This window comes from Parasteatoda tepidariorum, chromosome 4 (genome assembly GCF_982258835.1).
Source record: "Parasteatoda tepidariorum strain Cologne lab strain chromosome 4, Ptep-v5.0, whole genome shotgun sequence".
Taxonomy (NCBI): Eukaryota; Metazoa; Arthropoda; class Arachnida; order Araneae; family Theridiidae; genus Parasteatoda; species Parasteatoda tepidariorum.
This window is the reverse complement of record NC_141758.1, coordinates 13,275,445-13,419,623: the sequence shown is the minus strand read 5'-3', so window position 1 is coordinate 13,419,623 and position 144,179 is coordinate 13,275,445. Positions and strand designations below refer to the sequence as shown.

The 144,179-nt window shown below is 31.3% G+C and overlaps 5 protein-coding genes across 7 annotated transcripts in view; 4 read left to right on the top strand and 1 right to left on the bottom strand.

The window, feature by feature from the left end:
* The window catches only part of LOC107448548 (putative inorganic phosphate cotransporter), a gene marked incomplete at its 5' end in the record, with an annotated part of 26,989 nt that extends 15,149 nt beyond the window's left edge, over positions 1-11,840 (top strand). Inside the window, 3 exon segments of the mRNA XM_087160696.1 lie at positions 5,141-5,296; positions 8,282-8,367; positions 9,471-11,840. Coding sequence (XP_087016822.1) covers positions 5,141-5,296; positions 8,282-8,367; positions 9,471-9,653 — 425 coding nt within the window.
* Positions 11,841-24,681: 12,841 nt separating this feature from the next.
* Positions 24,682-64,550, top strand: LOC107448547 (sialin-like). Of its 3 annotated transcripts, XM_043052557.3 has the most exons (11): positions 24,682-24,820; positions 37,756-37,864; positions 41,576-41,772; positions 42,990-43,226; positions 44,693-44,876; positions 46,736-46,863; positions 49,289-49,438; positions 53,511-53,643; positions 54,708-54,863; positions 56,256-56,341; positions 61,993-64,550. In XM_043052557.3, coding segments are annotated over exons 2-11 (1,455 nt in total). In that variant the 5' UTR covers positions 24,682-24,820; positions 37,756-37,863; the 3' UTR covers positions 62,176-64,550. The 3 variants fall into 3 exon arrangements, with proteins under 3 accessions (XP_042908491.2, XP_087016819.1, XP_087016818.1); XM_087160693.1 differs by lacking the exon at positions 24,682-24,820 and having other exon boundaries at positions 37,662-37,864; XM_087160692.1 differs by lacking the exons at positions 24,682-24,820; positions 37,756-37,864 and having other exon boundaries at positions 41,182-41,772.
* Positions 31,659-36,854, bottom strand: LOC147810704 (uncharacterized). Its single transcript, XM_087162049.1, has 2 exons — positions 35,573-36,854; positions 31,659-35,491 (listed from the first exon to the last, which is right to left on the bottom strand). The coding sequence occupies exons 1-2, from the start codon at positions 36,852-36,854 to the stop codon at positions 31,659-31,661; spliced, it is 5,115 nt and encodes a 1,704-aa protein (XP_087018175.1).
* A 10,913-nt stretch (positions 64,551-75,463) lies between the features above and the next one.
* On the top strand, positions 75,464-95,858 carry LOC107438175 (sialin). The gene is made up of 9 exons (XM_087162047.1): positions 75,464-75,547; positions 76,822-77,058; positions 80,880-81,063; positions 83,091-83,218; positions 84,918-85,067; positions 88,414-88,546; positions 88,720-88,875; positions 91,295-91,380; positions 95,522-95,858. Exons 1-9 carry the CDS (start codon positions 75,464-75,466, stop codon positions 95,705-95,707), a joined length of 1,344 nt encoding a protein of 447 aa, XP_087018173.1. The 3' UTR covers positions 95,708-95,858.
* Positions 95,859-109,930: 14,072 nt separating this feature from the next.
* On the top strand, positions 109,931-130,606 carry LOC147810703 (putative inorganic phosphate cotransporter). The gene is made up of 10 exons (XM_087160691.1): positions 109,931-110,348; positions 113,105-113,304; positions 113,923-114,162; positions 115,098-115,281; positions 117,017-117,144; positions 118,128-118,277; positions 125,663-125,795; positions 126,347-126,502; positions 128,379-128,464; positions 129,687-130,606. The coding sequence occupies exons 1-10, from the start codon at positions 110,225-110,227 to the stop codon at positions 129,936-129,938; spliced, it is 1,653 nt and encodes a 550-aa protein (XP_087016817.1). The 5' UTR covers positions 109,931-110,224; the 3' UTR covers positions 129,939-130,606.
* Positions 130,607-144,179: the final 13,573 nt, after the last annotated feature.

Here is a 144,179-nt window from a genome sequence, read left to right as displayed (position 1 = left end):
GTCGCAATAGAATTAATTTTATTATGTTTAATGAAATCTAAAATCGGTTGATTATTAGTGATTATCCAAGAGAAACCTTCTTTAGTAATATAGTTAATAATCTTATTTAAGTAGTTAGAGAAAATGGTGCCAGGTTTAGTTAAATAAGTATTCGACCCACATGTGATAGTTCTAAATTTTACTGGAATTTTATGAAATTTAGGACTGATAATTAAGTAAGGAAATTGTATATTGCTAATTTTAATTTTTAATCTCTTGTAAAAAGCTAAAATTTTTTTAATGGCAATATTATTATTGAAATTACTAAGTTCAAAATTTTTACTATTTTTTAATTCCGTATTTAAAAGTTCAGCATAGAATTTTTTACAGAATATAGCATAATTATTGTTAGCTTTGTCTATGGGAGTAATTACAAAATTTTTTTGAAGTTGCTTAATTGATTGAACAATATTAGAAAAATTTGTTGAATTGTTATTTAAATTATCCTTATTATTGAAAATAAAGTTTTTAAAGTAATAATAAACTTCCCATTTCCATTCTGTTAGCATACCTAAAGGTAAAGAGAATCTATTTGATATCTTTAAACAAAAACTATTGAGATCATTAAGAAAGTATTTTAGAATCTTATTGATTGATATATGGTAAATGGGTCTAAATTTTGTGCCTTTTATCATTAAATTCCTAAGTTCCAAGTTTTCTATAATATTTAAATTACCAGTGATAATATGTTTATGATGTTTATCAACAAAATCAAAATATTTATCCTCCTCACAGTGACATTCATAATCGGATATATTAATACTCCCTAAATTTTTGCTTATATCATTATAGTTAAAAATGGTTCTACCAAGTGATTTGTTATATTTAAAACTTTTAATAATGTTAAAATCTTTTAATGGAAATAAAGCTTTAAAATTTTCAAATATGTTGTGAAATTTGATCTTATCGAAAATAGGATTTTGAAAGTTAATAACGAAATATAAATTATCTAAACTTTTCTTATTATTAGGCAAAATTTTGCTCCAACATACACAGATTAACTACAATAACTCATCAACTTATTCACTTTTTCATATTAAAGATAAGCGTACAAATCGAGGTAAACGGGGTTCAAGAAGTAATAGAAACTCTCTTAATAGTGACAAATTAAATATAAAATTTCTTTCTAATATGGAAAAAGACTTTAATAAACAATATAGTATTAAACCAATTAAAGATTTTGTCTTCTCCCTTAAGAATTATGAAACATATAAGTTCTACGATCTTATTATTAACTTTTCTTTCATTAATTTACATTTCAAAATTCTTTGTTTCGATCTTATAAAAGCCAAAATGAGCAAAATTTTGCCTAATAATAAGAAAAGTTTAGATAATTTATATTTCGTTATTAACTTTCAAAATCCTATTTTCGATAAGATCAAATTTCACAACATATTTGAAAATTTTAAAGCTTTATTTCCATTAAAAGATTTTAACATTATTAAAAGTTTTAAATATAACAAATCACTTGGTAGAACCATTTTTAACTATAATGATATAAGCAAAAATTTAGGGAGTATTAATATATCCGATTATGAATGTCACTGTGAGGAGGATAAATATTTTGATTTTGTTGATAAACATCATAAACATATTATCACTGGTAATTTAAATATTATAGAAAACTTGGAACTTAGGAATTTAATGATAAAAGGCACAAAATTTAGACCCATTTACCATATATCAATCAATAAGATTCTAAAATACTTTCTTAATGATCTCAATAGTTTTTGTTTAAAGATATCAAATAGATTCTCTTTACCTTTAGGTATGCTAACAGAATGGAAATGGGAAGTTTATTATTACTTTAAAAACTTTATTTTCAATAATAAGGATAATTTAAATAACAATTCAACAAATTTTTCTAATATTGTTCAATCAATTAAGCAACTTCAAAAAAATTTTGTAATTACTCCCATAGACAAAGCTAACAATAATTATGCTATATTCTGTAAAAAATTCTATGCTGAACTTTTAAATACGGAATTAAAAAATAGTAAAAATTTTGAACTTAGTAATTTCAATAATAATATTGCCATTAAAAAAATTTTAGCTTTTTACAAGAGATTAAAAATTAAAATTAGCAATATACAATTTCCTTACTTAATTATCAGTCCTAAATTTCATAAAATTCCAGTAAAATTTAGAACTATCACATGTGGGTCGAATACTTATTTAACTAAACCTGGCACCATTTTCTCTAACTACTTAAATAAGATTATTAACTATATTACTAAAGAAGGTTTCTCTTGGATAATCACTAATAATCAACCGATTTTAGATTTCATTAAACATAATAAAATTAATTCTATTGCGACTTTTGATTTCCAGGATCTTTTCAATAGCATTCCCCTTTCTAAACTAAAAGATGTCCTTTTGAATTATTACCATGATTTTAAAAATATCCTTTGTTGCGATTTTGATTATTGGGAAATTCTGATTAATTTTTGTCTTTTTAGTAATTATCTTTACAATGGAAGGGATATCTTTCTTCAAATTAATGGAATACCACAGGGATCTAATTATTCATCTCTCTTAGCTAACTTATTTTTGCATTATTATGAAAAAAATTTTACTCTGAGTATTAAATTTGTTTTTAGATATATTGATGACTTAATTATCTTTAATTTCCAAGATTTTACTGTTTTATTGAGTGATATATACCCTGAGGAATTAATCTTACTTCGTAATCATGATGATAATATTAATTTCAATTTTTTGGATTTGGGTATTATGAAAGTTGAAAATATCTGCTTTGTTGATTTATACGATAAAAGAAATGATTTTAATTTTAATATTAATAAACTAGTTACTTGGAATTCTAATGTTTCTAGGAGCATCTATTTAAATACCACTTTTAATAAAATGAACAGAATTAAAAGAATATGTAGTAATATTTATTTATCCAAAATACAAATCGATAAACTCTTTCAAAATCTGATAAAAAACAATGGATACCCAACTAATGTAATAAAATTTTATATAAAATCATTGAATTAATCGTATATTTTGGTGGATATATTTTCTAAACATTTTTTTTTGTTAATTTTTATGATTTTCCCATGTGCAAATCCATTTCAGGCCAAAATTCATTGCCAAAATTATTTACTAAATAATTTCTTTGTTAATTTATGTAATTTTTCCATGTGCAAATCCATTTCGGGCAAATCCGTGGCTATAATTATGTACTAAAATTTTTTCTTTGTTAATCTTTCCATGTGCAAATCCATTTCGGGCAAATCCGTGGTTAGAATTATTTACTAAAAATTCCTTTGCTAAATAATTTCCCTTGTTAATCTATACAGTTTTTCCATGTGCAAATCCATTTCGGGCAAATCCGTGGATAAATTGTTTGCTAAAAATTTCTTTATTAATTTATACAATTCCGTGTGCAAATCCATTTCGGGCAAATCCGTGGTTAAAATTATCTGCTAAAATTTTTTTCTTTGTTAATTTTTCCATGTGCAAATCCATTTCGGGCAAATCCGTGTTAAAAATTATCTATTAAAATTTTTTCTTTGATAATTTAAATAATTTTTCTATGTACTAATCCATATCGTGCAAATCCGCGGCTAAAATTATTTACAAAGCAGGCAATTTATGTTTCTCTTTTCTATTTTATATTTTTTCTTAAATAAACATCTATCTTCTAAAACTATTTATGATCAATTTTTAAAATTATCCAGTATAATATTACCTTGTGCACATCCATTTCGGGCCCATCCTTGGTAACTAACAAATCAAAACTCAGAATAACAAATCACTTCAGCAGTGCAGTAAGAACGACACTTTAGAACCCTTTTGTTACACTCAATTTGCGCTTTTGTTTTCATCTTTTGTTTTCATATTTTGTAATCTGGCAATCTTTCTGCGAAAACATTTTTAAATCATTCTTGAAAAATAACTGTCCAAGTAAGTTGTTATGATTTTGCTACTCGCTTTATAGTCCCCCCTTTTTAATGTTTTTTATTTTATTTTTTCTTTTTATTTTATTTTATTATCTGTTTTTACATGTTATATTTACTTTTTATGATCTATTTTTACGTAGTTATTTTATAAAAAAAATTTTTTTGATTGCTCCTCACACTATTGTATTAATATATTTTGCTTTGGCTTTATTGATACAATATCAGAAAGCACTCTGTTTTGCGGATATAATCGTGTGGGCTGAAGAAAAGATTATATCTTTTTTTTTTCCGGCTTTTTTTCCGGTTTTTTAATTAACATTTCACTTTTTTTTTTTTTTTTTTTTAAATAAAATATTGTTTTTTTTTTTTTTTTTTTTTTTTTTTTACTTATTATTTCCCACCCCCTTTTTTTCATATGTCTATAATTTTTCTTTGTTTTATTCTTCATTTTGAACTTATATATATATATATATATATATATATATATATATATATATATATATATATATATATATATATATATATATTTCTCTTACTCGACGACAAAAAAAGCCTCATTACAACTCCCCGAATGGCAACGCTAGAAAATTGACCAATGATTGCCGCTAAAAATGTCACATGCCAAATCTAGCTCAGGTGGCTCAACATATAGCGCTTTTAAAAACGGAAACTGAAATAACAATTCAGCTACGGCAATCTCATACTATTAAGCTAGGCAGAAGTGAGTCTTTGTCGATAGATCTCTATTTTAGTATTTTGTCGAAAGCGCTTTTTTTCACGAATTTATATATTGCGAATTTATTTGACGATTTTTGATTTATATCACGAATTTATTTGTTTTATTATTGTTATTAGTTATTCATTGAAAAATGAGTCTCAGTCAATGAGTCTTTATTTGAATTCAAATTTATTTTAATGACTTAGTATTTACTAAAACGACGTAATTTTTTTTTAATAAAAAAGGAATATGGATTTGAATGATTGTTTTGAATTCTTAGAATTTTGAGCATTTGCAATGTATCTAAGTTAGTAGCGAGCGAAGCAAACTATACAAGATTGCGTAGCAATTTTCGGGGGTTGGCGAGCGTTAGCGAGCAGGGGGAGCAGCCCACTAGTATATAATATTTATACATATGATCTTTATGGATGCATATGCTCAATAAGCTTTTCCTCTTTCAATTTCATAATTTTAGGATTTTTCGGACCAGGATTGTGTGCAGTAGCTATAACCCTTATTGGTTGTCGGCCAATTATTATAATCATATTATTATCTTTATCTTTCGGCTTGAATGGATTTATATATTCAGGATTCATGGTTAACCACGTTGATATGAGTCCACGATTTGCTGGTAAGTATTATTCAATAACGTATTTCATTTTTTTTAAATATTATATGTTGACATTTTTTATAATAATTTTTCATTTAATTTTAGAAAAACTTTGTAGAATGCATAACATGTATTAGCATTGGTATTAACCAATGTACAGCAAAATGTGTTAAAATATTTGTTTAAATTTTGTTATAATAATAACCAGATCTGCGAACTTTGAGAAACTCTCTTCTCGTGATTGTTAATTTTTTTTATTTTTAAACGTTATTCTTTGCTTTTCAAGTTTGATTTTAAGTTATTTTCTGCACTACTACATTTAAATACTTCAAATGTTTGCATAAAATGCCACTTCTACCAGCTTCCTCGTCGCGAGCCATTGTAATTGATGTCCAAATTGCCAACAAATCTGTAAGCTCTAGGTTTTAATTGTCTACAAATATTTAAAATATTTTGAGAAAAAAGTAGTGGTTTTCAGACCCGATATAAATATCTACAGTGCAGGGGTCTGTTTAGAAGAAATTTGGATCCGTTAACGGACCCTTCACAAAATATCTTTTCATAAAAACGGACCCTTCACAAAATATTTTAACTTAAAAACGGACCCTTCACAAAATAATTTATCTTTTAATCGGACCCTTTACAAATTTGTTTACTTTCATTATTGTTTTGTTAATGGAATAAACCCTTCCCAGGAGGGGGGGGGGAGAAAGACAGATGTAAACGAACTAAATTTTGTCTTCAGCAGACGCTTCTTCCTTTATTCGTCCGAAATGAATATTCTGCGTTCAGCAGTATAGGCTGAATACCAAATATTTGCATGTTGCATCGCTAATTTAGTAGCTGCAATTTCTGTTTATTTTTAAAATTAAATTTAATATTTTTAATTATAATTTTACAGTGTTAAGCATAATCTTGTATGTCTTTACAATTTAAAAAACTTCTTGAACTTTATTTTATATTCACAAATGATGAGTAATTTTTTCACAATTTTACAAAAACGGACCTTTCACAAAATGTCTGGACAGACCCCTGCAGTGGCTTGCAGAAACGATCGACCTATATATTTTTTATAACATTTTCTAGCTTTGTGCTGTTTAAAGTAGAGGGAAGAAAAAATTTATTATATTTAATATTATAAACAATTTCAAGTAGCATCATATTATTACTTATTTATTATGGTTATTTATATAAATATTTGTAAATATGAAGACTAAACTTAACTGCAGTATTTTTGTGTTTAAAAGTCCCCAGCCAGAATATAATTTTAATGTAATTAAAATTATTTCTTAAAATTACCACTTTCCTATTCCTAAAAAAAAAAACGAAATGTGACAGCAAAATTTTTTTTCCGTAATGAACGTTTTTGTAGGAAAAAAACAATGGAGACTTATAACGTATTCAGTATTATATAAAGCAGGGTAGCCACGGGTGACTAAAAATGCAAAAAGTGGTGACTGATAAAATCCTAACTTTTATTAAAAGAGATTAAAATTCACAACATTATATAGCATAATTATTTTTCAGTTTACTAATAAAAAGATATGCAAAGAGTTTTTCTTCATTGATTTAAATATGAATAATTTGAAATGCAAGTTATAGTAGTAGTTACTTTAGAATAATTAGAGAGATAATAAATAAATAAAAATGAAATTAGTTTCTACCACTTTTGACATTTTCAGTCTCCTGTGGCATCCCTGTATAATAGCAGCTAAATTCAATTTGGGATATAATAATAATTCATATTTGGATTAGAGGATTTAAGGTCGACTAAAATTGTAAATCACTAATTCAGCATTTCCACGGGCGAATAAAAGAACAAAATGTGGTTAGTTATAAAATTCAAAATTTCATTGAATGAAATTAATATTAGCAAAATTTGCTTGCAGTTTCTTTTTCAGTTTACAATAGTATCTTGCTATAGAGTGATTTTTTTAAAAATTTACGTAATTTAAAATGCTAAATATAATAGTAGTTACGATTGAATAATATATGAGATTATACATTAATAAAAGTTAATTAATTTTTAATATATATATATATATATATATATATATATATATATATATATATATATATATATATATATATATATATATATATATATATATATATATATATATATGTAATACAAAAATTAAATACTTTTGTATTAATAAAAGCATTAAAACTTCATTCCTTTTCATAAAATATCTTTAGTAAAGGATAAGGGTAGAAATTCTATTTTGGGACTTCAAGGCTAAAAACATGCCAATGAATAATAATTAGATTTATACTTCAAACGAGAAGTTATTTTAAGATCTTTCACTTCCATATATGGAAAGATTAAACGATTTTCTATGAGTAATAAATAAATTTGATGAGGCGTAAGAATACAAAAAAGGCAAATGACTGGACTTTTTACTCATTTTAATCATCCTATATAACGCAGGACTGAATGTTTTTGCGTGGCTTTTTGTTGTTTATCATGCTTAACTAAAATCCGTCTGCTTAGACGGGACATGGGTCTCCCCCCATCGCGAGCGGGAGGAGGCTAAAATGTGTATGCTTTCACCATAGCTTCTAAATAAAATATTATGCCGAAACTGGACTCGTTCATCATGCTGCTTGGACTGTATTTAACTAAAAAATATAATTTTAACCCCCTCCCGCCCTTTCGTACATTTTATTAGTCTGTCCCCCTTTTTCATAAAAATTAAAATAATTATGTTTTAAACAAAATTAAATATTTATTTAAGGAGTGTGTAGGAAAAAGTCAAATTTAAATTTGGTGTATGCTTATAATGTACGTACTTTGTGTAATACCTCATCGTGCAAAACCGTACAAAATAACAAATCCCCCCCCTTCGGTATGGACGTACTTTTTGAACGGCCCCTCATAACTAGAAATAATTATTCTTAAAATGGGGAAAGTTTCCACATTTAACTCACGCTTTTATATGCTCTAATGCTTAAGTCATATAAAGATAAAGTAATGAGTAACTAAATATTACTTTTCTTCTTTAGGAACTCTCTTTGGAATAACAAATGGAATTGCAACATTACCAGGTTTTGTGGCACCAGCATTCGACGGATACGTTCTCCAAAGTGGAGTACGTTCCTATGTGTTTCGTTAAGTTAATATTTAATAATTTTTATTATTAAGCATATTTTAGTACAGCGATTGCATTTTTGGAGGACAAGTGAGCAGACCATAAGAATTTTAAATCATAGGAGAAGAATGGTTTAGACCTATTTTATTTTTCGCAAAATGATGTTTCATTCTGAGGATTCATCCAAGTTTTAAAAAATCAATGAGGTCCGGGATAGCCTGGTTGGTTAGACGTCGGGCTTTAGTACGAGAGGTCTATCCCCGCCGGCCGAAGACTTCTCGTGCAGTAAATGGTGATTTACCGATAATATTGTGAAACCAGAATTGAATCGTTATAATTAGAAAAGACTTCAAATCTGTTTACTTCTTTTCAAAAAATACTCCATAATTTTTTTTCCGCGTGTATAAGTCAGTGCAATTTATTTAAATCTGTTTTTTGTAATTCATACTATTTTTATATATTGATTGTACTGTGAGATTACGAATGTTATTCTTTTCATTTCGATTGTACTTCTATCATAGGAAAAGTTTTGCAAATAGATAATTTTAAAAATAAAAAAAATTAAGATGGTAATTAAAAATTTTCGTAACATAATAAGTTTCAATTAATCTTTTTATGTTATTTCTTTTTTGTAAATCTTTTTCTTAATTTACTAATCAAAACGAAACACTTTCTCACACTTTTAAATTGACATCCTGTCCTTTAATATATTTTTGGTTCAAGTATGCATTAATTAAAAGTAAGGCATTTTCCCCTTTTCTCTTTATGGGAATCGCGCGACCTATTTAATAAACCAATTATAATTATTAATGTTTCCCTTTATCCCTGAGATCTAATGAAACAGTGGGAAATTCACATCCTACTTTCCCTAGGATTAAAACTAAAGCACACAGATTTTGGAGCGCGATTTGAGCTCCGCCAATGCTAGAAAATGATCTGAGTACAACATGTGAAGCTCAATGAAAATATTGTTTCCTTCCAACTGTTGTCTGCGTGGCTGACATTCAATCATGACTGCTAGCATTATATATATATGTGTGTGTGTGTGTGTGTGTAAAAGTACAAATACGTTTCTCATACATTTTTCTTTTTTTCGTTTTTAGCAAACTTTGAGAAATTGGGGATTTGTGTTCTTAAGTTCAGCAACCCTGTATTTTATAACGGGCATCTTCTACATATTGTTCGCTTCGGCTGATCTTCAACCATGGAATGACCCAGATAACGAACCTGACGACAAAAAAGAAGTGAAATGCGTAGAAAACATTTCTCAGAAAACAAAACTGTAGCGAACTTAGTATTTGGTAGGAGTGATGAATCATGCACAAAACCAAAAATAAAAAAAAGGACTTAATCATCGAGATTTGATTTCCTCTTGTTTATGGAGAAGCGTCTGAACGGAGGAAAAAAATTGAAACTAACACGCTGGTGATGTAGACATTTTGGACAAAGTTATGGCGAGTTCATGAATAATTTTATTTTATTTTTATAACCGTAGTTGAACAGTCGATCCCATTTTTGGGTTTACGACTACTAATGTTCAGCTACGTAGTCTTGCCATTTTGTATCCAACACAAAAGAATTCCTGGATCACGTAATGGAAGAAATTTGCCCTCCTGGAGATCTTTTTGATGGAACTAACCAGCATTTGCGTTACACGGTAAAGAAGACCACGAGAACCTCCCACTGTTGGCTTGACGACAAAGGGACTCGTAATCTGAAAACCTCTGACGATATTTCTCGTCAGTACTGTGGTCAGTGCAAGCTGGATGCGGAATTCGGATCTTTCAGCCGTCACCGGGATTCGAACCTGGTTCACCTCATTAAAAGGCAAACGCTCCATCCCCTGAGCCATCGCGGCTCGATGTTTAATTTTGACGAATTCGAACTATTATTTTAAACAAGATAAGATTTTTGTTTCGTTTTTAAAAAATTTAATTGTAAATATTTTTGTTTTTAAGCACTTTAGAAAGAGATAAGCCTTGTATTACTTATGCAGGTTTTTAACTATTTTACTAGTTTAATTGATATGATCCAAATACGTTTCAATTATATTTTACAAATACTTAATTCTATGCTACTCAATATTGTGTTGTTTGCATATAACTATATCTGTTATGGTCAATGTGAATAATCGGTTATTATTAATATTAACCTGTCAATATTACTAATAACGAAATAAGCCGGTTAAGGGGAATAATTTGAGCACATTTATGACTGGTTATTATCAATAATAACTAATTAAGTTTGGTCAATGCCATTCTTTATTGGAGATATTTCTGTATCATGATCTGCCACGACATCTACAATCGCCAAGGCGCCAAATTGATTTTAATCTAAAAAAAAAAAATTTATAAAAAATCTGAAGTATTTTACCCGGCGATAATTACGAGTCATACCCTTCAAGTTAGTCCCTTTCTGTTATTATTATTTTTCTCCTTTTTAGTTTCTCGCTGGCCGTTGCCTAAAAGCCGTCAAGACTTGGCGATTACTGTGCCATAGATCACGATACGGAAATCTCCCCTTTTTTTCTCACCATGACCAAAATAAGTGGTTATTATTACTTTTGACCTGTTAGTATTAATAGTAACCGCAATAATCACTTTGACCGCAACACATATACAAAGAGGCACACCCATGTTCCAATGTTATCTAAACAATTTATTCACATTGATCAAATTTCATTGGCAATAACCAGTTAAAAGTGAATAATTTGTTATATCTCTCATTTAACCAAAAGAATCAGTTATTATTAATAATTACAGGATTTATTACTTTAACAGTAACATACTATACAAATTTCATTAATGAAAAATAAAATGGTGATCGACTATGTTTTAATTGAAGGTTTTTGTTTTGACATTCACTTAATGTAATACCATAAAATGAAACGTAGCAAACCGTAATACAAATTTATGTAATACAAAAATATATAACAGTAAAATCATTTTATTATATTTTATTTTTTAATTTCTTAAATAATTATCTCAAATTAATTTATATGAGCAATGATAAAGTTTTTGAAATAGTAATATTTTCAGCTTAGTGTGATTAAAAAATTTAGTGCATGCATTCTTTGAAATCTCTAGTTTCATCCAATTTACTCAGGTAGATTCACATAAGTGGTTTTGGTACTTTGGGATTATCCCGTCGACTTGCCAACGCTCGCCAAATCATTTGGCGCTAGTTTTAGATTATTATATTTTATTTTATTTTATTATTATTTTATTTATTTTATTTTGCGCGGTTTTTAAGTTTGGCTATAATATTATGTTTGGCAAAAATAGTCGACGGGATAATCCCAAAATACCGCATTTTTGTATATTATTAAAAATTAAGGTTTTGTAATTAATAGCTCGAGAGCATGTTTTCACCTTGTGTACTTTTTATTTTTATGTACTTTACTTACTTATTTGTATTTATTTATTATGTACTTTCTATTTCCCCCTCAATTTTTATAAACTCCTTTTGAAAAAGAATTTAAATGACTAGTGTTTTATTTGACCTTTCGCTTAGGGCTGGTATAACAGATGGACCAGAATGGCAGCTTAGTCATACTAAGCGCCGTAAGAAAAGGGTTAAAAACGTTAAAAAATAGCCAATTTAAATACAAAGTGCATATAAAATATTCTAAATAATAGTATTTTAAAAATAAGAACAACAAAATATATATACTTACCAAAATGTAAAATACAATTGATATCAATAGATTAATACAACTTCTAATTGAATGATATTTTAATTTTTAATTTAAAAGCAAGGAACAAATTTAACGTAAACATGAAGTCAAAGCAAGAACGTTTAGATAAGTTGTTCCACCATATCGCCATAGAAACCTGAAATTCAACAAGCGACTAGGGGAAGGACGATTCCATAACTTAGAGTTTCGTCAGAAGAGTGAAAATAGGGAAAGAGGGAAATTTCACTGAGAATATTGGGGATTTTTTTGTTCGCTTCCTTGGCGTATTGGCTAAATTTCGAAGGTTTACCGTCACCGTTCGCATTTGTTTTTATGTTTATTTTTTGCGACGTTTGCTGTCATTTTCGAACTCGTATAAAATATGTTATTTGTTGAATTTTGTCGTTATGTCTTTGTTTTTTATTATTGTTATCTGTTTTGCTTTTGTTTTTTATTTTTTTTTTACTTTAAAGTTAGTTAGATCTTAATATATGTATGTTACCGGCAAAGTATGAAACGCCAGCATTGTATAGAATGCTGGATGTTTTTTAGCAGAGTATGAAATGTGAGAATTATATACATACTTTCCCTAGGCATTGTATATAATGCCTAGGCATTCTATAGAATGACAAATGCTATTTAGGCAAAGTATGAAATAAACGTCCTGATGCGGTTATTATGTAAATGATGTGCATGTTACTGTGAATGACCGAAATTGGTGGTTGTTGACTTTCACCGGTGAATGTTGACAATCACATTGTCGTTTCGGTGAAAGTCCGAAGTATTTATTACATCCGATTTGATATTAATTTATTCGTCTATATAATTACATTTATTCGATATTTTAATACTTACTAACGATAGATTAGAAGAAGCATCAGTGTTTGGAGTATCGGGCAAATGTATACTGGGCAGTGGCACTAAACCTTAAAAAAACATAAATGCATGGTACACCGGGCAGTGACACTGAACCTTATAAAAACATCAGTGTAGGGTATACCGGGCAAATATATACCGGGTAGTGGCACTTGACCTTAAAAAAACATCAGTGTAGGGTATACCGGGCAATGGCATTTGACCTTAAAAAAACATTAGTGTAGGGTATACCAGGCAGTGGCACTTATACTAGGTCTAGTTGACTAGACTTTTGGTAAATGTCTGAAATATATACAAGGTCTAGTTAAGTGCCACTGCCCGGTATACCCTACACTGATGTTTTTTAAGGTCAAGTGCCACTGTTCGGTATACGTTTGCCCGGTATTCCCTGCACTGATGTTTTTTTAAGGTCAAGTGCCACCGCCCGGTTTATACACGGAATTCTTTTCACAATCTCCCCCCCCCCCTCCTCACGCTCCTCCAACATGTACAGAATTGCTGGAACAGCGACCGATATTTGTCAACTGTACTGAGGTACGTACCTCTCTGCATCAAAAACGTTCTTTGAAGATAAATAAAAAATCAATTCTGACTGTCTTCTCCGTAAAGCCTAATAATCAATCCTTTCTTTTTTGATGAACCTAAGTTTTTTCTTTTTGTTTCAGAAAATCCGGCCAAAATTTGACTTCCAATGTTGGCGCTAAAATAAGGCGATATTTTGCTAATCTAATGCTCTCACCAGCAACGTTTTCCCGATATCGAGCTCATTTTCCCCTTTCTAAATTTTCTAAGTCCGTTTGTATTATGGAATCGTTCTGTCCCTAGTCGCTTGTTGAAATTCATATCGTTTTCGTTTTATAATAAAATGATACAAATTCTAGATTATAGCTCGCACGCAAATAAATTTATATTTTAATGAATGTATTTGTGCGTGTGTCCTTTATTGATTCTTAAACCATCCCACCGAAAGCTATAAAATTTTGCAGACAGATAGTTCAAAGTACGAGAAAGGTCACTGTCGGCATTAGAATATTCTACGACACACATTTCGAGCATAATCAGCAAAAAACGAATTGGAATTTTCCAATTGGTTAAGCTCTAGCCATTATTTTATATTCAAATTCAGATTATACAATGAATTTATATATTTTAATTTTTTTATATATTATATATTTTAATTTTTTTAATATATTATATATTTAATTTTTTTATATCTATTATATATTTTAAAGATAACATCAGTGATATTTGTAGCTTATAGCTTTATTTCATAAAAAAAGACTTAGTTGTAGAACGCCTTGACTAGGTCAAAAAAAACTTATTTTTTTTAGTTATCAAATACCATATGTTTTATAATTATTCTTCTAAAATGTGTTTCTAAAAAAGTAATTATTTAAAATAAACGGTAATTGAAATGTAAAAAAAAATACACAAAACAAAATCACGATTACAATAAAACACATAAATAATAAATCTAAGTTAAGTAAAAGAACTTAGACGAGAAAGAATTATATTTCAACAAATGAGATGTACGATACGGCTTTGTATTCACTCTGATATGGAGGAACTTTATGATATGGCTGAACATTAACACACCATTATATCTACAAACGATGTGTGGGTATCAGTGATTTTCTTCTTCTTGCAGTGTAAGTGAGATCTCAGAGAAATGAATAAAATCGTTTTCGGAAAAATTAAACTATTTAGTAAATATTAAGTTGAATACAGCCACATTCAAAAATAAAGAAGAGAAGTAAGCCCCTTATAGGGACTTACTTCTCTTATAATTGTTGGGAACTGAGAGGCCCAAAAGGCCCTCCAGTCCATCGTCAATAATTAGAAATTGAAAGTGAATTGATTGTTCCCAACGAACCAGTTAGGAGCATGGGAAGAGATCCATGGTTGACGATTTATTGAAAGATTAAATATCCCAAAATAAAGCCAACCCCTATAATCAATATTAAATTTGAAAATAATTTGGCGAAAGCGAACATTTTTGCGGAAGAAATAAAGAGTTACAGATAGATATTTGTTTTCGCTTTAGTCGCGACAGTATAAAAAGTTAGCAGTTACATTGATCGTTAAGAAAAGAAAAAAAATTTTTTATATTTGTTATTTTATAAAGTGTAGTAAAAATTAAATAATAATTGATTTAATATAATTAAAATTCGATTAAAAATGATTAAAAAATATAAGTTTAAGAAATTAAAGAGATTTTAAAAAAGCTAGGAATTATATGTAATGGCTATTGTGGCAGTACAGTGCCACTTACATGACGCGCTAGGCTTACTCCAAGTAGATTGGAAATAACAGTTTCTAATATAAACAAATGCCACGTTTCAACAGCCAATCAGGATCGATATACACATACTGCGTCACTTGTAGGCATCGAATTAACTTTTTCCGGTGGTATAAGGTTCATACTCAGTATCTAAAACACAAAATTTCATTAATGAAAACCATTGTTATAGATTAAAATATGCTCTCTAATTGGGTATAATATGAAAAAAGCACAACTACTTCCACTTACTAGGAATAACATTTACCTTTTAGTTTAATTAATAAACTGAGTTTAAAATATGCTTACTAAATTCATAAACTTCGGTAAAACAACAATATAAATTATAGACTAATACAATTCCAACCTGGCGAGTAGCTACTTATAACAAGACACTTCGTTTGATGCTTTTACTTGTTGCTAGAAATCAGGTTCGCAGAAAATGCTGTTTACTATACTAAACTGCAATGTTTCTTGACAATGGAGAAATATGCTGAGGGAAAACGAAGAAAATAGTTCCTGGCGCGATGTCTGTATTTCGAGGTAAATTACGCATTTCACAATAGAAATATGATAAGTTATCTTAACCCACACATATATAGCGTTAATTTTTATTTTAAAAAAAAATTTACATCACATTTTTTAAATTTTTTTTCCAAAAAACTTTCTAAATTAATCGGAGTATGTAATTGCAAATCAATTAATTATTAATAGTTAATCAACAATTAATTAATTTTCTGATTAATTTATTAATTAGCAAATTAATTAATTATCCACTTAATTACAAATTAATTGGATTATGAGACAATTACAATAACCAATAGTCTGCATTGAAGTAATAAAATACCGATTTTTCTATATATTGAATTATTTTTTATCTCTCACAGGACCTTCTATGGGCCGAAACGAATGTTGCCCCCTAAAATAATCATACACCCCACCAGTTTAGTTCAAAATTGGCGAGTCACACTTCCCTAGTTTCCCTTGTAAGAAATGTCTTTTGATTATTTATCCTGTATTCCTGTCGCGTACAACTGGTGACGCGGATATACTATTGATACTAATATTAAAAGTATTCACAAAGAAAACCTAGCATTTTCTAAAGTAAATGATGGAGGAAACCACACCATCTCTAACATCCGATGAAAAGGAAGAAGTGTGTAAAATTGGCGTTAAAATTCCACCGTTCTGGCCCGAAAAACCTGAGATTTGGTTTTATCAGGCAGAAGCGCAAACTTCTATCAGTGGAATTTCAGCGGACGAAACTAAATTTAATTACCTGGTCTCGCAGATGGAGCATAAATATGTGGAAACAATATGGGACATTATTATCGCGGTAAAAATATACTTGATTGTGCCCCTTGGCGAAATTGGCAACTTATGTTTGGCGCCATTCCTGTTTGTTCTGAGCACCGTGGTAACTATGAGTTTAACTCGCAAAGCAGATTACGCTGAAAATGATAAAAACACAAGTAAACTGGAATACAACATTTATTAATGGAATACAACAATACAACATTAACTGGAATACAACATTTATTACTTTTAGACTTGAATGAAAATAGTTCAGGTTGGAACTTTAATCCGTTTTCGGCACAAAATCGTTCTACGTCGATAGTTGATCGAAGTCTCTCTTTGCTTGAAGGTGGGTAATAGTAAACATCTATTCTTGAACTTAATTTTCTTGGTGCTTCAATTCTCTTCCACTCTTCAATTTTTATTGGTAGCATTTCTTCTTTCTTTTTAACAGTTTTTTCGTCATAGTCTAACACTTGTTCTTGGTAGCTGTCTTTATATCTTACGTATTCACACTTCTTATTCTTCCCAAATAATGTCTCTATTCCATTTTTTCGTTTCATCAAAGCTAGCATGAATAGTTTCTACTACTCTTCTTTCTTCTGGAATATAGATCCTATAACCCTTCGTTCTTGTTGCGTAGCCAACTAAGATTCCTAGTTTTGATGTCTTGTTCAACTTGTTGCGTTTTACTTTGGATACGTGAACAAACGCCAAAGAACCAAATATGCTTAAATGTCTAACTGATGGTTTGTATCCATTCCAAATTTAAAAAGGTGTCAATCCATTTGTAAACTTGTGTTCACTTCGGTTTCGTACATGAACGTACATATATAGAGCTTCAGCCCAAAATCGATCATTTAGTCCGCTATTGTGAAGTGATGCGCTAACAGCTTCAACTGCGTCACGGTTGAATTTTTCAGCAATCCCGTTTTATTCTGGAGAATAAGTTGAAGATCGCTCTATTCGAATTCTCAGATTGTTTAAATAATCTTCAAACTCGGCGTGACAAAATTCCATTCCGTTGTCTGATCTGACTGACTTCAATTTGCAGTTTAACTCTCTTTCAGATTTTACGAGATATGTTTTGAAACATTTAAAAACTTCTGCTTTCTTCTCTACAGTAAAAACTTCCACTTTTCTGGAAAAGTCATCTATTATCGACAAAAAATATCAACTTCCACCCATTGAAGGTGTTGGAGAAGATCCCCAGAAATCCATATGCACCTTATCCAGTACTTTATTTGTTAGACGTTGATAATTCCTTTTAAAAGATGCTTTGTCACTTTGCAAGTAATACAAGTTTCAGATTTACCTTTCAGTTGCTGAATTCCTTTTACAACATTGTTATTACTCATGTACTAAACCGTGTTTGTGAAGAAGAAAAACTGTCTTCGTAAATTAATGCTCTATTGTTTAACGCTCCCAGTGCCAGAAAAAGATTTAAAATGTAAATATACCGCTTTGTTCAAATTGCTGAACTACATGTAAATAAATTCATTTTAATATTATGTATTTTAAAAAAGAATCTGGATATCTTTTTCCTTCAGTTTTTGAAATAAATGCATGTGCTTACATTTTCCTTAAGATTAATTTTAAACATTTCAATTAATTAAACATTTTAATTTTTACACAAGTTTTATAGCCTCAGACAGTCTAAATAAGATTTATTTTATTCAAAATATTATCTTCAGAGGCCGAAAAATAAAACTGTTCTTGAGTGAACAATTCCATAATTTGAACATAATTGTAATTGTTTTATAAATTTTTAATTTTGAATAAAATGATTTATTCTATCTTGCTCACATTTTGGCTAATATTTCATTGAAAGCATTTTTATCTGGAAGAAATGTCGAAATTTTTCATCAAAATATAAAGAAATTTCCGTTGATATATATAGTGTTTTCAGATAGTTTTAGGTTTCATATATAATCTGTAGTTTAAAATATAAGATAAGTTTAGTAAAATTTTAAATTTAATAAAAATGTAACAAGATGTTTTTTTTATATTTTATTTTATTTATTTATTTATTTATTATTTTTTTTTAATGGCGGGCACTTGGGGATTGTCCCATTGGCCACAGGAATGCCAGAACTGCTACTCTTTTCTCGTTACCCAGTGGGCACCTGTGGCGAGGCCACGGCGGTGGACCACCCTTACGAAAATTTAAGGTATATTTAAGGTTGATTTGAGGTATTTTTGAGGTATTAAGGTTGTTTTGAGGTATATTTGAGGTATATTTAAGGTTGCAGAGAAAACAGCAATAAAAATTATACCTTGTAAAGGTTGTAATTAAGGTGTACGAAGTTGATTTACTTATACTTCAGCTTGTTTTGAGGTTGTTTAAAATTCACTTCAAATCATCCAGACTGATAAGGTGATTTTTAAGGTATACCAGGTTTATTTTCTTACACTTGTAACAAAAGAGGTATTTTTGAGGTATAAAAATTTTTACCTTATTTCAACTAACGAGAGTGAGGTATTTATTGAGGTATATGAAGTCATTTTATTTATACCTAAGCTTATTTTGAGGTTGTTTTAAATTCACTTCAAATCATCCGGACTGATAAGGTGATTTTTAAGGTATACGAGGTTGTTTTTTTTACACTTGTAACAAAAGAGGTATTTATGAGGTATAAAAAAATCAACCTTATTTCAACTAACGAGAGTGAGGTATTTACGAGGCATAAGAAAATATACCATTTTTCTACTAATGATAGTGAGGTATTTATGAGGTATAAAAAAATATACTTTATTTCAACTAAAGAGAGTGAGGTATTTATTGAGGTGTATGAAGTCATTTTATTTATACATAAGCTTGTTTTAAGGTTGTTTAAAGTTCACTTCATATTAACTAGCTCACTTCCCAGAGTTCCATGCGAACCGGTAAATGGCGTGTGTACTGACAATCGAAAGTTTAATATAAATTCGGTAAGTGTGCTTGATATTTATTAATTTAGTTTTATCACTTTTAATCAAATGTGTTTCAATATTCAAACTTAAATTTTATTATTTTTGTTTTAACCACGCGTCCTGATCTTAAATAATTTAAGTTGGATGATATTCTTAGAGGCCATCGTTGTAGGCTTAGCAATAAGAGAGAATAACCGAAATATTTTTCGTCGCTGTTTAGGGTAACGTTACTGGTGAATCGTTACAGCAGGTTATGCACAGTATAGTTTATTGTTTGTAATTTATTCAAACAGAACTATTCTTTTTATTTTGCTTAAATGTATATGTTTTAACGTAGCAGTATGCACGCTGATTAATTGAGAAAAATGTTCATAATTTCTCTTATAAATAAGTCATTGAAAATTGAAAGATTTTTAAAATAGCAATTTTGCTTTGAAATACTACTATAGCTGTATGCTTATCGTTTGGATATTTGTTGCAAAGTTTATATTGTTTATATATATACGAAGTTTATTTATATATATATATATACGAAGTTTATTTATATATATATATATATATATATATATATATATATATATATATATATATATATATATATATATATATATATATATATATATATATATATATATATATGTATATATATATATATTTATATATATATATACAGAGCTTATCCACAGTTCCCTGATATTGCTGAGATGACCTAGGTTGTAAATAGCACATGCGCAGCGGCGCAGAAGAAGAGACTAGCAAGCTGCTCACCCTTCCCCTAGGTAATAGTTCTGAATTTATACCTAAAAGAAAAGGTAATCTCTCCTAATAAACTACAGAATTTATGTAATTGTTGATAACAATAGTTTGATTGATATTTGATAATTGAAAACTAGTAATTGTACTAGCTCACTTCTTCATGTTTGATCACAAAACTGCTATTTTCACTACATGTTATTTTCTCGCATTTTACCCACGTTAATTATTTACTAAGCAAATTGTTATTACTTATTAGAATATTGTGCAGAATTAAATTAAATCCGATTTCAAGTTTATATGACAATTTGTTTCAAGATTATGAGCATTTTCATGCAGCTGTTTATGGTTCACTACTTCAAAAATGTGCGAATTTCGGAAATCTTAAATTTTTTAGAAATAAGTCAGTATAGTATGCAATTTTGATCCTGAATGAAATCAAATCAATTATAAATAAAAACATTTATGGTTGAAAGTAATATGCATTGTTTTGAATTTCATCCTATGGGATGTGTATTTATATTTAAACAAGTGTTCGTAACAGCTAACTATTAGTTTTATTCTGCTCGGTATTATAAGTTATATAGGAGATATTATACTCAACTTATTTTGAAAGTATTATTTCAAATCATTCTCTCTTAGACATTTTCCGCACATAAAATTACTCACAACTTTAAAATAAATGCTCCTTATCAGCTTGTAATTTGTTCTATTCGATTGAGTGTAGAAAGAGAATCAAAATTGGTACATAACTTTAAAATTTAATTTATTAAACGATTGTTGATTCTTGATTACATAGATTAAAAAATATTAAAAAAAACTATTTTTTAAGAAACTCTGATGTGGTTGACAATAACGTAAGTCCTTTTCAGAATCAACGTCAAAAATTTAAAAAAAAAAGCTGCTAGTTTCATGAAGTCTGACAAAAAGTTGAAAAATATAGACTAGGTTTATTAAGTTTAAAGATTTTTAAAAAAATAAAAAAAATGAAATCTAATTATTAAACTTAGAAGTACCATAATGTTACAGATGTATAGAAAAATTAAAAGTGTTAAAATTGCATAATAAGATTGGAATTATACAGGGTGTTTATAAAGTCCCGGACCCATTTTGATGTTTAATAACTCATTAAATAATAAAGATAGATTAAAATGAATGACATAAGTGGTTAGATAGACTCAAATAGTTTCATGACCCTTGTCAATGAACTTCCACGTTTGCCCCCTTCGTCGCACGGCGAATATCAAGTCGATAGTCAATTTCACTCCAGGTAGCTTTCTTTTTTACAGAAAAGACGGTCTCATCAGTTGTATACTTTGACATGTTGGAAAACTTTGTATTTCCACAACTGGAAGAGCTTCAGCTACATGTCTTTTTACAACAAGATGGTGCACCACCTCATTGGGGTATCATCGTTCGTAGTTCTTTGAATGACCATTTTCCAGGAAGATGGATTGGGCGAGGAGGTCCAATCCCTTGGCCACCCAGATCACCTGATATAACGCCACTGGACTTTTTTCTTTGGGGATTTATAAAGGACAATGTTTACAGGAGGATCGTGTCGAACATTGATGACCTAAATGCCAGAATTACAACAGCAATACCCTCTGTGGATGCCGACATGCTTGCCGCTACCTGGCGTGAAATTGACTATCGACTTGATATTCTCCGTGCGACGAAGGGGGCACACGTGGAAGTTCATTGACAAGGGTCATGAAACTTTTTGAGTCTGTCTAACCATTTATGTTATTAATTTTGATCTAACTTTATTATTTTATGAGTTATTAAACATCAAAATGGGTCCGGGACTTTATAAACACCCTGTATATTTCAATTTCTGTAAATGTTGTTAATGGTAATACTATCTTCAGTGTATTTTATTTTGTGGCTGTGATACATATCATGCTTTTTAGCTACGAGGATTGAATTGAAATAGCAAAAGAGTAATACTATTTATCTGAAAAAGAAAATTAATATCATCCAGTTAATTTTAATCATAAAAAAAGCAATTTCTAATAGTTTAAAACCTGCCACTATTATTTTAAATATGACTTTCCTACTAATTCATTTTTTTTCTTTTAGGTTCCAATAATTACAAGTTTCAACATGTAGAAGGAAGCAGTATTTAAAATAATTTTGTTGGTTTGTAAAAAAAAATGACAATTTAGTTTTAAATAAAAGTAGTACTTTGAATTTCAGCTGACTAATTATTTAAATTTGTAGTTTTATAGCTTTAAAAATTCAAGCACCTTAGACAACTATCTTCTAAAAATACGAGTATGAGCTCCCATAAATAATTTTTACTAACTGTAGAATTTGGATAAGTGTTATTTTAAGATGATTTAAATCAATCTATCAAAATTATAGAAGAATTATGCGTTTGAAACTTTTTTTTATAGCTTAACAAAAGAAGCAATTACTGCCGAAGGTCTAATATTAAAAATTTCTGGTTGATAAATGATCTCTACTAGTGAAAAAAATATAATGATATACATTATTCTTCATGTAATATAAATAATATCTTTATATATATTATATTTTTTATATAGTGAGTCTAAAAATTAATAAACTAGGTGGTCCGTATAACACCTCACCTTCGTAAGTGCTAAAAAAACAGATTTAAGTTGAGCTACATAAACCTGAAGGGTAAAATGTCGCATCTTTGGCTGATAAATTAATACTTCTAAAAATAGAAAAATATATACTTGCGGTTACGTAATAATAACTTAAGGTAGAACATGGAACACATGGCACTAATAAAAAATAACCTTTCCAAGTGTTGAAAATACACTTCAGGTTGATTTATAACAACCAGAAGTGTAAAATGGCCCACCTTAGGTTGAAAAATATATACCTCTACAAGCATAAAATTATGTACCTGAGGTTGAAAAATAATCACCTGAGTAGAACAAAATACATTTGAGGCTGATTTATAACAACCAGAAGTGTAAAACGACACACCACAGGTTGATAAATATATACCTCTACAAGCATAGAATTATACACATGAGGTTGAAAAACAATTACCTGAAGTCGAACAAAATACACCTGAGGTTGATTTATAATAACCTGAAGTGTAAAATGACACACCTTAGGTTGTTGAATAAATACTTCCACAAGTGTAAAAAAATATACGTCAAGCTGATATGTAATAACCTGAGGTTGAAAATGAAACACTTTAAGGTAGTAAATATCTACCTCTCCCCAGATGTAAAATTAAACCCCTCAAGTTGAAACATATATACCTCTGGAGGTATATTTAAGGTATATTTGAGGTTGGTTTTGAGGTATTCATTTGCACCCTTTTCATCCTCAACGACGTATTTAAATAACAACCTCCTTTATACCTTTAAAATATACCTCGTTTATACCTCATTTATACCTCGATTTTTTCATAAGGGCAGCGTCGCCCACGTCACACAACCACAAACCCGTTTATAGGGCTGGCAGGGGTGAAAGCGAGACGGAAAAGAGGAAAGGCTGGTAGTAAAACCATTTCAGTTATAACTAGGTTTTGTGAGGTGTTAACTTATTTTTAAAACTATTCAACAATATTTACTTTATCCTTGGAAAATAAGCAGTTTTATATATAGACTAAAATTACAAAATAAATCTTGATATTTACAGATATTTTATTTTTCTCAAAAAAAAAAAAAAAATGCTATAATGAAATGTCTTTCGTACCAGATTTTGCACTTTTCCGTCTTGCTATATAACAGCTTTCAGCCACGAGGGCGGGTCACATTCACACAAAGGAGAAAGGACATACAACACAGAGAGAGAGAGAGAAAGAAGCATCCATACCCTGAGCAAAATTCGAACCCGCGACCAATGGCTCCGCAGTCAGACACGCTAACCACTCAGCCACATTGTCGGCTATAACAAGATGTAAAAATGTAACTAATAAAAATGTAACAGGATAGATTTTCAATACGAAGAATCATTAAAAAGAAACATCTAATTGACATTCCATAACAAAAGCAAACGATTTTGATACAAAAGATCAAATGACAGCTTTCTCCTTTATTTACAATCGTCAATATACTTTATTCACAATTTTATTCATTTGCTGATGGTAGGTGTAGATAAAGCATTGAATAGAGTTGATGATACCTCTTAAAATTAAACCAATAGTAGTTCGTAAAAGATATGTTTCAAGAAGAAAATTCTTTGATTTCTGTGGAATGCATTTAAAACGATGTTGCATATTTTTGCTATACAAAAGCTTTATTTTCACAATTCTGCGTTTCTTGAATGTTATGAGTTGATTTTGAAAGATATTTAATTATTTAGCTGTACTATGCTTGATAAAATTAGACGTACCACCGATCATGTTATGCCACAGCTTTAAAAATGATTACCATCTTTGAGATTGTTCTTTTGAATAAATAAATAGAAAAAAAAAAGATAATTGTGTATGTCACACAAATTTGAATATTTTAAAGAAGTGATTACTTTTGATGATTGTTGCACTGCGTTTCTTTTTTCGTTCGAAAATGTTCTGTATTCCAAATATGTGATTTTAAAAAGAAGTTTTCGACTTTTGTTGTGGTTATTTTGAAAACTGAAAATGATTGCTCATCTTAGAAGTTTTGTTTTGTTTTGTCAGCAAAATTAGTTCCATTTGATGCAAGAAAGACGTGTAAAAGTTTATGAAAGAGGTGAGTCCTACTTATTTAATATACCTACAAACCACTTCTTAAATTTGAGAATAAATTTTTATTTGCTATTTAAGCTTAATTAGAATAAGTTAGTGTTTCATGTTTAACGATTAAAGTATATAGATATGTTTTGAATTCACTTTCGATGTTAACTTTCAGTTTAATTCGTCTATTTCATTTCATTGTTGAACGGTTCTTCCGTCTTAAAATGCATATTGCTTGTTTATTTCCGGTTTAACAGTCAATGTAATTTCATTGTAGTCACGTTTTCTTAGTATTTCTAGTAAGTACCCCTATCAACAATTTTGTAAGCGACGTTCTTTATGGTTTTCCTTTTGTAATGCAAAACGATTGATTTGGTAAAGTAAATAATTTATTTGCACATTTTTCAGCACTTTTGGCTTCCATTTTCTACTAAATTCAAACATTTTTCAAGTGTCAAAAAATTAAACATTTTAAGCTTTATTTTAAATTAAAATCTTGATTTTTTAATACTGGATGTGGACTGTGCCATCGTATAGTTTGATTACAAGTAATCACAATTATTTGTAATTACGATTACATCTAATTATGATTACATGTATTTTTTGATTCTTTTAATCATAATTACCCGTAATTATTTTTGTTATGATTACTTGGAATTACGATTACCGTTGTAATAAAACTTTTGGTGAATTGTAATCAAGATTACAAGTAATTGTTTGCTATAATCAATTATTGTAATCATGATTACAGTTGTAATCCAAATTATAAAAAGTTTTAATCACGATCACCAGTAATTGATTGTTGTAATCACGATTACAGATATAATCGAAATTATATTATCCTGTAATCGCGATTACAGATATAATCAAAATTATATTATCCTGTAATCCCGATTACAAGTATTTGAATAATATAATCGATTACATTTTTGCCCAACTCTAGTACATAGATATATATAAACGTTCTGCTTTATTTAAATAAATATGACTTGATTCGCTGTTTCCATAACTCTGATAACGTCGTTACCAGATTGTAACAAAAATTATAGTAATAATTATTAAATAATTTATTAAATAATATTAATTAATTGAATAACAAAATTGTGGCAGTGACGAATACTCATTTGTGAAGTCACGGGTAGTTTTTGAACTACCATGCGTAGGTCAAAAAAAGTTACAATGTTTACCTTTAATGACGTCACATTTAGAAGTTACCAAAGTATCAACAAGAAGCTACCAAAATATCAACAAGAAGGTAACAAAATATCAACAAGAGATTATTAATTCCAGCTGTGACGTCACCGTGGGACGAAACTGTGGCATATTCACGTCATCACTAGATGAGAAAAGTTTACACTATGAACTTCACGGCAATGGAAATCGTTTTCCTCGGCAATGTTATGTGTTTAAGTCGAATTTTGTAACACCTTACGCATATTATTTTTTAAAAATGGGAAAGGAATGCGAGTAAGCAAAACAAAAGCAAAAAGAAAAAATTATCTACAAAAAGGGGAGAATCAATGTACTTAAACTGAAGTATGCATTTTCAATTGAATTATTGTTATGAAGTGAATTCATAAAACGATCTCGACTGGAAAGATTTATATATTACCACAGAAATGCGTGTCAGTCAAAATAAGTTCAAATATTATCTTTCATAAATTCATCTTTATTTATACCTTTGCCTTGAATCTTTATTAATTTTTACCTTGCATGGGATGCCGATGACAATTTTTTCTATTGGGAATCGGTTAAAAATATCAAAATGGTTTCTATCGAACGTTGTTAAAATTTTTTCTTTCATTTGTTTACAACATTAGCATCACCAAAAAGTAAATTTATTGTTTATTTATTTATTTATAACTAAAGGGGAATCTAATGCGTAAAGTGAAGAGTAGATTGTTTTTATTTTTGTTTTTATTTTCTCTTGCAAGAAATTTTTGTACGCATCTTGTGTATTTTCACATAGCCGATTTTAAATCCGTTTCTCTCTGCATACTACAGTTTTATTAATATATTTTTTTTTAACAAACTAATATAACTTTATTGGGAACAAAAACAAACACATAAATACAAAGAATATATATTCGTCGTCAAGAGGAAAATCCTGTCCAGGTGACAAAGAAAAGTAATACAATAAATTTAAATTAGAAATTTTAGAAAAAAAGGGGGGAATATTACAATCATAAATTATTTTGCTCATCATAAGACATCATATATTGTTGAACACTGCAATAATAAAAAAAATACATGAAACTATATAAAAAAAATAACAAAGGTAACATAAGAAATTCATTTGGATTGGTACAAGACTGGTATAAAAAATCAAACGCTTCCTTTAAAGTGAAAAATAGAGATCTAAATCGTCAATGTTCATCAAAAATTGAAATAAAGCAAGCTTAAAAGAAGAATATATTTGGATGTTTTGCAACAGGAATGGTAATTTATTATATAATTTAGGTGCTAAATAAAAAAACTGTTTTCGTGAAATTTCTTTTATAAAGTGGGGAATCTCATATATTTCAGTTGGTCTCCTTTCAGACACATTAGTTTTTAATTTGCATTTATTAATCATTGTATAATCAATCATTAGATAATTTATAAATTTTTAATTTGCATTTATAAATTTGTTTTTAATTTTAATTTATTTCCAACCAAGATATTTTAAAATTTCACTCAAGTAAATACTCAATGTCATCTCTTCTTTGCTACGTATGAAGTCATAAGAGATGGACACAGTTCACACATTTCACTTTATGTTGTTGATATATTAAGGTTATATGCTTTTTGTCAAGAGTGTTATTTTCATGGGGGCAGACAATTGTATGTGTATACAATGCATATAAATGTATACTTTCTGATATATTTCTTATGCATACGTTGATTCATTAAGGCACAACGTAAATTGAACAAAAAATATTAAACTAATTTCCGATTTTGAAATCCCGAATCCAAATAAGGTATAATCAAGCGATTGTATAACTCACACAAAAAATTGCATTATTATGAAATTACTAAAAATTTTAAAATGAACTGGGCTACAATTAGCTTTAGACCGGTGACTTCCAAATGGTGTTCCGCGGAACCCTAGGGCTCCATAGAAGAGCAAAAAGGTATTCCGCGAGTTTTTAATTTTTATAACCTGTGATGAGTTTTGAATATAATTTATTTAATCTTTAGGTTATCTTAATGAAGTTATTTCAAGTATAATGCTTAAGAAATACGAAAGGCAATTTTTAAAAGAAAATATAATATTTCTGTTTCTAATAACAATAATTTTGAACAAATTATGAAAAGAAAAATCATTTATAAAAGATTACATTAGTACTTCCTATTACGCTTCTAAAATCCAAATTAAGTTATCACTATCTATAATAAAGAAATAGGCTTGCTTAATAACCATTTTTGAGTCATCATGTTTTTAAGTCTTAATTTTTTAATAAACAATAATTGTTATTTTACCACGTTTATATAAACTTGCCTTCGTGTATGTGTGTCCGGGTGGAATTTTGTAATTGATTTTAAACTAACTTCCCGACTAGCTACAAACTTCAAATTTGGCATATAGTTCAGAATTGGAAGACAATGCATGAAAATGAAGAGAAAAAAGACATACAAAGTAAAATAAAATTAAAATTTAAAAAAAAAAATATTTTCGAGATTGTCTTTTGTTGTCGATTCCATTATTTCAAATTAGTATTACATGTCACGTGAAAAGATTTTTATTGTCGGAGTATTTTTATTGGCTGAAAAATCACGTGGTAGGATCCATTTTTTCCTTATTCATTTCCAGATTGTTTTGGTTGTCATCAGCATAAAACTAATGAAAGTCGTAAAGGTATTGTTTTTCTATAAAGATTTTTGTATCCCTAATTTAAAATGAAAGTTCTATTATTTTAGTAATGGTCTTGTAGTAGTCTTGACTACTTTTGACTAAGAAAAATAATCTAAATAAAAAAATATATTTTCAAAAAATATAAAATAAAAATTCAAAATTAACAAAATTATAATTTAAAATAAAAAAATTCAAAATAAAAAAAATCAAAATAAAAAGTAATATTTTTAAAAACCGCGTTTTTGAAGTGGAGAATAATAATTAAAAAATATTGAAAAACGAAAAACGTGGGGAGCATGAAATACATAACAGTACATATACACATACATATACACATTTTCTTACTCATACACATGCACAGCCACATATACATCCACATACATATGCATATACGCAAACATATTTCATATCCACATTCAGATACAATTACAATTACAGATATACATTACACATATTCTCAAGAGCACACATACACACACTAATATAACATTACTGTTATGTATTTCATGCGCCCCACGTTTTTCGTTTTTCTATTTTTTTTCAAATTATTATTCTCCACTACAAAAACGTGGTTTTTAAAAATATTACTTTTTATTTTGATTTTTTTTATTATTAATTTTCAACTGATATATGTATTTACCAAAAACAAACCAATACGTAGATTGACACGTCCGCGTCGGGAAAAGTGAAAACACTGGTACGGAAAAAGAGAAAATACTGGTACAAGAGTTATTTCAATATTAGATAATATTCGGGAGGCGTTAATCTATTCTTAACAATAACAATTCACTGTAAGGAAATTTACCATGGCGAATTCACTGTTAGGAAATTTATCAGGGCGAAGAAGCAATTCTATATAAAAATAGCATCCGTTAAAAACAATTGATAGTTATGGATTTCTATTATTCCCGGAAAAAAACTAAAAAATGAAATTTATTGTTACCAGTTTTTACTCCGGTGCGCTGCCAAGATGAGACAATCTAGCGTGACACACCGGTGGGTCACCCCGGCGTGAACGTGTTAACGATAGCACACGATCTGCAAATTCAACTGTCTGACATAAAAAAATTTAAGATCATAATCGTAAATTATATAAATTTTAAACTATATAATGATAATAATCTTATTCTTAATTAAGATTGCTTTGTATAATTTAAAATAATCATCTTAAATTATTAAAATTAATCTTAAGTTAATAATAAAATAATTTTAAAATCTTTATACCTGTAATTGAATATTCAAAAATATTTTTTTATGGGTCACAATCACCGTAAAAAACTTTCTATCTAAAATCAAGATTCCTCAGAAAGGTGGTTGATTGTTTAGCATTCCATAGTTGAAGAAAATTAGGAACCGCTGCTTGAGATCACTTGCATTGAAATTTTGAGTATGTTGCAAAAAAGTATTTTATTTTTTTATTTGATGATTACAAATTCAATTTTTTCAAGTAGATTCAATGTCTAACATAAACAAAATGATGTTAAATTAGATATTTTATGTTGGTTTTATAAAAAAACTAATATCAAATTGTTCTATGTAAACATATTTTTTATAAAAGCAGGCATTGAACTTATCGTTCATCGCCATGGAAGGTGTCGAAGGTATTGCTCAGTTTGCGTTGCATGATGAGCACCTTGTGATTAAAGTCACGTAGGCGGGTAACATTACCCACGCCACACTGCCACAGATACCCGCTCATAGAGTGGGCCACATTCACGCATCACACACAACAGAGGAAGGGCAACACACAGAGAGGAACATCCATGCCCTTAGCGGGATTCGAGCCGCTTCGCAGTTAGGCACGCTAACCGCCCGGCCACCTCGCCGGCAAACATGATAACACCAATATTAGTACCTTTCGGATAGAAGAATTCGACCATCACTGATGGCTAAATTTTTTAGTGCTTAATTTTTGAAAATTTATTCAAATGTTATTGCTATAACTTCGGAGATAAATGTAACAGTTGATGATTTTTTCGTACAATTAGTACATAAATTACGAGAGTATTAGATTTTTTCAATTTATTTCATCACTTTCTTTCGTATGTTTATTCATTATTTTTAAGTTTTCGAGAAAAGTTAGTTCTGGTTTATCGAAAGTAAACCATAAAGTTTTCAATTCTCGGAATTGTTTTCTTACAAATTTAAAAATGCCAACTAATTATGTCAGGATTACTACTCCTGCCATAAGTCATTTTGACTTTAATTTTTCGAAATAAACTATTTCAGCATTTGAAATTTCATTATTAACTCTCAGTTCACTTGATCTAACTTTTTCTATATTTTAAATTTTCAGCTTGAAGGTATTGCAGAATTTACCTCGAAGCATTTTTCTCGCGTTATAGCTTCCTCTTAAAGAGACTCCACAAATAAAAAATATTCTACTTAAATATGTTAACTTATGGTAAATTAACTGGGCATAATTACCTTATTAAGCCACTAATTAATATTTCTGTTTCATTTTATTCATTGAAATGTGTTCTTTCAAACCGGAACTGAAATGTGTTTTATTGAAATGTGTTTTAATGAAAATATTCATTAGTAACTGTTATGACGATATAAATGGACTGTAAATTTAACGATTGGTTTTAATAAAGTGTGTTCACCATAGAACAAACGAAACAATTTGAAATAACGATATATTTTTAATATCGAAATTATTTATTGAGGAGGATGCTCACTATAGCGCATCCTCTACGAAACGAACGAAGCAATTAAAAAAAACACAAACATTAAGAAGCGTTCGCCAAATTGGCGAACTATCATGGCGACATAACACATTTTGTTACATGACATTTAACATTTTCCCCCGCATTGAATAATTATGTTATTCAATTGATCATCAAGTAACAAAATCCAAAAAGAATTAGAATTTCAATCAATTTGATATTTTTCAAAAATAAAACATTATTATTATTATTCAATGCGAGTTCACAATATACAAGTATAAGAAACAATATAACAATTAATTACAAATTTCTTTTTTAATTATATAAATCAAACAATTAACAAAATCAAATTATTCAATTGGCAGCAAACACAATTTAGATATCGCACGTTTATATGTACCTGTTGAAGTGCGAATTATAGCTACACGTACATTATTATCTCTACCTTTAATAACTCTTATTATCCGACATAAAGGCCAATTACACACAGGTGTATTGTCTTCCTTTAAAATAGCCATGCTACCTGGGACAATATTAATTTTCTTAAAGTTCCATTTGTACCTCTGTTGAAGGTGATTTAAATAATCACGCTTCCAGTTCTTCCAAATTGCTTGAACAAACTTAGTTAATAATTTCCACCTACTTAATCGATTTAAAGGTACATTTATTTCAGGCTCTGCTATGGCAGTCATCGATCGACCGATTAAAAAATGTGCCGGAGTTAGAACATTAAGATCACTGGGGTCAGCTGATAAAGGAGTGAGTGGTCGCGAGTTCAATATTGATTCAATTTGATTACTAACAGTTAAAAATTCCTCATACGTTAATTTGGTAGTTCCTACTACTCTTTTAAAATAAAATTTAAAAGATTTAACACCTGCTTCCCAGATACCTCCAAAATTAGGTGCTCTAGGCGGAATAAACTTCCAAATTATTTCTTCCGTTGAACAATAGTCATTTAACTTATCTTTCGATTTTTCCACTAAGTTATACAACCTTTTTAGTTCTAAATTAGCACCCACCATATTTGTAGCGTTGTCACTAATCAAAACACTACACTTTCCACGACGCGAGAAAAATCTTTTTAAACAAGCTATTAGCGCATCTGAAGTTAAATCATCTACCATTTCTAAGTGGACAGCCTTAGTGGCCAAGCAAACAAATATCGCGATGTAAATTTTGTGATAGATTCCTTTGCGTTGATTTTTATATTTAATTAAAAATGGTCCCGTGAAATCGATCCCTGTTTTATTAAATACTGCACCAGGGTTAACTCGTTCTGGGGGCAGATTTCCCATTATTTGATTAGCAACTATAGGTTTTTGTTTAAAACAAACAACACAACTATGGAAAATCTTTCTAGCTAAATTTCTACCTTGTAAAGGCCAAAACTTTTCTCTAACAAAATTCAATAAGGCTTGTGGCCCTGCATGCAAAAATTTCAAATGATAATGTTGCATAATCAAACTAGTCAATTTATGCTTTGCTGGTAATACTATAGGAAATTTGGAATCATAATTCAAATTCGATTGTTCCAATCGACCACCTACGCGAATAATATCTTTATCAAGAAAGGGATTTAAAAACTTTAACTTACTTTTTGGAGATACGGAAAGTCCCTTACCTAGCGATTTAATTTCTTCTCGAAACTCACCTTTTTGAACAAAACCTATGATTTGATTTTCTGCTCCTTTTATTTCTGCTGACGACAATGACCCGATCAATTTGTCCCTTGGATTTCTGCAATTAAATAAGAACCTGCGAACGAAACTGAAAATTCTAATTAATTTAAGATACTTAGAGCAATTTTCAATTAGGTTAGAAATACAATTATCATTATCAGTTATCACTAATGCAGTGTCCGGCTGTGGTTTTAGTTCAGATAAATATTCACTTGAGTTATTAGAAATTGTCTCTTTGCGTATGGTCAAATTTAAATCTTGTTGCAAAAAGGATGGACCATTCCACCAGAGAACTTCCGATTGAAGTTTTTGAGGTTCCAGACCACGTGACACCAAATCAGCAGGATTATCTTCAGAAGACACATGATGCCATTGAAAGTCACTTGTCAGTTCTTGAATTTTGCTCACTCGATTTGCAACAAACATCTTGAGTAGGTGTGGTGACTGTTGTATCCAAGCCAATACGATGCTAGAATCTGACCACAAGTGAATAGCTGATATGTCAAGTTTTAAACATTTGACAACCTTTGTTACGAGTTTAGACAACAGCACAGCAGCATTTAGTTCCAATTTAGGAATTGTAATTGTCTTCAAGGGAGAAACTCTGGATTTACTACAAAGAAGATTAGATGCAATTTCTCCATTCGATGCGAAGCACCTTACATAGATAGCTGCTCCGTATGCTTTTTCACTTGCATCGGCAAATCCATGAAGCTCTACAACTTTCACTTTTTCCATTAGTACAAATCTGTTGATGTTTAAGTAATTCACTTTACGCAGTGAGTCTAGAAACTGGTTCCATTCTCGAACTTCCTTTATTGGAAGTGAATCATTCCAATCAATCTTTAGAAGCCAAAGAGCTTGCATGAAGATCTTTGCCCTTGTAATCAAAGGTCCAAGGAGTCCAAGGGGATCGAAAATTTTGGCAATAACTGATAAAACAGTTCTCTTCGTATATTTAGCAGGATTGTTGACAGTCATTTTGAAGGCAAAGCAATCAACCTCAGGTTTCCATACAAGTCCCAGAGCTTTTACTTCTTTTGAAGGATCGAACAAATAGTCACTATTCACAGAGTTATAACCTAAAAGTTGGGGATCATTGGAGCACCATTTGTGCAACTCCATACCACAACGAGCAAGCATTTGAGAAAGTTGGGCTTGTAATTCTCTCGTAGTATCCAAAGTTTCTGATCCAGACAAACAATCATCCATGTAGAAGTTGGACATGACGACAGGTGCTGCTATTGGGAATTTTTCACCTTCGTCAATGACCAGTTGCGTCAAAATTCGTGTTGCCAGGAACGGAGCACAACTTGTCCCATATGTGACTGTTTTCAGTTTGTAAACTTTAACAGGATCATCTGCACTATTTTTCCATAAAATTCTCAAAAGATCTTGCTGTGATTCATCCACTAAAATTTGTCGATACATTTTCTTAATATCTGCTATAAATGCGAATCGATAAGTTCGAAAACGACATAAAATGGAAAATAGTTCTTCTTGGACAATTCCTCCGTTCAAAAGTTGAGAGTTCAAAGAATATCCAGTTGAAGTAGCCGACGAGGCATCAAACACAACTCGGAGAGGAGTTGAGCTTTTCTCAGGTCGGTACACACCTTGATGGGGAATGTAGTAGGTCATTTTTGGCTCTTCAGATTCGATCACTTCTTCCATGTGACCTAAGCTTTGATATTCGTTCATAAAATTTTTATAAAGTTCTAGCATAGTTGGTTCCTTCACTAAACGTTTATACAACCAGTTTAATCTCCTCAGAGCGTTATTTTTCGAATTGCCTAGTTGAGAATTACTTTTTTCCCTCATTGGCATTTTAACCTTATAACGGCCTGTATCCGTTCTCGTATGATTTTTGACAAAATGTTCCTCACATATTTTTTCTTCGTCTCCTTGGATAGCAATTCCCTCATCAACTGTTTCAATTTTCCAAAATTTTTCTAATGTTTTATTAAGATTTTCGGTTTCTTTTAAAAGCCCACAATAAATTCGATTCTCAGTTTTTGGCATTTCAATTGCCCCACTAATTATGTATCCGAATTCCGAGTCCTGCAATATTATTTTTTGTTCGGAAAGATGTATTCTATTAGGTTTCAAAATCTCGAAAAATACTTCCGCACCCAACAATAGGTCAATTTTTCCAGGTCTATTAAATGATTGATCTGCTAAATTTATGTTTTGAGGCCAATTAATATGGGTAACATCGATATAATTGGACGGGGTGACATCAGTAATTTTTGGAACAATAAGAAGTTCTAAAGATCTCAAAAAACTAAAACTATGATTTGATATAGTAGTTTTTAATTTAGACTTAACGGTCATTTCTAATCCATTAATTCCAGAAACCGCAAGATTTATTTTTTCTTTCTTTAATCCTAATACATTTGCACAATAAGTAGAGCAATAGCTTGATTGACTTCCAAGGTCAAGAATCGCTCTCAAATATAATCTTTCCCCACTTATAGATTCAACATAAACATTTGCAGTTGCTAATAAAATTGTTTTGCCTTTCATTAAAAAACAATTTGAATTCGAAGCCAATAATTCTTTTTCTTTATTGTAGTTTTCACTTTCACATTCGTTTGGCAATGTGCCATGAACAGTTGAATCGAAAATCTTACTAATGAGAGGCTCCTGCAATGATTGACTAGACATAACATTCTGTTTAGCCAAGGCGCCAGATGTGTTTATTTCCCTTGAAATATGCAACAAACTATTATGCTTTTTCCCACACTGATTGCATAAATATTTCGATGAGCATTTGCTTATATGATGACCTGACATTAAGCAATTAATGCACAAATTATGCTTTTTAGCTACATCATACCTTTCTTTAGGAGGGAGTTTTTTAAACAAATCACAAAAATATATTGGATGCGATAAATTACACAAAATACACTTTTTATTTTTCGTATTTAACACGAAGCTTTTGTTTCGAACTTGAATAGGGGGTTGTTTTGTTTTCATTAAACTATTTCTGTGAATGTTTTCCAAGACCTGACTTCTTTTTTCAACAAAAGTTAATAAATTGTCTAATTCTGGTACTTCGGTATTTTCTAAGGAAAGCTCAAATTGTCTCTGACTTTCACGATCTAGTTTTTTCAAAACAATATTTAAAATAATAATATCAGACAAATTGTTTCTTTCAAACTTTAGATTTTTTAAAGCTCTCAAATTTCTATTTACGTTATCAACAATTTTTCTTAAATCTTTAGGCGATTCATTATACAGTTTTTCGATTTCAAGAATTGATTGAATATGGTTATCAACAATAATTCGTTTATTTTCATATCTCTCTTCCAATGCTTGGAATAAAGATAGAAATGTATCATCTTCTGTTTCCAAAAGTTTTGCTTCTCCTTTTAGCGAAGCACGAAGATAATGTAATTTTTCACTATCTGATAAATTATTGTTGTTTCCAATTACACAATTAAATTGATTTTTGAATGTTGCGAATTCTAAATAATTTCCTGAAAATGTTGGAATAGGCACTTCAGGAATACGATAATTACTGCAATTTGACATAGAGGATTGTTTATCATCTTTAGTATTATTGATAGCAATAGTTGTTTTAAAAATTTTAATGAGGTTTTTAATTCTTACCTCTAATGTTTCTATTCTGGAATCGATATCCAACAAATCTTCTTCGACTTTATCCATTGCAGCTTCATTTTCTACAGTGTCACAGTAGTTGTCACGTAATATGCAAACGGATGATTTAATTTTTTCAATATTATTTAGTTTTGTGTCCAAGTCAATTTCATTATATTCATCATCTGGTTTATTCAACAAAGTTTCGAGACGAGTTAGTTGAGCTTTGATGCTCCCCTTTTTATTATTTAGTTTTTCCATAATTAAGAAATCAAAATTTGTTTTTACTCAGTCAAATAGTTCAAAATAATCCAAGATACGACATCAAATTATTCAAAGTTTCCGGTGATTCGGACCAGAAATGTTATGACGATATAAATGGACTGTAAATTTAACGATTGGTTTTAATAAAGTGTGTTCACCATAGAACAAACGAAACAATTTGAAATAACGATATATTTTTAATATCGAAATTATTTATTGAGGAGGATGCTCACTATAGCGCATCCTCTACGAAACGAACGAAGCAATTAAAAAAAACACAAACATTAAGAAGCGTTCGCCAAATTGGCGAACTATCATGGCGACATAACACATTTTGATACATGACATTTAACAGTAACTTTCTAAAATAAGGAAATGGCGTTCATATACCATTTCTTAGGATCAACATTATTTACAATCTATCGACATACTTTGTCTTAAGTGGAATACCACTGAAGAAATGTTAAGTATCAATGTCATTATATGGTTGAATTTCTACATTCTGTGATTGCAGCATCTCTACAGTTATATTCTTAAAAAATAAACCAAACAAAGACATACCTAGAACAATTATTATGAGTTAAAATCAAATTTTGAAACAGTCCAATGCATAATATTTTCTAAAAATAGAAAAAAAATAGAAGTAAAATAAAAAATAAATGTATGTATCACAAACAAGCATAGAAAGGCACTTAAAACTGTTTTCTATTAAGAATGTTTAAGAATGTTTTTTGTTGAATTATTGAGTATATCTCAAGGCGATCTCGAGTGGATGATAAACAAACGGGATGATAAACTGGAATAAAATGAACTTGAAGAAAAATAATTATATATTGCCCACAACTATTTTATTTAATATATCCATCGTTATTTACACTTGTTTTTTTACTTTCCATAGGATACTGATGACATTTGTTTTCCACAAGGAATCAATTAAAAAAAATGATTTTGTTCTAATATAGATATTTTCTATAGATTTTCCTTTCATTTGCTTGAGACACAAAAAAGTAAGCTTTTTTTATTTCATGTTGCTTTATTTTTTTGAATTTTTAAGTCGAGTGTTTTAAGTTCTTAATTTTTTACTCTTATATTTTTTATTGCTTAACGTAGTGCATCGATAATTAATTAAAGTAGAAATTTATAATTTTTTCTCAACAGTGAAGCCCTAAATAATCCAACTTGTTTTGACAAAACCCAACTTTATAAATAAAGTTTATTAGACCTGAAAATAGGATAATCAAAGTAATAAATCAGTGAAATGCTGTTAATTATTTTAAAAATCTTAAAAATGAAGAATGAAATATTTGCATCGTTGTTTCAATAATAGTCTTAAAATTCGATTTTATTGACATTCATTTGAAGTTTCACAGAAAGGAACTCGATGAGTTTTATATGAAATAATGCCACAAAAGAAACTGACATAAATGTCGGGAAAGAAATAAAAAGAAAATTGGACGATACCAAATTTGCGGGTGTAAAAGGGGCACCATTTCCAAAAGCTTCGAGCATTTAGCATGCATTAAGCCTCCACACGTTTTTTTGTAGGTAGTCCGATTAGACCACTATTAAGATAAACCAATTTATTAAAGAGCCGTTTAAGATGAAATCTGTTAAAAATTAGAAAGTGGTAGCAAATATATATCTAAACATTTGTTTAATTTATGAATATAATTGGTGTGTTTCATTTACTTGTCAACCACAACAAATTCAATTCTCAAATATATATGATAAATTTCTCTCAAGTACTTTTACTGGGATGACAACTTGCTCCGCTTTGAGAAATAGTATTTTCTAGTGGTAACGAAATTTAAGTTACTTTCAGTTTAGTATTTTTCATTTTAAGCAATTTTGTCACAACTACATATCAAAAATTATGAGTAAATAAAATGCAACATTAAAACATTCAACTGCTGGTTACTCTAATAAAAAGTAGGCGTAACTATCCTTCTTTAGCGAATTTTACTATATAATTTGATACCACTTTATTAAAAATATGCCAGAAAGCGGAGCAGTTGGCATCCTTGCTTTTAAAATAGAATTCGGGTTCATGCGCACGAATGGTTCTCTTTTTAAATAGTCTGCGCATACTACTTATAAGAAACCGTGTGGAGGCTTTTTGATGTATGAGGTGATGTGTAGGCTCGGAATAGAATCTGAAGTGAGATAAAAATGAAGAAGGAATCATGTGAGGTGTAGCAGGCATAATGGTGGGTCTATTTTAAAAGTACTGGAGAGAAATTTATCATATATATTTGAGAATTGAATCTGTAGTGGTTGACAAGTAAATAAGACAAACCAATCACATTCTTAAAGTAAACAAATTTTAGACATATATTTGTTACCACTTTTTATATTTTAATGGATTTTCTATTACATAACTCATTCGAAAACTGGCTTACCTTCATAGTGGTCTGATCGGACTATCTATGAAAAAAACCTGTGTGGCTATCAGTTATAGGAGACGTTACGCAAAGTCGCGTATACCATCGCATACGCACAGTTTGCGGACCATCAAGGAAAAACATGCTTAACAAGCTATCATTCAGCTTCAATACTGAATTAATAATTTTGTGTGCGAAACATTTTGTTAGCACAGGTGGGTGGAAAAGAATAGAAAGTTAGCATTTAACGATACTTGAGTCAAACGAGAAACGCCGAAGAGCAGGTGTGTGAAAGTGAGAAATTCCTGATTAGAAATGAATTAAGCAGATGGTATTTTACAGATTTTATTATCATTTAAATTCAATATTTTCTTTTTTATAAAAATTGTAATGAAATTTGATCTGAAGAGATTATTGACCATTTAATTAAGACTTTTTCTTCCGAAAAATTTATATCCAAGATTTATGATCATAAAAAAATATGTCTTTAAAACTGATACCTGAAAACTCTCCTGTACGCTTCCCTCTTTCATGAGGAAAATAGAGTGATATAAGGAGGAAAATTTGAATTTTTTTCTGCTCTGGTTAGGTATTGTTTGAGATTTACTTTTTATGTTGAATCGAACTAACCCTAAAGATAACTTTTAAAACACCACAAGGGAAAAGAAAAAGAGGAAGACCTAAAAGATTGTTTGAATAAGGAAGTTTACCCCATCTAGATGGGGTAAGCTGACTGAAATGACCTTAACCGGTAACAGACTGTAGTGCCTGAGAAGAAAAAGAAGAAGAATCGAATGAGACCATTTTCGAGACAATCGGGATATTAGTTTAGATATTAAAAAAAAAATTTATATACTTAATTCACGATTTCGTAGGGGAGAGTGGGGTCAATTGTAACAGGGTACGATTGTAACAGAGCAAAAATTTCGAGTGTCGGGTTCTAGATTTGGTTCCTAGGTGGCGCACAAGTAAATCTACCAGTACACCCCTGCTGGCAACCATTTTTATGTACTTTTGAAAGAGTTACATCACAAAAGATATTTTCACGCTACGTAAGTACTTTTTTGGTATTAGAATATTATATTGTAACAAAGTAATTTTGTTTAAAGAAATAAAAATTATTAACCGAATATGTAAGTGGACAAAATTAACATTTCAATAAAAAAAATTTGTTTCGTTAATTAACTAGCATTGTTTTTAACAAATGAAGCTGAAATGGCGTCTTGGGGACGATTGTAACCATAAGTAAAGGGACGATTGTAACAGCCGAAAATAAATAATCTTATGTTTTCAAACCATTACTAAACTCTTTAAGAACCACCAATAGTTTCCTATATCATTTATATTATGTTGCATGTGCATTATTTTATTTGTCACCTTTCACAGCATAAATTAAAATTTTGAACTCCTTAAAGTTAAAAGTTTAACCCTTTAGGTCTCTGCTCAAAATTATTTTTACTCCAAAAATATCACTACTATTTTGATCAATAAAAAAATCTATCACAACTATGATAATATGTATAATTAACTATGTTTAAGTTGAATTTATGAACGGTTACGATTGACCCCGTAATTGGGGACAACTGTAACAAGTGCACGACTGTCAAAAATTGTTAATAACTATAATAATAACATTTTTAAAATAAGGTTTTTTTTTTCCTAGTAGAGGAAAGTCTACTTTACTCGTCTGTCAATTAATACTAATAATATATTGGATTTTTTGTTAGTTAAAAATAGTTAAGTAAAAAATGTTACAATTGGCCCCACTCTACCCTACTTATTTACTTTTAAAATTGGTATTATTCTTTCGAAGAAGCACGCCTTCTTCCTATAATAACTGGAATATTAAAAAAGTTTGTCCTATACAGTGAAAAAGTGAAGTTTTTTCAAAAGTGAAATTTTTTAAAAACGTTCCATTTTCCTTTGACACATTTCTAGTTAGAATGGAGGATTTCTAATTAGGAGAGTGAATGCCACTTCTTGTTGTGTCAATAAATTGCCTTTATAATAATAAGAAAAGTGTTAGACATTTGTGCTAAAACAGAGCTAATAATTTCTATAATTAGCTTCCACAATTGATTCAAAAATTTGCAATTGTATTGTTTGACATTGATATAAAGAAATTTAGACTCTAAAAATCTATCATAGTTGACTTAAATATTTTTATTTGTGTGAAGAGTGAATCTGAGTAAAAAATTTAACATTAGATCTTTGAAAACAAGCTCTAAGAATCCTTAACCCTTTCGAGCCGATTGTAACAATTACGTGCCAGCATAAATTTCTCTAGTATTATATCTCTAATTTACTTAGCTATGTCTTTTTCCTTGTTGTTTTCAGTGATTCCAGCTCGCATTGTATTGACAATACTTGGTTTCTTTGGCTACATTACCATTTCTGCAATGCGAGTGAATCTCAGTGTAGCCTTAGTAGCCATGGTTGGAGTAACTCGACCTGGCAATGGAACTAATGAAACAACGATTACGTGTCCGGAACTTATAATTACTAAAAACACAACAACAGAAGATGAATATTTAGTAAGTTTTAATATTAAGCTACGTTTAACTTAACTTAGTATTGAACGTATTTATGTTATTGCAGTCAAAAAGTATTTCTGGCTTGCTATGCAATTATTTGTTATATATGTTACCGAGAATGATCGAAATCAAGAGAATTTCAATTTTCACCGGTGAATGTCAACAATTACATAGTCGCTGTGGTGAATGTCCGCAATATATGTTATATCGATTTGATATTATTCGTTGATATTATTATATTTATTCAATATTTTAACACCGTTGAATGCCCCGCTAATTTTACATGACTTGCTCGTCAGGCCACACGGTAAATATCTACAAACTAAATTTGCAAATATAGTCAAATTTTGCTAGTTTATTAAAGGTTTAACATAACACATATGACAGAAGTGGTGAACTATATGTGCCTACGAATTGTTTAAAAATAGTGGTGGATAAAAGTCTACTAAATTGAATTTATTAAACCAAGAATCACAATAATTAAGTAAATTTTGAATAAATTTTCTGCAATTCCATAAAAGAGTGTAAATTTTATAGTTCTATATCATGTTATACGCTGTCAGTCAGCTGTTTTTCGCGGGCTATGTGAAAGGTAAGTGTCAGCCACCGGTGGTTAACGCGGCCTAAATGGAAAGTCCAGTGTCAGTCACCGATCGCTGACGCGGAGCTCAACATTTTAATATCCGCTGTGGATAAATTGGGAGAAACATCAGTGTTGGAAGTATCAGTTAAATGCATACTGGGCAGTGGCACTTGACCTTAAAAAAACATTGAAATACGGCATACCGGTCAAATGTATACCGGGCAGTGGCACTGAAGCTTACAATGTATTGATGTAGGAAATACCGGGCAAGGGCACTTAACTGGACAAACGTTTTGAGCTGTAAATACTTTTGTAATCACGCATTTCAAACTATGACCAATTTCGTAAACTCGCATTTAGAGCTGTGATTATTTCTGTAAACATGCATTTCGAACCATGACCAATTTCGTAAAAATGCGTTTTGCGAACCATGATCAATTTCGTAAACATGCGTTTTGAGAACCATGACCAATTTCGTAAACTCGGATTTTGAGCTGTGACCATTTTCGTAAATGCCCATTTCGAGCTGCGACTATTTTTGTAAGCACGCTTTTTAAGTTGTGTCAATTTTCGCAAAAACGCATATTGAACTGCGTCTAGATTTAAAAACTCACCGTCGAATTATTTGTTTCAGCCAGATGGTGAATTCGATTGGAACTCTGATCTGCAAGGCCAAGTTGTGGGTGCCTATTTCTATGGATACCTTTTAAGCCAAATACCAGGAGGAATGATAGCTGAAAAATACAGTGCCAAATGGGTCTATGGATTAGGAGTCCTAGGTTGTGCCATTGCTACTCTACTCACACCCATAGCTGCAAGGTTGAATGTATGGGCATTGATATTTGCACGAGTCGCAGTAGGATTTTCTGGCGTAAGTATAAATTGTTAATATTCAACGTTTACTTTATAATTAGAAAATCTGGATCTGTTCTTATATTTAGGATTCTTTTTTCTATTAAAAGAGTTAAACAGTGAATTAGGTAATTGTAAATACTTGGACATATAAAAATTTTTATTTTCTGCATTTATCATAAAATTACAACTAGTGTGTTACGAGTAAAGTTCTAATCCATCGATGCGCGCATTGCCTATCTGATTTGTAGATGTATAAAGGTGTTGCAAATTAAGTGCGAAATCAAGAGTTTCCCACATGTTATGAAAGTAGCAAAGTAAGTTTTTTAGCAGCATCAATATCATAAAAGTTCAGAAACTTTATTCTATATATATACACACACCTATGTATATATTTCAGACTCTGTGTAAGCAATCGTGTTTTTTTAGCAGTAAATTTTGCGTCGACCAAAAATCAACCAACTCCAGACTTAAGACTAAAAACGTATGACTTTAAACGTATCGCATCATAAAATGAAGTGTGTTATTGCCTTCTTACGAACACGCCTTCTTACGAGTAGAGAAATAGGGACACTTAGTATTCACAAGAGGAAATTTTAAAAAATTCGGATGAAAGGTAATAAAAGAGGTAGGAAACAAGGTAGTTTTAGAGACAAACTGGATGGATCACAGGTCTAGTGATTGCTCTACTAGATTACGCGGCCAGTAGTTGTGAGCTCGAATCCCAAAGTAGGCATGGATGCAATTTTCTCTCTCTCTCTCCCTATTTTTGTTCTGTCTTTTGTGTGAATATAACCAGCCCTATCAAAGGGTTTGTGGTTGTATGACGTGGGAGACGCTATTCCACCGTTGTGACTTGACCACAGGTGCCCACTTGATAACGAGAAGAGATTGCAATTCTAGCAGTTCTTAGGCAAATGAGAAATAGACCCAAGTATCCGCCATTAAAAAAATAGTAAGAGATAAACTTATCGCAAATTTGAAATCAGCAGATCAAATCTTTTTCTCAAAAATCTTCTCAAGATCTTCTCAAAAATCCCATGCCACAGAAAAAAGTGCTTCCCTGAGTTACATCTTATCTTCGCTTAAGAATAATTTCTCTGACATTTTTACAGTGCTCGTGTGTGCCAGACAATGTCATACGCCCAATTTGCATTACGACTGGTGGTTGCAATGTTGAGTATTTGTCGCAAGCTTTGCTGATAAAAATCACTTTGCGTTGACGTAGTAAATTAACAATATTTTCCCTCATGTATCAATGTCCTGAAATCGCATCAAAATCAATTCCAACCATACATTTATATTAAAAAATACGTTAATATATATCCACTGGTTATTATACGGTAACAGGAGAGATATTTGAAAGTGGTGTGTTGCATCATCCCTCAAAAATTGTCTCATGGCCGTAAAATATTCATTTGTTTTTGGTAGTGTTTTACAGAATTAATATGATGTGATATTATCTTTTTTTCATCTTATATTCAGGGAATAGCTTATCCTGCAATGAATGTTTTGGTGAGTCGATGGGCACCCAAAATGGAAAGAAGTCGTATCTCAACTACGATGTATGCCGGTGGATTGTTAGGAACACTCATCACAAATGCCTCCACAGGTATCCTAAGTGAAAGCCCGTTTCTGGGTGGATGGCCGTCTATATTCTATATATGTGGTAAATATTCTACCCAAGTCGTAATAGTTCCGTGTGTTTACTTCTAACTAAATATTATAAGTTAAAACTAAAATACCTCTGTTAAATAGATGGGTTTATCCTTTCCTTAGCATATTGAATCTACTGCTGCAGTTATCTGTACATATTTAAATAGTTAAGATGTGTCCAGCGTGATTGGAACGTCGAGTTCTTCTACACCTTTTGTCTCGAAAAGGGTTCAGTTACTGCTCCCCATTGACTACCCTGAACATGTGGTTTCTGCAAAAAAATGTCCGTGATGTGAATTTCCAAGCATATGTGTTGTTTATTGATGAGGCTACATTCAATAGGGAATGTGTATTCAATTACTTTAGTCCGCATTTGTGGGCTCAACAAACCCTCTCTGTGTGTGACAACACGCGGCAGAATAACGCTCAGTTAATATGTGGGTAGGTTTGGTAGGTGAATGCTTAGTCTGCCCATACCTTTTACCATTCATATTGAATGCAGAGAATTATCTGGTCTTTCTGGAGCAGGCCCTTCCCGGCTTGCTTAACGATGTTCCACAAAATGTGAGGCATAACTTGTGATTCAAACACTATGGGGAGCCTGCTCCTTTTGGATTGGATGATTTTGACCATTTGAACAAATCATTCCACGATCGCTAGATTGGGCGTGGTGGATCAGTGTGCTGGCTCCCACGCACACTGGATTTATTGAGCCCTTATTTTTTTTCTGTAGGTATACTGTAGAGTCTAAAATGGATATCACGGCAAGATTCGACTGCGCAGCTGCTACAATTAAAGAAACTCTTGGTGTGTTTTAACATGTCTGTCTATGAATACTCCATCTGTGTCAGGTTGATGGCGTAATCTACCAGCATCTTTTGCAACACCAAAGCTGTCGTGCACTGTTTGTACTCCTTATGTCCAATAAATATTTCAAATTAATATCTTTGTTACCTTTCCCATCGCCTATCTCTGCTACCACTTACCCCTGACATTTTCGATCATAGGCTCTTATGCAATTCTCAATCCTTATGATGTTCCCTACCTCCCATAGAAGTGTATATATATATATATATATATAGAAAGGGAGAGAGCATATTAAAAATAAATTATGCTCTGCTTTGACAATAATAACAATATTAGTATAGTTACGTGTGATTTGCAAGAGGAACGATTAATGAATTTTGCTTAGTTCAAATTAGTTTATGAGAATTTTTTCATGTAAGAGAATTGTGGTCATATTGTTATTATTGTCAAAGATGCTTAATTAAAGTTTGGTAATGGGTACAAATTGAAATGACACAATTATACTATAAAAATAAATAAATGTTAAAAAGTTACTTATTTATATAGAATCACCATAAAAAATCATGTTATTACTGATACCAATTATGCTTCATTTATTTTGGCAGTAGGTAATACTGATAGTGTGTTAATTGATGTATTTAAAAGGTACTTAATATACAGCTAATAGTAAATACCAAGATACATATTATAGGTACTGTGGAAATAATATTTTAACGAAGTAAACTGTGAATTATGGAAGCGTGGAATCTGTAATTATCAGGAATTGGCCTCGAGCAATATTTTTATGTCAAATGATACTGAATATAATTAATCTTTATTTTGAAATCCTTAACAGAATTCAACCATTTCCAAAACATTAGTTTGCTTCTAATGTATTTTTGAGAAATTGTAAGCTCATGAATGTTTTTTTTTCTTTCTAAAAGCAAAGAATGAACTATTTTTAAGAGTTTCGATGTTTGTTTTTTAGCTTCTATGCTTGTTATTATTCAAGCTATTCTCCATTTACATAAATTATTTTCAATCTATCATTATTTTAAATAAAAACCGACTAATGTTTAATTTTAGGAACATTAGGATGTTGCTGGTTTCTCTTCTGGTCAGTGCTTGTCTATGACTCACCAGATGTCCATCCCCGAATCTCCAAAGAGGAATTAGCATACATCCAGGACAATTTAGACAAATCCAGTTCAGATGTAAGTCATACCTATTGAATCATAGCATTTGTTAAAGAAAGTAAATCCCTTGCACCGAAAATGAAAAAGAAAAATATTAGGGTTTATTTTGAATTATGGCGGATATAATGCGGCAGTCACAAAGAGGAAACTAAAAATCAGCATTTAGATAAATTTAAAAAAAAACTAGATTACGTAAATAATAAACTTTAAATAAAGTAAAGAATGCTATGTTTAACTCAAACAGGGCTCAAAATTTACCTGATAACATGTGTTAAAAAATGAGGTTTTTTTTTTTAATATAGCCAATATTTTGATTTTTTTTATAACCATTCAACAACACACCCAATTTTATGGGTTTACGACTATTAATGTTCAACTCCGTAACCATGTCATTTTGAACCCCATCCGGAAGACAAGGGAACTCCTGGATCGAGTATTGGGAGAAATTTTGCCTTCGTGGAGGACTTTTTAATAGAGCTAACCCGCATTTGAGTTGCATGGAGAGGGAGACGACGAGAACCTCTCAAGGTTAGCCTGAGGGCAAAGGGACTCTAACCCATGATACGTCTACCACTGAGGATCATTCACGTCAGCACTGTGGTCAGTGCAAGCCGGATGCGGAATTCGTATCGACTGGGATTTGAACCTAGTTCGCCTTATTGGATGGCGAACGCTCTATCCCCTGTGCCATCGCGGCTCTGAGTTTTTTTTGTTAATTTTTACTAACTATTTAAGTACCTTACTCAAAATATTACTTAACTACCATAGACAGAGCTGTGATGACTCAGGGCGTTCGCCTTCCAATTACGTGAACCTTGTTCAAATCTCTGCAATGGCTGGTCGATACGAATTCCGCATCCGGCTCGCACCGGCCACAGTCCCCGACGTAAAATATCCTAAGTGGTAAACAGATCATGGGTTTTACTACCACTTTTTCTTCTTTTCCATCCTGCCTTCAGATCTACTGAAACATACCCTCCTACATCAGAAAGCCTCCACACGGTTTCTTATAAGTAGGCGGAGCAGATTATTTAAAAACGAGCCACTTGTGCGCATGAACCCAAATTCTATTTTAAAATTACTTGAGAGAAATTTATCATATATATTTGAGAATTGAATCTGTAGTGGCGAACAAATAAGTAAAACAAACCAATCATATTCATAAATTAAACAAGCTTTTAGACATATATTTACTACCACTTTCTAATTTTTAATAGATTTTATATTAAATAATTCTTTCACTAATTGGCGTACCAGAATCTTAATGATTTTGAATACCGATTTTCTGTATATATGCTATCATCAATTTTTAATGCTCAATTCCAAATTTCTACTGCAATTAATGTAAATTTCACAGATTAAGCTCGTATTTCATGTATATCCATCTAATCATGACTGTATTCATTTTTCAATGGCAATTAATGTAAATCTCCGATCAAGTTTGTACATACTTCTAATCATGGTTACCTTATTATAATGTTACCACATTGTTACATAATTCAAAATGTTTTATTCACTGTATATAATTTTCATGATGAATGGGGTAGGGGCCGCTGCGCAGCCTAGGCACCCAGTTTTGTTTAAAGAAAGAAAGAAAGAAGAATTGGCTTACCTTCATAATGGTCTGATCGGACTACCTACGCAAAACCGCAGAGATGCCAACTGCTCCGGACACGCAAAAATAATTAAAAGAACGGTAAATAACTACAAAGTAAATTTTGCAAATATTTGACTATTTTTCTTGCTTTTTAAAAGGTATAGCATGACATGAGCACCCTAAAGTGGTGAATTTTATAAGCCTACGAATTATTTAGAATTAGTGGTTGATAAAAATCTACTAAATTGAATTTATTAAATCGAAAATCACATTTGATAAACTACCACTTTAAAATTTATATTTGCTGTCCGAAGCAAGTTAGCATCTCTGAAACCGTGTGGAGGCTGAAAGCGAGGAAGAAATAGCTCTTGGATTGAATGCTTTGAATTTTTGTATCCTGTATTCAAGAGTGTTTAGAACTGTATTTCGTAGAGCAAATAATCAGTGTTGGCACATACTAACTGTTTATGTAATTCCAACACTATCATTTACTCAAATCAACCCTCACAGTTGACGTATGTAGTTGGACTATATGCTGACAGCCGCTTTCCACCTTGCAATTAAAAATTGGAAATAATAAGGAAACATACCACCAAATAATGTTCTTTTTGTATTTTATTGAAATTTCGAGTTTTGATAGTCAATACAAATTTTTATTTTACACGACGAGCTTATTATCCGCACCACTATAGAGATTTTGTCCAACGTGTATTCATGCCAAACATACTTAGCTGGTTTAATGCATTCAAAGATGTATTCATATAATGAGAGGGAAATTATTTTAAAATATCTACTGTCAACCTTTTTGAATGAAATTAAACTAGCTCAAGTATTTCATTTTTACAGGATGCCAAAATTCCATGGAAATCCATATGGACATCGATGCCATTTTGGGCCTTGGTTGTTGCCTATTTCGGACATGATTGGACTTTTTACAATTCGCTGACTATGATGCCAACATACCTTTCAAATGTTTTACATTTCAACTTAAAAGATGTAAGCTTTTTCTTCTTTTAAGCAGTAGATTAAGAGTCGTATTAATTCGTTAATTGCTAGCCTAGTACTGGCATCACCTCCTACATCAGAAAGCCTCCATACAGGATTTTATAAGTAGTCTGCACAGATTATTTGAAAAATGAACCAGTTGTGCGCATGAGCCCTAATTCTATTTTAAAAGTACTTGAGAGAAGATTTAGCTACCGCTACTTAGTTGCGTAGCTACCTCAACGAGGAATAACGATTTGAGTTTTATTCAATTAAAACCATCTTTTAAGAAGGATTAGTTTCTGAAACAAATGTTAATCATATACCTGAGCTACCACTTTAATCCATTAGAACTCAAATTTTTTAACCCTTTTACTACAAGGTTCTTTTGCACCATAAATTTTCCACCTCTCTAAATATTAACATTTTTACTCTTTTAATGTTTATAATAATAACTCTATTTAATGGCTTTAAGGTTTTAGTTGTTTATTATTCAAACAGTGACTTTTGTTTTGTAAACTCTTAGCAGGTCTGCCTAATTCTGCTCTTTTTGCAAAATATTTTATAGAGTGGTAACTATTTAAGGCCAACTTTCAAAATGTTTGGTAGTTTGGCAAACATTTCGAAAGCTTCGCCACGAAAGAAAATTTTTTATTTTATCGGAATTACATAGATTTGCAAGCTTGTGTGCTCAATTTACGCTTATAAAGCTTTGTCAAATTAAAGCGAGATTTGAACCCGCTACCTCCCGCTTTGCCCAGCATTTGGAGGGTGTTACCGCTCATAAAACGGATGAGCATAAAATAACATTGGAAATGGGCATTAATTAGTGGACAAATGAATATTCTTCTACGAAAAAGAAGAAAAAAAACTTTGTTTCTTAAAAAACAGCTTTTTTGAAAAAAAGAAATAAAATGTTGAAATTTTGTCCTGATATTTGCTGCTTAGTAAATGAGTTATTACTTTAATTAAGTCATCAAACATAAATAGTTATCAGTAGGCAGTGGATAATAACAGAGATGTCGCCCTTATCAGTTCTCCGTCCAGTTCACAAATGCAGTCTGGACAGTCAAATGATAATCTGTAGTTCTTCTTCATGTGAAATATTAAAATATATTTTGTATAAGAGGACCCGAAAAAGTTAGAACAAAGTAGCGTTGTTTATGAACTTTTAAATCCTTAATATGTAGTTATGTGGGGAAAAAAGTTCAAATCATTTAAAAATAATACATTAAAACCTTAGGTGCCTCTAGAATAAATTTTACGAACAGCGTAGAATGTTGACAGGCATCTCTCAGTGGTTACATCTGTTTTTTAAACCGTGAAAAGTACCTCGAGAGGAAGATTTAAATACAAGACTAAGAGGAAATAGCCAAATTAAAATCAGGTGTAAGTTTTTTTACTAAAAATGGTTGATTTTTTTATTTAGTCTTTCAGGTAGCAAATCATATTTGATACCAACTTATATAATCATTTATATGATGAGGTAATTATCAATGCATTATCTCTTTCTAAACTGATCTGATAGAAACATACTTCAGATTTCCCACGGTCTGAAATTTTTTTTTATAGTGGTAGCAAAAGTGAGTAATATCTAGATGCTTTAAACTATGAATAACTATTTGTTTTAAAGAAAATATATATGGGAGCAAAACTAATTCGTGAATAATTTCGTAATTCTCAAATAAAGGATTTATGTAAGTATCTTTCAGTAGTCTTGAAAAATCTTAGCTACCACTAATTATTCTTTTCAGGTCGTAGGATTTGCCAATACTTTTCATTTCTCGAAATAAATGCTTGATAATAATTAATAAGCAACAGTTGAATGAATAAAATTTGATAATATTGATTTTTGTTATATGAAATACAATGGTAAAACAGATGGATGGCTATATTAATAGAAAAATGCATAATACTTACAAAGCATTTAGTAGAAATTGAATTAAGAATAATAAACTTCTAACGAACTATCTTCAACACCAATAGCATAATTTCTCTGAGTATTATGTTAAAAGCTGCCAGTATTCAGGGTATATAAAATACGATGGACATTAATGGATTAAGTAAGTCCATAGTTTTTAAAAATTTTCAGCATTTTAGAAATTTGGACAAAAACAAATTTTAATCAGCAGTAACACAACACTATTTTAATAAAATTATAGTGCTGTATTTGAAAATAAACCTTGTTTTCATAAACACTTTTGAAGTTTCCGATATGAGTGTCCCTAAAAATGTTTTTTTCTGATAAAAGCAGTCTTTATTTTTGCTGTCCCTCAAAAAGTTGGAAAATCACCTCCTACATCAGAAAGGCTCCATACGGTATTTAAGTAGTGTGCGCAGACTATTTAAAAAGTGAACCAGTTGTGTGCATTAACCCGAATTCTATTTTAAAAATACTCATATGTGGTAGTTATATTAGTATCAGCCCCGCAAGGGGCTCTAAATAATTCATCTGGTGGGAATGTATTATTAATCGTCGAAGCGCAATTGAATGGTGAAAGTTGGGGTTCAGTAACATTTACTGAGAGAAAATTAAAATAAAGTAGCGAGATGAAACAAACAAATTTAAGACCGAGAAGAGATATTTGTGGCAGACTGCCTCGCCTCCCCCCGAGCTTCGCAGGTGCACAGTAGCCACATAGCCTCATAGAAATAGGAAAAATACGAGATAATAAATGCACAAAAATATATAGGTGAATATCGAGTGAAAATTTATTTACAAGCATTTACACCTATTTTCAATATTTATGGGACAGTTCCCCATCAGATAGGAAAAAGGCTGCTGCTACTAAATGACTGTTTCTAAACTAGTTTACTTTCATAGTGGTTTTATCGGTCCACCTATAAGAAACCGTGTGGAAGGTTGCAATTATAGGAGGTGTTGCCTGAACACAGTTCTAAACTTTGAGATCCCACAACAATTAACACTTTGCATTCACGGTTCTTTGAAAAGTCTGAAAAAGTGCAGTCAATCACACGCACGCAAGATGTTGCAAGACACAATCACCCACAGACAATTGCACAATTACCCTATAACATATTTATACCATTAGAAAAAATGGTTGTTAAAGATTAGAGTGTAAAACTTTAAATATTCAAAGTGGTAGAGTGCAAATTCATGGCACCAAAGTGTAACCTTGTAGTGTAAGGAATTAAGGAATTTAATTCTGGATCAGATAAGATCCATTTCATGGGCTTCAAGCGACCTCTGGGGATAAGACAACGATACTTCGCAATGACAAGTCAGTGGCTTATTATGCAAATTAACCGAATAATAAGTATGAAACAATTATTTAATCTGGGGGAAAACTTCATTCACTTCATAAACAAACAAATATAAAATAATAGTAGACATGTTTCAAGCGATTTCGAGACTTTTCAGACGTGAAAGTAAAGAAACAAAAATGATTTGAAATAAACAAACGTAAAGTTGCCACCGGAAAAAAGGAATAAATGTGAGTAATAAAACTAGACAAACCACAGATGCCGAGAGGGAAAAAAAGATGAAAATTAGAACAGTGTCTGAGAGGTGAATAGAGTTAAGTGCATTTCCGCGTGTTACAGAGAGGAAGGGGCGAACCAATGTTGTTAACAAGGCAATCAGCATTCCAATGAATAAAACAAGATTCCAGAGCATCAAGAAATGGTTTAATTTCACTTCAGTTGAATGGTTCACTTCAGTTTCTTGGGATTTGTTGTTATTATGCAAATAAAATCTCATTTTTCCTCTCCTTCTCAAATAAGTTGCGCGAGTTGCGTGATGTAATACAGCGACTTCCCGATAGGGGAAATAGATATATATTTGTTGAAGAAGCTGGCTAGTTGTTGGTTGATTCAGATGTGTGCGAACTATTGTTTCCTCATATTATGTTTTAATAAATACTTTATTTGCCGGCATTAGCCTCTGTGTTATTCAACCAAACAACAGGATTGTTTATTTGACTGCCCAGTGTGATTTAAACATTTTTTTTCTCCTTTCTTAGTTGAATTTCAAAAATATTTTACGGTAGAAAACTTAAAAGATTTATTTTCAGTAGTATTTTTAAGAAATTCTCTAAACATGTAACTTTATTTTAATTTTTAGAATGGAATTTTGTCTGGCCTCCCATTTTTGATGATGTGTATTTTTGCGCTGCCTGCAAGTGTTCTCGCGGATTTTCTCAGAGCAGGTGGTTATCTACAAATCACCACAATTAGGAAACTCATAACCGGAATTGGTAATTCATCATCAGTCATTCTTATTAGTTTTCTATAAAAAATAACAAATTATAAAATGAAGTTTATTGAGGTATTGTGCGCTGAAATAGTGGGCAGAAATATTCACGTTTTTTTTTTTATTTATACGTTTTTTATTAAAATTGATAAATTGTAATTTATTGCAGTAGTTCGTTTTGCTTTCATTTTCCATCTATTTTCCATCAAATTTTTTAATTGAATTTTCACCGAGTGTCCTATTAGCAAGTGTGCTTAAATGTTAAATGATTCTCGGTGCTGGATGATAAGACAACACAAACTATAATCGTTTCTTGACCTCTACAAGCTAAATTTATACTACAATTTTATCGACTAACTCGATGTGTTCATTAAAATTAGACTACACCTCGATTAGCAAGAGTGATCTAATTTGAGTAATGACTCTGTCACATTATTTTAAATCTCAATTGTTTTTTTAATGGTTTTTAAATAATGCAAGCAATTTCTATATACAATCATAAGTTCGATACTTTGCAACATAAACTAACAAACAGAGAACTAAAATAAGTAAAATTTTAAAAACTAAGTTCCTGAATTACAGTGCGATATAAAAGAGGACCACCTAGATTAACTTTTTTATCTCTTGATCGGATCTTCACGTTTTGAGACCCAATCTTAATAGTTCAAAGGGGTAGCTTCAAATATGCTAAATAATTAGTGTAGACGATATTTTAGTTATGATATCAGTCACAAAAACGTGATTTCTCTGAATAAACGTACTTTTTTTTTCAACGTATTCAGATTTCTGACCACCGCAATATTGGGGTAACCGAAATCTGGGGAATATGATCCCCATAGTTTTATCAAGAGACCGATCCATAGTTTGCACCCCTTAATGTTAATTTTATTTTCTACGTATTTCACCATATCTCTAGAACTTTTGAAAAATTTTAGAACCCTATTATAAAATTCGTTTATCCGAAGATAGTTATACAGAAAGAAATTAGTATATATACAATATTTGAACATAATCATTATCAATGATTATGTTCAATAAGCTTTTCCTCTTTCAATTTCTTAATTTTAGGACTTTTCGGACCAGGATTGTGCGCAGTAGCTATAGCCCTTATTGGTTGTCGGCCAATTATCATAATCATATTATTATCTTTATCTTTTGGCTTGAATGGATTTATATATTCAGGATTCATAGTTAATAACGTTGATATGAGTCCACGATTTGCTGGTAAGTATTATTCAATAACGTATTTTTTTAAATATTTTATTTTGATATCTTTTTTATTAATTTTCCATTTAATTTTAGAAGAACTTTGTAGAATGCATATTATGTATCAGCATTGGTATTAACACGTTGAGCGCCGCGTCGGCCATCGATGGCTGACACTGGACTTTCCATTTAGGCCGCGTCAGCCATCGGTGACTGACACTGAAATTACATTTAGGCCGTGTCAACCACCAGTGGCTGACACTGAAATTACATTTAGGCTGCGTCAACCACCGGTGGCTGACACTGAAATTACATTTAGGCTGCGTCTGTCATAGCTTGCTGACACTGACCTTTCACATAGGCCACGAAAAACAGCTCGTTGACAGCGTATAACATAATGTAGAACTATAAAATTTACACTCTTTTATGGAATTGCAGAAAACGTATTCAGAATTTACTTAATTATTGTAATTCTTGGTTTAATAAATTCAATATAGTATATTTTTATCCACCACTATTTCTAAACAATTCGTAGGCTTAATATCCTACGACCTAAGAGCACATGGCAAACTAGTATAAATGAATCGGTTAGTGGTGCTTCGTGCCAAACACCGAGATTCCACTCATATTAAGCATCAGATATGTCATGCTAAACCTTTCATAAACTAGCCAAATCTGTATACATTTGCTAATTTAGTTTGTAGTTATGTGCTATGTGGCCAGACGAGCAAGCCATGTAAAATTAGCGTGGCATTCACCGTGTTAACCAATATAGAGCAAAAAGCGTTAAAATATTTGTTTAACTTTTGTTACAATAATAGCCAGATCTGCGAGCTTTCTATTATTTTTGAGAAAATCTCTTCTCGTGATTGTTAATTTTTAAACGTTATTCCTTGCTTTTCAAGATTGATTTTAGGTTATTTTATACACCACTACATTTAAGATCGACTAAAATTGTAAATCACTAACTCAGGATTTGCCGCCGACGAATAAAAAAAAAAATGTGGTAAATTATTAAGTTAAAAACTTTATCTTTGTTGATTAAAAACTTTTTTATCTATAGAGTGGTTTTTTTTTAAAATTTAAATAATTTAAAATGCAAATTATAGTAGTAGTTACGATTAAATAATAAAAGAGATTATATATAAATAAAAGTTCATTAAGTTATTACCATTTTTTAACAGTTTAAGTCGCCTTTATCTTCCCTGATATTTAGGAAGACAAATAAGCACTCGTTACACCGTGCTTGCATTATGAAATGAAATTTTAAGCCATTAAATAAACGGATTATAACTAGAAATTAATATCCCTAAAACGGGGAAAGTTTCCACCTTTAACTCACTCTTTTATATGCTTTAATCATTTAAGGATAAAGTGATGAGTAACTAAATATTACTTTTTCTTCTTTAGGAACTGTCTTCGGAATAACAAATGCAATTTCAACATTACCAGGTTTTTTGGCACCAGCATTCGATGGATATGTCCTCAAAAGTGGAGTAAGTTCCTATCTGCTTCGTTAAGTTAATATTAAATATTTTTTTAAAGTTTATTATTCAGGATAATTTAGTACAGCGATTGCATTTTTGGAGAAGTGAGCAAACCATTAGAATTTTAAATCATGGGAACAGAATGTTTGAAATGCATTTCTTTTTCCTAAAACGATGTTTGGGTCATAATCTGTTGCATTTTCTGAGGATTACCAAGTTTTAAAAAATCAATATGGGTCGTGATAGCCTTGTTGGGAAGACGTGGGACTTTAGTAGAAGTGGTCTATCCCTGCCGGCCGTAGACTTCCCATGCAGTAAATGGTGATTTACCGATAATATTGCGAAACCAGAATTGAATCGTTATAATTAGAAAAGGACTCAGACCTGTTTACTTCTTTTCAAAAAACGCTCGAGTAAATTTTTTTTCTGCGTTTATAAGTCAGTGCAAAACATATTAAAATAATCATGTTTTGGGCATAATATCTTGACTGTCATCACAAAACAATTTTCTGATTTACCCCACTAATATAAAAAGCAGAAAATAGTTTCAACTGGATTTCCTATAAGTAGGACTAAAGCACTTTCCGACTGCGATAGCCTGGTTGGTAGCGCGTAGAGCCCATGTCCAAGTGGTCGTAAGTTCGAAACTCGCCGAAGACTCCCCCCCCCCCAGTTAATGGTGACTGGTGCACGCTAATATGTTGAGTCATTAAGTCCTCTAAGATCCCACATCTAATTAATACTTCTGAGGGCGTACTGAATTGGAGATTGATTGTTCTCTGGTTCAGGTCAAAATTAAAATTAGTGAACGAATAAATGGATGTAAGAATGGGTCTGCCCGATAAAACAAGCTTAGACGTGTGTGCGGGGCTGAAGTCGTATTCTTGTCCATAGGTTGCATCACTGAAAAACAAGAAACGCACCCTCTGCATTACATCCACTTAGTTTCGCTGACCAGATTTGCTGGTATTGGCAAGTGACACAAGAAACAGCAACAAATCAATAACGTGAAATATTGGTTCTCGCCAATACTTTTAAACGCAATAAATTTGGATCGTAATGGGAAATAAATAGTTCCTATCTGTGCAGCTGCGGAAGAAAGTCTCAAACAAAAGGGGTGAATTGGAAGAACAGAAATTTTCTGACAATCAGGAGTATATCATATGCCTGATACGCATATCCTCCAACGACTACGGAATTTCGGGAAGTGTTTATCCTGTGGTAGCAAAAGTAATGCATTAACCCTGAACCGCCGCGAAGTATTTCGAGCTTACACCCTGTCTAGTATAATTATAATGATACATTATAATATCTAATATATATAATTCTCTTACGTGGCTCCCAATTTTTGGCTGTATTTCTTTTCCGCTGGTGGCAACAGTTTTCATTTTTAAAGAAGTACTTTGTACAACTAAATAAGATTCTTTCCACAACACTTAAATATTTACTTTATTTTCTTCATATATACAGAGAACAGTCGGCAAAGAATTCTGTTAGGTTAAAAAACATTTCGCTAAAAAAAGAACGGATTCTAAAAGAAATAAAAATAAACAACTTAAAAAATATAAATGCTGTTGCCAACCATGGAATTTTTTGAAAGTTAACTTAGCAACATAAATCAAAATGACATAGAAGCGCAACTAGATCAAAATTACGATACCTGAGCACAAATCCTTCAATTCCATAAGTATCGCCAAATGCCCAGATTAACAATTGTGTTTTTAAAGAAATTTTATAAAAAGTTTTAAATAAAAAAACTTCTATCCAGCTACTTCTACAAATGCTTCTTGAAGAACTTAGCTCATTGATTAAAAATATTGTTTTAATTTTACAGTACTAACTTTACTTCTACTTACATTATTGCTATGACCCTCTTTCATTACATTTTACAACTTTATGCTAAATTTAAGGATTTAAGTTGTTTTGTGGTTGAATACTGACATTTAGAAATGTGTACATGAAAAAAATATTTAGAGGTTAAGAGTTGCCTCAGAAAAATTTGAATTGTTGACACTGAATTTAATAATGAAAACAATAGTTTTTGTGAAAAATTGAACTGCATTGCTGACATCAAAACTAAAAATATTGTGTTTCAACTTAATAATACTACCTTAATTTTTACTTATATAATTACTATGATCCTTTATATATATATATATATATATATATATATATATATATATATATATATATATATATATATATATATATATATATATATATATATATATATATATATATATATATATATATATATATATATATATATATATATATATATATATATATATATATATATATATATATATATATATATATATATATATATATATGCCGGCGTTCAGTGTCAGACAACTATTTCATATTGTTTTACAACGCATGGCTTTAGCCCTCTGGTGGGAAAGACTTTAAAACAAAACTTACAACAGTTACTTTTCTCAACAACTGAAATTTAGAATAGTGTGGTGATTAAGCAAAATCTGTGAACTGTTTGCAATTTCAAATTAATATTGAAATGTACAGGTTTAGAATTTTCTACAGTGAAAAGTTTTCGGAACTTCAGTATTCAAAAAAGTATACAAAAGCTAGACGCTAAGAACGTATCCAATGGGCGAGCAAAGCGAGCATTGGATTGCGAAGCAATCCGAAATGAACTGCGAAAGCAGTTCCGGGGGTTGGTGAGCGCAAGCGAGCAGGGGGCGAAGCCTCCTAGTTATTAATAATTGCATAGTTAATTACAATTAAATGGTTAGTATGAGAACCACACGAGGGATAAAAATAATAAAATGATTTTAGCCATCATGTGACCCAGAAGATAAATTACCTAACGCTTATATCGGTCCGTTAAGGTTTAATCATTTAATAACTTAAAATTAAAAGACTTGTCTCCCACCGACTGCATGTAAATAATTTAAATATTTTTATAAAGTTCAGATTGTATCTTTACGGGCCATGGCCGAGCTGTAGCGCTCTCCAAACGTTATGCAAAGCGTGGAGGAAGCAGGTTCGGATCCCGCTGTTGCTGAGGATGTATATGTCCTTCTCTGCATCTGCCCTTCTATTTGATTTTGGTTTATAAGTCTTAATTGAGCACACAAGCTTCTAAATGTATGTTGTAACAATAAATAAATAAATCTTTACGCATGCTTTTAAAACAGAGCCAAATTAGTTCAACCTCTTCAGACTTTGAAATGGCATAGCCTAGAAATTGTATTGGTTGTTGTTGTTCATTTACGTCGCACTAGATCTGCACAATGGGCTATTGGCGACGGTCTGGGAAACATCTCTGAGGATGATCCGAAGACATGCCATCACAATTTTGATCCTCTGCAGAGGAGATGGCACCCCCCCCGCATCGATAGCCCGACGACCTGCACGCGAAATCGAGCACTTTACGGTAGAACAGTTTAACGAGGACCCATATCGCACACAATCGGTCCCTACGCAGGCTGATCCAAGTGGTCACCTACAAGCACACTGACCGTAGCCAGTGATGCTTGACTTCGGTGATCTGCTAGGAACCGTGTCTTAACGATCAGTCCACTGCGGGACAGAAATTGTATTGGAGTGGTAGCAAAATTTTGAACAGCAATCTAAATTATTGTCTATTATTAATAATTTGAAGTATTCATAACTTGAAGTATTCATTAGTGCAGAAATTAATTGTATATCGTTTATCTTGGTGAGAAAATTTCAAAAGTAATTTCATAATACTAAATTGGAAGTTACCTTTAAGAAATGTTTAACTGTCAGGAGAAAAGATTGTCACCATTTTTTTTCTAAGATTGTGGGTCCCCTGTATTTAGTAAGGTATCCTAATAGAGACGTTATGCTATATCAATCAGTGAAGGAATGCAATCTAAAAACATAAAACCAAAATTAAATTTTCTTATTTTAACAATCATTTTAGTTTTTTTTTCTTCAATTTTACAATAAATTTGTTTTAATAAACGATGAGTTACTATCAAGAGAAAACATGATATTTATTGCAAAAATAGGTGGATGATAATATTTATTTCCCCTCCACTTCATCTGTTTTATTGACACAAACTGGTGGGAAAAATTAAATTTCGCCTCGCTATATCGCGTAATAGGGCAGCGAAAGTGTTCATTAAAAATGTCTTCAGTTCATTGCTACGGGGGAAAAAAAGTATTTTGCAGAGGTTTGAAATGTAGGAGGGCATTCCATGTCACTTCGTGAAAAATTAGAGAGGAGATGAAGAGCAAGTTACTGAAGTTTTCAAGGTTATTTATTAACACATTCACAGCCAGCCAAGAGTTGTTGGTTAAACTATATTTTTCATTGAAGTGGTAATCTATAAATATAAAATGAAACTTTCTTATTTTAGATACCATTTTAGCATTTAAATTTTAAAATAAGTTTATTTTAACATACAAAATGTTTCACGAGAACACATCTTATTTTCCGTAAAATATTTGTACGATAATTTGCATCCCCCCCCCCACTTCATCCGTTTTATTGACTCAAATTCTGGGAAGCAAAAAATGTCGTATCGCGTAATCCGATAAAGAATTAAAAATGTCGTCAGTTCATTGCCACAGGAAAAAAATATTTCACAGCAATTTGAAATACAGGTTGGCATGAACAGTTTATATCTTTTTTTTTTTTGTCGTATGCCTGTTTAGGCAGTGGGGGTGCGATTGTTCCTGTTTTTCAGTGGCGCCATCTATGCCCTGGAATTCGACTTCTGCTACGCCATTCACACAACCACAACCCGTTTATAGGGCGGGTCACATTCACACACAAAGGAGAAAGGACATAGAACACACAGAGAGAGAAAGAAGCATCCATGCCTTGATCGGGATTCGAACCCAGGACCTTTCTGATGCAAGGACAGTTCCCAGCCCCCTACACAGACAGGTCGGCGTTATATCTGATACTCAAGGAAAAATTTACTATTTTTACCGATCTTGCGCAGTATAAAAGAACTACTTTAATTAATCATATCTTGCGCAGTTTTAAACGAAATTTTTTCTAATATTAAAGCAATAATTTTGTAACTAGTTTTAAATTGCCCTGAAATTTTTGTTTTTATTGAATATTTTTAAAGTTATAGCAAGAAAAAAAAAGAAAAAAACGTCAAACAAAAATATCCCCATAAATCTGTAAACTACGTTTAAGAAATTTTGTGAAATTATTGCATATAACATTTTAAAAAAATTGCTACATGTTACAAATTAATTGCTAGATATTACAAATTTATTGCTACATTTTTTGGCATAGGGTGTAAAAAAACACTATTTTCCGTTTGTAATTTATTATCGATCCCTCAAACCTCTATGGGCTTCATTGAGAAATATAAGAAATTGCACAATCTGAGCATTTTTGAAATTTTAAAATTATTCTTTTGGCATTTATCGAGAAGTAGGAAAAATCAATGTGTTAGTATAGATGTGTTTCCATTACTTTATCCACCCCATATATATAATATATATATATATATATATATATATATATATATATATATATATATATATATATATATATGTATATATATATATATATATATATATATATATATATATATATATATATGTCTGTTATCATCTAATATTTTAATATTTTAGAAGAACTTGCATATTTTAAGACACTGAATACAAAATGCGTTTCTCATATACTTTGTTTTTATTGTTTTTAGCAAACTTTGAGAAATTGGGGATTTGTGTTCTTAAGTTCAGCAACCCTGTATTTTGTAACGGGTGTCTTCTACATATTGTTTGCTTCGGCTGATCTTCAACCATGGAATGACCCAGATAACGACCATGCCGACAAAAAGAAAGTGAAATGCGTTGAAAACATTTCTCAGAAAACAAAACTGTAGCGAACTTAATGATCGAATGGAATGATCAATCAAGCACAAAACCTTAAATAATAAAAAGGAATTAATCGCCGAGATTTGAATTCCTCTTGTTTATGGCGAGACGTCTGAACAGAGAAAACAACTTGGAAGTAACATGCTGGTGTTTGGACAAACTTATGGCGAGTTTGTGTATAATTTTATTTTGATTTCATAACCGAAGTTGAACAGCCGACCCAATTTTTTTGGTTTACGACTACTAATGTTCAACTATGTAATTTTGAACCCTATCCATATGACAACGAAACTCCTGGATCAAGTGTTGGGAGAAATTTGCCTTCGTGGAGGACTTTTTGATGGAACTAACCCTCATTTGCGTTACATGCTGAGGAAGACCATGAGAACCACCCACTGTTAGCCTGACGGCAAAGGGACTATAACTCATAATCTGTAAACCACTCACTATATTTCACGTCAGTATTGTGGTCAGTGCAAGCTGGATGCGGAATTCGGATCTTTCAGCCGTCACCGGGTTTCGAACCTGTTTCACCTCATTAAAAGGCGAGCGCTCTATGTCCTGAGCCATCGTGGTTCGATGTTTAATTTTGAGGAATTCGAACCATTATTTTAAATAAGATAAGATTTTTGTTTCGTTTTTAAAAAAATTTAATTTTAAACATTTTTGTTTTTAAGCACTTTAGAAAGAAATAAGCCTTGTATTACTTATGCAGGCTTTCAAGTATTTTACTAGTTTAATGTAATTAATATGCATATTATCCAAATATGTTTCAATTATATTTTACAAATACTTAATTCTATGCTACTCAATACTGTGTTGTCTGCATATAACTATATCTGTTATGGTCAATGTGAATAATCGGTTATTATTAATATTAACCTGTCAATATTACTAATAATGAAATAAGCCGGTTAAAGGGAATAATTTGAGCGCATTTACATCTACAATCGCCAAGGCGCCAAATTGATTTCAATCTAAAAAAAAAAAAATTTTTTTAAACCTGTAGATGTTTACCCGGCGATAATTACGAGTCATACCCTTCGAGTTAATCCCGTTCTATTATTATTATTTTTCTCTTTTTTTAGTTTCTCGCTGACCGTTGCCTAAAAGCTGCCAAGACTTGGCGATTCCTTTGACATACGATACGGAAATCTCCCCTTTTTTTTCTCACCATGACCAAAATAAGCGGTTCTTATTACTTTTGACCTGTTAGAATTAATAATAACCGAAATTAACACTTTGACAGTAACACATATACAAATAGGCACACCCATGTTCCAATGCTATCTAAGCAATTTATTCACATTGATCAAATTTCATTGGTAGTAACCAGTTAAAAGTGAATACTCTCATTTAACCAAACGAAGCATTTATTATTAATAATTACAGGATTTATTACTTTAACAGTAACATATCAATAAAAATTTTATTAATAAAAAATGAAATGGTGATGAACTATGTTTTAATGAAAGTTTTTATTTTTTTTTAATTTTTTTTTTTACATTTGCTTTATGTAATACTATAAAATGAAACGTAGCAAAACGCAAAACAAACTTATGTAATACAAAAAAATATAACCGTAAAATCACTTTATTATACTTTATTTTTTAATATCTTAAACAATTATCTCAAATTAATTTATATAAGCAATGATAAAGTTTTTGAAATAGTAATATTTGCTGCTTTTAGTGTGGTTAAGAAATATAGTGCATGCGTTGTTTGAAATCTTTAGTTTCATCCAATTTACTCAGGTAGATCCACATAAGTGGTTTTGGTACTTTGGAATTATCCCGTCGACTTGCCAACGCTCGCCAAATCATTTGGTGCTAGTTTTAGATTATTAGATTTTATTTTATTTTATTATTATTTCATTTATTTTATTTTGCGCGGTTTTTAAGTTTGGCGATAATATTAGGTTTGGCAAAAATAGTCGACGGGATAATCCCAAAATACCGTATATTTGTATATTATTAAAAATTAAGGTTTTGTAATTAATAGCTCGAGAGCATGTTTTCACCTTGTGTACTTTTTATTTTTATGTACTTTACTTACTTATTTGTATTTATTTATTATGTACTTTCTATTTCCCCCTCAATTTTTATAAATTCCTTTTGAAAAAGAATTTAAATGACTAGTGTTTTATTTGACCTTTCGCTTAGGGCTGGTATAACAGATGGACCAGAATGGCGGCTTCGTCATACTAAAAGCCGTAGGCAAAGGGTTAAAAACGCTAAAAAAATAGCCAATTTAAATACAAAGTGTATATAAAATATTCTAAATAATCGTATTTCATAAATAAGAAAAACAAAATATATTTAGTTACCAAAATGTAAAATAGCGTCAATGGATTAATACAACTTCTAATTGAATGATATTTTAATTCATTATTTAAAAAAATTGGAAGCAAGGAACAAATTTAACGTAAACACAAAGTCAAAGCGAGAACATTTAGAAAAGTTGTTCCACCATATCGCCATAATAACCAGAAATCCATATCGTTTTCTTTTTAAAATAAAATGATACAAATTCTAGATTATAGCTCACACACTAATAAATTTATATTTATAATGAATGTCTGTCTGTGTGTGTCCTTTATTGACTCTTAAACTATCCCAAACAAAGCTATAAAATTTTGCTGACTGGTAGTTCAAAGCACGAGAAAGGTCACTGTCGGCATTAGAACATTCTACGACAGACATTTCGAGCATGATCAGCAAAAAACGAAATGGAATTTTCTGATTGGTTAAGCACTAGCAATTATTTTATATTCAAATTCGGATTATTCAATGCATTTATATATTCTAATATTTTTATATATAAATTATATATTTTATTTTTTTAATATATAATATATTTAATTTTTTTATATATATTATATATTTTAATTTTTTTAATATATTATATATTTAATTTTTTTTTATATATATATTATATATTTTAAAGATACATCAGTGATATTTGTAGCTTATAGCTTTATTTCATAAAAAAAGACTTAGTTGTAGAACACCTGGACTCGGTCAACAAACTTATATTTTTTAGTTATCAAATACCATATGTTCTTTTATAATTATTCATTTAAGATGTGTTTCTAAAAAAGTAATTATTTAAAATAAACTGTAATTGAAATGCAAAAAAAAATTTTTAAAAATACACAAAATAAAATCACGGTTACGATAAAACACATAAACAAATAATAAATCCAAGTTAAGTAAAAGACTTAGATGAGAAAGAATTATATTTCAACAAATGCTATACGACTCTGTATTTATTTAACACTCTGGAGAAACTTAGCTGAACTTTAACACGCCATTTTGTCTATAAACGATCAGATGTGGGTATCCGTGATTTTCTTCTTGAAGTATAAGTGAGATATCAGAGAAATGAATAAAATCGTTTTAGGAAAAATGAACCAATTTAGTAAATATTCAGTTAAATAGGGCAGCATTCAAAAATATAAAAATAAAGAAGTCCCTTAAAGGGGAAAAAAATCATTCTCTTGACAACGACAATTTCTGTTCTCAGTTCCCAACAGTTGATTTATATTCAATTGAAAAATTATGCTGCAAACAGTTCGCATATTTTTCTTAATCACACTATTCTAAATTTCAGTTGTTGAGAAAAGTAATTGTTGTAAGTTTTGTTTTAAAGTTTTTCCCACCAGAGGGCTAAAACCATGCGTTGTAAAACAATATGAAATAGTATTGAACGCCTGATGTAAAGCATCGGCTTCGATAAAGATTATTTTGTGAGAATTTTTTTGATAATTCGGTGAAAATTCACCCGATTAGACATATGATGCTCACTACGTGCTCTTGCGCGCCGAAGCCTATCAATTAAAAATGAAAACTGTTGCCAACGCGAAAAAAGAAATATCATCGGTTTTATTGTACGTATTAGCGTTTTATATAATATAGATAGATTTGTAAAATATCACGATATGTTATTGTCAATGCATCGCGATATTGATCTTCGTATTCATTAGTCACGGTTATAATGTTTAATGTTTAGTATTAATGTTTGTGTGGGTGAAAGTTTGAAAAGGCAGAAGCCAATATATTCCATTAATATTTTTTTAGCCAGTGAAGTTTTTAATTGAGTAACATATTACCACAGTTTCTAGGGATTATTTATTTAATGATGGGATATGTTCGCCCCATCAAAATAAAGACGACTGTAGCGTATCTACCACTACAAAAATACAATTTCAATTCACTAGTATGTAACATGATTCTATGTTTATAGTATGATCGAGTTTCTAAAATAATCTGCAAGCAGAATGCAACTATCTTTCCTAAATAAGACTTGTTTATCAATTTAATACTTGTAAGCGACGTCACGCATGAGATAGCCAATCAGGTTTTGCACACTCGCTTGATAGCATTTGCTGATTTCCAATTAAATCCAAAGAGAAAATTGTTCCGCTGTCATAATAAACCCAAGCCTTTAAGCTGTTGCGTTAACGCGTCATGCATAACCATGTGACTAGTTGCCAGAGCCTAATTATAGCACTATAAAAAATTTTAAAATTCTAACAATCTAGTAGCCAGTATTAGAGCCCCTGAATTAGATCTTAGCCAGTATGAACTAAAAGTTCCTTTTTTTTACACATGATACCTAGTTAAGCTTGATAATTTCAAGGATTCATTACGATTAGCTTCTTAACAAATGGCAACAGCAAAATGTAAACAATCCTTATGGAGAAATACACAATAAAGTAAGTTTTATTTATAAATTGTTTCTGATTTTTGAATTAATTCTAAATTTATTATTGTTTTATATTTAAGACGCGTATTATTAAACTGTCAAACATATACCGTGAAACATTCTTTACACACTCGCATTAACTCTTTCCGTAAAATTGTGAAATAAATTTATTGCTTTTTTCTTTTTCTCAACGAAAACATTTGGGGCACTTCAAAAGGCATAGCGTAAATAAAGGATATTTATCCTGAAATACTCTATTATTACAGAACTGGTAACTATATTTATATGTAAGCTACAGCACCTACAACAACAATGTCTTTAGTACCAATTTCCAACTTTAATTATACATCGAAAATAGTTAGGCGACCCGAAACGAATAAGTACCAAATAAAGAATAAGACACTGTACAATAAGAAAGTGAATACTCACTAGCCCACATTAATTTAAATAAAACTCTGCTTTTTTATCGTCCCATAAAAAGCGTGAAAAATAATGCATTTATTTGTGAAATTATCAGGACTGTGATTAACCTATTGCAACAAAGCTAGAATATAAGAATCTATATTAATTACTTCTTACCTAAGCGTATATCACTTATTACCACAATACAAGTAGTAAAGTATTGTTTATGTATCATTGATGTCAATAACAGTTTAAATTTTTTTTAGACTAAGTATCTTTAAATTTCATGTACTTGTTGCTTGCGATTTTAAAAAAGTATCCACTGGTTTCTGAGTCATTTGTGAAGAAAAACATGTAAAGTATCATATATATATATATAAATATTTACTTGCTTCACATGTCATTCCTTTACTATGATATAAAGATATATGATATGTATATATTTTATATGATGCAGGAAATATGAAAGAATGATACAAAATTGTATAGGTCTTCTATTTGTTTATTGCATCTTTTTTTTTACTTCTTTTACAATGTACGTTACCAAAAAAGATTAAAGTCTATTTGGTTGATATTAAAAAAATGTAAAAAGCAATATTTTTAAAGAAACGCACTACTCGTGATTTAATTTCATTAAATTAGGATTAAGTCAACTTCAATGAACTGGTAAAACCATAAAGTAAGCATTAGAATACGAAAAAACCTTTTCCTTTAAAAAAATATGGAAAAATTTAATTTAATGTTAAAGATTTGCAAAATTAAAACTTTAAGCAATAAGAATTGAGCGACCTTTTGTATATTCTGAATTTTGTATATTCTGTATATTCTAAAATTTTCTTTTGAGTATTCTTTTTTTCATTGCCGCATTACATTTAAAAATGAAAAGAACAATATCTGATTAAGGAACAAAACATGAGCCACAGCAGGGACGAAGCTACAGCAGCAGAGCTACTATGTCAAGGAGTACGATTGTTCTTCTTTAAAAGTGGCGCCATCTATGGCCGAAAATTCAACTTCTACCTCACCCGTTTATAGGGCGGTCCCATTCATAGATACACTAATTCATCCACAGATCGTAATTTTGACCTGAACCAGAGAACGATCGATCAGTCTCAAATTCAGTACCTCCAGAGGTGTAATTTTCTGCGGGAACATGGAGGACTTTGTGACCCGACAGATTTAACGTGCACCAGTAACCATTTACTTCACAGTGAGTATTCAGTTGGCTGGAAAGGGGGATTCCTTAACGTCTTATAAGTTACTCCCAATTTTTTCTATAATTTATACATTAGTTACTGCCTGATTATCTACATTACTAGAATTTTTAACCTACTGACGCAGATGAGACACGTGAGGTGTCCGTTATATATATTTTTTCTAACCCTAGAATTGCAAGCAAAAATATTTTTTTGTATCTCATTAATTATAAAAACAGTCAAATGGATACTAAAAAAATTTGTTTGCTTACCCGAATTATATTTGTACTAAAATATAGAATCCAAGAAAAAATGGTTTGAAAAAGATTATTTTCATTGATATTCGGAAAATTATCAAATTGATTTAGTACATTAAAGTTATTTCATAATTACTTTAATTTAAAGTATTTCCGAATAAAATAATAACTGTTTCTATTAGATTTATATAACTGCAAACAAGTGCAAATTTGAAAACTTATTATTTGGAAAAGAGCCGCGTTCAGAAGATTTTACCTTTAACGAAGAAAGAGACACCAATGTTTTATGTTGTATTTCATAATCATGAATAATTCATGATCATGAATAATTAAAATGTTAAATACAATATTTTCCATTTATTTTGCCTAAAATAGTACAAAGTAATGAAAAGGTATGGAAAATATGTTTAATAAAAATTCTGTGTCAAAGGGTTACGCAAATCGAAAAAATTTCGTATTGAAGAAAATAATTTATCTAAATATTGTTTCCTAAAAAATAATTTTAAATAATATTTATTATTGTTTTTTATCTTTTTAATTATGTTTGGAATAATTTTAATTTATAGAATATTTACATTTTTAAAAATTTTAATAAATGATTTTTTTAAATTACAAAATTTGAATAAAATTAGTAAAAATAGCATCAGAGATATAAAATTTCAAATTTACAGTCGCATTTTTAAATTTTTATTTTTTACGCCATTAATTTTTTTAAAAATTCCTTGGCTTTATTAAGTAAATATTTTGCTAATGTGAGATTAACGATACTTTTTTTGGGCCAGTTGTCAGTTGGGCAATTGTCAATTGGCAAATGGTCAATGTGATGATAAATACATGTATTTCTTTTTTCCAGTGATCCCAGCTAGAGTTGCATTCATAATTCTAGGGTTTATCGGTTGCATCAACCTATATGGTATTCAAGTAATTTTAAATGAAGCAATGTTTGCCATGGCTAGAAACTCTATAGTGTCAAACAGTACACAAAGCAAAGAAGTCTGCCCAAAACTTAAGAGCGTGAATAAAACCGAAGAAGTAGAGGCAAGTACAAAAACATTGATTTAATTGTTTTTTCGTTGGTTTCGATTCAGGCTTCCAAGTCAGGCATCGGAGACTGACAATGATTTTTTATGTTACTCCTTGTCAGTCATCGGTGACAGACACTGATCTTTTATGTTTAGGCCAAGTTAGCCATCGGTGAGTGACGCAGATTTTTTATGTTTAGGCCAAGTTAGCCATTGGTGAGTGACGCTGATCTTACTTGTTTAGGTAGAATCAGCCATCGGTTACCGATGCTGATCTTTCACGTTTAGGCCGAGTCAGCCGTCGGCAAATAACGCTGATTTCTTATGATAGGCTAAGTCAGTCAGCGTTAACAGACAACCTAAAATAGATATAAAACTAAAATAAATATATGTTTTTTTTAAGTAAGGAAGGAAAATTCATTTAAAAGTTTGTAATTTTTTTTTATTACAATTATTATTATTTTTTTATTTTAATCTGTAAGTAGTGCATTTTGCAAGCAATAATGCGAGCTCTTCGAGTCAGCTCGCATGCCCTGACGGAGATTTTCTTAAAAATACGTCATTCTTTAATAAAAGAATAAAAAATAATAAATATTTAGCGGAAGTTATTTTTTGCATGGAATTATCTATGGATAAAAGAATTGTATAGATGTGTAAAAATTTTTTAATTCTTTCTAAGTTTCTCGAGTTATAGCGAAATGCGCAATAAGTAAAATTAACATTAAGGGGTTCAAATTTTGAACCTCTCTCCTAATCAATCTACAAATATTTTCCAGATTGCGGCTTATTCCTATATTTTGGAGGTCAAAAATCTGAATCGGTTGAAAAAATTTTATGTTTATTCACGAAAAGAACGTTTTGTGAACTTTAAATATCGTCTGCACTAATTAATTATCATATTTTACGTCATCCCCTCGAACTATTTAGAGAGAATCCTAGAAGCATGAGATCCGATCATTCGATCAACAAAAAAAATATTCAGAGTGACCTATTTTAATTTAATTTTTTGACGTTTTGCACAAATTGAAACAGCAAAAAAAGCTTTACATTAAGATGTAAAATTAACGGTGAAATAGTACTAATTCGTTTAAGAAAAACGAGATCAAACTATTACAGGCGGCAATCATGCTTATTTACACTGCTCAAAAAAATTAGGGGAGCAAGCAAAGAAAGTAAGAAAGTCATGCGAGACATCCACAGAGCTGCATGAAATGGATAGTGCATACGTATCAATGCACGATACAGAAAAAAAGACGTAAAAACGTATGGAATTAATCTTTAATTCATGGAAACTATGGAAAAAAAAACAAAAAGCTGATTTGAGGCAACAATTGGTTTACATGTAAACGATAAAAAAGTAATGTTTGGAAGTGATGCAGTACTGTTAATAAGGCATGTGGTCTCCTCGAACAGCTAAGACTGTAGCACACCTGTTTCCCATGGATGCGATGATGGTATCGATGAGAGTTCGGGGAATACAGTTCCACTCCTAAAGAAGGGCAATCTCCAAGTCACGGAGAGTTAATGGAGGGCTTGGTCTCGCAGCAATGCGTCCCCCGAGCACGTCCCAAACATGCTCTATTGGATTCAGGTCAGGAGAGGGTGTAGGGTATTCCATACGTTATATTGTTTCAGCTTCCAGCATGCTCTTCACAAGACGAGTTGTATGTGGTCTCGCATTATCATCTTGTAAAACAAAGGAATCACCAATGACTGCTGCGTAGGGTATGACATAAGGTCTCGATATCTCGTCTGCATATCTGTGGACCGTAAAAGTACCGTTCCGAATGATATGCAGGTCCGTACGTCCATATATGCTTATTCCACCCCACACCATTTAACCAGCAAGTCTGTAGTGTGACCTTTCACGAATGAAAGTGGGGTTATTTAGAGTGCCCCTTTCCCTCCACACCAAAACACGTCGGGTGTCACTCTCCAGACTGAATCTAGACTCGTTTGTAAACAATACGTGGCTCCAATCCCGTTGCTCCTAATCTTGATGTTCAGCAGCCCATCTTCTGCCAGCCGCACGGTGGCTCGAGGTCAATGGAATGCAGACCATTGGCTTACGAGCATAGAGACCTCCCTGATGGAGCCTATTCCGTATTGTTTAAGTGGAAACTCTTCGTCCTGTTGCCACGAGAAACTGTCGTTGCAGCTGAGTAGCATTGTCTGTTCTGTTACGACGAGCTGTTAACTGTATATACCGGTCATCAGCTGCAGTTGTTGCACGTGGCCGACCTTGCCCTGGCCGACAACTCACATTTCCAGTCTCCTGGAATCGATTCCATAGCCTTGCAACGACACTTCTGCTGATTCCAACAGGGTCCGCCACGCTGCGTTGTGTTTGCCCTGATTCCAGTCTGCCGATGATGCGCCATGCAATGGATTCAGGTAAATCACGTTGTTGAGACATTTTCAAGTCACCCTTTCTCAAAAACAATAACTGAGAAATTAACTTTCTGAATTACGGCAGTGAAACAGACGTCTCTGCTACATCCCAATTTCTGCTCTTATCTTCTTTTCTGGTTTGTGATGTCATGAACTTTTATTTGCATATGAAGTTTTCTTCTTCTTTTTCCTGCTCGGTCTTACATTATAAATGATTACTTTTTTGTTACTTATCGGTGTAAATATTTGCGTAATTTCACTAAAACCATGTGCTCCCCTAATTTTTTTGAGCAGTGTATTTTGGTAATGGGCACTTTTGGTATTTGGTTCTAGTTAAAATGAAAAGAAAAATATGATATGCATTGTAAAGAAAAATTAACACCGAAATGGAGCAAATCGTTTCGAAAAAGTATAAAAAATAGCCATATTATTGATGCTTATTAATTTTAGTTATAATTACTAATTTAAATAAATAAAGCTTTATACTCTAAGTACTATAAAGCAAAATCATTAGAAAAAAATCACTAATTTGTTAACGAGAAACGTACAAATTTATCATAATGTTATTGATTCAAGTTATGCTTCATTAATTTTGGTTATTGGCACTAGGCATTACTGTCATTAATGCAAATTTAATGGTTACCAAGAGAACAAATACAAAAATACAGGCACAATGTATTATATTAAAATGTTTGATACCCATTAAATTTGAATCAACGTTAAGAAGCTTTAATATTGATACTGCGAAAAAAAGTTTTTTACTGTCCCTCTAAAGAGATAAGTATCGGAGAAAATCTCGTGATTGTGGTAATATTTGACTGTCATAAGTTCGCCACAAACAACAGCATCATGCCAAATGATTCTGAAAATAGGTATCTTTATTCAGATGGGATTAATTACTAAAAATGCATCTTGCTTAATCTATTAACGGAAAACAACCCGGAAGAACAAAAATGCAGCAATAAATTTTAAAAAATTGAATTATTTTAGCTGTATTAATTGTTTTTGGTATGTGTCCTTCAGTTTTGTGCAAGATTTCTTAGTGTAGTTCTGTGCTAGTATATGATAGCTTATTTTTTCAATCCCTACAAAGAACGGATATTCAGCTCGTAAAATAATAAAGAGAAAAAGAAACGGATATTCAGCTCGTAAAATGATAAGGAGAAAAAGAAACGGATATTCAGCTAGTTAAATAATAAGGAGAAAAAGAGAAATATAGTCGTAACTTATCTCGCTTTATGGGCATCGCTCCATACTCTAGCACCATGCTCCTAAAGGTTTTATACCGCTTTATTTATTCGCTGAAGAGAAATATTTTGTTTTGACTGATAATTTGCCAAGCTTTGTGGGAGAGCTTCTACGTTCGATGGCAGAACTTAACAGTGTTCAGCAATTTCTAGTCGAATTGCTAATTTTCGAAAATTTTATATTTCAGTCAAACATTACAATAAGAAACGGGACCTAAGATTGCATAATTCTAAACAAAGAAATATATTTCTGTTAGAAATGTTTGTATTCTGTAAGAAATGTATGCTGCTTAACTTCTTCGAGACGGGTGAGTTATATATGCATTTTGAGGGTGTTGATAATCAGTGTAAAAAAATAAAAGTGGTAGTCAAATAATTTTTATAGCAGTTTATTTATGGGTGGGGTAATAATAGTTTGCTTTATTTAATTCACCACTACTTAGTTCGAATTAAAAATTGTATAGTTACGCATTTAACCACATGTATTGAATGTCTTAAATTTAAAATGAAAGCAAAAATAAATCTATCAAATTAGCTATGCCCAAACTGAAGCTACCGCTTTTTACTTCTTACTATCCTGATTCTGATTCCGTGCAAATACATTTATGACTCACCTGTCTCGAAAAGGTTTAGGAATAGTTGTTGCTGTTGCTTATCCTCTTCTGGCCTGACAAAGTCAGACCAGATCTATGAACCCGTTGACCTGAAGAAAATCAAACACCAAAAGAGGAGTAGAGTAAATGTCTTCCCAGAGAAGACAGTTCAGGATGTGATCGGCGGAAGCCCGGTGTAGATGGCATTTAGGGCAGAGGTTTTAGTTCCCTCAGAAAATAGTAAACTTTTAAGATGGCCGGTAGCTAGGCGGGGAGATGGTGGTGCAGACTCTCCTTTCAAAGGGAAGGGTCAAAGAAGCTCCAGGCTTATTTCCCTTGTATCAATGGTGGGTGGAGGGAATCAACCAGTCTCTGAGAAGCTGGGATTTTTTCAGGGAGTAGAGTTCAAGATAGGTAAGATCAGAAGAGGTAGGGGGCGGTTGGCTGCAACCCTCTTTAGCTAGGCTGTCCACTAAATTATTACCATAGATATCGACGCGAGAAGGAACCCACTGCAGGTGAATATTATGTTGGAGGAACAAGAGTTTTAGGTTGTTTACGATGGAAGTTCTGGTTTTGTCGCCAATTTGGGTCCGGTTGTTGAGATGTTGCAGGGAGCTGCGGCTATCAGAGAATATCCAAAGGTCTTTAAAATAAAGGTCATTTTGCATAACAAATTCCAGGCCCCTGTTGATAGCCAGAAGTTCACTTCTGAAAACAGAAGCAGAAGTCTGGGTTACGTTGGCAGAGAGAAAATTTTTCATCAGGAGTCTCGATGTAGACTCCGCTACCAGCATGACTATCGATTTTGCTACCGTCAGTAAAACTTTTTGCGTCTTGTTTTGGAACAGAGTGAATAATTTCGAGAGCCAGTTGCTTTAGATGGTCGGGCAGGAATTCCTTCTTATTGACAGAAGCACTGAGGTTGAAATGGAAGAAAACTTCTGGAAGATCTTCAGAAGGGTTCAAAGAACTGTGAAGGGAGTGCGGCTCTACATTATCGACAAGGAGGTTTTGAAAAACTATTTGGCTAAATGGACTGTTTTTCCTGAGCCTTTGGGAGAAAATCCTACTACTGAGGTATTCGGAAGTCTTGTTATGTTGTCCAAAGCTGAGGAGCTTGTTATAATATTTTACCAGGCTCACTTGTCTTCTGGTATGGAGAGGCAAAAGGTTGGCTTCATAACGTGCAATGTTGGCTGGGCAACTCTGTTTCAAACCTGTGATAATACGGGCAGCACTAAGTTGGACCTGTTCAAGCTTATTTAGATTTGCCTCAGAGGTTTCATGGTAAGGTAATTTGCATCTTCTTTTTGTCCGAAGACTGGAGCAGCCGGAGGTAGAAGACTGTCTTAGCTCCTCAAACACCCAAACCGCTCCTAACATGAAGTACAGACGCTGGGTACGGGTTTGGATCGGAGTTTTCCTTCTCCTAGGTATCTCTCTTAGTCTGACTCCTACCCAACGGAGACCTGTCCGGCATGGGAGACCCTATCAGTAGCTACGCTACCGCCGGCATAGCTCTCTGGGTTGCTGGAGCACTCAAGCCCACCCACCTCGACAAGGTGAAGATTCCAACGGGGGGAAATAGTAGGCTCATCAAAGAGTTTTTTAAGTTTGGACACAGCTCAGAATGAGTATTTTTTTTAAAAAATGGACACAGCTCAAAATACATTTTTACAGACAATGCGTTTTTACGAAATGATGCGTTTTTACGAAAATGGACCCTAATCGAAATGCATGCTGTCGAAAATGGACTTAGCTGTTTAAGAAAATAAACTAGCATTTGATTCCGTATTTTCAATTCTTTTTTTATAAGTTTTGTTCTGAAAGAAATGAACTAAAAACTAATTAATCCAACTAAATATTAAGATGATTTCTTCCATTTCCACAAATCATTTCGTACATTTTATTAAGTTAGTCTTTTTTTGTAAAACAAATTAGACTTTGATAGTCAATAATTATTTTTGTAATGTTGTCATAAATGATATAAATTTATGGTAGTGGTTGTAAGTTAACGTTTCAGGAATTTGGAGTTTTAAAACTCACTTTATCATTTAGAGTTCTGAATATGAAGACGTAGCCTTATAAGTTACTTCTGTGGTATACATATAGTCATCCAGATTTCAATGATCGGAACAATGATTTGTAATAATTGCGTTTTATTTTTAAATGAGTAAGGAAAAGTAAACACGTCATCTCTCGTTTAACTCTTAAATTTGGGTTAGAAACTGAAAAAGTAAATTCTTTGCTTCGTACATTTTTGTAAGAACACATTCCAAGCTATGTCTATTTTCGTAAAAACACATTTCGAAATGTGGTCATTTTTGCAAAAACACCTTTTGAGCTGTGTTCATTGTTGTAAAAATACATTTCGGACTGTGTCCATTTTCGTAAAAACACATTTCAAGCTGTGTTCATTTTCGAAAAAACACATTTCGAGCTGTGTTCATTTTCGTAAAAACACATTTTGATCTTTTCCATTTTCGTAAACAGGCACTCAGAACTGTGACTACTTTCGGAAACACGCATTTAGACTTGTGTCCATTTTCTTAAACACACATGTACAGCTTTGTCAAAATTTAAAAACTTACCGTCGGCAAGTTAGAGAAATAAATCACAAAATTTACCGGTAAAAATCTGAAGTACTAAGGAATTGTTTCATGGGGGTTTTACGCAAATTGATTTTATTAAATGTTAGGTTGTTCGGGTCCTAAAGATTAAAAAAAAAATTCCAATGTCAATAGCGAAGCATTACTACATCACTAGAAATTTAAAACTCTTTTAGGTAAATTTTTCTCATTTCCATAATTTTATTTTTTAAAAATATATATTTTAGATAGAAGGTGAATTTGATTGGAACTCACAAACACAAGACTATGTTGTTGGATCTTATTTCTTTGGTTACGCTTTCACTCAGATTCTTGGCGGAGCTTTGGCAGATAACTATGGCGGAAAGTTTGTCTACGGCGTGGGAATATTCTTTTCCTCGTTTTTTACAATTCTGACACCATTTATGGCAGATTTTGGTCCTTGGACTTTAGTAGGGAATCGCATTATCGTAGGAATGGCTGGAGTAAGTATATTTTGTTGAATATTCTGCCCAAAATTCAAAGTCCCGCGTGACAGTTAAGAGTTACTTCTATCTAACTCCGTTAGAGAGTTACGACGCATGTGTCGCTTTCTCTGATTGTCAGAGAGCCAAAATTTACCGAAACAAAACGAAAGAAACTTTTTCTCGTAGACTTAGAGAAGGTATTTTTATCTAATGAAATTTCACATAATTTCGAGTGCAAATTAATTTCTTTCGGTTTAAAAACTATTCTTAACTGTTCAAAGTATCTTTTATGCACAAATACAGCGTGAAAAATGATTTATTTTGCGAAATAATTAGAATTTAGAAATTATGATAGCTCCACTTGTAATTCATGTAAACAGTTTTATCAAGTAATTCATGTTATTATATGTCGAATAAATCGTTAAAGTTTTCAGAAAATTTTATTTTTCTTCCTAAGACAACTAAATTTGACACTAATTAAACTAATTTTGACAAACAAACTAAAAATAAATTGTATTTTTTGTCTTGAAATCGTTTAATCAGTGCATCAAAAATTTAATCTTCTTTGGCGTAGTTTCTTGTCTCTAGGATAGGAAAAGTAAAACGAGATATAACGTAACTTGATACCATATCAACAAGATAATTTCTGACATGGATTCATTTTCCGAATTTATTTTCTTAATTAAAATGCTATTCATTATAGTTTCCTTTTTAGTTTATCTTTAATTCAAACTCCTCGTGATACTTATACGAGATGTTTTATACGTTAAATTTAAAATACTAACAAGCACTGAAAATGCTAAAAGTTGCAAGGATGAAAAATAAGATTGTGGAGAAGAGAAGCCAAGTGTGGTAACCATTCTCTTTCGCTTTCGCAACCCAGCAATTTTTGACAACTTGGAAACAATTGTCGAAACTCTCTAACTGAGAGTAACAGGAACTCCAGTGACAGTTGAAGGACTCTGTGCAATAACAATTTAAGTCCATATTTATTTATGGACGGTAAGTATCAAATATATTGTGAAAAGCAAATATGCTTACATAGTTATTCATCTCATTATTTATCTCACAGAAGAGAACCGATTTTACATTCAGGCCTTGCGTGAACAGTTACAACAGCATTCCCCATTTTCCATGCAAAGGAATGAAAAATTGACTTACCTCGCTTTAGCACTGAGTCCGGTATTTGTATTTTTTGCGAGTTGATAATATTGTGTTACAAAATAACATGTTACTATGGTAAGGAAAGATATAACTTTCGGAGATCACTGAGAAAATTAGTTAGTTACGAGGGGCCGCTTTCTCTGGAGTTGGTGAAACATTATTTTTCCCAAATCCTATCATTTGAAAGCTATTCGTCTCCAGCATTATACAAATACAGAGAAGGCTGAGGGGCATTTTTGTACATGTATTAAAAACGGTAATTTAGCAGAAGTGGCAATGTTTTACCAGAATTGATTTCAAAGTTCCACTGGTTGTCACAAATTAAGTAAAAATCACAAAACATTGTCATAATAAGAAAAGTTTCAATAATAATTCAATGAAACTGCCACATATTATTGTACACATAATAATGTATAGAATAACATAAAAAATATTTACCAGACAATTATGATTCAACAGAAATCAACATATGTACGAAATTAATAAATCAGATGTATCAGTTTGGAATAGAATAAGTATCTTCAGTATGAAGTATGATCACCTTTATTCGCAATACGGCACATTCAGCGATGTGTGATGCTTTAAATTAATTTCGTTGGAAGAGCGAGCCATTGTTCTTCTAAAGCAGTTGCAAAGAGGAGGATTGCGAGCACTTACACGTCTTCCTAGAGCATCCCGAGCATGTTCGATATTATTAAATGTCTGGTGATCGAGCTGGTTACTGTAGGAGTTGAATTATTTGCAGCAAAAAGTTAATCACCCGCAACGCGAGCTCTGTACGGCGTTAAGTTATCATCCTGTAACAAGAAATCATAACACCGATTGATAACACCGAAACATATCCGATTGCACCCACATAAGAGCGGGGCCTAAACATCCAGGACGTCATCTTTCTACACGTGAGCATTCGCTGTTCCACTGGGAAAACAAGCAGGTCTGTGAGTCTATCTAAATCGATACTACCTTACACATAAACATTACCTCTTAGTATGCATCTCTTTCATGGATGTCTGATGCAGGGGTGAAAGCGAGACGGAAAAGAGGAAAGGCTGGTAGTAAAACCACTTCAGTTATTGCGAGTTTTCGGGAGAATTTTACTTATTCTTTCTTTAAACTATGCAAAAATATCTACTTTGTCTCAGAAACGAAGCAGTTTTATATATATATGCTAAAATTATAAAAGAAATATTGATAGTTGCAGATACTTTATTTTTCTCGAAAAAAATACTAGAATAAAATGTCTTTCGTACCAGTTTTTACTCTATACCATCTTGCTATATAAGGGCTTTCAGCCATGGTCTGATGGTTGATATCGGGTTCCAGGCACTCTCCAAATAAAACAACGCCTACTATTGCTTTAGAGGCTAAACATAGACTCATCTGTAAAGAACAGTCCTCCGTTGGTCAGCCATCCAGTGGACATGTAGCTGCTACCACCTCTAATGTTCGACGAGAGTAGCAGGCAAATGGCAGGTAGCCTAGTGGACAAACCACGTTCGTAAAGCCATCTACTCACCTCGGAGTGGCGGTTCGATTCTTTCGTGCACCCAACGAGAAATATCGATCATCGGTGCTTTTCGTAGCATTTGGCTGTCTTTGACCGAATCTTCTGGATACCGAAGATGATGTTAGAAATTGTTGTAAGTCTATAAACCACAGAATGACTCACATTTTCCTCTTTGTCCACCACTTGTCTTACAATAGATCTCCATCGCAGTTCTTCGGCCAAATGATACATGGAGGTCAATTAGCAAATTGGCTATCTCTTACTCAGAGCTGTCAACTACTACATTTTTGAAAAATAGTTATAAATTTAATGGACAGTTAGAACTAAAGATTTCAGCATTTTTTATCATATTGGCCTTTTTTCTAAAGCTTCACTACAAGAGAACAAGAGTCAGTCACAGTCGTTTCGGTTGGCCGAGGTGCCTGATGCCGGAGTGGCCCTTTACCCCTTCATCATCAGGTCAGGATATTTGAGGTGGAAACCTTCTAGTCCATGTTGCCTAAAAATAAAAATAGGAATTAATATGGACACTTTACCCGAGTATTTATCATCATGTGAGATGAGCTTTGAAAATACATAAATAACGATAAAAATAAGAATACATAGATATATAAAGAGTAAAAAAAAATCAAAAATTATACTTCCTGAACGAAGTTTTTCAGAACTGGAATAAAACGGCGTTTTATCTGCACTTATGAATCATTTTCATGTAGTGATGTAGAAAATAAGCATAATTCCAATTTATAAAAAGAAAATCATTCTTAAAAACATAAACTTAGCTACCACTAGAAGACATTTTCCCAAGAAGCATAGAAAGTTGGCAGTCGTGCAAATTTCTAATTTCAGAAACATCAAAATTTGCGGGATTGCGATCAAATAATGTTTACTACACATGAGATCATTCCATAGCAGCACAATTATATATTTCACTTTTACTTAGCGATTCTTATTTAACAACTCATTCAATTTTCATTGGGACAGGCCTATTTTTGTGACAGTTATCGATATTTTTGTAATTTTTTCTTAGTTTATCTTATCCAGTGAAGATAGTGTACTATTTGAGTATCGCTCATTTGAACATACATTACATCCTTTCTGGTAGTTGTGACCACAAAGTTCGAATCTAAAGAATAACACTGCCTATATATATTTTTCTTTTTTAATTTAGGGAGTGGTGCATCCAGCATTGAATTCAATGGTGAGTCGTTGGTCACCAAGATTGGAGCGAAGTCGAATATTGACCGCAATCTACACAGGTGGACAAATAGGAGGTTTCGTCGCAGCGTTTTGCACCAGATTTTTGTGTGTCAGCAATTTTCTTGGAGGGTGGCCTTCTGTATTTTACCTATGGGGTGAGACTCAAGATTCATGTATCGGTACTAGAATACTTTTTTAAACTGTTAACATGATAATGAAAATGTGTTTCTGCATAATGAAAATTTTTTTGGTTTCGCAATACAAATGGAACATTCTTTTGAAGATATGTTATCTTTTAGTTCCACTTTTTTCCAACTACTGCTAAAAAGACACTTTTAAAATTTTTATTTCAAACTATTCCGTAAACGTAATTTTTGGCCCAAGACTAATTTTATTGTTCTTTCGTACAAATGTTATTAAATTAATTCAATGACATTGTTTTGATCCCTCTCTTCCTGAAAAAGACACTTTTCAAATCCTGATTTTAAACTATTCCGCACCATTCCGCTATCTAGACCATTTTTTTTTATCTCGTACAATTATTTTTTATTTAATTCCATGGCATCATTTTGATCCGCTTACTCCAGAAAAAAACACTTTTCAAATTTTAATTGGAAACTAATCCATAAATAGTTTTTTGTTCGCAACGCATTTTTTCTTGTTTTCTCGTACTATTGTTGCTAAATTAATTCACTTGCATCAATTTAATCCATCTATTCCAGGATATCAAAATATTCATGTGACTTGCTCATTTCTGCTATAAGGTATTATTAAAAATTTCATATCAGATAAGTGACTTTAAACAAAATTATCTACTCAGTTTTAAGCAATTTTATGTATAATTGAATGTTGATTTTAACCAGTTTTAGTTGTTTCATAATTATGATATTCGCTTGTTTTCCACTAATTGCTTCTGAGGAGGTCCCTGCTCTCTCGGCCCAACTCACCAGTCGAAGGGGTGGAGAAAAATTTTAAATATGCTTTTAATCTTCTTAAATAAACAGATATAGGATATTTACACTATTTAGCAATATCTTTCGATATCTAATCACAATATGATATATGCAGTATTTTAGATTATTTATTATATTTTTTAGACCAAGTTATACCTATACAGTTCTTCAATCAGCAGTTTCTGATAGGTAGTTAAATAGTACCTATTCAGTTACCTGTTATTAGATTTGCCTGTTATTCATTTTTGAGCGTCGTCCAACATCTGTTTAGACTATAATAAAAATAGATTTTAAGAAATCTAAAAACTGAGAAACTGAGCGTAATTTTAAGTTACTTACTCAAAACGAAAAATCGCATCATTTTATATTTTTTAAGTTTCGGTGAAAAATTCATTAAACTCTTAAAAAATATGAAGCACTATTTCTCCTGAATGTAATAAAACTGCTCCTTTAATTTCTACATTTTTTGAAAGGAATTGTGTCTTTTATTAATACTATATCATCAAAAACTTGTTCACTACAAATAATGGCCAAGAGAATGCAAATTAAAAATTTAAGCTGAGGTATAAGTATTTCAATACATAAGTGTATATTTTATCGACCAAATATTTTTTTATTGAAGTAATATTTACTATGAGCACCCATACACAAAACAGTGAATCAAATTCGTAAAGAAATCACATATTAAAAATTTGATAATTCAGACTATTGACCATTCGACAAATTCTGCACAAATTTTGTATTTTTCCATTTAAATTAACGTTCTTTAAAATAATAAATTAACTTTTATGCTTCACAAATCATAATTCTTCGAATATTAAAAAATTTATTAAAAAAATAAATAATAATTAAGAATTTTTTTCTCCGTGGAATACTCTTCTGATAAACTAATTTTACAACTGAATGCAATTGACTAATAATTGACTAATTTTACAACTGAATGCAAAACTTTTCAATTGAATTAAAACATTTTATGAAATATTTCACAATAACCGAATAAGTCGAAAACGGGGGATTTTTTTCTGGGAAAGTAAGTTATTGTATCATATTTCGCAATTTAAATTATCGTTTAATCTTGTAAATTAGTATATTTAAGGTTAATGCCCTAAAAGCATTAAGATTGATTTTTAGTACCTGAAAATTCGATCATTAAATCAAAAGTCATTCAGGATGTTTAATTTTTTGCACACTCTACTTTTCACTCTTTTCAACAAGTTTTTTTTTTATAGGAATATTTGGAATTTTGTGGTTTTTTATTTGGGTTGTTCTTGCCTACGATAAGCCTGAATCTCAACCAAATATAAGCGACGATGAATTAAACTACATCAGAAGAAATCGAAAACATATGTTTTACAGCGTAAGTGTTTTTATGTTTAAAATGTGAAAAATGTTTAAGGGCACTACAATCGCAATTGAACAGCAGAAATAATGAAAAAGCTCGTTTTTATTCAAGTATTTAAAAAAGTTTCAACTAATCAACATAGGCACATAGTTAGAGTTCTATTTGGAAAATAATAATAATAAGAGTATAAGCTTTAATATGGCAGAAACTTTTAGTAAAAACCATGAGGTATTTTATTCTATTATTTACTAGTATTTTTTATAAATCAGTGCTAGAAGACGATTTATACAACCTCGAGAAGCCATACTAGTATCAAACTAATTCATCGTTTTTGTGAATTGTTATTTCACTTGTTACATTTAGTTCACACTTTGGAATCTATGCCTATGCACTTAAGGGTGAACTGAACAGTAACGCCTAATATGCTGGAATTCAAGGGTAACTAGCAAGAGGTGACATCTAATATGCTGAAATTCAAGGGTAACGAGTAAGGGATACCACCTAATATGCTGTAATTTAAAGGTAACGAGCAAGAGGGGACATCTAATATGCTGAAATTCAATGGTAAGGAGTAACACCTAATATAATGAAATTCAAGGGTATCGAATAAGGGACAACACCAAATATGCTAAAATTCTAGGGTAGCGAGTAAAAGGTAACACCGATTATGTTGAAATTCAGCGGTGATCTCTATTTGGAGCATAATCTTCGGTTGCTGGGCCTACGCTTATTTCCAGTTGTTCAAAAACTATCGGTAACACTTTGCAACCTTCGTTTAAAATTATTACTTTATTACAGCTAAATAAGTCGCAATTTCCATTATTTACATTCAAATTACAATTAATTATTTTTCTTACACAATTTAGGAAAATTATTTTTAATAAAGTAGTTAAAATAATAGTATTTTACTAAAATATTCTGATAGGAGTGAGCAAATCCATTAAGGAACTGAGCGCACTAGTTCACTTCTTTATAAATTTCACAGTATATATATATATTCATATCTTGTAAGATCTTGTATCAAAACTAGGAAGACAATAGTCATGGTAATAAATCTCACTGTTTCTCTCTGTTAACAGTTTTACTCCAAATATACGTCAGTACTGTTTCCAAATAGGTACTTCACAACTTTCAAAACTTCCTAACAGATAACGAAGTAATTTAATGCCTAGATGATAATTTGTTAACTAAAAGGTTTTTAGGATCCTACAATTTAAAACTTTGATTTAATATTGGATTGCACCCCGACTCTTAATTCATGAAAGTTAATCCAAGCCCAAAAAAACATAAAAAGATTGGTATTTACCAGAGTACTATTTTATGAAATATCTGTTACTACCATATATTATTTACTACAGCGTGTCTCCGTCTAGCACGGCCTTTGGAGATTCATCATGTCCATAGTAGTCGGTGAAATAAGTAAATTGCATAAAAATACAATTTAAAAATTTGATTTAGGAGAAGAGAGGACATCCACCACAAATCCTAACTGCTGACTATTCAAGTTGTAATCATAGATAATTTACATCTTTAAAATATGATATGCGATTATCTGATTTTTAGAACTATAATTTTGAAAATAAGAATTTTCTATAAGCCCTTACCATAATAAACAGGAAAATTGCCAAATAATTCTTTGCTCCTTTCAATGTAGCAACCTCATCAATTTCAATGTATGGACCCAATACTACTGACACTATTTTTTTTATTACAGCATGACATTATTCCGTGGAAATTAATAACAACTTCGTGGCATGTATGGGCGTTAGTAATTGCTCATATTGGAGAAAACTGGTCCCTCTGTACACTACTCACCATGATGCCTACATATTTAAATAACATTTTACATTTTAATTCAAAAGAAGTAAGTTTTCAAATTTTAAAATTGTATTATTATTGTGAAACAAACGTCCTTTTATTTTATTGGTAACATACTTTACTGGTATTAAGTTCATTGGTCCAGTTTCAAAGGTACAAAAATATACTAATGTAGGTAACAAATATACTAATACTAGTGGGCTGCGCCCCCTGCTCGCTGAAGGTCTCCAACCCCCGAAAATTGCTACGCAATCTTACATGGTTTGCTTCGCAAACCAAACTCGCTTCGATCGCTACTAACTTAGGTACATTGCAAATTACACAAAATTCTAAGAATTCAAAATAATCATTCAAATCCATATAAAAACTTTTTTTTTTTAAAAATTACATCTTTTTAGTAAATACTAAGTCATTAAAATTAATTTGAATTCAAATAAATGACATGTAATTCTTTAAACCTATTAGAAATATGCTATAGTATAATTCGAGATATAAATCAAAAATCGTCAAATAAATTCGTAATATATAAATTCGTGAAAAAAAGCGCTTTCGACAAATTACTAAAATAGAGATCTATCGGCAGAGACTACTCACTTCTGCCTAGCTTAATAGTATGAGATTGCCGCAGCTGATGCTCTCTGGTTATTTCACTTTCCGTTTTTAAAAGAGCTATATGTTGAGCCACCTCAGCTAGATTTGGCATGTTACATTTTTAGGGGCAATCAGTGGTCGATTAGCCGTGTAAGAGAAATAGTAACGTAAACAAAACAAAGCAAATGTTGCCACCGGTGGAAAAGAAATACAGCCAAAATTTGGGAGTCACGTAAGAGAATTATATATATTAGTTATTGGTGGAATATATTATGTTATTATAGTTGACCCCTATTAAAACTGCATCATTGGTTGTAAGCTTTAATACAGATACTAGGAAAAGAAATTTTTTAGTATAGGAAAGGTTCTGGGTATGAATCCCGGACAAGACATGGACGTTCTTTCTCTTTGTACTATCTGGTCTTACTGTGACAGCAACGTTTGCCCACCTAATATGGTGACCCAGAGAGAGTGGTCAACAAATCTGCCCTAATACGCATAAAATGTCAACCCAGGTGGGCATTGGAGAAAACAATTTGATTTCTCTAAAAGATTAATTACCGGAGAATAAGGTAGATAGTGATAAATTTTAACTATCATCAGTTGGCTTCAGTATCATGTCAAATGATATTGAAAACAGTCAGTTTTTATTGATGGGATTAACTATTAGAATTGCGTTTTCCTTCATCTAATAACGTGAAGCCACCAGGAAGGAAAAAGCACAACAAATAAATAAAAAATACATTTACTTTAGCTTTATTCATTGTATTGATACATGTCTTTTAATTTGTGTATGATTTCGTAGTGTTGTTCAGTACTAATATCTTGATTGTTTACTTTTTTTCAATCCTTACGATTAGCAGGTATTCGGCTAGTACGGAAATTTTTTCATATAAATCATATATTATATGTTTAAATTTTAATATTTCATTATAATGCACTTGTCTGTTTGATTATTTTTAAAGAAAATATGAGTCTATAAAAATGCCTGAGTAGACATTAAAAACGCCTTTGTGGATCGGTGTGTGACCTGCGGGTCATAGCTAAGTGGCCATAACCAGGAACAATTTGGAAAGCGGCTGAGAAAGAGATTGGTTCAACTAAGCGCTATTTATTAAGATGTATGTAAAAATTAAGCAGGCTGTTAACTTAGTCAAAGACGGGGATAATTAAAAGAGTGTTAGAGAAAGGTAAGAGAAACAAATTATTTTTACTAATATCTATTTACAGGAATATATTTTTTAATTAAAGGAAATTCATCTGAATCTTATATCTGCCCAACTTCATTCCTAAAATTCATCTGAAACTAAAACCTTCGCAATCATCACATAACCTTTGTCACCAATTTTTTTTAATTTTTTCCAAATGTTAACCACTTTTGTGGAAATAAAATTTTAAAAATTTCCAACAGCCTCAAGAAACATTTATTATAAGATTTTAAATTCTTCCCGGTTGTTGTGCCTCTGCGTAGGTTTGTCACCACTGCTAGAAGTCACACTTAATTTATCAGTTTAAGTATATATATATATGCGGTATACTATCAATACTCAATTGTTTTAGACTATATAGATGACGTATACTATTCACCTTTTATGATTCTACACTGCATTTACATTGTGTGCTATCCATATTTGAGAAAAATTTTAGACTGTATATAGCGTGTCCCAGAAACTTCAACGGGAGGTAGGGGACATAATAAGGATTCAGAATAGGATACCTGCAAGTGACGTAGTGTGTTTGCCTCGATCCTTATCGGTTATTAAAACGTGGAGTTTGTTTGCGCTAGCAACTGTTCTTTTCATTCTATTTCGAGTAACCCAAGCAAACAAAGAATCAATTCTTTTAAGCATCACATTGAATGGTTTTTTCACAAATATTTAAATTCCTACGCTATTTATTTCTTACTTAACAAAAAGACTGATGCGAAACCATGAAGAACATAAACAAACTAAAAGCATCGAAGTTTCCAGGAACACAAAACAAAAATACATCGCGGTTACGAAAAAATACATAAACAAATAATAAATCTAAGTTAAGTAAAGGACGAAGACGAGGAAAAATGTTATGTTAGCAAATTCGATGTGCGATTCGACGTTGTATTCAATTTACATTTAGCTTTTGTGCAGACACTTAGCTAGAATTTAACATGACATCTTTTTATAAACAATCAGCTGGCGCTAAGGTTATAGGTCACGTGTTTATGTATCAGTGATCGTCTTTTCGCGTTCCAAGTACCCAATTGTACATCATCTTACAGTCGGAAATGGCGAAAATACTACGACAGGAACTAGAGACCCAAGACTGAGATCTGTAACGTTTATTGGTAAAAGACAGTACATGTACTGCGATATATGTGTGGGGTGGCATATGTAGAAATGACACAAGGGATGTTTAACGTTTTCGCGATTACTAGCGATGCATGAGTTACACTTTATGTATTGGCGTCCGCCGTATGTCACTGTGGGTAACTTTCACCATAGAGTCTCTCTGTTGCTCGTGCATTTTCTTCTGTCAATCTGTATATCCTGTGCTTCCCTGCGAGCTAGATGCAAAAAATAAATAAATATATATATATATCAGAAAGAAACGTTGCATGCTCCTCTGAGGGCAATGATAGCTCAAATAGCTGAGGCAATGCTGGTCTGTTTCCTCCAATGCTCTTGTGAACAGCAACACCTAGCGGCGAATGATGAACTTTCCGACCTTAGGTTACTATGCAAATCTGATTCCTTGTGATGTTCCATTACTCTGTGATGTCCAAGTACTCCTGTATGCATACTATCCATATTTTATCATTTTAGATTGCATATATATCCGGATCTCAGTACCTGGTTGTATCTGTATTTGCTCCACCCATCAGTTTCGCAGCGGATTCTTTGAGATCAAGTAAAGATTTTCATATCACCTCAATAAGGAAGATGATGAATAGTATTGGTAAGAAATTTAAATTAACCACTTTTTTAGTAAATTTCACAGAACTTTGTAAGCATCTGTTGGAAAAGAAGAACATTGTAAATAACCGCTCATTACGTGACTACTTGGTTAGATTAAAATAAAAGCCCTAAACGTGTAAAAAATAATAATAATTGCTGTTTAATTGTTTTCAGGTTTTTTTGGATCAGGTTTGTGTGCTATAGCCATAGCGATAGTTGGTTGCAAACGCATGATGGCAGTGTTATTTGTGCTGCTATGGTTTGCTTTGAATTCCTGTGTTTACTCCGGATTTATGGTGAATCACATTGACTTAAGTCCACAGTTTGCTGGTAAGTCAAATCGTCTTATAGTTCAACGATTTGTTATTTAGTGTATGGTGCTCCGCTATAATGATTCCCTGGACGATGCAATTATCTAATTGCACCAAATTTTTACTGACGATGCCAATACTATGGAGATCAAAATTGTTTACATTGACTCACAGTCCTGAAAAACATTAATTGCAGAAAGGCCTACCCGTAATTAAGGAAAAACTGTTAGTCATTTCAGTTAAATTTTATTTTGTTTTGTGAAGAAGGACAATAGTTTTGTACACTTGAAACAGTTTTGTATACATTTCACATCGGTTTAAAGTTATGGTAAGCATTACTCCTTTCGGAAAACAAGTTAGAGAAATTGATTATAGTATTAAATTTCCCCCCCCATTTCCTTCGGGAGTTTGTTTACTTGACGATAGATCAATAACATTGCTCTAATTGCAACATCTATCACGTAAATTTGGAAGGTAAGAATAGCTACTTATTTTATTTTTAATATTCCTGAAATACATATACTTTTAAAGTGGACTTTTTTATGTGACTATTTTGCTTTAAAAATTTCTTTACGACTTTAAAGAGGACACCATATTGAATACCTTCATGTTAAACTCGCCTACAACTAAAATAGTATAATTTAAAATTTAAAATGTAGAAAAAATGAATTCACATCCAAAATTAAACTATCAATTTTCAAGCACTGTATTTATTTTAAAATCTAGTTGTGTATCCATTTAATGGTACTCTACTGATCGATAATCTTTATTTTAACTGTAATTACATTACAATATTATTCACATTACGCAATTGTAATTAAAAATTTTCATGTGGTATTTAGACAAGCATAAACGTTTTAAAAAAGCGAAGAAAGCACTTGAACACGTTTTGCTAGTGTAAATCACCGATACAAAAACCTGACCTGCAGGGTGTCTGTTTTTCTAGGCTTTTTGAGGAATTCTCTTCTAGTGGTATGAACCATATAAACTTAACCAAGTTCATATGGTGAGTTTTTCTTTGTTTGGTAAGTTAAATTAAAAATTATTTCCCAATTATTTATCTAGTATCGAGAGAAATTTACCATCGTGGAGGACATTTTGATGGAACTAATCCGCCTTTGCGTTACATGGAGAGGAAAACCACGAACACCTCCCATGGGTAACCTGACAGCAAGGGGACTCTAACCCGTGGATCTGTCTACCGCTGACGGCACTCTGCGTCAGCACTATGGTCGGTGCCAATAGAGTGCGGAATTTGTATCGACCAGCCAGCACTGGGATTGAACTCAGAGGCATTGGATGGCAAACGCCTTATCTTCTGAGCCACCGGGGAGCTGTTAACACATTTAGTTCACTTTTTTAAAGGAAGGTGCTATGCAAAATCTATAAGTCCCTTTCATCCCAACACAAATTTTAAAAAAAAAATTACACCAAGAAGAAAGATATAAGCTCCTTTAAATTTTGACCTACCCTTGTTCTTATGAGCCGAATATAGGGACGCTTAACTATCATGAATGATTAAGTGTGGATCGCGCTGCCAAGCAAATGTCCGACTAATCGTCCGAGTAAATCGTCGGACTACTGGAAAATTCTGTACACAAAAGAACACGCCCCCAGTATCCAAGGATGCAAAAGGTGCCCGTATTAAAAAATGTGTTAAGGTATTTACCTTTAAGAATATATCAGGTGTACAATTGGCAAAAAAAATATATCACCCTAAATAACTTTCGCTCTAATGATCTGATTTTCACGTACTAAGTGTCAATATTAATGGTTCCTGAGGGCAACCTCAAATATGCAAATTATTCAGTGCTAACTATTAATTAAGATACGAAATCGGACACAAAAACATTCTCTGAATAAACATATATTTCTTTTAACATATTTGGATTCTTAACCTTCAAAATATAGGGGGTAGCCGCAATCTGGGAAATATGGTCTCCATATCAAGAGAGCGATCCAAAGTTCGGACCCCTTGATTTATTTTTTTGCGTTTTTAGTCATATTTTTAAAACTAATTAAGCAATTTTTTTTAAAATAAAAAACTGTACCTACTTATAAGATCCATTTACATACCTGCCAACTTTTAATCCTTTCCATTAAAACTTCAATTTTAAGCAAACAAATACGTTATATTTGAGAAAACTTAAGTTGACAACCATGATAGTAACGCATATTAATATATGTGCTTAATTTTTGTAAAAATAGTGGTGATCAAACTCATTTAAAAATTAAGTTTATAAAAGAAAAAATAGTATATATTTACTATCACTTTAAATATGAAAATAAAATCTTCCGCAAAATCCGGAAAAGTTGGCATGTGTGCATTTACCCAAAATAATTTCATTCAAAAGATAATTTTTTATAAATATTTATTATTTTTATTATTTAATTTAATTTAATTCCAAAATTTACTCTATTAATTTATTTCATTACAGGTACTATTTTTGGCATTACAAATACATTTGCAACAATTGCTGGAACTGCCGCTTCTGCAGCAGCAAACGCTATCCTGAGCAAAGGAGTAAGAATAATTATATTTATTGCATTTTTTTATTAACTGCGGGAATGGAATCTCATTATTGAGGTTAAGACTATTTTTCTACTAGCTATATTTTTCTGCTAAAATCTCTACTAATATTCCCCGACTTACAACAATGACCTCTAATCGCTTTTTGACCGTTATGAGCAGAATTTAATTCCGTACTACCCATAAAGGAATTGATCGTCAATCGAAATTTTAACCACTTTATAATTGAAGTTCTTAAAATGAGCTGAAGCTCCATGCTGGATAACAATCCATGTACAGTGCACAAAAATCTATGCAAAACAAAAATCCGATAACAATCAATGTACAGTGCACCACGCTTCTTGATATAATGACCGGATTTTCACGCTGTAGGACTCAATCTTAAAGTTTCGAGGAGATAATCTCAAAATTGCTATTTAAATAGCGCAATTTTAAGCAGAAAATTGCAAAATTTGAGCGTAATTGGTCGAATCGTTCCTGAGAAATCGAAATTTGTATTAGTCGTGTTTTTAAAGTCTGACTTCTCGGAAACTAATACACCGATTACCTTCAAATTTTGCAGTGATAATAGTTGATAAATTTTTGAATTGAAATAAATAACCGACTTTTGTATAGGTCGTGCTTTTAAAGTTTGATTTCACAGAAACAATTACACCGATTACCTTCAAATTTTGCAGTGATAATAGTTGATAAATTTTTGAATTGAAATAAATAACCGACTTTTGTATAGGTCGTGCTTTTAAAGTCTGACTTCTCGGAAACTAATACACCGATTACCTTCAAATTTTGCAGTGATAATAGTTGATAAATTTTTGAATTGAAATAAATAACCGACTTTTGTATTAGTCGTGCTTTTAAAGTCTGACTTCTCGGAAACTAATACACCGATTACCTTCAAATTTTGCAGTGATAATAGTTGATAAATTTTTGAATTGAAATAAATAACCGACTTTTGTATAGGTCGTGCTTTTAAAGTTTGATTTCACAGAAACAATTACACCGATTACCTTCAAATTTTGCAGTGATAATAGTTGATAAATTTTTGAATTGAAATAAATAACCGACTTTTGTATAGGTCGTGCTTTTAAAGTCTGACTTCTCGGAAACTAATACACCGATTACCTTCAAATTTTGCAGTGATAATAGTTGATAAATTTTTGAATTGAAATAAATAACCGACTTTTGTATTAGTCGTGCTTTTAAAGTCTGACTTCTCGGAAACTAATACACCGATTACCTTCAAATTTTGCAGTGATAATAGTTGATAAATTTTTGAATTGAAATAAATAACCGACTTTTGTATAGGTCGTGCTTTTAAAGTTTGATTTCACAGAAACAATTACACCGATTACCTTCAAATTTTGCAGTGATAATAGTTGATAAATTTTTGAATTGAAATAAATAACCGACTTTTGTATAGGTCGTGCTTTTAAAGTCTGACTTCTCGGAAACTAATACACCGATTACCTTCAAATTTTGCAGTGATAATAGTTGATAAATTTTTGAATTGAAATAAATAACCGACTTTTGTATAGGTCGTGCTTTTAAAGTCTGACTTCTCGGAAACTAATACACCGATTGCCTTCAAATTTTGCAGTGATAATAGTTGATAAATTTTTGAATTGAAATAAATAACCGACTTTTGTATAGGTCGTGCTTTTAAAGTCTGACTTCTCGGAAACTAATACACCGATTACCTTCAAATTTTGCAGTGATAATAGTTGATAAATTTTTGAATTGAAATAAATAACCGACTTTTGTATAGGTCGTGTTTTTAAAGTCTGACTTCTCGGAAACTAATACACCGATTACCTTCAAATTTTGCAGTGATAATAGTTGATAAATTTTTGAATTGAAATAAATAACCGACTTTTGTATAGGTCGTGCTTTTAAAGTCTGACTTCTCGGAAACTAATACACCGATTACCTTCAAATTTTGCAGTGATAATAGTTGATAAATTTTTGAATTGAAATAAATAACCGACTTTTGTATAGGTCGTGTTTTTAAAGTCTGACTTCTCGGAAACTAATACACCGATTACCTTCAAATTTTGCAGTGATAATAGTTGATAAATTTTTGAATTGAAATAAATAACCGACTTTTGTATAGGTCGTGCTTTTAAAGTCTGACTTCTCGGAAACTAATACACCGATTACCTTCAAATTTTGCAGTGATAATAGTTGATAAATTTTTGAATTGAAATAAATAACCGACTTTTGTATAGGTCGTGTTTTTAAAGTCTGACTTCTCGGAAACTAATACACCGATTACCTTCAAATTTTGCAGTGATAATAGTTGATAAATTTTTGAATTGAAATAAATAACCGACTTTTGTATAGGTCGTGCTTTTAAAGTTTGATTTCACAGAAACAATTACACCGATTACCTTCAAATTTTGCAGTGATAATAGTTGATAAATTTTTGAATTGAAATAAATAACCGACTTTTGTATAGGTCGTGCTTTTAAAGTTTGATTTCACAGAAACAATTACACCGATTTCGCTTACGTTATGTATTTTGCCATTTAAAATTGCATTCTTTAAAATGATGTAAAATTGCATACTTAACAATTCAAAAATTTATCAACTATTATCAAATTAAATAATAATAAATAATAACTAAACGTTATTTTTTGCTAGAAACAATCTTTAGATAAACGAATTTTACAATTGTGCCCAAATTTTTTTTAATTCGTTTAAAAAGTTATGAAGATATGGTGAAATGCGCAAAAAGTGAAATTATCATAAAGGAGTCCAAACTTTAGATCGTCTATACTTTGATTGTCTATATTTTGATAGTCAGAAATCCGAAACCATCGAAAAAAGTTATCTTTATTTAGAGAAAGTTCGTTTTTTTTTGTCTGATTTCGTAATTTTAAATATCCTCCGCACTAATTATTTAGCATATTTGAGGTCACTCTCTTAAACCATTAAGAACGAGTCATAGAACGTGAAGATCAGATCATTAGATCAAAAGTTTTTCAGGGTGGTCCATCTGTTTATTAATTTATCTTTTGCGCACTGTTTATTGCAATCTGATTATTACAAGCAGATTTAAATGCCTAACAAAATTTTGCCCTCATAGAGAGATAAGCAAATATAAAAACTAAAAATAAAATAAAAAAGCGAATTTTTTAAAAATTACGACAATATTTTGAACTTTTAACATTAACTTTTTCACTTTTCGAACAAATTTTTACACTGAAAATCCCCCCCCCCCCCCAACGAATTTTGAAATGGTGAACCTAGCGTTTTTCGTTTTAGGCGTGACAAAAACTTTAACTTTCGTAATCTTCTTGAGAACTTTTACTTTCGTAATTTTCTTGAAAAAAATAATTTTTCAAATGTTTTTACTTAAATTTATTAATATTTTATTCTTACAATTGAAGACTCACTTGTTAAATAGTTATGGAATATAAAAAATAACTTCAGAATCTATAAAAATTTAGAAAATTTCAGATTTAAGAAAGAAATAGTTCTTAAGAAAGAATAGTTCGATCTTATTGTTTTCAAGAAAATGGTCATGGTCTAAAAGATTTTGAATCGTAAGGAATACATTTTTTGCACCATTCTTAACAATATAATTTTACGTGACAAAATACAAAAATGAGTAAAATCGGTCGAATAGTTCCTGAGAAATTGTCTGACATTTAAAATTCGATTTCTACCATTTTAAAACATATTCCTGGCCGTGAGAAGCGTATTTTATCTCTGTCAATTTCCATTTTTTTAATAGACATCGCTCATGGGCTGCAATAGTGGCACAACTCAAACATCCCGCGTTTTGGACTAAGAACAGGTGTATACATGGACATTCTTTACACATTCTTTATAGCAGCAATATTAGCACAACTCATAATTCAACTTGAAGGTTACCTTCGTTTAAGCAAATTAAAGCATTTCTTATGCATTTTTCTTAGCATTGAAAACTTTAAACCCACTTATCTCAAAACATGATTTTTTGAGTTGTGCCGCTACTTCAGCCCATCAGCGATATATTATAAGGATCAGTACTAAAAAGATAGTGAATGTGTTAACGATGAATAATTTGAATTGTAAACTATAGTAGTAGTCACAATTGATTTATTAACAAGGAAATAAATAAATAAAAATGAATTTTTTTTTTCTTTTTTAGCAAACATTGGCGAACTGGGATCTCCTGTTTTTTATCGCAGCCATTATACAACTCTTCACTGGTTTCATATATGTCATATTTGCCTCAGCAGAACAACAAATATGGACTGAAATGGAAATTGTTGAAACAGAACTAAGAGAACAATCTGACACCAGAGACATTATTCAAAAAGGCGGGGGACTTTAGCAAATGGAAAAACCACGATAATTAGCATAATAATTGTTTCAAGCACTCATGAATATGTCTTTCTCACAATATTAATTATCAAATAACCTTTAATGCTATAGTTGTCTATCATGTTGACTTCAAAATCTTGTTTTCTTCAATTTGTACATTTTGAGCCATGAAAGCATTAAAAATACAATTGTAAATAAAGTTTAAAATTTCTTTTGAAAAGGTCATATGTTTTTCTTCGATTTTGATAGTGTCATTCAGTATCTAAGCTGAAAGGTAATAAAATATTTAGAAAATATTATATTATGTTTCATTCATTAAATGGAGTTCTTAAAACATTATTAATGAAAATGTTAAGAATTGTTAAGAATGTTAACAATTCTTAACATTTTTATGTAACTGAGTTCTCTTGTAAATACAACTTTTGATCTAATGATAAGGACTTCACTTGCTAGGACTCAATGTTAAAGGTTCCAAAGTGTGGCCTCAAATATGTTAATTAATTAGTTTCAGATGATAACTCAAGTTTCGTAATGAGACACAAAAACGTACTTTCTCTGAATAAACATACCTTTGTTTCGACGGATTCGGATTTCTGTCCCCCAAACTATAGGGGGTTGTTGCAATCTGGGAAATATGGTTTCTACAGTTTGGTCAGGAGAGCGATTCAAAAATTTGACCCTTTAACGTTAATTTTACTTTTTACGTATTTCTCCATATTTCGAACAAAATTTTAAGCAAATTAAAAAAAAATTGAAAACGATTATAAAATGCATTTAGCTAAAGGTAATTCTATAAAAAAAAAACAGCTTTTAGACAGTATTTACAATTTTTCACATTAGTTTATTTTGTAGTAGTCGAAAGAGGTCGGAATTGTAAGGTATTCAATTTTTTTTACATCATTTTAAAGCATTAAATTTTAAATTTCAAAACAGGAAAATTGGATGAAAACCAGTCGAATAGTTAATGTTAAATTGAATTTAAAAAATACGATTAATTCAACCTCGATTTCTCAGAAACTATTCGACCGATTTTGCTCATAATTTGGATTTTACAATTTAAAATTCCATTCTTTAAATGATGTTTAAATTCGTATACTTTACAATTCTAGCTGAAAGGTTTAATAAAATATTTATTAAAAATTATATTACTAGGAAGCTTCGCCCCCTACTCGCTGGCGCTCGCCAACCCCCGGAACTGCTTTCGCAGTTCATTTCGGATTGCTTCGCAATCCTATGCTCGCTTATTGGATACGTTCTTAACGTCTAGCTTTTGTATACTTTTTTGAATACTGAAGTTCCGAAAACTTTTCACTGTAGAAAATTCTAAACCTGTACATTTCAATATTAATTTGAAATTGCAATTGTTAATTTGGGCTTTTGGCGATACAGCACTTATAGAATTGAAAGATTTGTTACGTCAAGCGCTCAGGTATCATAATTTTGATCTAGTTGCGCTTCTATGTCATTTTGATTTATGTTGCTAAGTTAACTTTCAAAAAATTCTATGGCTGGCAACAGCATTTTTATTTTTTAAGTTGTTTACTTTTATTTCTTTTAGAATTCGTTTTTTGACCTAGCAGAATTCTTTGCCGACTGTTTTCTCTATAAATGAAGAAAATGAAGTAAATATTTATTTAGTTGTACAAAGTACTTCAGAAAAGCACTTTCGACAAAATACTAAAATAGAGATCTACTACTCACTTCTGCCTAGCTTAATAGTATGAGATTGCCGCAGCTGAATTGAACAATCTGATAATGCTCACTCTGGTTAATATTTCCGTTTTTAAAAGCGCTATATGTTGAGCCACCTCAACTAGATTTGACATGTGACATTTTTAGCAGCAATCATTGGTCGATTTTCTAACGTTGCCATTCGGGGAGTTGTAATGAGTTTTTTTTTGCTGCTGTGTAAGAGAAATATATATATATATAGATGTTTCATCCATAAAATGGAGTTCTTAAAACCATTATTAATGAATATGTTAAGACTTATTAACAATGTCGTCTTGTAAATATAAATGTTATGCGTGAAAGAACGAAGCTACTTTGTACGCGTTTTATTAGAACTGGAGTTTTTTTAAGCTACTGCACACATAAATGATTATCTTCTAATATTGGAAATTTTATAGATTATCGGAGAAATAAATAAAATGTATGAAAAGATTCTGCTATATTTATAATTTTATTAGTTACTGCACACATAAATTCTCCGCAACAACTGAAATTTTTTACGTTACAACGCAAACAAATGCTATCTATGTAAATATACCTTTATATTTAAAATTTTACTAGTTACTGCTCACAAAAATATTAACTACATAAATCTTTTCAAATATCTGAGAATTCATCAGTTACAAATATTGCCTACATAAATATTTTCTGATATTTGAAACTAATCCGTTATAGCACTCATGAATGCCAAGTAAATATGTTCTTACATTAAAACTCTTTTCCATTTAGTCTAGCACAAATGTCATCTTCGTAAATATTTTCGAACATTTTAAATTCTGTCAGTTACAACACAAATAATAAAACTCTATCCATGTATTGGGTCATCCGGAAAGTTTGTGCCGATTTTAGATCGGGGAAGCTCCCATAGGTCAGCTAAAAATATTCAAGTAGTAGCGAAAGTTGGTATTATAAAATATATCTCATGTTTTCAAAAATGCAGCATTAAATTTTCTTGATGACCACAATAATTTAGAAACTCATTTCAAATGAAAAAATCTAATACACGATGGATGAATTTTATATAAATTTAAGTGGTTTCGAAATCAGGAAAACTTTAAATCTTTGATGAAAAGTTTGCAACCACTTGACTATTTATGGTGGATTTTGGGAAGCTCTGCTTATTGAATTTAGCTAGAATAAATATGAATTTCAGGTCCGACAACAACGAAACTCCTATTGCATACCTGCCAACTTTTCCGGATTTTCGGGAAGATTTTATTTTCATATTTAAAGTGGTAGTAAATATATACTATTTTTTTCTTTTATAAACTTAATTTTTAAATGATTTTGATCACCACTATTCTTACAAAAATTAAGCACATATATTAATATGCGTTACTATCATGGTTGTCAACTTAAGTTTTTTCAAATGCAACGTATTTGTTTGCTTAAAATTGAAGTTTAAATTCCATTTTAATACCACTGGGAAAAATGATAACGGAAGGGATTAAAAGTTGGCAGGTATGGTGTTATCTCTACATTGGAATGGCATTCAAAGCCGACTATAGATGATTGAATATGTATGAGTAATAATAAATAAATCGACACGTACAATTCTTCTGGTTCGACTAAAACGAAAAGTTTGGTTCTAATATTTTCGCCCTGCCAAGTCTTAATGGTTTAATAAATGATTGGATTTTGACTTTTCAGAATTATATTTTTCTGCTCATAAACTGCAATTGGAGAACGTAATTACTAGAGCCCGGATTTTGATGACCTAAAAAATCTCAACTAATGCCCTTAAAAAGTTCAAAAAATGCCCTTAAAAAGGGCAAAAAATGCCCTTAAAAAGGGCAAAAAATGCCCTTAAAGATGCAAAAATTGCGCAAAAAATTTAAATAATTGCAAAAATATTGAATTAAAAAAATGTTTTGCTCTTTAAAATTATTATGACTCATTTAAAAAATATAAAGCAATGCAATACTTGTTCTACGTTCATTAAAGTTTAAAAAAATATGTTTTATATCCTAAAATAACAAAAAAAGGAAAATATATTGACACCAAAATATTTTTATTTTGTATAGAAACTTTAATGGATATAACAAATTCCATCTCATAATATTACTAAATATCAGAATTACATTGGATTATTAAATGTTTTTTGATAATTTGAAATGTAAACGAGCGTCTCTTGTGTAAAAGTAAATTTTCATTCCTGCAGAAGCTTCTCTACTGATGTTATAGGTGCGTACTTGAAAAAGACGGTCTCACTTACTGACAATTCTTCTTCAATTTGAAAAGATTTTGCTTCACCTGTTAATATTCTATAGATTTTCTTCATTGTTTGGAAGCCAGTGTAATAATGAAAATTGATAAAAAAATAATAAAAATTGGGAAAAAATTAACAAAAAACTTTAAAAAATGCATTAAAATGCAAAATATGCCTCAAAATTTAAAGAAAAATGCCCTATAAATCTAAAAAAATGCTCTAAAAGACGAAAAATGTCCAAAAATGCAAAAAATGCAAATGTCATCAAAATCCGGGCCTTAGTAATTACCTTAGGTTCTTTTTTCAAAGGACATATTTGCTTTTCAATGCATGAAATCGCTATTAAGACATAAATGTCTTTTATAACGGTATATTTTTAGAAATCTTTTATACCGGATGTATTCACAACATTGCAATTTTTAGTTTACTGTTAGGCTATAAAAAGTAAGCTATATATTTAAACAAGATTAAGCTGACATAAATATTTTCAGTTTCACTTTATTTATTTAAATAGCTGCGAACTTTTGCGTGTAGGTTATTTTAGACAGTAAAATACGTTCAAAAAGGAAAATTTATGATAGCTTAGAGATGAAAAAATAAAACGGACCACTTTGAATAACTTTTAATCTAATGATCAGATCATTGCGTTCTAATACTCAATTCTATATGGTTCGAAGGGGTAACCTTAAATATGCTAACTAATTAGAGCTCAAATTGCGAAATCAGACGCAAAAACGAACTTTCTCAGAATAAACATACTTTTTTTCAACGGGTTCAGATTTCTGACCCCCTAAATATAAGGGGTAGCCGTAATCTGGGAAATATGTTCCGCATAATTTCGTCAGGAGAGCGATCCAAAGCTCTGACCCCTTAATGTTTATTTTACTTTTTTGTGTAATTTGCCACTTCCTGAAATCTTTGCAAGTGAATTTTAAAAAAATTGCAGAAAATTATAAAAGTTGCTTATCCAAAATTTATTATAAAATTTGATTATCCTCGCAAATAAATTTCATTAAATAATTAATCATTTTTATTATTTTATTAATAAATGTCCAAAAAATCGTAAACTGCAAGGTAAACAGTTTTTAACATCGTTATAAAATACCTAATTGTACGAGGCAAAATAAAAAAAATTGTGCAAAATCGGTTGAATAGCCTCTAAGAAATCGAATTTTTAAGAAAGTCGTATACTTAAAATTCGGTTTCTCAATAATAATTTGATCAATTTCGCCCAAATATTATACTTTGCCATGTACATTCACGTACTCTAAAATGATGCAAAAAAATGTTTCCCTTACAATTCAAAATTTTTCGACTATCATGAAGTGAAATAATAAATGTTTACGGAAATTTATTTTTTGCACTGATCTTTGGAAAAATTAATTTTATAATTGTATGCAAAACTTTCTCTATTCCCTTAAGAAGTTCTCAAAATATGGTGAAATACATAAAAAGTAAAATTAACGCTAAGGGGTCCAAACTTTGGATCGCTCTCCTGACCGAATTGTGAAGCCATATTTCCCAATTGCCGCTTCCCTCATTTCAATGGAAATAAAAAATCCGAATATGTTGAAAGAAAGATTTGTTTATTCAGATAAAGTTAGTTTTTGTGTCTTATTTCGCCTGCACTTATTAATTAGCATATTATAGGTTACCCAATCGTATAAATAAGATTGAGTCATAAAACGTAAAGATTTTTTGGTGCACTATGCGTGACATTGACAACATTATACATAAATCAACCTTATAATTTATGGTATAAATTATGTAAGATATGACATTCTAGCAAAGACATTATTAGGAAGCAGTACATTATATTCAATAATAAAGTAATATTGTCAAAAGTATTATCGACAAGGACATGGTCAACAATTTCTATTGTTGATTTAGTAACTTCTTTTAATTTTTTTTAACGTCTTTTTTGAATAAAAATATTCATGACTAAAATAATATGAACAAGCAAGATAACTTATATATAAGTCATATATTGTGAAGGATTGGAAACAACAACATCAAATTTCGTAACGTTTTGGTACATTAGTCCTTAGCAAATTTTAATTTTTCAAGTAATTCTCTTCCCCCCGCCATAATAGTGATTTTTGACAAATTTTGGAATCTTAACTATAAATTCTGAAAGTACAGGGTTGCCCGGTCGACTGAAATTGCTAAAAGTACTGATGAAAAAGATTTAAAATTTTATTGAAAGAAATTGAAATCTGCAACTTTTTCGAGCTTATTTTTTTAAGGTTCCGACTGAAAGTGAACGGCATCATCATTATCATCATCAACATTTATCTGGGAGCCTGGGGCCGTTAGCGACCTTTTTCCCATTCGTCTTGAATTTTGATCTTTAGGGTGGTTCTTTCTGGTAATTGGAATGCAATTGAAGTAAAAGGAAATTAATTATTTTGAATTTTAGATAAAATTACGTCACTACAAAAATGAGCTGCCATCGGTCTGAGGTTTATGTCTTCTCTTAAGTTTTCAAAAGTAAGAATTTCGTTGAATCCTGCGGTGTCACAATTAATGGTTTTTTCAAAAAATCTGAAATTTAGCTTTGCAATGTGATGATCTAAAGAATCTATGTTGAGGTCGCGATGTATGTTTTTATTTCTGATAAACCATCTTGCTTTTGTTATTTTCCTGAGGATTTTGTTCTGGCATGTTTTGAGTTTTTTAAGGAGTGATGTGGTGATGTTGCACCAAGCTGGAGATGCATAAGTCAGGATGGGACGGATCATTGAGATGTAGAGTATTCGTTTAAATCTAAGTTCCATTTTGGGGTTCTGAAGAAAGATTTGTAATCTGTGGCAGGCTGCTTGTGCTTTGTTGATAACTGTTTTGATGTGATCTTTCCAATTAAATTTACTGTTAATGACCAGACCAAGGTATTTTGCGCTTTTGACTATGGGAATAATTTCATTAAAGAGAACAATTTGATTTTTGGGGAGGATGGTTTTTCTTTTATGCTGAATGAGTAGTAGTTTCGATTTTTGTCCGTTTACTTTGAATTTCCAGTCTAGACACCATGTTTCGATTTCCTTCAGTTTTCCTTGGAGTTTTTGTAAGGCAATGTTGGGGTTTTTTGACTTCACTACGATTCCAGTGTCATCTGCGAAAAGTGCTGTGATGCTGTTAAAGTCTTGTTTGTCGACAGGAAAGTCGTGGGCAAATAATATAAATAATATGGGCCCAAGAATGCTTCCTTGGGGCACTCCTGCTTTTACTTTTCTGCTTGTTGATTTCATGTGCTTAAAGCTAACTCTAAAAGTTCTATTATGTAAGTAGGCTTGTATAATTTTTATGATACCAGATGGGAATTTCAGTTTTATAAGCTTGAAGATGATGCCTTGGTGCCAAACCCGATCAAATGCTTTTGCTATGTCTAGCATCAGAAATGCTGAACTCTGTTTGTTGTGGAGGCCGCGGCCAATATAATCGACTATTCTGAGGAGCTGTTTGGTTGTGTCAAGATGCTTCCGAAAGCCGTACTGTTCGTCTGGTAATTTGGTAAGGTGAGGCATAATTCGTGTATAGATAATTTTTTCCATAAGTTTTCCTAAGTTGCACAAGAGACTGACGGGTCTCGGGCATGGTAGGTGAACGGCAAGAGTCCTAGTGTTTTGATTTCATTGGGCACCTGGGCCGCGAAGCGGCCCCTATCCCATTCATCTGGAATTTTAGAACAGTTTTGGTTGAGCAATGAGATAAGCAGGCAATGGAGTTGCTTTTATGAATGTTTCAAGCTCTTTGCTTGAATAACTAAAAAGGAATCAAAAATAAATTGAGCAGCTTGCTCTGAACTGTGTTTGTTTGATTTTGGAGTTGTTCAGAATTGTATCAGCATGAGTAAACGTTATTTTCAGAAAGGTTGATGAAATTATTTGTTTTGATAGTTATGATATGAGGCGTCGGAGGTGAAATGTTCAGCTATTGGTCTGTAGTTTTTATCTTTGATATAATTTTCAAATTTAAAGATTTCATTAAAATTTGCTGTTTTACATTCTATGGCTTTATCGAAAAAATCTGCGTTTAGCTTGTATATATGCTGTGATAGAGTTGGTATTTTGAGGTCTGCATGTATATTGGTATTCCGGATGAACCATCTTGCACAGGTTATTTTTCTAAGGATCTTGTTTTGGCATTGGTTTAATTTCTTCAGTAGATGTTGAGGTATCGTTGTCCAGGCAGGTAAGGCATAGGTAAGTATTGGACGGATCATTGCTGTATATAGTAGCTTCTTTAGTTTAAGTGACATATTCTGATTATATATTAATGGTTGTATGGCTATTATTGCTGCATTTGCTTTATCTATTGTGCTTTTGATGTGATCATTCCAGGTGAGTTTGCTATTGATTATAAGGCCAAGATAATTTGCTTTTTTAACTATTGGTATTGGTATGTTGAACATTTTTGGTTGAAGTTGTGGAAGTATTTTAATTCTTCTTTTTTGTATAATTAATATTTGTGATTTTCCAGCATTTACTGCAGTTTTCCATTTTAAGCACCAGTCTTCTATTTCGTCTATATGGTCTTGTAGTTTTTGAAGAGCATGATTTGAGTTTCTGGATTTAATAATAATACCGGTATCGTCTGCGTAATAGGCTGTTATGCTGTTATAATCGGCTTTGTGGTGAACGGCAAGAATATTTTTATTTCAAATATAAATAATTTGGACTCTTAGTCACAGTGGTAGTTACGATTTAAGAATTAAAGAGATAATAAATAAATAAAAGGGAATTGAGTTTCTACCACATTTTATATTTATAGTGTCCTGGGGTATACCTGGAAGTAATACAGCCAAACAATGCAAGAAAAAGCAGCTGACCATTTGAGGGTTGACTCCCTCTAGTGAACTGCGATGCGATATAGTAGCCACCAATTGAGTTTCATCACTATTCAGGTAATAAATCCAATCACGTAAGATGGCTACCTACCATCACCATGGCCGAGGAGGAAAACGGCTTACAGATAGAACATCACGAGTTCCAACGGTTGATGTGGAGAGCTTAAGTCCTGGCGAGCGAAAGTTCTATGACGAAGTGATGGAAATGACAGAGAATCTCAGGAAAAGACAGGAAGAAATGGATGAGTTCCTGAAAAAGGCGCATAGACAACTCACGCCAGAACCAACTGAGGACACTGAATTTCAAGATGACAGCCTAAATTCGGAACAGAAAAGTGTAAAGACAAACACGGATTCAGAAAGCACAACCAAAAGTAATACAGAGCCCCCTCCAAAAAAGCGAAAAAAGAAGAAGAAAAAGCGAAGTAAAGCCAAAAATATTAAGGATGCAGAAATCACGAATACAGAATGCTTCACTTCTTTGCCAATAGCTGCCGCCACCTCCTTGCAACTATCTAAAACAACAGCCAACTCTGATATAGCCCCACCCATGGAAGTTCCCAATGAAGAAATAGACACACCCATAACTTCTGCACAAGCACATCCAGTCATGCACATCAAAGTTTTGCTCCGTGGACTTTCAACAGACTACAAAACAGATGAGATCTCCCAGCAACTGGCAAAAACTGACATCACAACTCATAAAGTCATACAGTTTAAGAGAAAAGTGGGCGTGGCCTATAGGCTCCTCCCACTTTTTCTCATAATTCTAAAAAATACAGTGCAAAATCATCAAATCAACTCCATCACCACTATTCAAGACTTTCCTGTCAGAATAGAAAGATTTAGGGGGGGTCGTGGACCAATTCAATGTTTTAATTGCCAGGCATTCCACCACACTCAAAGATCCTGCAACGCTGATTCAAGATGTGTGAAATGCGCTGGCAATCATCGCTCCCATGAATGCAGAAAGGACAGACACACTCCACCAAAATGTTGCAATTGTAGTGAATCCCACACCGCAAACTACACTGGGTGCAGAGCCCGCCCAACTAGGAAGAGCTCTCGCCTGATTCCAACAACAACAGCTGGTATGGCTCGTAGACTCGTCATAATAATAAAAGAACTACAAGAACTCATAAAGAATGAAGGGGTACTCCAATTACTGCAAAGAATCATTAGAGAAAATGCTCCATAAAGTCATTGCCATGCCCAATTTCGGACCATTTATTCTGAACTTTCGCATTAGTGTAATATTTAGATTTCAAACTCTTCTACAATGTAAAAGTAAAACAGCTCAATCAAATTGCAAATTGTATCCGATAGATAGCGACACCAATGTTAAACAAAACTTCTGTAAATTTATCATTTTAACATGCTATATTTGTTTTAAAAATTAAACTCTAACTTATTAATACTAAATTGCCAAATGTATCTGTATATATATCGATTTTTTTCATAACTATATCACAACTTATGACTGCATCAAATTTAAATTCCATTTAACGTTAAAATATCAGTTGCACTTGTTCATATTTTAAATTTTTCATTCATATTTAAAATTCACAACGTATGATTGCATTAAACTTAATCCCATACAATGATTCAACACCAACTGTGCTTTATTATATTCATGAATAATTTTTTTGATTATTTCATAAATCATGATTCATATTAAGTAACAATTCATGTTTAATTTTTCAAGCAAATATGTTTGATCTTTTATTTTATTTTGCTACTTTAATGCTGCATAAATCAAAATGTTTGTAATTCAACCTGTAAATTATTTCATGATGTATGGGTTAGGGGCCGCTACGCGGCCCAGGCACCCAATTTTTTGTTAAATAAAGCGTAAACCAAACAATGCTGCCACTGCCTACCATTTACGTTAAAACTATTTAAAATATATAAAATGTAGTAAATATCTGATTTCGATCTCTTTTTGGAGAATGTAAACTATTTGAGGAAACCACATTTTTTCCCTCGTTGAAAAAAAATTACTTTTTAAAGCTAACGTACTAAACCAACGCAGCTAAATATTGCTTTATTGAAATTACATACATTTGCAGGCTTCTTTGCTCAATTTAAGCTTATAAACATTTGACAAATAGAAGGACATATAGAACAATTTACAGAAGGACATCACGAAGAATACATCCAGGGTTATGGCTGGGTTCGAACCCGCCACCTCCGTGCTTCTCAGCGCAGCTAAACTGTGACAAAGTGGCGTAACCCTTTAATTTATTTCGAAGTGGTGGTGAGTAAAAATCCGATAAATCGAATTTACTAAATCGAAAATCTTTCATTAAAAGATTACCACTCGAAAACAATTTTCTGCTGTCTGGAGCATGTCAGCATCGCTGTGGAACCACACAACGATTTTTTTCTTCTTCTTCAAAGGTATAAAATGTAAATCTATGAATATGTGATAAGTTTTAGTTGCTTTTAGAGGATTGAAATGTGAGCTTGGAACTATTTGACTATTTTAATTCTATTCTGGGGTATTAAATTTAAGCGATGAACTATCAATTTTTATCTTCTTTAACCCTTTTGAAGGCCGTGGTAAGTATACTTACCACCACATTTTACAAATTTTAATTTAGGTTTCCATTTATCAATAACTCCAGCTTTCTTGAAGTGTGTTTGAATAAAATTGGTAACCATTTGTCACTTTTAAAAAACGCATAAAAGAATACATAATTCCTTTTGAAGTTTGTAGCATTTAAGGAATTTATTTTATGAATAATGAAAAATAAAAGTCAGTAAGTTCCTAATAGGTCATGTTAAATATATTTTCCACCAAACAAATGGCATTTTTATTAAACTAAATGAGTTTTTTTTATATCAATTACTGTTCTCAAAACAATTTCAATTCCAAAAATACTTTAATTTACCTTTACTAGAAATAAAGGGCCCATTAAAGGGTTAAGAGGATTGAAAAAGACCCTGAATCTAATTTTTATCACCTTTAACGCTGTTTTTCGAAGCTTTATTGTCTCCAAGGAAAATAAAAAGGCCATAGTTTAAGTGCCTTACCTTGAAGCAATGATATGATTTTAATATATACTAGGAGGCTCCGCCCCCTGCTCGCTAACGCTAGCCAACCCCCAAGAATTGCTACGCAATCCTATGTGGTTCACGCCGTGAACCATGGCTCGCTGCGCTCGCTCGCCAATGAACACAATGTTCTAGCACAAAGACATAGTATATTATCATCAAAGACATAGTATTTTATCATCAAAGACATAGTATTGTACTTATGTAGAAGAATTCTATCAATGTTCTTATTGGCTTTTAAAAAAGTATATTAGCTATTTAGATTGTACATGGTGAAAAAATCAAAACATTAGCTAAAGGAGAAACATATTAGCAAAATAAATTATCAAATATTGCACCTAAATTCAACTAAATGTGTATAACAAATTAGTTAATGATAGAAATTCAGAAAGTTTTAGAAATTTTTTTTATTATTTAAAAATATAAACTTTAAACCCTAACTTTTCCTTGTGAGATAATAACCCTCAAAAAGTCTTTAATTTTCAAGAACACAAAAATTTGTTTTATCGCCAAATGAAATATTTTTTGGTGCTCAACATTATTGAAATCAATTTCTATATCAATTAACATTTGTGATAAAGTACATAACATTTCAGAACAAAATAAGGATGTTTTACATACAATAAATTAAAATGCATGGCGGTTAGCATTACCCGAGAAATACTTCGTGGAGGTCGCCATGCTGCATTTCTAATCGGGGAGTTTTGATTTTGGCAGTTCCCCTTTCCTACTGCCAATAGAAGTTTCAATTAAATTTTTTCCAAAAAAAAATTTTTTTCTGCAAAGCTCTAAGAAATTAACACTAAGCATTTAGAATTTCTTTGAAAACACAATTATAGACTTGGCATCTTAGAGCAATTACTGAAAGGCTGTCAAATGACTTAACTCTTGACAGGCCAACATAAAGTTGTCCATGACTAAAAACTTGCTTAGTCAATACTAAACTGATTTTCTCAAAAGTCTGACCTTGTGACTTATTTATAGTCATGGAGAAGGCCAGCCTAATTAATTCCTAATTGAGTTTAAATTAAATATTATCATGTTTTTAGGGCATGAATCTGAATTGAGCAACCTGATAATGCTCACTCTGGTTATTGTTTCCGTTTTTAAAAGCGCTATACGTTGAGCCACCTCATGTGACATTTGCCATGTGACATTTTTAGCAGCGATCATTGGTCGATTTTCTAACGTTGCCATTCGGGGAGTTGCAATGAAGCTTTTTTTTGGTGCCGTGTAAGAGAAATATATATATAGATTACCATGAAGAATTATCTGGGCTTTAGTACAGACTAATAACCATAAGTAATTTTAGAAGTTATTAAACCTTTTTAAGAATCGCCAATTTGGCGGCATGTTTCCCTTTAGAAGAAACTTATCAAAATCACTGCCTTCATCTCAGTTTTTGCAGATTTTTATGAGCCCTGATAATGCTGTATTGGAGTAAATTTGTAAATGTTAAAAAATTAAACCACAAACGCTTTTTATTTTCACAAAACTGTGGCTTTTTCCCATAGTTACGTTTTGCTCCATTTTTTCAAAATAGGCGTAGACAGCGCTGGCTTTAGAAAGGGTAAACTTCACCTAACAGTCATGAGTAACAGTTACAAACTCACAGCAGTTATAAAAATAGCATATTATTAGCCAGAAAAGCATCATTTCATATTACGACAGAGCCTAAGAAAAAGAGCCTAAAGGAAATAATGCGCATTCATTTGTATAATATGGAACAATCTAGCCCAACTATTTAAAACTGAATCATATCAAATGTTTTTCACTTCTATTTAAAAACATTTATTTTAATATATTCGTTATTGCAAACAGGAAATAAAATTATTTATAAGTATTGCTTATGAATTATTAAAAAAAGGAATCATAATACTTATGTATTTCATAATTTTTGTACATAAACCTAAATTAAAGTTTTAAATTATTGTATTTTTAAATAATTATAAATTAATTCCTTCTTAAATACATATTTTATGAATGCACCATAAATTTAGATTTCTTAAAATTCTTCTATATTAGTGTTTTCCGTTTTGTTTAAATAAAATTCGTTTGTTACTGCTATAGATGATTTTCAATATAAATAAAATTTAATTGTGTGCCATTAATATGCTGCGGTCAATCTGAGATTTATTTTAAATTCTGAAACTGAATATTTATTTTCATTTACTACATTTTGATCAGTATATTATCTCTTTTTTAAACAAAACTACATTAATCAAGTAGTATAAAGCTATCATAAAAGTTGAATATAACAACAGGTGCGTCAAATAATTTCAACAGTAAACAATAAATAGTCTTGTTTTTAAGTATTGTCTTAAAACACTTCAAAATGAATTGCAGCACTTTTCTTATTTAAGCTCTATATTATTCTCTTTTTGGGTCATTCTTTCGATTTTCAATAACACAATATTTGAACAGCTTTATCTAAATTAAATAAATAAAAAGTCTTTTTACTGCTAAGAAAAATAGTTACATCAACGTCCACGCATCATCAATAAACTGCCCCATTAGTCATTTCGTATCTACCACTTTATTCCGTATTGAATTTAGTCATGTTTAGTCAAGTAGACTTTTTTTCGTTCATAATATGTTAGAACTTATTTCCTTTTACATATACTTATTTCCTTTTCTCTAAACATTCTTATGGAATAAAGAGCTTTAAACAATTTTTTTTCGCAATGTCTTCTGTCCAAAAGGGGCAATATTCTTCTGTTCCAACAGATAACGGTAAATCGAATGACGTTTTGCCTGATGTGACTTTTAAACAAGACCATGCTCATGAGAACGAAGAAAAATGCACAAGTAAGTAATTTTATAGGATTTTCCATAAGTAAGAGTTGCGTGCATACTCGATTATTAATTACAATTAGATTTTTCTTTTTAATTGCTCTATTTCAAATCTTCAAAAGACTCTTTTCCGGAGCAATGTAGGATTGTATAGGTTCTTCCATAAATAAGAAATGTGTTCACACTCTATTATTACAATAAGACCTTTCCTCTAATGGTTCGATTTCAAATCTTCAAAATCCTCATTTCTTAATTTATTCAAGAGCAGTGGAGGATTGCATAGGATTTTTCATAAATAATATGCGCGCAGTCTACTCAACTTTTACAATAACACTTTTCTTCTTATGGTTCTACTTCAAGTCTTCAAACGGCTCATTTCTTAACCTTTTCCGGAGCACTGTAGGATTGTATAGGATTTTCCAAAAATAAGAAATGTGTGAGTATGCAATATACTCGACTGTTACAGTAAAATTTTTCTTCTAATGATGATTCTATATCAAATCTTCAAATGACTCATTCATTAACCCTTTAGCCAGTCGGACAGTACTAATTCAACAAATGTTACAAACCACTGAAAATCCAAAGATAATTATTTTTAAACGTTTAGCATTCACTGTTCTGTTAACAACAAAGTGCTTAAGTATACTGTTTTACTTAAATGTACTGTCTAAAGCCACACTTACTAATGTCCTTCCAGACTCTACTTTCACCCTTTTATTTTAATTAATGTAAATTAAATTATATATCCTTTCATTTTGCTTTTCTAAAATATATTTTTATTAAAATATAATTTTATGAGAATATGATTTTCTGCACTACAAAGAGCCAAGGATTGAACCAGCGTTAATTTGGTGTTAATCTTTTCTGGAACAGTGCATCAAGTCTGCAACATTTATTCGAAAATTATTGCCAAGCACTAAAAATTGAAACTATTTGCTTCAAACCGTTACCCCTTTTTTAACAATCGCTATTATTTTAATAATTTACGAATCAATTATGTCTCTACACTATAATTCACCATCTAAGATTGCTGTTGCTAAAGTGCTGCCTGTCAGAAATTTTCTATGAAAATTTTCTTCCAAAAGGGTTAAAGAAAAGTTTTAAATGATACTTAGATGATCATGATACCTTCTAATTTGTGCGGAATAACCGTGATCTCGGAAGGTATTATTCCAACTGGTAAAAATAGCTAACTCCGCGGAGCAAGTTCCTTTTTTTTATTATTATTTATAAGTTTTTCAACTTATGTATTTCCAGTGTGGGGATTTCTAATCTGAAAATAATTTTTTTCGGATAGCAAAAGATCGTTTTCAGAATGATATTTTTAGCTTAGTTTATTTTTTGTCTGAATGTACAAATTAAGTTAACCGCTTGTTACAAGTACATATTACCACTTTTTTCATATAGGTGTTTTTATGTTTGATCACTTTTAGGGACTGGGCGCTTATGCAGAAATACCAACTTGCTCCATTTTGTAAAACAGTATATTCTAGTGGTAAAGAAATTTTAGTTATTTTCAGTTTAATATTTTTCATTTTGAGTCATTTTTTCACCACTACAAATCAAATATTCAAAGTATCATATACATTGAAAATTTATTGTAGCTATCTCATGGTGACACTATTAAAAAGAGGGCGCAATCATTATTGCACAATTTACTACTTAATTTGCTACCAATTTATTAAAACTTCTGCGGAAAGTGGAGTAATTGGCATCCCTGTTAACCTCTTCGAGACGGACGAGTCATATATATGCATTTTCAGGGTGGCAACAGTCTGGGTAAAAAAAATATAACTGGTAGCCAAAGCTATTCGGCAGTTCAATTCTGGTGGGGTAATAATAGTTTACTTAATTTAATTCACCACTACTTGGTTCGAATTAAAAATTATATAGTTAGACTTTTGAGAAACATGGATTGGATGCGTTAGATTTTAAGCAAAAGCAAAAATGAATCTGTTAAATTAGCTATGCCCGAACTTAAGTTACCGCTTTTAATTTTTTACCATCTTGATTCTTATTTTGTACGAATACATTTATGACTCGCCAGTCCCGAAAAGGTTAATGTGCTCAAAAAATATTTATATAATATGTTTTTGCGCCATGTCAAGGTCTTCTGGTTAGGCAGGATTGTCATCTTTCAACGCTTTTTGTAAAAAAATTTCCAGTGGTAGCTTAGTTAATGAAATATTCTAAATGAGGTGTTTATAAAATGTTGGCAAATATTCTGAAAGCTTTAATTTTTAAAATCTTCCACTGTATACTTAGTAGGCCTGGTTAGATGTTTCTTTATTAAAAAGATAAGCTGCTATAGTTACCCATTATTCTCCTTATAAATTTTTCCATTTAATACAGTATACTCCGAAATAAGGAGTACAATTTTTTTTTTTAAAAAGTAGATTCAAGTTTAAACTATTTTATTTAATTGTGGACAAATTGAGTTTTCCTTAAATTTTTCAAACTAATGATTTGTTTAGTTTTATTACATAGGAAAAAAATTCTCCTGCGGTTAGCACCTCCGATAAACGGATGAATGATAACGGGCATGTATTAGAAATACATAAGATAAATAGCTTTGATTTTAGCTGAATCAAAGATATATTCTTCAAACCTAAACGTTACTGTACTCCTTCATGACATTACTTTTTTATGTTATCACAGAATTAAATATACAGCGTTACGGATTTTTGGTGTCAAGAAATTGTTGAAATAGCATTCTTAAATATTTGATATTATATTAAATAAATAAATAAATTTGATTTCTTTATTTTCAGTCATCCCGATGCGTGTAGTGTTGGTCATATTGGGCTGTTTTGGCTTTATTACATTTTATGCAATGCGTGTAAATCTTAGCGTGGCAATGGTTGCCATGGTTGGGAAACCTCGTCGAGTGGCCAATGGAACAAATGAAACATTACAAACATGTCCGGAACTTATAAATTCGAGGAATGTCACCAAAGTAGAAGAAACTAAGGTAAGGAGAAATTTAGTACAGCATACCTGCCAACTTTTGATCAGTTCCAATATGTTTTTTCCCAGTGGTAGTAAAATCGAATTAAAATTTCAATTGTAAGCAAAAAATACGTTATATTTTAAAAGGCGTTAGATGACAACCATGATTGTAACACATATTAAGGTATATGCTCAATTTTTATCAGAATAGTGGTGATCAAAATCATTTAAAAAATAAGCTTATAAAAGAAAAAATAGTATATATTTACTACCACTTTAAATATAAAAATTAAATTTTACGCCAAATGCGTAAAAGTTGGCAGGTATGGTACAGTTAAGAAATGATAATTGGCTGCCAACTATTACGAAAACAAACAGGTGTTCAAAGGCTAATTTGAAATTTTAAAACCTATTTTAAAAACATAAGAACATGGCCATGTCAATGAGAACTTGGTTATTTAGTATCTAGATGTTTAATATGTTTGTTTTAGTAGTGAGGAACTATTTTTTTCAAAAAAATCTAATTAATTTTAATATATTCTTTGTTTCACTATGTTCAACCACTTTTTTATGGAAGTTCCAAAATTATTTTGGAAGCAGAAATATGTGTATAAATATGATTATGTATAATGTTTTTTAGATAATAATGGGAGAATTCGATTGGGATTCTCAAATCCAAGGGCAAATTCTGGGATCTTTCTTCTATGGTTACCTCTTCACTCAAATACCTGGAGGAATTCTTGCAGAAAAATGTAGCGCAAAGTGGGTAACTGGATTTGGTATCCTCGTAACTGCTATTTTTACATTGTTGACACCCTTAGCCGCTAGATGGAGCATTTGGACATTGATGGCTGCTCGCGTCATAGAAGGACTAGCTTCGGTAAGTAATTAAAAGATATTAACAGTTGCAGTTACTAGTAAAAGCAACACAACGGTTGAAAATGTAAAAATCAATTCTGAAGAGCATTAAAGGATTGATACCACTGATAGCTCTAAAATAATATCGCCCTTTCAACAAAATGGCGGGGCCTGAAAGCGAGATGGAAAAGAGAAAAAAACTGGCAGTAGAACTATTTTAAAAATAGGTAATTTTTGGGAGGAGTAAAACTATTCTTAACAATAAACAATTAATTGCTATTAATTTTTTCTCGGGGAGGAAGCAATTCAACCTATAAATTCTACCCCTTAAAAAAATGGTAGTTTCGAACATTTAATTATTCCAGATAAAAAGCTAAAAATAAAATTTATTTGATACCAGTTTTTATTCTTTTTCGTCTTTATAAATATGGACTTTCCGCCCTGAAACTGGCGCGATGAAGTCCATAAATCAAATTTTACGTGGCATTTAGCATATAAAATTTTAACTTTTAAAACGATTATTTCTGGAGGAACATCAGAGAAGCAACAGCAGCGATAGCTTTTTGGAACTGTATGTATTGGTCATTCTGAAAAATATCACCATAAGGAAAAACGGCTTAATTAATGAATTAAAAAGAGAAGGAATTACACTTTTCAAAATAATTAAGCCCGATGACAAGGCTGAAAAAAGCAACAAATAAAAAAAGTTACACACAACACAGCAGACTAATAAACTATTAAAATACAATCTAAAGGAGACAATAAATCATTAAAATCTAAAATATGAACCTCATTTATTTTTCATGTTTAATGATGATTTTTTGCATTTATGATTAAACAGTTGAAATTGCAGTTATAAATCCTCTTCTATCATTGCAGTAAAATAAAAATAAATTAAAATTTTTGTTAAAATTAAAAAAATTTGAGAAAATTTTAAAAGGAAATCTTGCTTTATAGGGTGTTGTACCACCGGCAATGACCGTAATGATTAGCCAATGGTCGCCAAAGAATGAGCGAAGTAGAATAACGACTGCGATTTGTGTAGGAATTATGGTTGGTACCGTCATTACAAATCCCATAACGGGAATATTATGTGAAAGCCCTATATTTGGTGGATGGCCCTCAGCATTTTACATCTTTGGTAAGTGAATCTTACTCTAGGAAACATTCTGAGTCTCACTGTAATGCTAAATGTTACGACATTTTCCATCCTTTTTACTAAGCTGACCAGTTTAGGCTTCTAAAAGGTTATTGAAGGAAAATCAAACACGTGGAAAGAAATTAGCGATGTTTCTGGACGATTGTTGTAAGGTCAAAAAGTTCTTAATCTAATTCTGCTGATCCTCCATAAAGGAATTGTTGCCAGATGGATTTCTATCTGTTGGTCTGAGAGGAGTATTTTATTTACCCTCCACCACCCAATGGAAAACTGATGCAACAATGTACATAAGCAAACAATGTACCCGGGCAAACAATGTACATAGGGTAAAAAGGTTAGCTTTCGTAAGCATAATATAAACCAGTATCCCAAGGTTTGGTGTGGTCCCTATGTATAAAGGAAAAAAACAATACTTAAAGGCTCAGCACTTGAAAATCTTGAAACAGGTTTCCACCCTCCTCTCCTCCCAAGCACTAGTGGGGTTGGGGAGAAGAAGAAAATTCTTCTGTTTTTATTTATTATTGGTCTGCTCTAAATTTTTACACTATAGATCAGTGTTTCCCAAAGTGTGGTACGTGTACCCGCAGGTGTAGGGGAACAGTTTAGCGGGGGTTCGCTTTCTTATGTGACATATCTTGAAACAAACGATAATTTTCAAAAAAATTTTAAAAACAGAGCTAGACATGAAAATTTATTGCGTATTTACTACGATTACGTAATTTTTTATTGGCTATTTTTTGTAGAGTTAACAGTTAATAATTAGTGGTGTCAACAGCCAGTAGTGATTTTTAAATTTTGTGCAATTTTTTTATTGTAAAAAATATATTTATTTTCTTATTAGTGGTACACAGCGTTACGAAAAATTTAGAAAGGGTATATATATATATATATATATATATATATATATATATATATATATAATATCATTTATATTATCCATGTTGTTTAAATCTGCTAACACATTTTGACATAGTAAGAATAAAACGGTGACAGGCGGAAGGCAGCTTACTCAATACATTTAAAGTTGTTCAAAAACCGGTTCACAGATGACGTCCTTCTTGGCTGTCACTTTGCTTCTTATATGCATGCCTGGTTCTGTCATTCCTGAGTTCTGTTAAACTAAGCGTGTTTAGCAACCTGTAAGTTGCTTTTCTGCCATAGCATATAGTTTGTCTAAAGTAAGAATTACCCTAAACATTCATTTGTACCAGTGGTGGTGACTATTGTAACGAAGCATAACCATTTCAAGTAGGGGTGTGGGGTCATTGTTTAGGATAGGTTTTGGCTAGGGTCGGCGAGGGAAAGGGAATCTTTTTCTTCGGTCTATAGTGTTAGCCCTAGAGTAAAGAGAAGCTACCCTCCCTGAAATGCGCTATTCTTGTTTCCATAGCAGCAGACAGTTTCAGACTTTGTGGCGGGGGAGCTCTTACCGTAGACAAACTATACCAAACCGAACAGTTCCCCGAGTTAGTTTCGAATTCTGAAAGCTGATGGACTTCTTCTCCTTTCTATATTCTTACATCTGGAGATGCACTCGATAGGGGTTACAGGCTCCCCTGAGAACGTCATAACAATAAAAAGATTTTTTTTAAAAAAAGAGTGCATATTTCATGTTAAAGCTAACTATTATTCACGGTGCATATAAAAAAATTTTAATTAAATATATTTTAAACAATTCATTTGTAGAAATCACCCTTATTGAATAATTTTTTTTTAGGTTGCTTAGGATGTGTCTGGTTTCTTTTGTGGGCAGTTTTGGTTTATGAAAGTCCTGAAACTCATCCTTTCATAACAAAAAAAGAATTAACATTCATACAAGCAAACATTGATAAAAGAGCTAAGATTGTAAGTCAATCAAAAATTTTACTTTAGTGAAGAAGAATCTTTTATGTAAGTTCTAAGAAAAGAAGTCTTTTAAAGTGTATATGGATGGTGTTTTCTACACTACGGTGCACTGCAAGATTTTTACTACCGGTGTATTTTGAGGCCATTTGGCTCATAATGTGATCATTGTTTTTGAGATTATTTTCAATAGTATTTCTTGTAAACGTGTATTTGTTACCTGGTACATTATTTGCGCTTAAAAAAATTTTATATGTATAGTCATTTGGAGACCTGTCATTTCAAAACGTGAGAATTATCATTTGAAAAAAAAGAATCGAGATAACACACATCTTACCTTATTAACAATATACCCACTTCAAAAATTAAAACTAAATGATAATTTGTGAAATGAACTTAATCTCACAGCTCGAACAATATGCTAACACTAACCTATGATAGTGCACGACTTGCAGCAAGACAAACAGTAAAAAACAAGTGAAAAGAGGCCATATCGGGAGTGCCAAAAAAGCGAGTTCTCTCTGAATCTTTTCACAACTTTTTATACATCATCTTTTAATAGATTTTATCATCTTCTTTTTATAACAATGCATCTATAAATAGCTAAAACAAATTTTAACTTTAAACTCACCAGAATTACTCATTATCATTAATATCTTATGAAATACAGCAGACTTGATCAAATTTTTTTATCAAATACATAATTATATATTTGGAAATATCGCCTAACAGAATGAGCTGCAGTAAGCAGCTCTATACTTTCTAACCGGAAGTTGAGCAGATCAGGAGCTCGAGAATGTTTTTGTTTACATTTATATTGAAAAGTCTATACATGCACTGCGAGCCTTATTTAGTTTCGATGCAACATGTAGCATCAGTCAGAATTTTCGATTATAGATGCTTAATTTATATCACTTAAAATTGAAAGCTTTTTATGGGATCTCAGCTTTAATAATGATGATTATTTTTATTTTCACTTTTTCTAGAACGTTAAAATTCCATGGAAATCCATTTGGACATCGTTGCCAGTGTGGGCGGTAGTTATTGGTCATTTTGGACACAACTGGGCATTTTACACTTTGTTGATTATGGCACCAACATATTTGTCCAATGTTTTGCATTTTGATTTAAAGAATGTAAGTTTCAATAAAATTATATCTATTTTCTCTTAGCATTCCAGAGGAAATGCATATTCTCTCCTACCACCTATAAATAAGCTACCACAATAAGTATGAACCTAGACGTAGACCAAGCCCAAAATAATTTAAAAAGTGGTCACTATTGTCCCATAAGGCTTGTGGAATTTTTAAATAATTTAATTTTATTTTTAAGAATTTTGGTGATCAGTTTTCGCACAAATATTTCGTTAACCTATACTTTTTAGTAAATAGGAATTAGTTACAGCATATCTCAACAGTTTTTAAATTTGTCTGTGGCCACCCTGATTTCGCATAAAAGACGTTTTTTTAGACTTTCAAATCAGTATTACTTGCAGTAATAGCAATATAACAACTGAAATTATTATTGCAAGCAGAAGATAATCTTTCGGCTGCTTAATATTTATAAGGAATACTGACTGACTTTAGTATATATATTTATCATCTTTATATGTGTTAATTGAAAAATTATAATAAATCTACTTTATTAACCTTTTGCGTTCAAACAGAATCAGGGTGGGGGAAAAAAGAGGTAACTTAAATGCAGGCGATACTGATTCAATAGACATTTTTTTCTTCATTTTATTTCGTTTTAACGTATCTAATCGATAGGTTTGACTTGTCTTTCAATTGGATTCTAAGCATCTGACCACGAAGCGGGCCCCTCACGTCTTCATTGGTGTTAGTGCCCTAGGGCAGTGTTCCCTAAACCCCGGTCCGTGGATCAAATGGTGCCGGGCCGCCCATTTCATTGAAACTGAATTTATACCCCAAATTAAAAATATCTGTGTTCCATTAAAATTTTATTTATTTAAAAAAAAGGGGCCCCCAAAGGTAGTGACATAAATTTTTGTAATGTATCATTGTCTCCGATTACCCCCAGATGGAACCGTCTTATTGCAAAGAAACAAGCTTAGGGTTCTCATTGATTTAACGTTCTAGTAAGTTAAAATGCTAAATCACTTTATATTTATTTTTTGGTGTAACAGTATTTTGTTTTGAAGGCATGTTAAAATACAATTAAATTAAAATTAAAATATGTAATTAAAATATTATATATTAAAATTAATATATATAATTAAAAATTATCTAAAATATAAACAATCAACGTCCTCCCCCCCCCCCTCCTGGGGGCCGTGGTAAAATTATCGAACGTTGACAGGTCCGCGGGGATAAAAAGGTTGGAGAACACTGCCCTAGGGTAACTATAAGTTGGCAAGTATGTCCTTGCATTCATTTACGCCAATATGTCAGTTACCTTCTTAGGCATTATCACGTATGCATACAGACCAACTGTCACTCTTTCCGATTATGGATTTTCCAAGTGCTGTTAAATAATTAACACAATACAATCTTTCTCAAAAATCTACTTTTTTTGTCAGTTTTATTCTCGTTATGGTACATTTTATTATGCTTTTTTATATTTTTTGTAATTATTTATATGTAGTGGTGTACAAAGTTATTTATAATTATTAATATAATTCACAATGTTTGATGGGATAACCTGAGTTTCGCTACCACTTTAAATATGAAAACAAAATCCTCCGGAACAACCGGAAGAGTTAGCAGCTATGCACATGAAACTAGTACATTAAAAAAATTAATATCATACCATGCCCTTGTATTCGTATGCAATGGTGAGCGAAAAAAAATATACTAGAAAAAATAGATTAATTTGATCTCTTTTTTCAATTTTTATCAATTATCTGCGTTTATTTTGCAAAATTTAAATTATATTAATTTTTTTACCACTTACAAAATCTATACCTAAAAGGGATTACGATACTCATATAAAACACGCATGCTAGATTTCACCATTTACCTGCCCAACTCTTATTTTGTACTAATGGAAAAAAGTTTCTTTGTGAGAAATGTGGAAGAAAGTTTAAATTGAACTTTTCTTCAGTTAGTAACTAATTTTGTTTTTAAAAAAAATGCATCAGTTGTTTGATTTCAAAAAGCAATAGATAATTGATAAATTTTGGTTGACAGGAACATTCAGTTTTTCTAAGTGCTAAGAATGTAAGATCTGAGTTACCATCAATCTTTAACATTTTGATAAAGAGACATGTTCCAAAAATGGAACTTAGGCATTTAAACCGTTACATAGTTTCCTACAAAACTTGTAAAAAGAAACATTTTGAGAAAAATTATAAATTGATGAGGATGTTAGTTTGCTAGACTTTATTTCCATTTCTAAAATTCCCTCAATTTTGCAAAAAAGTTGTCTTATCTGTTGTTTTTCTTTAGTTTAAATGTAATAATCAACTAATTTCATTTTTCTCGACACGACTCGATCTGGTTATTGGTGAGGTGCCAGACCGAGCTAGCCGGCACTAAACCTCTAAATCTATAAGTTGCCCTATGGCAACTGTGACTAATGTCATAGGTATTTGGAGGAAATTAAGGCATTTATCGGCTGTATTAGCATGCAGTGGTGTACAGCTCAAGCAATGATATTAGTTTAAGATATAACGTTAACACTAGGTTTACGGACGTTTCTTATATACATGAACACGCATTAATTTGACGCATGAACAAATACATATCACAGCACTTACAGAGGTGCCAACTTGCTCCAGGCTAAAAGTGGTAGTTTATCAGTGATTCTTGGTTTAATTAATTTAATTTAGTAGATTTTTATCTACCACTATTTCTAAATAAACTGTAGGCTTATTCAATTCGCCACTTTAAATTTGCAAAATTTACTTAGTAGTTATTTACAGTTTTTTTTTAATTATTTTGGCGTGTCCGGAGCAGTTGGCGTCTCTGCACTTAGAAAGCAATGTAATTATATACTATAAGGAAAGAAAATTAAAATATGAGATATATATTTATGAAATATTCTAGTATTTTATTTCTCAATACTCGAGCTAAGCAACCTTCAAAAATTGACACTCTGACATCAATTGACATTCTGCTTTTGTTTCTTCTATTATTGTTTATCGGCAACAGTTGTTTATTGCTTGTTTCATTTGAAATAACGATATCGAATAACGGATCGAAGTATTGTCTTTACATTCCTATTTATTATTGATGTGATGTTTTCATATTTACTCAAAATTTTGTCTAAATTACGATTGCGTCAAATTGACGCATATCCGTAGAGATAGATATACCAGAAAGTAAATTTCAATATTTCAACGCGTTTGAAGACTTCAATATATATTTACAGCGATCAATGGATAAAAGTCATCACAAGAGATAAAATAAAAATGTAAACGGGTTTTTTTCCCTCATAAAATTCGAAATGCGCAGCCAAAAGGACGCGTCCCGTAAAGCTAGTGTTAAATAAAATATCTAAGAAACTTAATAAATATGATGAGTGTACATTTAATTTAACATAGTCATGATGAATATGCATTTAAATATCTATAGGAAAACAATTATGTAAATTTCTAAGGCTGGAGTACTCCCGGTCTGAGAATCACGTTTGTCGTTTGTTTGTCTTTTTTCGAGAGTATATACCGTTCAGTTGTTGTTAATTTACGTCGCACCAGAGATGCACAATGGGCTATTGGCGACGGTAGTATGGGTAACATCCCGGAGGATGATCCGAAGACATGCCATCACAATGTTGATCCTCTGCGGAGGGGATGGCACACCCGCTTCGGTAGCCCGACGACCTGCGCGCGAAGTCGAGCATTTTACGGTAGCACAGTTTAACGAGGACCCATACCGCACACCCTCGGTCCCTACGCAGACTGATCCAAGTGGTCACCCACCCGCACACTGACCGCAGTCAGTGATGCTTGACTTCGGTAATCAGATGGGAACCGTGTCTTACCGATTAGTCCACTGCGGGACTATACCGTTCATCGAAAAAAATTTGAAATTATATATAATTTTTTTTTAATTAAGTAGTAGTATTTTAAATAAATCAAACTACTATTATTACCTCCTCAAATGAACTGCTAAAGAAATCGTTAAGCAAGAAGTTTTTACCTTTTTTTCCATCCTAATTGAAGTAACCATGAGAAGGAGTATATACGAGCACGTCTCTGAAGAGGTTTATCTCAGACAAAAATATTGAAACAAACAATTTGTAACCACTTTAAATATTGAAGGAAAACCTACCCACTCATTCGGGACTTTCAGCTTCTACGTAATCTAACAGTTACTACACAGTGTGTTGATCACTAAGAACATATACAACAATAAATAATACACGATAAAGGCCCAGCTATATAAAAACAAGTTAAGTTCAGCTTCTACGTATTACGTTAATTGGTAGAGGGATGCTGCGGGCGTTTAAAAATGTTAACTAACTAAACATTCACCTCTGTTAAAATTATCAAATTTTTTTAGCATAATATTTTTACTATAGTTAAAAAGTGAATGTAAAGAATGTTTCATATATATGTAGTGCTCCTTCTCTATTTTTTCTCGTAACTCTTGAACCGTGGCTTTTTATTAATCATCATTTTGTGGTTTCCAATTTTCGCAGTCATATTTTAATTATTTTTAATATCCTTTTCTATAAAGATGACAACATAATGAATTCTCTATACTTTTATTGAATGAAGAATAAGGAATCTATCTACAATTTATATACAATTGGAGCAGAGGCTCCGGGACACATCTTTACCATTTCATTTCCAAAATATAAGTGTATACTTTTTTAACGTGTTACATATAATTTCCTTCGGCTCATGTGACCCAAATAATCCAGACCATTTTTTATATCTTCTTTGTTAGGACCGGCGTTCTGTAACATCTTAAGACCAGATGGGCGGGGGTGAGCTAATATCTCAATATGGTTTTTGACTTTAACGGGAATTCGGCTTCGTACTGCGCGGTGTGGATTCATTTTATAAATAAAGATTTCGTCGCCATTCAAGGGAACTTAATATATACGCGAAGAGCCAAGTTAAGTATGTGAAAGAGAAATCTTAATGTTTCTCAGAAACCAGATAAGCTTATTTGCTTATTTAAGCTTATTTAATTCTTTTTGAGTTTAGTCTCAAAAGGTACTTTTAATTTTATTAAGCTATTATTTTAGATATTACATATATATATATATATATATATATATATATATATATATATATATATATATATATATATATATATATATATATATATATATATATATATATATATATATATATATATATATATATATATATATATATATATATATATATATATATAGGGTGATTCATAAAAGGTGGACAAAATTTTAGGAAGTGATAGTACACACCCAAGCAAACAATTTTTATCAAAGAATGCATGGTCGAAAACAAAACCCAAAACCGTTAGAGAGAGTTCAAAGTTATGTTCTTATATAAGGCAAAAACACGCAAAGAACGATAAAGCAAATTTAATGGCAATTAATGGATATAAAAGCAAATTTAATGGCATGTGATTACAATAAGTGATCAAAACAGTGGCTGGCAGCGGCTAATCACGCAGTACAACGGCGAAGAAAAGACTGGCGAACATTCTGAAACACACCAGGCATATGTGTGCAACAGGCATAACTTCCCCTGCAGCAGCCGAAAGCTTGGGGACAAGTTCTTCTTCAGGTTCAATGGGAGTCTTATACATAAGAGCCTTCAGTTGCCCCCACAGAAAGAAATCGAGACATGAAAGATCTGGCTATCGCTGTGGCCAAGCTAAAGGACCACCAAGATAAAGGCTCTTCTTCCCATAACATGCAAATAATAACTCGCAGCGCGGTAAATCGCAACAGGAATGGAGCTTTCTCGTTTCATGAAACAACTTTCCACATGCGCCAGCTCCTTTGCGTTTTGTTTTCGACCATGCATTATTAGATAAAAAATGTCTGTTTGGGTGTGTACTATCACTATCTAAAATTTTTATATATACGAGGGTGTTTCGAAAAGTAAAGATACACTGTACGCCAGAGGAAAAGAAAAGTTTTGGCGAGCAAGTTGGCAACACAGGTTTTAACCTTGAACCGTTAGCTTTATCCTCGCCGTCATTCGGCATTTCAACGTTGATTCTGGTTGGAGTAGGTCGTGTTTAAAATGGCTGCGGCGATTCAGAATCCCGCCAAATGCGAAGTGCGCTCCGTCATACGTTTTCTTCATGCAAAAGGTCAAAGACCAGCGGATATTCACAAAGAAATTGTTTCTGTTTATGGGAACGTTATGAATAGACAAAATGTAACAAAGTGGTGTCGTCATTTCTCTGAAGGTAGGACCGATATTCATGACGAACAAAGAACAGGTCGGCCATCTGTGATCTGTGATGCCCTTCTTCAGAGAACGGAGGAAGCAATTCGTGCGAATAGACGTCTCAAATTGAAAGAATTGCGTCAGATCATTGTCAATGACAACTCTTTATGAAGTTGTGACTGTCAAGTTAGGGTACAGGAAATTGTGTGCGCGCTGGGTTCCAAAAATGTTAACAGAAGAACACAAAAAGAAAAGGATGGGCTTTGCACTCGACTTCCTCACACGCTATGCAGAAGCAGGTGATGAGTTTCTTGATCACATTGTGACAGGTGACGAGACGTGGGTTTATCACCATACACCTGAATCCAAGCAACAATCAATGCAATGGCGCCATTCGAATTCACCCAAAGCCAAGAAATTCAAAACTTCGATTTCAGCGAAAAAAATCATGGCTTCTGTTTTTTGGGACAGACAAGGCATTCTTCTGTTGGAATTTATGCCTCCCGGAACGACAATTAATACTGCTGCATATTGCCAGACTTTGAAACGTCTTCGAAGGGCAATTCAAAACAAACGCAGGGGAATGCTGACAAATGGAGTCCGCTTGCTTCATGACAACGCTCGGCCTCACACAGCGCTCGTAACCAAAGCACTACTCAAACAATTCAAATGGCAAGTATTGGACCATACGGCCCGGACCTTGCGCCCAGCGACTTCCATTTATTCCTTTACCTGAAGTCACATCTTGGTGGAAAATCATTCCACGACGATGATGAGATCAAAGATGAAGTTGAAATGTGGTTCCGACAACAGGCGGCAACCTTCTATGACTGTGGGAAACAAAAGCTTGTGCACCGACTTAACAAATGTTTGGATAACGGGGGTGATTATGTCGAAAAATAATAAATAATCGAGTTAATAAGATGTAACTGACATTTTCTAAATAAATGTGTTTTTTAAGGAATGCGATCCATTGTATCTTTACTTTTCGAAACGCCCTCGTATATATATATATATATATATATATATATATATATATATATATATATATATATATATATATATATATATATATATATATATATATATATATATATATATATATATATATATATATATATATATATATATATATATATATATATATATATATATATATATATATAATATACTATACGAAGCTGTGGTGCTTCGCTTTAACTTCGTTTTTTCATATTTCAGAATGGAATACTATCTGGCCTGCCATGGTTGACTATGACATTGTGTTCGATATTGGCTAGTTTAACAGCTGACGCAATCAGAGCCAGTGATCGACTCGAAATCACAACGATCAGGAAACTCATGACCAGCATTGGTATGCTCCAGCCTCAGTTTTGATCTTTACATCCAATTTTTTTTTAATTTCAAAACAAACCTATTTCTTATTAACGTAAAGAACTCCGTATTTGGCATGAAACCTAAAAAATGTCTCAAAAGAAAACTATTTATTAGTAGCGAAAGAAAAAAACTCTGTATTTGGCATGAAACTTAAAAACGTCACTAAACTATTTCTTATTAGCGAAAGTAAGAAACTGTGTATTTAGCATGAAACCTATAAATGTTGCAAAAGCAAAACTATTTCTTAGTAGCGAAAGAAGAAACTCTTTATTTGGTGTGAAATCAAAAATATCTCCAATTCATTCGCTAATGCTTAATGTTTTGACAGTATTATTTTCCTTTAATGAATAGTTGAAATTTCATTTTATGAAAAACACTAAAAATACAATAAAAAGAAATAAAATTAAGGGATTGAACATTGTTGTTAAGCACTATTTATTTTGCATTCATTTGTGGTGTAAACTAGTTTTAATATTATAATTTAATAAATATTTAATTACAGAATGATGCATATCTTTTTTTTTTCAGCAATATTTTTACCAGGAGTTTGTGTTCTTTCCATTGCTTTTATCGGATGTCATCCTATCATTATAGTAGCCGTCCTCTGCTTATCCTTTGGATTTAATGGTTTTATATTTTCGGGTGTCCTCGTTAATCACGTAGATATGAGTCCACAATTTGCTGGTGAGTCATGGGTTTGAACTAACGTTTAATTCTCATTTCACGCAATTTATATCTACGACAAACGTCAAATGTTGTGATATTCATAAGATATGCGTTTATACTCATAAGATATCCACTACTTTAATTTACACATTTACGTTAAGATACTTATGTTATAGCCATTTTAGTGTGTATATGTTTGAAATAAAGATATATTTTTAAAAAAATACTTCACAAGTGCATTGTTAATAGTGTACAATTCCTCAATGAAGACTTAAACAAAGGGACAATTTTTGCCATTTCCTCTTTATATAAATCGATTTAAATGGAAGACACTGATAAAATTTAGGTTGCACGTAAAATGTTTTTAAATTCTTCTGAGAAAGTAAAAATACTTGTTGAACGAAACAGCGTCTTTAAAGTTAGTATTTATCAATTAATTGATCAGAAATTCTAATCACAGTCGGAAAATCTAGTGGTCAAAAGAGACTGAATCAGTAATGAAGTAAAGTTTCTTATTTGTAATCAAACTATTACAAAATTTTTTAAAAAAATTATACACAATATAAATATTGAAACATTTCTTTGAGAAATGGCCCTCTAGAGGTGGTTGTATACGTTTAGTTCAGCCATATGCACTAGAATTTAAATTTGCTTCATACTTTACAACATGCCATTTTGAAAATTTACATTTGCGAGCAGTCTGTATCAAAAATAATGCAATAGAATTTCGTAAAAGTTTGGTTATGGCAACATGAATCAGTGGAGATATCCTTTTAATAAACATTTGGTGACATAACTACCACGAAATGGCACTCTTAAGGTTTGACGAGAACATACACAAATAAAAATCAATTAATATACAGTGCGTATATCAATTCTCCATTCACAAAACATGCTCCACATGATATTCAATAAAAGACATCCACGGAATTTCAGATTGGAATTTCATATTTAATTGTTGATGAATATACCAGTTATGATCCGATCACTGAATTCAATCATCGTTGGTTGTGGTCAGTACTTGGAAAGATAACCACCTAAGAACAACGCGTGCCGTTAGCAAAATAGCGTTTAAGTCATGGTAGTTCAAGCCATGGTAGCATTTACCTCCCTATGAGGTGAACTGGGTGAACCCGCCTCATACCGACCACAGTGCTAACGTAAAATATCCTCAGTGGTAGGAGGAGCAGGGGTTAGAGTCCTCTTGCCAACAGGCTAACTGTAGGAGATTTTCGTGTTCCTCCTCTCCGTGTAACGTTAATTTGCGTTAGATCCATCAGAAAGCCCTCTGCGAAGGCAAATTTCTCACAATACTTCATTATCCAGGAGTCCCCTCGTCTTCTGAATTGGTTTCAAAATTACGAGGCTACGGGAGTTGAACATTGAAACATTGATAGTCGCAAACTCAAAATTGGGTCGGCTGCATAGCGACATAACAAATAATAAAAGTAAGTTAAGTAAAAGATGTAGACGAGAAAGGATTAATTTTTTTAAAAATTCAATGTTCGATACGGTTCTGTACATTCTAACTTATGTGGGAGAACTTAGCTTAATTTTAACTCGCCATTTTGCTTATAAACGATGAACTGACCCTGACGTCATAGATCACATGGAGTATCTGTGATCTTCTTCTTCTCGAAGTGCAAGTAAAAATTTTTTACCCAAACATACTCGTTACCCATTAGAAAGGAAATATTTAACATGGAAGTAAAATTATATGTGGTATTAAAAATATTGAAAAACACGGTGTTTGAATTGTCTCACTAGGTTGAGAAAGTTTTAACTAGTTTCTCAATTTATAAGTATAATTTAGTAGATTTTTACTTTTTATGAATAAATATTTAAAAAATATATAATCAATATGTTGCATTAACTGCCGCGTGTTAATTTTCAGGAACATTGTTTGGAATAACAAATACCGCTGCTACGCTACCGGGATTTCTAGCACCAACATTGATTGGAGTAATTCTGAAAAGTGGAGTGAGTTATTTGGAAATCTAAACTGTTAATTTCAATAATGATAACAATGATGTGGAATTTATTAAGAGAGAATTTTAAGGTCAAATATTGTTTTAGTCCAAATAATCTGAGTGACTGATTACAGTGACTTTGGTAAACTTCCCAATCAAGCTATTGCATACATGCGGTGCAATCTCTCTTGTACATAAACACATGCCCTCTTTCAACACATGAATGGTCATGAGTTATCTTATTATCATTAAAATTTACACAAATTAACCTAATTTCCAGTTCCAATCAAATTTACCTACATTCCAAATCGAAAAACTTTCGTTGTTATATTTACTCATCAATGCAAACAGCTTATACTGCGTTTTTCTTAAAATTTTGGCTTATTTCGGCAAATTTTCAAAAGTTAAACAGTTTTTATTTTGTATTTAAGTTTTCTGCACTTCTTGGGACAGCTTTACTGTCAGTAAAAACCAACTATAAGTATTTTGCGTTGAAATATTTTTAAATAGTTTATACCTTGTTATTTAAATTTATTAGCATTACTTGTGACAGATTAGCTGTAAGTGAAAACCAACTGTTCTAAGTATTTTGCTTTGAAGCATTTCGAAATAGTTTCGATTTTGTATTTAAATTTTCTCCACTTCCTGGGACAACTTTGCTGTAAGTGAAGACCTTTGCTAAGTATTTTGCATAGAAGCCTTTTTAAATATTTATTATTCTATACTTAAATTGTATGCACTTCTTGGGACAGCTTTGCTGTAAGTGAAAACCAAATTTGCTAAGTATATTTCACTGAAGTGTTTTTAAATAATTTTGCATTTAAATTTTCTACACTACTTAGGACAGCTTTGCTGTAAGGGAAAATAAACGCTAATATACTTGCATAATTAAAGTTTCACTCAGAATTTGTCGATTAAATATTTAAAAATTCAAATTAATTATTCTTTTAAATACGCAAGGAAATCAAAATCTTTAGAAAATATTTCTTAACAAAAAATTAAGATCATAAACTTTTCTTAGTTACTTTTCTTGTATACTTTTCTTATACTTTTCTTTCTTATATTTATTAATTAACGTGAAAAACATGTCTATGTTCTTGCATTTTAGAAACTAAATTAGCAAGTATACATTTTCGCTTCAGTTTCTTGGGTTAATTCGGTCTGTTACCAAGCAATGCTTTAAATATTCTTGTTCTTCATTGATAATATATTTAAAATTATTTTATTTTCAGCAAACTTTGAATAACTGGGGAATCATTTTCATGATGACATCTGCTATTTATTTCATCGTTGGCATATTTTACATCATATTTGCTTCTGCAGATCTGCAGCCATGGAACAACATTAACGAAGATAGACATTCAAAAGAGTTGCCAAAATCTGCAGTTTCTTTTAAGAGCCCGTCTTCTTACAGCGTCAAATACATCAATCATCGGAATGATGAAAGAAGTGACATCTTAGCAGAAGAACCATTAAATAGATAAAAATAAAAAGAACTTCATTCACGATAATTAATATTAACATTGAATGATATTATCATTAAATGATATCATTAACTTAACTCTCTGTACACAAACGGAACAAAAGTGACAGAAAGTTTTTTTTTCTGCATGTTGATGTTAAAGACAATACATAGAATAATACAATACATAGAATGATGTCGAAGACAAAACGCAGAATACAGAAAATGTTAAAGACAATACATAGAATGTTAAAGACAATGGCAGGATGTTCGACTGAATGTTAAATATCGCATGATTCATATTGTATTTTCAATATTTTATTCCGAAGATACAGTAAGAATGTTAAATATAGCATGATTCATATTGTATATTCAATATTTAATTCCGAAGATACAGTAAGAATGTTAAATATAACATAATCCATATTGTGTTTTCAATATTTTATTCCGAAGATATAGTAAGAATGTAGAAGCCAATATGGCCCACTTTCATCACAGCATTTTTACAAAATATCTAAATCGACAGTGAGTTTAAAGGAAACAATTTTTTTTTTAAAGTAATAACGTTTATTTCTTCTCATTCACGTCTGGTTTGTCTTGAACATGGGCGTCTATTTTTGAGTGCTTGAAACATGTCAACTGTTGTACCCAATCTGTATAGTTTTGAAGCAAATGAAGCTTTACAATCAATGTAGTTTTATAACATGGTGTACCTAATGTTGTTGTTGTTTATTTTCGAGCATTGATGCTTTTTTGAAATATGCCTTAATTATCTTTGCGTGTTTTGGCCTTTTTAAAGCCTTTGTATAGTGAATTTTAATATTCATCAAAAAATGACTGGGTACTGTTGCTTAACCCAAATTTTCAATTCAGAAATATATATACTGCGAAATCGCCATTTTCACTAACTTGAATACAGTGTAACTCTGAAAATAAACAATTCTGCAAAAAAATAATAATAACTAGGCACCAGTATACTAATTACACTCAAAATATATACTTAAAAAAAATAAAAATAGAGAAGTTGTTTGTTCAGATAAACCACTTTTTATATGCTCGAGAACTTTTACATTTTCTTTAATTTTATTGTATCTTTCTTGCATTGCAGTATTTATTTGTAAGGTTAATTTAATGTATTTTGAAAATTAAAAAATATATATATATACTAAGTGAAGAGCCTTAACATTAATTTTTTCAAGCAAAGTAAAATAAAACGAATCTAAGTTTCCATTCCATAAAATTTTTAAATATCTCACATTTTTTTCCTTTATTTACAATAACTGCCCCCCTCCCCACTGAAGAACATATTCCCTTATCTTAACCTTTTGTTAACGGCTGGTATAACTCGTGATCCAGAATATCATCATGCGCCGTAGGATAGAGGTTAACACGCTGAATACCACGGGGGTCACCGGTGACCGGCGAAGCCAAGATTATTAGAAACACATCATTCGAGTAAATATTTAATTTTTTTTAATGTTATTATCGTTACTAAAATGATTTGAAGAAATTGATGTAATGTAGTGTAGAACACACGAAAAAAGTTTTATTTATGTACACAGAGATGCAAGTTGCTCCGGATAGCGAATAAATATTTTCAAGTGGTAGTTTATTAAATATCATTCTTGGTTTAATAAATTCAATTCAGTAGATTTTTAACAACCACTATTTCTAAACAATTGGCTGGATTATATAATTCACCACTTTCTTTACGTTACTCTAAACTATCAAAAAATTAGCAAAATCTGTCTAATATTTGCAAATTTAGTTTGTAGTTATTTACTGTGTGGCCAGACGAGCAAGCCATGTAATACCATTAGCGTGGTATTCAACTTGTTAATATTAAACTTAAATAATAAGTTAAAATATTAACATTAAACAAGTGGAAATCTAAACGCTTAAGAAATAATAAACCTTTATTAATTGGTACACTACTCGAAAAAGTATTACCATTCCTAAACTACGATGTGTAAATATTATAGTCCTGCGATAGTGTAAATATTAATACCCTTACAGAAATTTAAAGCATGTTTGAGGTTTATTCAAAGTTGATTTAAAAAACAACCTTAAACGATCAACCTCCATAGGTGTATAATTAAGGAGTATGTTGTCTTATTCACACTTGTTTGAGGTTGATGAAAATCTACTTTAGAGCAACCAGCCTAGGGAGATTGTTTTTGAGGTGTACAGATTATTTTTTCTACACTTCAAGCAAATACGCATATTTGAGGTGTGAATAATTTCACCCGATCTAAACTAAAATTATTTCTGAGCTGTACATAAGATTGATTTTGTGAGGTGTAAATGAGGCTTAAATTGAGTCTTATTTTATTACTAAATGAGGCTTATTTTTGGTGCAAAACAGAATCTCATTTTCTACCTCAGGTGTATTTTTTTTACATTTGTCAACCTCAAAACTTTCTCTGAAGGGGTAGTTTTTTAACTACTGAAAATAAAGGATCATTTTCTCTATTCAAAAATCCCGTTCTTTATCAGACTACCACTAAATAATAATAAAGTAAAAGCTAAATTTTATCTTTTTATTTTAACCTCAAATAGATAACTATCAAAAAATTTTAAGTAATCACATTCCTAATACCTGTCAAGTTATGCTCGCTTTAAAGCAGCTACACGAAACAGTGGTAGGAAAGTAATTGTTTAATTTACTTTTCGTCATGTCTCTAAAGTTACCAGCTGGTTCTCGCTAAGTCTGTTTAAATTATTTAAATGTAATGGTAGTTAAAAGTATGTTAAAGTAAATTTATTAATCAGATATCAAGCATGAATGTAAAAATTTAGCTACCACACTGAATGCAAAAATTAAATTTTCTGAAAAATCCGGAAGAGTTGGCAGATATGCATTGCTGACTTATGACAAGTTAATTTGTTTTTCTATGCTCAAGCGTTGCTGACCAACGTCGTGTTAACTCGTCATTAAACTTGTATTATCTATTTAAATTTATGAAACCCAGGGAGATATGGAATATTGAAAAATATTTCCGCATACTGTATAAAAACTTAAGAGCCAGAGATAATAAATAGAATTCTGTGTAAAATTTCCGCTCTACAGAGTGTCTCAACCCCTTGGGGACGGGTGATTCAGAAAAGCATTCGTACAAAATCAGAATGTAATTAAAGAAAAAACGGTAACTTAAATGTAGTCGTTGCTAATTTGACAGACTTACTTTGCTTTTACTTTAATTATTGTTAGTTTAACCATATGTACAGTCAGCAAAAAAAAAAAAATATCACCCTGAATAACTTTTGTTATAATGATCGGATTTTCACGATCTAAGTGTCAATCTTAATGGTTCCCGGGGGGGACCTCAAATATGCTAATTAATTAGTGCTAACTATTAATTAAGTTACGAAATCTGACACAAAAACGTACTTTCTCTGAATAAACATGTATTTTTTTTTACATATTTGGATTTCTAACCTTCAAAATATAGGGGGTAGCCGCAATCTGGGAAATGTGGTCCCCATAGTTTGGTCAGGAGAGCGATCCAAAGTTCGTACCCCTTAATGTTAATTTCGCTTTTTGCGTTTTCAGTCATATTTTCAAAACTAATGAAGCAATTAAAAAAAAATTGCACCCACTCATAAAACTCATTTACCCAAAGATAATTTTATGAAAAAAATAATTTTTAATAATTATTAATTATTTTTTACTATTTAATTAAATTGAGGATGAAAAAATTTTGAATTATAAGGTATGAATTTTTTTATACCATAATAATCTACATATTTTTCAATAGAAAAATCTAAAGTTTCAACTGTTTTTATTTATTAGAAGCTGAAAAAAATTAAAATTAATTATTTTTAAAAAAATAATTTGGCGACAATAAAAAAATGATTAAATGGGGCGATTAATATTAAAATGTGATAAACTTGCGAGGAACTTGACTTCGCGCGCGTAGTGTAAAATTTCATTCATATTTTTTTCGCTAATAATCGTTTGCTAATCTTTTTATTTTTATTTCTTTCAAACTATAAAATACGATGTTTCTTTTTAGTCATTTAATAATGTATTTGTAATTTAGTAAAGAAATTATGAAAAAAACATTTTGAATAAAAAACACTTTATTCAACGAATGTCTAGTTTTATAAAGGCGTGCTTCTGATAGAATATGATTATGCACCAGATTGTGCTTACTTAATGTGATTATTTTTTAATTTTTGATTTTCTTTTTCAATAACTGATACAATTTCAATAATATACACACGTATGCATAGATTTGGAATAATATATTTATCAATTTCTTGAATATATATTTTATAATTATTAATACGAATGCGTAGTCAACATTTTTAATCATCTTAAAACTTCCCCCGGTGGCTGAGCGGTAGCGCTTCGCCCTGTCGTTCATCGGGCCGGGCAAGGCTGACTCAGCCTTTCATCCCTTCAGTGGGTCGATAAATAAGTACCAAGCATGATTGGGAACTTTACACTGGGGGTTCCGCGTTCGGCTGACCACCTGACCGGAACATCTGCTCCTGCACCCCAGAGCCCTAGGTCCAGAAAACTGAGATGGGCATAGTAGGCCTTGGCCCTCCATGGGCAGTCGTGCAGCTGAGTTTAGAGTAGAGTTTTTTAAAACTTCTTTACATCTTATATATCGCCTTAATCTTAAAATAAATTTGTAAATTACCTGTCTATGCGTGTTTCGCAGAATTATTTTTCTAACTTTTTTATTGAATTTTAATGCAATTTTTTTTAAAATTCTATTATGTATATTTTTTTCCAATAATATACTAATCAATTGTTTAAGTACTTTAATTTATGTTTTTCTTTAAAATAAAATTACTTTTCAAATTATTGCTAAGTTCTTATTGAAAGAAAACTTAAAATTATTGCCAGCTATCTGAGAATTAAATCTTGTTAAGAAATTAAAAATATTCTACTGATCACACTCAATATCATTCGAAGCAGAACAGCTGACTATTTACTAAAAATACTATTGTTTACGAAAAATGAAGATAAATTATTAATTTTATTTTTTTCATTACTTCTTATTTATTCGAGTAATGAAAAGTAAATGCGTATGTGCGCACAGGGGAAAAATTTAACAGATTGTTTTGTTTTTTAAATGAACAAAAAACTATGGGCATGCAATTTTAATTCAACATTCAAAGTTAATCTTGTGCGCTAACCCTTTTAAGTTACCCTTTTGTCTTAAAAAGTTGAAAATATTTTCTTTAAAAGTTGTTTGTATAATTTCTCAACTTTTGCACAGTTCAAAAAAATATTGCTATATCAGGAAAATGTTCGATATGCCTTGTTTTGTTAAACAACTTCTAAAATAAGAAATTGCAAAAAGATTTGAAAAATGTGCTATTTTTAGAATCATCATCTCAAAAATTGTTCTTTTACTCCATTTGACTTTTTTCTTCTTAAATAACTTATAATCATAGTTTTAACACACGTTTTGAAGAAATTATGTATACAAATTTCTCCTAATATTTCGTAATAAAAAAACAAGAATATTAATGATTTATTTATACAGTGAAACCTGCCAAGTTGACCACACTTGTAAGTTTTACACCTGAATAAGTTGACCTCAATTATCAAGAACGGAAATTTTCCTACATAATAAAGAAGCAAAACCTTTGTAACTTGACCACCTGTCTATCTTGTATGTTGACCACTGAAATAAGTTAATTTTGTCTAGGAGTATTATGAAATTCTATTCTAAAACCCTCATAAATTGACCAGAAAAAAAAATTCAGAAAATTTTCTGTCATTTCGCAATGTATGTTAATATTTCACTTGTTTGGTGAAATAGTGTAAAAAGCTAATCTAAACCTTTTTGTGAGTTGACCATCTGGGGAAACTGTAGGGAGTCAGCTTTTGACCATTTCTTTCATTCATTCATTGAAAACAGGTGTGTTAGTTGAAAAGTTGCTCTTCCAGTTGCAATAGTGAGCAAATAGACTTGTATGCATAGTAATAACGGAATAAATTTTAAAGTGTTAAAATAATTTTGTTTTGTTAAAGTTTTCAATGTTTTCGTGTTCTGATATTTTAAGAAATTATTTTTATTAAACACTTCACATGCATAACTAACAAAATAATTTTTTTTTAAAAGTTAGTTAAATATTAAAATTATTTCTGTGTAACAAATTGAAGTTCGTTTAGGTATAAACACATTTCTTGAGATATTCATTTGGCCATTTGCTAAATCAAATTTTTAAGTCAAGTAAAAAAAAAAATTTTAATGTATAGCAACATGTAGGAAACGAAAAAGTAAACAATGTCCCACCCCTTCTATAAGTTGACCACTTGTCTACATTGGCCACTAAAACAATGCACATGAAGTGGTCAACTTACCCAAGTTTTACTGTAATTGTTTCATTGAACCAGAGTAGTTAATTGTTTTCGTAATAATCGGCCTTACAACTATTTAACTTAGATTCTTTGGACTAGGCGTCACTTCATGCATGTCTTTCGAGATTGAAATTTCAAAGATAAAATGTAAAAATTACAAGAATGCGTAAGCTGGTTTCAACTAACAAAAAAAAAGGGACAAAATCGTTGGCAAAAGAAGTTATCTCATGAAAAGAGTGTCAGAGTTGAAAAATTATTGTAAAAACTGTAACAATTGTTACTCTTGTTTAATTAAGGGTATTATAAACCTAATTTTCGTTTAATCATGTTTTTTAAAGAACTAACGAAAGGAGTGTGTAAATAACATCAACTCTTTTTACTGCAAACTAAGTTTACTTAATATCATTTGCAAATATTAAGAAGTACAAATTCTTGACTTGCTCCTTAAAATAAAGTTTTATTTTAATCGTAGTTGAAGAAGTACGGATATAGTTAAGGGAGGTATGCGACATTCGGAAAAAAAAAGTCGTGTGATAGAGATAGTTTTAAACAGAACGAATTAGTTCTTTTAATTGAAATGCTGACAATATCATTACAGCATTTTGGTTAACAAGTGCCATGAAAAAAGGTTCTGAACTTAAGATATGGATTTTAATATATTTTCCTATTTACATACCTCCTTGATCTCCGCACCGTTTTAATATTCTGTAAAGCATAAAATGAAATAATGTTGAATAAAAAAATAGATTTCAAATGAAATATTTTATTTTCCTTAATACAGGGTATCTGTTACATTTTAGATTTTCAAATTCATAACTTTTCATGTCTAATTCCAAGAATTTTCATGATTTAACGAAGTTACTATTTTCTCCGATAAAAACAGAATAATAAATTCAAAAAGCATTATAATCACATTATATAAAATAGGTATAACTAAAACACTGCAGTAAGAACGCACTTTAATACAAAACCCCTCTATTTAAGCTTTTAGCTCAATTTCCGCTTTTGGTTTCATATTTTGTAATGTGGCAATCTTTTTCGAAAATATTTTAAATAATTCTTTAAAAATTTCACGTTCATGTAATAAGTTCATTTGAATTCGCAGCTCGCTTTATAGATTTCGTTTCATGTTTTATTCTGTTTCTTCTTTATACTTAATTTTCTGATTTCGCTTGATATTTTTACTTATTGTGTTCCATTATGTTTGTAATTTTTTTGTAAAATTTTTTTGAGTGCTTCTCAAACTATTGCATTGATATATTGTACTTTGGCTATATTGATACAATAATAGAAAGTACTATTTTTTTGCTGATATAATCGTGTAAGCTGATGAAAAGATTATATCTTTTATTTTCCGGATATTTTTAGAATTTTTTTTCCGGTTTCTTGCTGTTTTATTTTTTATTATTATTTTTCTTCCCCCCTTTTTTATTGTTCCGTGATTTTTCCCAAGTTTTTTCTACATTTTGAACTTATTTACTTATTTTATGAGTTCTATTTACTTGCAGCTTATGCGCAATAAATAAAACTTATTATTTTTCGTAATTTTCTTCGTGTTTTTTTTGTTTTTATTTATTATGATATATATATATATATATATATATATATATATATATATATATATATATATATATATATATATATATATATATATATATATATATATATATATATATATATATATATATATATATATATATATATATATATATCAAAATGCTTTTAAAATGCCTTATAACATTTATTAAGTTTTACAATTTTATCGAAAATAAATACCGTGATTTCTATAAAATTTTGCGATTATGCATCAGAATAGCTATCTTTTTTCAGGTCCACCTTTGCTTGATCACTTTTTTTTTCCTTTCCTAAGAAACTCGAAGTGCGGGGCAAAAGCATTTAACCCTACAACTCTTCATAAATTTATGATAACTTATTAAAATTTGGTTTTAATTCAAAACTGTCATACAAATTACATTAAAACAGCTTTACAAAAATAAATAATGTCAGATAAAAATTCAAAGATTCTATAATCTTGGAGAATCAAAAATAATTTATTAATTTATTTAAATTTCCTTTTTAAAGGAGATTTAAAAAAAAAAAAAAAAGCCCAGAAAGCAACGTGAAAAATTCTTTTGGTTGCTTAGCAACGAGAAGCACTATCTTTTCCCATCTTGTCATTCATTCAGTTTCTTTATGGTTGTTATAAATTATTTCCCCTTCTATGGCGAGGTAATTTGGCATATTTTTAAACCATCGCCAGATATATAAATCCCTATTGCGACCTAATTTACAACCCATTTTTTTCGAAATTTTGTCTACTCCCCCTATTTTAAGTGTCAGGATTCCAAATATGTAAAAAAAAATACATGTTTATTCAGAGAAAGTACGTTTTTGTGTCTGATTTCGTAACTTAATTAATAGTTAGCACTAAATAATTAGCATATTTGAGGTCACCCCCGGGAACCATTAAGATTGACACTTAGATCGTGAAAATCCGATCATTAGAACAAAAGTTATTCAGGGTGATATCTTTTTTTTTTTGCGGACTGTACAATCAATGTTAATTCAAAGTATAACTAAATAGTTTTATTTTGAACAAAGTAATGGTGAATTAAATAAATCAAACAATTATAACTCCGCCCACAAATAAACTTCTAAAGAAATACTTTGATTACCATTTTTATCTTTTTACCCTGATTGATACAACTTTATGCTGGCACGTATTTGTGACAGTCGTAGCGAAAAGGTTAATTAATCAAATATTTTAAAATGAGAATTAGTTTTTAAAATAAAAAGTGGCAGTCAACAGATCCACAAAAAAAGATTTTTTCGTTTGAGATGCAGAAAACACTCACATTGAGTTGCAAACAATATACCGGGCACATTTTGTATTTAAAATAAATTAAATAAATAAAATATAATTAAAATTTCATTACTGTCCCATGTCCGGAACACGTATTTCAGATTTTTTTTTATTGAAAAATTAAAAATATTTATGAAAATTCTCAATATTTCTTCAAACATCTAGACATCAATTTTCTTAGCAAATATTGATTAAATTTTTAATTAAGCATTATTTAGAAAGTTTTTCTATATTTATTTACTGATTTATAGAAAAAATTATGAAACTTCTCTGTCTGGATTTTTAAAGCGTTTAAATGGGGGTACCAGTAATTAAATTTTTAATGCAAATACAATTATAACTATTGCTAATTTTACTGTCTAAAGTATTTTCGTTGCTAATCGTTGATTCTTAAATGCATGGTCTTGCAAGAAAACTACCAATGGTAAGTTTAATAGAAAATGAATTCCTCTTAATTGTCTTAGGCAAAAACTAATGATGGAAAATTACCCATTTAAGATCAGAAGAGAAATTCATTTTCTGAACAAGTAAAAGTTACTAGTTAATGCAAATAAACTTTTGACTACGTGAAAACTTGAAAAATTACCACATACCATACATCTCAGTGCTCGAGAAATTCCTTGGAAGATGAAATTTTAATTAATATTCTTCACAGCACTCGTATTTACCAGTAACTTTTTCAACTAGTAAGCACTTTTTGGAATTTGACTCATTTATTTTAGAGACATACTCCCAAACAGAATATTAACCTTCTATATTATATAAATTATTGTTTAAAAAGTGGTACAATTAAGGATTTTAAAACATTATTTAATAAATTAATCTTGGAAATAAGAATAGTTTTTGAAATTATATTCGACAGCTGATAAATACTTTCGAGTGTTTTTCTTTTAAGAGCCATTATTTTGAACTTTAGTAAATGTGTGGCAGTCGTATTTTTTGATTGTCTTGAACTTTTTTATATGCAAGTAGATTATGAAAAATTATTATTGAGCAAGTTTGAGCAAATGAATAATATATATCCTTTCCCCATATGAAATTTCAAAGTTCAAGGTCGTTCGAGACCATTTCTTTAAAAGTAAAATACAAGTATGTTTTAAGGGGTTTAAATAATAAAAACAAACATACCGCTCAGTTTTGTTTTGTTTTATTATTAACATATCGCTGCCTATTAATGGGCATGCACTCGTTTCCTAAGATACGCCCTGCTAAAGTTTATGAGAAATTCGGTTTCTGGCTTTTTCCCTTAAAGTCTTATTAAATGCACTACAATTCTTTACTGAATATTAAGGTTCAATTATAGGAAACGTTCTGTGACCTAGCAATTTCCTGAGTTATCTATGCTTCTAGAAGATATAGCCAAAAAACAAAAATACAAAATTTGCAATTTTTTATCCAGCTTTTCTCAAAACGTCATCGTCTCTAAAAAAAATTAGATATGCCATCTTGTATAGATAAATGATCTTCTAACACTTGAAAACGAAAAAATAATCGAACCTTGCCCTATTTTCATGAAAAGAATTACTGAAGTGGCATATAAATGTTAGGTTAAAAATTTACATCGCACCCCCTTTTTGAGACCGAAACGACCTCAAAAATATACTAAAATAAAGAGATTTTATAAGAGCTCTATCTGTAATTTGAAGATATAATTATGGAAGAAAAAACACCGGGGTGTTGTGTCATAATATAAGCTGGAAAAAAAATCATGATTTTCTAAGTATTGCATTTGTATAAAGAACTGTTAGAAATGAACACTGAAATATAAATTCTGTTTTCGATCACTTATTATTTACTTATTCCTACGGGTAACTTAGTCACAGTTTACTTAATTTATTATTTGCGTTTTAAAGACGAATCGTTTTAAGAATCGTCATTTGAAGACTTGTCATTTCAAGACGTAAAAGTTGTCATTGAAGAAAGATACGTTATAAAACACTTTGTAGCGTAACTACCACTGCAATTGATAAACATCAATTCACCAGAATCACTAGTATATAAAACACGCTAATTTAATGCGATCTTGAGGTAGTTTCTTGATGGATGTAGATTATCGTAGTCTTTCAGTCTGTTCGTACAACTTCTTGCCAGTGTACCAACTTTGAAATTTAAACCTTAATGATAATTTGTGTAATGAACTTACTTTCACTGCTCGAACAATATGCTAACACTAATGTATGATTATGCACAGCCAGATTAAAACAGCCCAAAAACCGAGTTCTTTCTAAATCTAGCAACCATGTCACTTTCTTTAACAATACATCTCTAAATACATGAAACAAATTTGCGCTTCACACTCACCAGAATCACTTACTATCACTAATATCTTATGAAATACAGCAGATGTGCGCTTAGAAATTATATGATTTATCTCTTTTATTAAAAGCAAAATTATCGGTTTGAAAATATCGCCTCGTAGAATAAGCTGTAGTAAGCGGCTGTATGCTTTCTAACCGGAAGTAGAGCAGGTCAAAAGCGCGAGATGGTTGTTGTTTACATTTATATTGAAAACCCCATTCATAGTATTAGAGCCGTTTACACTAAAGTTCTGAAATATGAACAATCGGTGAAAGAAGCAATTTTAGTATCCATTTCAACAACTCTTTCTGAAATTTCTATTAGGTCGTTCGCATTTTATTTATTTTATAAGAAAATATTTAAATGTTTCGATGAAATATCCGAGAATAATACCAAAAGCCGCAAAACCGAAAGCTAAAGCAGCAACTAAAAAGCCTGCCGCCAAGAAACCAGCTGCAAAAGCCAAGACTCCAAAGCAAAAAACAAAGTTAAAACCGCAACCAAACCAAAAGCACCCAAGGTTAAGAAAATGAAGACACCATCCAAGAAAACATCCCCCAAGAAGGCAATAGACAACTTTAGTAGTAGACATAATCGTATTTTCTCAAATGGTGAAGTTTTAATAGGTAGCAAATGCACCAATACTGTGCAGTCTTATTATAGATACTGGATAAGAGGTTTCTATAAATCCTTGGAAAATAATAACTATCACCACTTGCATCAGAAAGCCTCCACACCATACCTGCCATCTCTTTTGGATTGGAAAAAGCCTGCCGCCAAGAAACCAGCTGCAAAAGCCAAGACTCCAAAGCAAAAAACAAAGTTAAAACCGCAACCAAACCAAAAGCACCCAAGGTTAAGAAAATGAAGACACCATCCAAGAAAACATCCCCCAAGAAGGCAATAGACAACTTTAGTAGTAGACATAATCGTATTTTCTCAAATGGTGAAGTTTTAATAGGTAGCAAATGCACCAATACTGTGCAGTCTTATTATAGATACTGGATAAGAGGTTTCTATAAATCCTTGGAAAATAATAACTATCACCACTTGCATCAGAAAGCCTCCACACCATACCTGCCATCTCTTTTGGATTGGAAAAAGCCTGCCGCCAAGAAACCAGCTGCAAAAGCCAAGACTCCAAAGCAAAAAACAAAGTTAAAACCGCAACCAAACCAAAAGCACCCAAGGTTAAGAAAATGAAGACACCATCCAAGAAAACATCCCCCAAGAAGGCAATAGACAACTTTAGTAGTAGACATAATCGTATTTTCTCAAATGGTGAAGTTTTAATAGGTAGCAAATGCACCAATACTGTGCAGTCTTATTATAGATACTGGATAAGAGGTTTCTATAAATCCTTGGAAAATAATAACTATCACCACTTGCATCAGAAAGCCTCCACACCATACCTGCCATCTCTTTTGGATTGGAAAAAGCCTGCCGCCAAGAAACCAGCTGCAAAAGCCAAGACTCCAAAGCAAAAAACAAAGTTAAAACCGCAACCAAACCAAAAGCACCCAAGGTTAAGAAAATGAAGACACCATCCAAGAAAACATCCCCCAAGAAGGCAATAGACAACTTTAGTAGTAGACATAATCGTATTTTCTCAAATGGTGAAGTTTTAATAGGTAGCAAATGCACCAATACTGTGCAGTCTTATTATAGATACTGGATAAGAGGTTTCTATAAATCCTTGGAAAATAATAACTATCACCTCTTGCATCAGAAAGCCTCCACACCATACCTGCCATCTCTTCCGGAAGATTTTATTTTCATATTTAAAGTGGTAGCAATACTCAGGTTATTCCAATTAACTTTTTGAATTATAATGATAATTATAAATGAGTTTGACCACCACTACATATAAATATATCAAAGCATAATAATCCTTACCCAAGCGAATTTCAACGGGATCAAAATATGAACATATTTTTGAGTCAGATTGTATTTTGTTTATTGCTTTACAACCACTCTGAAAATACATTCTCGGAAAGAGTGAAAGTTGGCAGGTATGCTCCACACGGTTTCTTATAAGTATTCTTCTCAGATTATTTCAAAAGCGGACAAGTTGTGCGCATTAACCCAAATTCTATTTTAGAAGTACTTGAGAGAAATTTATCATATATATTTGAGAATTGAATCTGTAGTGGTTGACAAGTAAATACAACAAATCAATTATATTCATAAATTAAACAAATTTTTAGACATAATTTTGCTACCACTTTCCAATTTTTAACAGATTCCATATTAAATGGTCGTTTCACTAATTAGTTTCCCTTCATAGTGATCTGATCGGACTAACTACAAGAACAGTGTGGAGGCTTTCAGTTGTAGGAGGAGTTGGTACACCTCTGGGTAATGAGAAAAGCATTAAAAATGATTAAAAATTTATGACTTATAAATATCTGCACATATTTAAAATTTATTATTAACCGAGCATGAGCTGCAAGAGCGGGTCGCCAAAGCAAAGTATATCAATACAAAAGAGAGAGGAGCACTAAAATAAATGAGACCGATTGTCAAACATAAGTCAATCAAGTAATAATATGACAAAAATTCAAGAGAAATTCAAAAGGAATCACAAAAATAACAAGATAAAGATTGGATCATTTATTTACGTATAACTTGTAAAAATCATTTGAAACTTTTCTCATAACTTTGTTCGTTCGTTGTTGTAGAACTGGGCATCTGAGGCCTAAATGGCCCTTTTCCCATTCATCTTGAAATATCCCATGACGGGAACATACATAGGAAAGATGTGATGTAGGCTC

What these genes read in the sequence shown, in the direction of transcription:
- LOC147810703 (XM_087160691.1), top strand. Translation starts at nt 110,225, where the DNA reads ATGTCTTCTGTCCAAAAGGGGCAATATTCTTCTGTTCCAACAGATAAC. An exon ending in TCATAGAAGGACTAGCTTCG is followed by an intron (nt 114,163 to 115,097) that starts GTAAGTAATTAA and finishes CTTGCTTTATAG; the next exon opens with GGTGTTGTACCACCGGCAAT. An exon ending in TATGAGTCCACAATTTGCTG is followed by an intron (nt 126,503 to 128,378) that starts GTGAGTCATGGG and finishes GTTAATTTTCAG; the next exon opens with GAACATTGTTTGGAATAACA.
- LOC147810704 (XM_087162049.1), bottom strand. Translation starts at nt 36,854, where the DNA reads ATGGAAAAACTAAATAATAAAAAGGGGAGCATCAAAGCTCAACTAACT. An exon ending in ATTGCCAAACGAATGTGAAA is followed by an intron (nt 35,492 to 35,572) that starts GTGAAAACTACA and finishes CAATTTTATTAG; the next exon opens with CAACTGCAAATGTTTATGTT.
- LOC107438175 (XM_087162047.1), top strand. Translation starts at nt 75,464, where the DNA reads ATGGGAGACCCTATCAGTAGCTACGCTACCGCCGGCATAGCTCTCTGG. An exon ending in TACATTTTAATTCAAAAGAA is followed by an intron (nt 85,068 to 88,413) that starts GTAAGTTTTCAA and finishes TTATCATTTTAG; the next exon opens with ATTGCATATATATCCGGATC. An exon ending in ACGCTATCCTGAGCAAAGGA is followed by an intron (nt 91,381 to 95,521) that starts GTAAGAATAATT and finishes TTTCTTTTTTAG; the next exon opens with CAAACATTGGCGAACTGGGA.
- LOC107448547 (XM_087160692.1), top strand. Translation starts at nt 41,551, where the DNA reads ATGTCTTTTTCCTTGTTGTTTTCAGTGATTCCAGCTCGCATTGTATTG. An exon ending in TCGCAGTAGGATTTTCTGGC is followed by an intron (nt 43,227 to 44,692) that starts GTAAGTATAAAT and finishes TCTTATATTCAG; the next exon opens with GGAATAGCTTATCCTGCAAT. An exon ending in GTCTATATTCTATATATGTG is followed by an intron (nt 44,877 to 46,735) that starts GTAAATATTCTA and finishes GTTTAATTTTAG; the next exon opens with GAACATTAGGATGTTGCTGG.